Genomic DNA, 144,179 nt, shown 5'->3' on the forward strand with positions numbered 1-144,179 from the left:
CTAATTTAATCTATCTGTTAGCACATTTTCTAAAATGATAATAAAAATATAAAACAATAAAAATAAATAAATAAATAAAATACTAGTTTTAAGCCCTAAATTTGGATCCGTATGCTACAAACTTATCAAAAAAAAAAAAGAAAGTTACAAAAACAAGGAGTTTGCTGGACACCTGTCAGACTGGGCGTTTTTGCAATTGATATATCAATTTGCGGGGGGTGTGTATAAATCGAACATCATTGATATGAAAAATATACTCCAGCAAGGACACCTTTTATTGTTATTTGTAGCAACTGAAACCAGTTTCATTGACTGGCTGGATATGAAAAAATGTGTGCTGCAGTGTTTGAGAAAAGCCTTCTGTACAGAAGACTTGATAGCCTTGAATAATAAGTTCTCAAATAAAAAGAAAAAAAAAATTAGGAGGAAGAGAAAAAGCTGATGTCTGTAGATCTTGCTTGCAAGCAGAGGGTACGCCTCTTTTATTTCTTTCTCCAACCCATGACAGATATAACATTAAACGTTACATCCACATTAAACCATTAAGTTGCTGTTGGATCATGATGTCTTCCTGTTTTTTATCTATTCTTGGGTTTTTTTGGCAAGTAGGGTGAGAATGGTTTATAGGTTTTAAGGGTCTGTTTCCTTAATGTGATTCAGAGTTCAAGTTGGGATTTAAGTTGCTGCTGGATCATGATGTCTTCCAGTCTAGCAAGGCATCGTCGTCCTCTCCTTGCTGGGTGAGGTTTTCTCTCCCGGAAGAGTTGAGTCTCTTAGACTAGCTTGGCTGGTTTGAAGAGGTTACAATGGAGGAGGATCTGGCAAAACAGTGGGAGGGTCTATGTCTCACTGAAAAGGAGAAGAGGTGTTGGTTCTACCATCCAATTCTACTGCAAAGACTATGGAACATGGTCAGTTTTGTTTACTGGCGATGATCATAGCAGAAAAACCTGTTAATCGAGGGGCATTCAAGAATACTATGTCAAAGGTATGGAGATGTGATAGTTGGATCCAATTCTCAAAATTTGGGGTGAACAAGTTCATGATAAGAATTCAATAAAGAGAAGGATCTACAGTGTGTGATCCATGGCAGACCATGGTCATTTGACAGATGGTTATTGTGTCTTCAAGTTTTGATGGCAACAGATCAATCAATGAAGTTCTCTTCAACAAAGAAAAGTTTTGGGTGCAGGCTTACAACATGCCTCTTGCAAGCGTGACACATGATGTGGGAGTCCAGATTGGTGAAAGTATTGGGAGAGTTATAACAGTCCAGGCAGATGAAAGAGGGATTGGGTGGGGGGAATTTCTAAGGATAAGGGTGGAAGTGGATATTTCAAAAGCTCTCCTAAGGGGTATGTTTTTAACTGTTGAAGACAAGAAGACTTGGGTGCATTTCAAGTATGAATGATTGCCTAACTTTTGTTTTAAATGTGGGGTTATAAAGCACTCTCAGCAAAGATGTCCTGTTGGTTCAATTGGCAGTGGTAAGCTACAATATGGTGTGTGGATGCGAGCTCCAGCAGTTAAGTATAGTGATAATACAAAAAAGAAATATGGTGATGGGGACTGCCACCACACTGAATAGGGCTAGTCGTGGAGGAAGGGGGAGGAGGACAAGGATGAAGCTCCAAAAGGAAACGCTGAGTCAAATGAGCATATCCAGGAAACTGGTTTGACTGACGCTGAAATTGTGGCCAATATAGTGGTAACTGAAGATGTGCTGATTTCTAGGAATCATGAAGATTCTATCAAGAAGTCTTATAAGGCAAGATCGAGTGAGACACATTTGAAAAGGAGTAATTCTACGTACAATCGTAGAATGCGCACTCGCTTTGAAAAAGAGTGTGATCTATCATTAAAAAATTAATTTTCTTTTCATGTGAATCTCGTACTTATTCATTTTTTTCAAAGTGATTGTACAACACTTACACACTTGCGACTGTAACTATCATTTCTCTGTAAAAAGTTATGAGAAGACTTTTGCTGAAGAGGGGGGGCTTTAAGGGTCTGTTTCCGACCAAATCGTTTAGTGTTTGGTTTTGAGGAAACAGAACCCTGAATCACGTTAAGGAAACCAGCAACTCTTCCTTGGTTTTAAGGGTCGGATTGCAGGCCTTACTTATAATATATTTATATTATTTAATCATACTATATTATGGAACTATATGTCTATAACCTTTTTTTTACATATATTAATGGTTTAATTTATTATTTACCTTATGCATTATTTTTTAAAACTCAAGACTATAAATTAATTCATGTTATAAAGGTTATCTCTCAGGCTTCTCAAGCTCAACTCATTCGTTTATTCAAAATCTTTTACATTAAATAAATAAAAATCAGAAACACTATCAAGCTCGACTCATTCACTTATAATTTGAACATTAATGATATGATTAGCGAGATATTCGGATTTTATTCAAGTTTAGATGTTCGAATAAGGATATTCAAGTTTTAGTAATTACATCAAAGATCAGCCCAATTCGAGCTGAGCCTAATACAAATTCACAAATTCGGCTCGATTCAAATAGTTTGTATCCCTACTGCAATCAAACGATGTTCTCATCCAACACCTCTTGGAATATGATATCTAATCTGATTGGACGATTTCAACAGTCATGCATTATTATATAAAGCATTGAATTTCAATGGAAAGCAAAATCGTTGAAAACATTTTTGTAAGCTCCCTATAGATATAACGTTCGAACCCTTGGGGTGCAAATAACTTCTACGTGGTAGAGGAAGAATTACCTCTTAAATTCTCTAATGTTAAATTGCAGAAAACTCCATGCTGCGAACTTGGGGGGGCATCCCAAAATTGATCGAGACTTCTGTTCCCAACACATGCCAATCAAAAGGACAGATAATGGCATATTTACCAAAGCAGGTCAGAGATGGACTTCCAATGACTTTTTCAATGCATTTAACCCAAGGGAAGCTATAAATAATAGCTAACTTCAATCACAACACGCAGAAAATGCCTCAAACCAATTTTCATGTTCCACAGAACTGATCATAGAAAAGATCCCCCCCCCCCCCCCCCCCCCCCCCCCCCCCAATTGAAGTCATTCATTAAATTAAATACATAACTCACCGACCAGATCCATCTATAATTTGAGCCAAACTACAAGGTTCTATGCCGCCTAAGGCTGAAGAAACGACATTAAGGTGACAATCCAAAGCAGATAGAACAAAAATGTTTCAGCTTCTCATGGGAACTCGCAAAAGAACTAGCATTCCTTCAAAGATCCTGCACACTCAAACCTGCAAATAAAAGAATGAATCATCAGATGTGACCCAAAAAATAAAAAGCTTGAGCACAATATCAACAAGAATAACATCCACATTTAACTGGACTACTGGTCTTTGTTACTTTTAAAGGGGGTTAGAGAGAGAGAGAGAGAGTTTAGCAAGCTTTCAGCATCACTGCCCACTTGCCCAGTGCCCAAAAATCATGTCCAGTGGACGTGAAGAAAATTAATGGTTCCACTCTGCTCCTGCAGCTAGCTAGCCCTCTGTAACCACTCTGGAAACAACGAGGTCACTTGGCTTTTGTAGCAAGTTTGACTATTATTATTATGTTTGGAAAGAGACTGACTAGTAACAAAGAGAAAACGAACTTTCATGGGTAACCAGTATTCTCGGCCTCCAGAGCTGGTTTTTTATTTTGATTTGGAAAGTAAGCGATAAGGAGGACTCTGGAAGAGTTATACTTCCTTCTATTTGCTCCTGTTTTTGCAAGCTTTTGCTCAGTTTCTTTATCAAGAAATTCAACGCTGGGTCATTTTTTTTCTCAGCATCCACTTAAATTCTCCTTTTGAACAAACCACATGAGAATACTCTTTCTAACACTCCACTTTTATTTCTTTTCCATTTTCTCTACATCTTGTTTTGTGTTTTGCAGAAATTAGAGAGAGAACTTTGTTATGATTCATCACAAGTTGTTAGGTAGTGTTTCTGTAAGGTTAAGAAAGAAAGTTTACTTGTACAGAGAAGAGAGAGAGAGAGAGAGAGAGCACCTTTCTTCCTCAAAGCCCAGAAAGACCCGGGCCTGGAGCAAGGCAGAGGTGTCTTGCAGATGGGGTTTGACATCAGTTAAATTCACGTCGGTCATGATTCTATGGGATGCGACTCAAGTTTAGACAAATGGGAGGCTGAAGTGTCAGCCTCCCATTGGGATGGTGCTAATTGGTACTTGACAGCACATCCAGCCAGAAGCTGAGCTCAACCATAATACGAAAGTTAACATGCAAAACTGAAGTGAAGGGTGTGTGCATGTTGGACTCTTATGCCTCAAAGAGGCAAATAATCAAAGCTTGACATCTGAAAAAAGACAGTTAAAAATCAGTGAGACCTGGAGGAAGGGACTGCTTCAACTTCTCAGCCTTCTCTGAGTCAAACACACAGAGTGTGTAAAGGTACTTGGAGCAGCGAACTTTAAACTTCACCGCATCCCTGCTCCTCTTGATTTTGACAGAACGAGCATCCTTCCTTCTTGCAGTGAGAAGGAAATCCTTGATCTCATGTATTTGCTTTGGCTGTTAAAAGCAGAGCAAACAATCAGTATAAATTTTAACTCACCAACTAAATGCAATAACAAAAAATAAAAGGCCCATAACAGACTTGCGCATAGTAACACTCAAAATATGTTTTAATTTACCAACTAAATTGCACATTTTTTCAGCTTAATGCCACCACTGTACAGATTCCACATAAAAACATATAATAATTTCAATTTAGAATTAACATTGTTTTGTACAGGTACCCTCCATTTGCTTATTGGGAGAACACAGAAAAAACTCCACTTGGTGGCTGAGAAACTTGTGCAAAAAGCTAAGGACAAAGTAAAATCTAGTTACCAAAAAGGTGGAAGTGGGCTGAATATTGTTTCAGGAACTCTAAGGTAATCATAATAAACCAAAGATTTGCATGTAAATTTCCATTTGATATCTATTTACAAACTTTTCAAAACAACAGGTGAGATCGCAATATTACCCACAAGGGCAATGCAAAAACACCATTGGCAACGATAGAAAGATAATACTACCAGTCTCCTACTACAATAAACCAAATGGCAATCACCACGTTCACAACTAGAACGCTAAGTCCCACAAAAAAGGCATTTAAGCTTTCCTCAATAAAGCTGTAATCTCTTAAAGTTTTCAAAGCATCAACAAATTGGAAATAACTATAACAAAAAATGCATATTTTACGCATGCATAAATACATACGTAGAGTTATAAGCACATACAGATATAATTCGATCACAAAAAGAATCTGTCCTGTTACATGCTCTGAGCCTCACGTAATCTTAAGGTTAAATTTACAATAGTCCTAACCATCTCTGTGATAATACAACTAGATTGAACGAAATAATCCTAGAAGAACGTGAAACGTGTTCTTTTAAAGGATCAAAATCAAATAACTAAAAGCTTCTTCCTTTTATATTTTGATTTTAACCACAAAATTGTTTTGAAAAGGATTGACATTAGCCTACCATTTGCTTGCTGATAAACTAAGAGACTGTGGGCCAAAAAAGAACAAACACCAAAAATCCGGAGAGACCTAACATAGCAGCAATATCAAAATCCCAAAATTTGGTCTATGAAAAAACTTAAAAAAACTAAAAAAAAAAAAAAACTTATACGCAAAAGAGAGAAACTAGAAGTTTTGAAAATGTTCATTAACCCACTATTTGGTTGCTTCACATGCATCCTAGATTTTCTTTTCACCTCTTTTCTTTATTATCATGACAATCCAGGGAAACAGCTCGTCCAGATTGAGAGAAACAAGAGCCAAATGATACGCAACACGGTAAAGAAAAACGTAACGCTGCCTTCGGTTTCTGAGAAACCAAGAAAATAGAAGAAAGTATCAATAAGAAGAGAAAGATACCATTTTGACTTCGCCTGTCAGAGAAGCTTGTGGGGCTGAAGACCAGAACGCTCCCAAAGGCCGCAAGTGCTGTCGAAGAGCGCTATGAAGTAAAACCAGCGACTATCTCTATGTATACTCGAGCCACAGCGAGAAACCCTAATTCTATATTTCGCCACGTTTTTGTTTTGTTTTGTTTTTGTTTTTATCTACGGGCTTGCGTTTTCCCTATTCTCTGGAGCGGATTGTCACAAGTAGGGGTGTAACCGGTCCGATTTTAAATAAAATTTAAGACCGAATCGGTATGTACCAATTTTATATTTTTTAAAACCGATTACGCACTAGTTATCCTCCTAAACCGATACTTCCGGTTTTACCGGTTTCCTGTCCAGTCCGATCCGGTTTTCCAGTTTTTTTAAAATGTAAGTTTCACAATTTGTTATTAAAAATTTGTTTATAAAAAAAATTGATTTAAAAACAATTGTTTTATACTTTTATTAATATATTAGACTATATAATAATATTAATATTAGACTATTAGTATAGTTATAAGTTATATATTAGTATTAGTTATAAACTTTTAGTGATTTAATATTAACATTTTATGTAATAATTTATAAATTATAACAAGAAACTTCATATATGAATATATATAATTATATATATTATATATAAAAATTTCACATAAAAATTTATAATTATACATTATATATAAAACTTATATATATTAATATTTAATATATATAAAATATTTTGTATAAAACTTATATATAAAAATATTATTTTTTATTTTTTTTAATTAATCGGTCCGGTCCGGTCCAAAAAATCCTGGAACCGGAACCGGACCGGAACCGGCCGGTTTTTAGATTTTAAAAACTGGTTCCGGACCGGACCAGTTCAAAACCGGTAAAACCGGTCCGGTCCGGACCGATTTTCCGGTTTTCCGGTTTGAATTTACACCCTTAGTCACATGTAAACTAATTCGGCGGCAGCCTTAAATTGAGTGTGCGTTTGGATGTTAAAATGAGTTGAGTTGAATTGATAAAATATTATTATAATATTATTTATTATTATTATTATTATTTTAAAATTTGAAAAATTTGAATTGTTTATTATATTTTGTATTAGAATTTGAAAAAATTGTAATGATGAGTTAAGATGAATTATGTTTCCAAACGAAGCCTGAGTTTGGTATTTTTTAGAAGAGTAGTGCTACTCATTATCTCAATTTTTATTATTTTTTTATCATTCTATGATGTGACAATAAGTGATTGAAAATTATTTATTACATTTTACTTGTAAATCTATCATTAAATGCCACATCATGGAATGATGAGAGGATGATGAGAGTTAAGATGATAAATAGATTTTTTCTTTTGAGAATAGACAACCTCATATACATTGAACCTATGTTGTTTTTGCTTTCACAATCTCTAAACAATTTATCCATATCTAGGATTACAAATGAACAGAGAAGTTCACGAACGGTTCGAGTTTGGCTTGTATATAGGAGTTTACCAAAGAATAGTTGATGTCCAAATTCAACCAATGTCCCTATAATTTAAAATGAACCTTAATGCTTCACTTTAAAGTTTAAAGCACCAATCCTATCAGCTCCATCATTCCCTTCCTCCATTCATGGATAATTCAATTCAACACTTCAATATAATCCATTCAATCCAAGCTTCACTGAAGCCCAACACTAATCTATCACACAACTACATAGTCATATATACTTCATCCATATATATGACATTCAATATTTACAAATATGTCCACCATTTAGAAACCAATACATTCACCATGCTTTTCAAGCTTCACTTACAACTTCGTTTATGGTATTCTTTAATTAAGTGCTGATATGGTTTAATTTTGCTATTGTGGCTTAATTAGAAATGCAACAATCCTAAAAACTTTTTCTCTCATTCACGTGTATGCTACAACCCATACCGATGTTATGACGCCCCCAAACTCCGCTTAGGATTGAACAAAGATTTAGAGCATCGGGACATGTAATATAAGGTTACATAATCTCGTACATGATAGTTAATATACAATGCATCCTATAAATACAACTAGTAGAATGCAATTGTGACACTCCGAATTTTTGCTAAGGTTCCATTCGTAATTCTTGTGAATATTATTTATCTTTTTATTTATTTATTTGGGTTATTAGCTAAGTATTAGAAGGATCTTTTATGCTATTTTCTATTTTGTTGGATTGGATCTTGGAGTTTTAAGCTAGAAATGCCTACAAGAGAGAAATAAAAGAAATAGGCCCATAGGAATTTAGCTCATTATGAATTTTTGCCTTAGAAGGCCCAAGTTAACCCATGGGATAAAGAGGAGGTGCCACTTGGCATTTGGAAATGAGCTTTTTGTCTTTCTAGAAAAAGGACTAAGGTGACACTTGTCATCCATGTGTTGGACCCTTAGATGAAAAAGTGGAAGGGCAGAAAGGATTTTCGGATGATAGACTTAGGCGCCACTTTTTGTAAGATACAAGCTCCTCATGGACACATGTCAAGAAAGGATGAAGGAGCTTTCGTGAGTTCCAAGATGCATCATACTAAGAAAGACAAAAAATGAGTTTCTAGAAGAATTTTTGTAAGAAGCATGGGGGCTAGCTGACGGCAACAAAGAGGGAGAGAAAAAGACTCAAAAGCTATCTAGGGAATTACACAAAAGTCACCTCAAGAGGCATGTCAATTTCGGCACCCAAGACCCACACACACTCCTCACGCCACATGTCACCCATGCATTAGAAGAAAATCTTAGGAAGATTAGGGTTTTGAGGAAATGATCTTTTGATGACTAAGTGCATTGAACCAAGACAAAGGAAGAAGGGCAAGATGGAAAATAGAGGTAAGATGAGTTTCGGATTTGAGGGAAGAAGGCCACACGTACAAGCCACCCTTTGGTCTTCCCCATACCATCCCATCATGAGGGGGATGGAAGAAAGTTTTGTCACTTGTCCTACATGCGTTGGTTGGTGAAAAAGCAAGGAGAGGTACTATATGTTAAGGAAGCCGAAAAGGGGGAGGTCCTTTTGCCCAAAAATTTTTCTTGTCTCCCTAGAGTATTTCGGCCATCACTTTTTCTCTCCAAGTTTCCACTTTCTCACATTTTCTCACTAGTCAGACACTACTAAACTTACCACCATTTTCGCATATCACTCTCAATATCTTGAGTAGGAGCATAGCACTTGGAGGTAAGGATCTTTTCACCCTTTAATGATGATCATGCATGACCAAAGTGGAGGAACTCATTTTCTTCACTTTCGGTTTTCGAGTTTTCCACACAACCACACACTTTCACTTTAGAAACTAGGGTTTTCTTCGAGGAAGATGGAACCTGTAACGTCCTAACCCGGTTGGGTTGGAGAGTTACTACTTGTCACTCAAAATCATGTCTCAATCATATAGTCATAGACTCCAAAGTTTTCAATGACACATACAACTCATTGTTTCAAATCAACTACTCCAATATGAATAATCTAAAACACCACAAAATCTCAAAATAAATCTCAACCTTCCAAAATAACCAATCAACAAAGAAAATAGAACTATTGAATAAAATGCTCAGATAACCAAATACCCTATTTGTACTTATTCCACTATGCTCATGTAGCCTTACACATGATTTCTAGTCTTGAACCCCCAGCTGTACCATCAAAATTATCTAAAAAAATATTATGGAGATAAGGGGTGAGTTACCAACAACTCAATAAGTAGAGAACCTATATTGTATGTAAACATAAGCATTTTCAAAAAGTTTAGTATGCAGAAACAAAACATTTCATTTTTATATGCAGATCACAAAAGCGTGTTATCAGAAAATCAGTGTGACTTTTAAATCTTTTCATACTCAAAAACTAATTGTTCATATTCAAAGACTATTTTCATATTCAAAAAAACTTTGTTCATATTCAAAAACACTTTAGCATAACATAACTACATATCTTCATCTTATCATATCGTATCATATCGTATCATATCATGTCACCATATCATATTATATACCATATTTAACCCCCGTGGTAAGGTTGTGCTATCCCCGGTGGTCAAACTAGACAGTATCATATTATGAAATTTCCTCTTATTCATTCTTAGAGTCTCGAGTGTGCACACAAGAAATAACATATAAAATACCACTTTACTTCCAAAATAGGTGTACTCATATCATATTATATCATGTGAGTATCAACCATATCACGTGAATCAGTATCATCATATAAGACCCATATTCAAAATTGGAATCAAAACAAATAAGTTTACCAAAGGTTTTTTTCATCCATATCATATCAAACCACGTGTTGAACACATTCATATCATTTTCAGATGATCAATAATAAATCTAAAATATTTCATATCACATGTATAAACATCTCAATTTTCATATTCGCTCTTTTGCACATTTCAGAAACATGTCAAATATTACTCATGTCCATACTATTCATGTCGAAAAAGTATTTTTCTCTTTCATATAGATTTTCATGAGTGAATGCAAAACACATATACTGAGGTTGTTTTCACGTTTTCTTTTAAAAACATATTATGCACATTTTACAAACCAACCTCAGTTCATTTTGCTTTTTATGCAAATCTAGTATAGGAATCTCGCTTACCTAGACTTCTTAACTTCTCTGAATTTCCTTACAATAGTGCCAAGGGGATATATATCGTCACCTAATGAAAAGTCATGTAACTTGGGTAAATTTCCAATTGAACATGTACTTCCTAAATGCACCCGAAATATTTAAATAACTTATTTTAAATCCTCAAAACCTCTAACCCAAAAATACTATCACTTCTCAAAATTCATCGATATCCATTAATTTCTCCAGCTAAGACATTAAATTCTAAAATATTTAACACTGAAATCTAGCTAAAAAATTTAATACTATTTAATATAATTATACCAAAAAATCTATTACAATAAACAAAAAATTTCATTTAATAAAAATAGACTAGATTAGATTTTAAGCGTTCAAAATAAAATTACATGGTTACTGTTTACTTCTAAAATTAACTTAAAAAAATTAAAGCTTAACAACATAATTTAAATCCCTTAAATATTTACTATAAAAATAAAGTTTCTGGACTATTTTGAAATAAAACTGAGCGTAGTTAAAATATAAAGTCCAGTGCATAAACAAAACAGCCCAAACCCAATTGTAAAAAAAAAGGCAAAAACGTAATATCAGTTTCAAGCTCCCCCTTTACCAGAGATAGAAAATATTTCTATGTTGTAAAACAAACTTCACGATGCAAAGAGGAGCCATGCACAGATCCTTATTGTGAGGCTATGTGTGGTGGCAATCTAGGTGGATCTCGACGGTGGCGTGGCTCGGTTCAACGGTGGTAGAGAGAGAGAAAGAGAGATTGAGAGAGAGAGAGAAATGCGCGAGAGGGAACATAGAGGAAGACAAGGTGAAAGTGATAGAGGCTTACTGTGAGGGGTGGAGGTCATGCACGGTGGTGCAACCATGGACGAAGGAGCTGAGCACGGCATCGGTAATGGTCCAAAGATCGAACTGTGTCTCGAGCCCCACAACTTTCTAGTGTGTATTGCCGTGCGTGGGGACTCTTGGAGAAAAGGCTGGTGGTTTGAGGTAAGGCTCACGGTGATTGGGTGGTTGCTCAAGGATAGCAAGGGTTGCACCGTGCAATGCTTGTGGTGGCTAGGTAGCTTGTGGTGGGTCTTGTGAGGGAGATTCTGGGGCTTAGAGCACAATAAAATGCTCTATTTTGGTGTTACAAAATAGAGGATTAGTGGCAACGTGGAGGTTTGCTAGACAGTTAGGGTGCGGTTGCTGGGTTGTTTTCATGGTGTTTCCGACGTGAGGTAGCGCCTTGTGAGGTGGTTGGAGTAGTCATGCTTGAAAGGATACACGTGAGGTGGATGAACATGGGTCATATGAGGTGTTTAAAAACCATAGTTCCCTTGAGAAAAAGGCACAAAAAGGTTGGACTTAATGACAAAACAGTCAATGCACACAAAGGGCACACGTGTGCCGATTGGTGTGGTTTGGGGCTTGATATGTCATTTCCTCGAATGACTTGTGTGGAGGTTTATCTAGAATCCTAATATAATCTAAAAATGATGTAATGGAATAATAAAACAAGAAAATTTCATATCAAAAAGGTCAAAAAGATTAAGAACGAAAATAAAGCTCTAAAACATAGTTTAAAGATCACAAATCATGGGTAAGTTAATTAATGGTCTTAACCCAATTTCAAACTTAATTTGGGTACTTAGAGTATGACATGGGCTTGAGGAAACCCATAGTATGGTGTATTGGGCTTTCAAATTAAAGAGTGAAAAGAAGCAAAGCAAAGCTTTGGGCCTTGTGGGCTTAAAAGGGCCATGAATGGTGGTGCCTAGTGGCTGTGGGTGCCGCTCACGGCGGCTCTAGAGGTCGCGCACAGTGAAGCCGTGCGTGGGTCTCCTCGTGCGTGTGTGTGTGCGATGGAGGGGGAAGGTGGCTGCATGGGAGGAGCTGAGATTGCTGGAGGGTGGTGGCCAGTGGTAGAGGAAGCTGCCGTGGAAGTGGTGGCGCCGGAGAACGGCGCACAGCGGCGCTAAGGACAGCAAGCCCATTCGGGCCTTACACTTCCAAGGGAGAGGAAGAGAGAGCGTGAGAGGGAAGAGTTGCTACGGGGAGGCTCGCCGGAGGAAGGGGGAGCTGATGGTGCTGGCGGTGAGGGCTGCCGATGCACGGCAGCGCCGGGCTGAGGCGTGGAGCAGTTCGGGCGTAGGGTGAGCCGCGTATCGCGTACGCTGGGGAGGAGAGAGAGAGGGCTGGGGAAAAGTGAGGGGGAAAGAGAGGGGGTCTGGGTACTTAACCCAGTCCTTTCGTCTTGGGGTCTACAAAACGATCTAATGTTGAGATATTAAAATACTTATTTGAAAATGCGTAAATGTTAACTTAATTAAAAGCACTTAGAGGAATTAAGGTAAATATTATTTTAAACTAACTTCAGTTTATAAAATAATATTTCTTCATCATCAATAAAATGATGAAGTCTTATTTAATATCTTTAAGAGAATAAAACCATTAAATTAATTAAAGCTTTCAACATAATTTAAATCTCATAATATTTCAAATAACTGGAATCATTTTAATAATTAATATTAAAATGATCTCTGACAATTATAATATTTTGGAGCTCTTCAAAATATTATAATTGTCTCATTTAAAAAGAAGTTTAACTCAACGATACTGGAAATACCTTATATAATTATTTTCAGTACATTTAAAACACTGGGCGTGCCTTAAAAGTCACCTAATATCTCGAGAGGCACGTCGTCATGGTTCGGCACACATGATGATACTCTCAGATCGCCAAAAAAAAATGGCAGACTGTTGCATAATTCCTTCATCGGAATTTGCTTACGTCAGAAAGGAGGAGCCTTACGTAAGAAAGAGAGAAGCTTACATAAGAAGAAAAGAGCGGGGGTTACAACAACACCGTTAGTGATACAATTTTTAAATCATAAAGGACCAAAATCCAAGCATCCAAAAAATCTAACATAACGCAACAACAAACAAATATCCAAGGGTCACAAATCAATCAACAACAAAGTAAGCCTTAAAAAACTAAAAAAGAGGAGACAATCTTGCAAGTAAAAGTTAGCTCACGTCGATAAGAATAATAGCAAAGAAAAAACAGGAGCAACATAACAACGTACCTCACTATGAAAATCCAAATAATGAATTCTCATTCTTTTCATGCAAAGAAGACCCCTCAACTTACTGGGCAAAGGATCTCTATCTTCAATCCAGTCTATGTTAACACCCTCAACTCCCTGCTTAGCTAAGAAATCAACCACAACATTTCATTCACGAAACATGTAGCTCACTCTATAAACCATGCCTTCCAAGTAGGTATGAAGATCATCCCAAAAATCCTCAAGATACCAAATGTTACATTCTCCCCTAGTAAGTCATCTAACAAGAATTTGAGAGTCTGTCTCAATATGAACTTGATGAGACCTAACTTGACAGCACCTCCTAACTCCTTCCAGCAGGCATTTCAGCAAAATTGTTAGATCTGTGGCCTAAGCATACTGCAAAAGTCGCTCGGATGACTTGGTGTAATGACGTAATGGCTAAGGCGGATTGGCGAGAAGCTGGGCAAGGTTAAATAGATGTTTTATTAATTCTAACTTTCTTACTTGTTTTTTGAATATTTTTTATCAGGTTCTGGCGTGCACTACTTCAAACCACTCTCCTTTGCTGATACAAATGAACCCGTACAGGTATGGACCTAGCCCCTTTAGATTTCAATTCATGTAGACAGATCATATAGATTTTCTTATTTTATGGAGGGAGTGTGAAAGCAGGAATGTACTGGCTTTAGGATTCATAAGTTGTCTTTTAAATTGAATTAAGGGAGTGGAATCAGTGTAATTTTTATAGAACTAATGTCATTATTTAGGAATTAGAGCAATGTATTGAAAGACTAGAAAACCATCTTCAAGGTTGCTTTAACTCTAAGGATTATAATGATATCATGGTGGCTAAGTTGAAACTCTCGACTTGGATGGGTAGAGAGGAGACGAGACTTTCTTACATAACCAAAAGGAACTGGCTAAAATATGGAGATCAAAACTCAAATTTATTTCATGCCATCTTGAATGCTAAGGAGCATAACCGGGTTAATGATATGTGCTTGGCCGATGGTACCCTGTTAAGTACCCCGGTTGATATTCACCTTGCTGTTGTTGAGTATTTTCACCAATTCTTAGGGAATAGCAGTAGTCGCAAGTTGCCTATTTTAAGCAATTTTATCTCTCCTGTGATCTCCGTTGAGGATAATCTGTTCATTTGTAAAGATCCTTCCCTTGAAGAAATTAAAGATGCCCTTTTTAGTGTACCCATTGAGAGTAGCCCTAGTCCGAATGGTTTTGGTTCTCCTTTTTTTCGGTTTTGTTGGGATTTAGTTAAGGAAGATTTATTGGAAGCCATCAAGGAGTTTTTCCAAACAAAGTCACTCCCCAGGTTCTTCACTACGTCCTATATTGTTTTAATCCCTAAGGTGGAAAACCATATTGGTTTTGTGAAATTTAGGCCAATAAGTCTATGTTCGGTTTTTTATAAGATTTGTGCTAAAATTATTGTGGCCCGCATGACGAACATGCTTTCTAAGATTATTTCTCAAGATTAAGGGGCGCTTATTCTTGGTCGTAGTATTTTTGAAAATATCAGTTTAACCAAGGAACTCGCTCACTTTATTCACAAAAAATCTAACAGGGGTCATGTTTTGATTAAGCTGGACATGTCTAAGACCTATGATAGAGTGGAGTGAGATTTTCTGTTATATGTGTTGGAGGCTTCTGGTTTTTCCGCCCAAGTGTGTGCTTTGGTTAAAACGTGTATTTCTTCACCATGGTTTCTGTAATGATGAATGGCACTCCTCTGGATTTCTTTAAAGGTGAACATGGTCTGCAGCAAGGGGACCCCCTCTCGCCGTATCTATTCATTGTTATGCAAGAGATCTTCTATTGCCTGCTTAAGAAATCCTTTGAGAATAAAAAAAAAAAATTGCAGTTCACTCATGCCCAAGGTACTCCTCTTGTTTCTCATCTTATGTATGTTGATGATATTGTGATTTTTGCTAATGGTGGTCAGAGCTCAATGAGTGCTTTGATGCACATTTTGAATTGTTACGAAGAATGGACAGGACAAGTTTTCAATAAGGAAAAAAGTGCTATTTATTTTTCTAAAGATATCCCTGTCTCTAGAAAATCCTATTTTCTTTGTTTTACTGGGTTCTCTTAAGGGTCCTTCCCTTTCAAATACTTGGGAGCACCTATTGTGGCTAGCAGACTGAAAGCGTGTAGTTTTGGTGACTTAATGGATAAATTTAAAATGAAAATTACAGGTTGGAAGATGAAATTGCTTTCTGTTGGTGATATAATTATCTTGTTGCGTCATGTTTTCTCTAGTATGGCCACTCACCTTTTAGTTGTTTTACACATTCCTAATGTCGTGATTAAGTTGATGAACAAGCTTCTGAGTTCTTTCTTTTGTGGAGAATCTGAAAGGAAAAGGTAAAAAGAAATTGGTGGCTTGGACTAATATTTGTAGACCTACAAAAGAAGGCAATTTGGGCTTTCGGTTCTTTGGGGATATCCAACGGGCCTAACATATGGAACTTACTCGGCGCTTGATCTTAAGTAACTCATTGTGGGCGAATTATTTTAGAAGCAAGTATGTTAGGGGTATAATCATTTATCCCTATTGGACCCTAATAAGGGTACCAGGTTTTGAAAGTTTATTGTTAAATGTATTCCAGAAGTCTTAGCTAATTCAAAGTGGCTAGTGCGTGAGGGTAATTTTTTTTTTTTTTTTGGTATGACAATTGGGAGGACAGTGGACTCCTAAAAGATCAGTACCCAGTTATAGAGTATCCCTTGATCAAGATTAAAGAGTGTCGTATTGATAATGGGTGGGATACCTCGCGTTTGGAAAAGTTAGTCGGCTATCAAAAAGCTAATGAGTTGTATCATTTTTTGGCTAAGCGTAAGGATGGCCAAAATGTCCTTATTTGGAAAAAGGAATGTGATGGAAAGTTAACTACTAAAAGTGCGTGAGATTGTTTTAGGGTCTGCCCCTCCATTATCTTAGGCCCATTGGATTTGGCATAATAACATTTTCAAGAAAATTTTTATTATGATATAGAGAGCTACTAATAATTGTTTGACTGTGGATGCCAAGATTAAAAGGGTTGGTATCCTTATGACATCCAAATGCAATTGTTGCTCTTCAGGTCATATTGAAGATCTTAATCATGTGCTTTATACATGTGATGTTGCTAGAAATATCTTGCGTTTTGCTTTGGTTCAGTTAAGTGTGCATATGGGTTTTTTTTGTACTTGACAGGAGCAAGTGAATTTTTTGTTTCGCCGTACTGGAATTCTACACAGGTTTGGACTATTTTTTGTCTTCTTCCTTCCATTGTCTCCTGGAAACTTTGGGACTGGCACTGTAAAGTCAGACATGAGGGAAAATGTGTTACAGTGAACTCGATTTGGCATGCTATTAAATTATGGATCCGTACAATTTTGCAGTTGACCAAGAAAACAAGGAAACCCCATACCACCAACATGGCTATTTTAGAGAGGTTAGATATCCTAGTTCATTTACCTAAACCCAATAAGGTATCAGTGGCAAAATGGATTCGGCCACAGTAGAATTGGGTAAAGCTTAATACGGAAGGTAGCAATTTAGGTAACCCAGGGTCGGAAGGAGTTGGGGGTGTTATTCGTGATGATGCCATCGCAAAATACTGGCGGGGATTAGCACCTCTTCTCTCAGAATAATCTTGAATGATATTAAAGTTCCCACAAATAATCAACGGGAGATTAACATTGCCATTTGCCTCCAAATCCTCCCAAAGGAATTTCCTATCTAATTGATTACATTTAGCATAAACAATAGTTAGAATGAACACGTGACCATTTTCCTCAATTTGCACAGTCATGGACTGATTAGAACTTGTCTCCCAATGCATGGATACTTTTGAATTCCACAGTAACTAGATTTTATCACCATACGCTTTATTTGTGAGATAAGAATCACACGAAAACTTTCTCAAACATCCAAGAATTGTATCTCCTAACAAAAATGGTTTAGTCAAAACTAAAATATTTAAGTCTATATTTAAAAATAATTTTTTTCAAACGCAAATTGAGATGTTCTAAAGAAAATTAAGAGACTAATCATATATTGAGTTTTGAGGGACGAATCACCACCCCAGTGATGCTCCTTTTAAAAAGTTGTCCATCTAACTTTTTTGAAATTTTCGAATATGTGCTGTATTCCTTCTGCAAATCGCCTCTAATTTTATCCCGCTCGATTTTATCTTCACGAGCCTCGGCACTAATACCATCGGCCTGTGAATAATTTTTTTTTCAAATCACTGACACCTACATTACCCTGTACAAATCCCATTACATCACTGATAATGCCGAACTCCCGCATATCCTGTGCATGATCCCACCCGAGGCAAATTCTGCATCTCTACACTTTTTCCCTTGCAGAGGCCCTTGCATGTCTGAATCACCACGCAAGGACATGGTTCCTGAAGCCAAAACTTTCGGATGTGCATGGTCCCCACCCGAATCACTAGGCAATGGCATGATTTCCGTAGTTGCATGGTCCCTACCTTTTACTTGGTCAGTCTCTCTTAGGTGCATGGCCTTTTACTTTGTCAGACGCCCTTTGGTGCATGGCCTTCGTATTTTCACTTGAGTGCATGGTTTCCGTCCCTTTCTCACTTGAGTACATAGGTTTCGTAGGCTTTACAGACTTGAGTACTGTCACCGCCGTAGGCTTTGCACACTTGAGTACTGTCACCGTCCCTTGCTCATTTGAATACATAGGCTTCGTAGGTTCACGTTCCTGCATTAGCACTTCACGGTCAGAAATTTGGAGGTGCAAAATGATGTTTTCCAGTATTAAAATGTTTTTACAACTAGAGTTAAATGCTCCTTTTCTTGTCATTATTAATTTATGCCAGATTTACAATGTTAATGCTTTTGAGAGATTAGTTAAAAGTGGAAATGAAAGAATCTATATATTTTCAATGGATCAATTTAAGGAACAGAGAAAATTAACAAGGAATCAAACATAACTTTAGAAGAGACGATATTAATAATTTTTTTTTTTTATATATATAAAAGAGTGAAGGGTTTTGAATTCAAGATTTTTATTTAGAAAAGCGGATTATATACCATCAGACCATCAAATTCTTGACGGTATTAATAATTGATTGCAATGCAAGGTATTATTCAATACAAAATAAATGCACCTAGGCATGTAAATAAGCCAAATCCAAATAATTAGTGGATGGCCAATCCCTCTTATGAGACAAGTTTAGAAAAAGAGAGATTTATCATGTTACTTGTCATCAAAGGTGGGGAAGGACTATGTTTGAATCAACGTAATTACAGGAGGGCCTTTTTGACTTACTAAAGTCTTTTCAAGCCTTTGTTTCAATTTATTTGATTGGTGATGGGTGCCACATATGTCCCTTCCCAATTTAAAAGTAGTTTAAATCAAATTCTGCCTAACATAGAAGGAAGGAATCATTCGGCTGACATCATTTTATACATACCTTGAATGGATACTGTTCAATCCTGCTTATGCATCATACCAAACCGAACTCAATCTCCCATCAAGAGATAGACACATCAGAATAATCCAACACTTAATACCATAACTCTCTTTATATTAAACTAAATAATTGAAAAAGGGGCTTCAAGAGGTAAAATTAGCCTAATGACACTTCCCATTGGATGAACTCAACATTGTGATCAAGGATTCATACATATATTATCGTCATTAATAATTTTTTTTTCCATTATTATTAGTATAGAATGAGTTTAGTATAGAGTGATATTAATAAGAATGTGTTGTAAAATTAAAGAAAAATAGTAAGAGAATAGAAATATCGTAACATAAACTTGGCTCTTCAGGGCGGCCTCAATATCATTCACTTATAGTTTCTCTTATTGTACAAATGATCCTCAAGATACTATTTTATAGGCATAGGAGGATAAAGAATATGAAATTGTGATAAATGAATTAACCAAATACATTCATGAATTTAGGAATTATAAGAGTTGATACATGAATGGGCTAGAATTCTTAGAGTTGGAATCTACATGGTCATCTACCAAGTTCATATATGCATTTATAACACTCCCTCTTAGATGGCCATACACAAAGAACATGCTTAATTAAAACCTGGATAAGGAAAAATCCTCTGAGGATCACACCAGCGCCAAGGGGACAAACCACTTTCCAAAAGCAAGTGGAAGGCAAAGAAGAGAGTCTTTCCCTTAGAAAGATGGAAGGCAAGGCAATGATGGCCTACAAAGTGCAGCTAGTCCAACTAGTGAGTAGGACAATTTATAAGGCCAAGCTAATACACCTTAGCATAGGATGAAACAAAGGATTTTTCACCTAGGAACCGGCTAAGGCGCCAACCATACAATGGTGAGAAAGGCTGGTGCAGAAGGTGAGAAAGGTTGTTGCATAAGGCGAGCAAGAAGAGTTGAAGATGCTGGTAGTTCGGGCGAAGGGCAAATAACAAGTATAAGGCGAGCAACGGTCAAGGACAAGACTGGTACGGGTGTAAGGGCTTTCTAGGATAACATGGAAATGCTCAAAAGGTTGCAGTGTCATAGGTAGAAGCCCATACTCCATCTGAAAGGTTACATCTAGAGTAAGTCTGTGGAAGGAAAGTTATGACTCTACAAACCAAATCATCTTAGCCCAGAGATATAGTCCAACACCACGTGGAAGACCCATATTCAAGGAAGGATAGCGGACTGGACTAAAGACAAGCCATAGAAATGTGCATGCCTTGTCTCATCAACCTATCTCTATCATCCTGCAGAAGGATGGATGAGAATGAAAAGCTCCTATTCAAGCACATTGAAATCCAGAAGGACATCAAAAGGACACCTGATGATCCCACCCTATAAAAATGGCTTAAGGTTAAAGTCAAGATCTCACTTTTGAGATAGTAAGTGTTCAAGCTTCTTTGGAGTTAGAGCCTTCAAAGGAAACAAGTGGTTTCAAATAGAGTAGCGGGAGAAGCAACGTCAATGCCATCCGTAAGTTAGCTTCTAAGACAGTACTGGGAAACATATGCTAAATATGGTGGGTATGTTATGAGTTCTAGCATTGCATATTCTGTAACTTTCCCCTTTCTGCTTATGAAATAATAGATATTTTCCCTCATTATGTTTATGGATATCCTTATATTGTGATTTTGAGATCTTGATGTTTGAATGGTTCGGGTTGGTGATGTGGTGATTTCGGGTGTGTGAGCCATACTGTGTATCAATCATCATGGACGGGTAGAGGAGTCCTCGAGCCATTCCTATGACACGTTGCCTTGAATTTCATATGAGTAGAGAATGTTTCGGTGATGATCAGGGTGGAAAGCTTTCATATTGGCCTCGCTTGATAGACAGGTAGAGAGATTCCCTGAGTGTATCATGTGTGGTTTCTTGGAGTTGGTTGGTTGGGTAGAATATGTCCCTGATGCAAAAAGTATACTTTGGTGTGCGATGGATGATTTGAAACAGGCGAGTCATCTTGCACGTTGATTGGGTGGGAGTGAATCTTCGAGTTCAACGGTGAAGTGATTCCCTCTTCTTGGCATTTTATGAGATGAAAATTTATGTGACGATATTTTATATGATGTGATATGATGAGTTTTACATATGTGAGAAAAGGGTGCTTCATCGCCTTAGTGATGTGGGTGTGTGTGTGTGTGCGCGTGCCTAAGATTTCCAAAGAGGAGAATTCCTCAAAGAGTGATTCCTCTTCATACTTATATACTTGTGTTTTACTTAGAGGATATATTCTTGCTATGACTATGAATGCATGTATTTAACTTAGAGGGTAATTCCTCACTGTGCACAAATATGTGTTCACAGATCTGATCTTTTACATGAAATTGTGCACTATATCATCACATGCATTGTCTCTCATTAGAAATTTTGTCATAACTATTTAACTTATCTATGGTTTTGTTTATCGAAACCGTAGACTTTGACACAAAGGTAGCCCAAGGAGAGGTGCCCTAGGAAGGACCAACCCCGCCTAAGCAATAGTTATGGAGGTCTACCTCCGTTAATAGTATTTGTATTGTTTTGGAGATTTATTATTTAATTAAGCAACCAATCATCATGTTTGATTTGTCGTACTTGGATGTAGAAAATCATATGGTACAGTACAATTTTATTTGGGGAATGTAATGATGTATGGATATTTGTGTGTTGATAAATGAACTTGTGTTTGATTTAGACCTCTGGTATAACGAGCATTTAGTCTTTGACTAATTGTTTACTTATTCTACTGCAATATAGATGTCTATCCACTTACCAATGTCGAGTATAATATAGCTTTGAAGTGGTCTCATGCATATTCCTGATCAAAACCCTGGGTTTTGCCGACCGACTGGCACCTTTGGCACCAAGGATCCTCACCAGGTCCTTTATCGAGGAACGAGGCACAGCAAATCCGATGAAAAAAAACCAATGACAAAGAAAAAAGAGTACAATATTCTTGTGTACCTTGGAATGCTATAGGATTGCCTCCTTAAAGCCTTGCAAAGGAAAATTCAATAGGCAAAAACCTTAACAAAAGGAAAAGAGTACAATTCGTATAATTATTTTCTCCCCCTAAAAGTTTATACAGAGTTTCAACCGTTTATGATGAAATATCATTGAGTTGATGCATTCCAATATTCTATACTAACTTCTTAAATGTTGTAGTTGGTAATGCTTAATGAATAAATCTGTCAAATCATCACATGATCGTATTTGCTTGATATCAATATTACCGTTCTTTTGGAGCTCACATATATACAAAAGAATTTTGGCAAAATATGCTTGGTTCTATTACATTTGATTTAGCCTCCATTGATTTGTGTGATACAAGCAATATTATGTTCATATAATGTTGACGAACTAACTTATAAAAAAAAAAAAAATAATGTTGACGAACTATCTTTGATTCAGGATAAACCACATTTTTCTCAATTGTATTGAATTACTGATCTTAACTGAATGTATTCTCAACTTGTTTCAAGAATTGCAATAATCTCTTAGTGGTTAGAAGTAGCAGCCCATGTTGGCTTTATAGATCTCCATCAAATAGCAGTACATCTACAAGTGAATAGGTATCTTGTTTTATGATCATCCTTTATGAGGATAAAAATGGTAACCCGAGTCTGCATAACCAATTAATTGAGGATTCAATCATTTTAGATAGAACAAAACTACATGTCAACTGCTCCACAAAGTTATTGTAGAATATGTTTAACCCCATTCTACTGCCTTTGAGTGTGTGTAGAATTGTATCTTGCTAGTAAGCTAATTGAAAATGAAATATATGGTTGTGTGCAATTTGCAAGATACATTAATACTCCAATTGCACTTAGATACGGTATTTCAGGACCAAAAATTTCTTCACCGTTCTTCTTGAGAGTGAAACAGGTCTTTTTTTACATCAAATGACCAGTTAATCATTGGAGTACTTAAAAGATGAATTATGTCCATGTAAAAGTGTTTATTGACTTTTTATGTATATGTTGAGTGATGGCTTTTTATGTACATGAATTCCATTTGAAAAGTGCTCAATTTGTAGACCAAGATAAAATTTTATTTTTCAAAGATATTTTATTTCAAACTCACTTTTTAAATAACTTGCGGTTTTTTGAGCTATTCTAAAGTTATAATACGATTTAAATCATCTACATATACTAACAATATTATATTCAGAATCTAATTTCTTAATGAAAAAAATAAGCAAATTAGATTATTTTCAAATCCTTCTTTTATTATTAGATATTCACTGAGACGGTTGTACCACATGCGTTTGGATTGCTTTAATCCATATAAAGATCTATATAGCTTAATAGAATAAATATTTCAAAATTTTGAATTACATGTCACAAGCATTTTATATCCTTTAGAGATTTTCATATAAATATTATATATAATTATTCAGTGATCCATATAAATATGTTCTAAAAATATTTATTAAACACATATCTAAACTTTATGTGACTACCAAACTAATAAAAATTTTGAAAGTAATTGTATCCACTATAGGGGAATAATATATATTTTTTATAATGAATACCATGTTTTTACAAAAAACCTTGTTTAACAAATCATCCTTTGTATCTCACAATTTTATTTTTCTTGGTATGTTTATGTACAAAGACCCATTTATATCCAACGGGCATCACAATCTTTTTAAAAGATTTTTAGACTACAAGTCCAAATACTTCACGCTTTACAAATGACATCAAATTTGCTTGAATTGTTTCTTTCCATTTTAGCCAATCATTTCTACGTCGACATTTTTCAATGGTTTTTTGTTTATTTTCATTATCAATTCTGGTGATATCTAGAGCAATTTTAAATGAAAATATGTTGTCAATAACAATTTAATTTCTATCGAATAATTCTCTTATACTTATATAATATATTAAGATCTCATTATTTTCAGCTACATTTTTCGCTTCAATGGATAACTCTTTAGGAGATTTTGCTTCAGGGAATTCTTTTCTGGGAGAATTTTGTACATAAAGTTTGGATGGATCTATTGCTCTTATTGCTTGTTCTATGGATATGGCCTCTTCAGGAGCATCATTTTCTTTTATTTGTACTTGTCTCTTTTGGAGAGTCTTATCTTTTGCACCAATAGTTCTTTCACACTTCAGGCATGTCCTAGATTCACTAGTTGTAGAATTATTCGATTGCCCTACATGGACATTGATCTTTGTTGGAATATTAGTAGCTAGAATGTGAAACTTTACTATTTTCTTATTATCAATCAAGGTATCTGGTAGTTGATTTGCAATAGTTTGCTAATGAATGATTTTCAAAACTTTTAGTTCACATTGATTTGTACAAGGAGCAAGATGAGATAGCATTAAAGTGTTCCATGTTATTTGTTTTTGTACTTTTGGAAATTGTGCTCTCGCTAATGATAGAAAGACTTTTCATCAAAATGACAATCTCCAAAACATGACTTAAAAATATCTCCAATTAAAAATTTGACGTATCTAATGATAGATAGAAAATCAAAACCAACACAAATTCTAAGTCTACATTTAGAGCCCATCTTAGTACGTTGGATATGTGCAATCGAAATATACACAGTACAAACATTACGAAGATAAAAAAATATTTGGTAGTTGAAAGTTGCAATAAAGAATATTTATTATAGACAGTTGGTCTTATTCAAACCAATGGTGTAATATCCAAAATTGCATGTCTCCAAGAAGAGACAAACAGTTATTTTTTTCAAAAATAATAGTCGAGCAATTAATTATAGACATGTGGCACTCCGATTTTTGAGCTAGGATTTAAAGGTTATTAAGTCATCTTTAGGCCTAAGTAATCTGAAGAAAACATTGAACTTAAGGCCCATTAGTTAAGCCTTGTGTGACTAAAAGCTTGTTTTCCTTCTTTTTTTTTTTTTTTTTTTATTGATCGCCCACCAAGCCCATTAAGTTTTAGGCCTTAGAAACTTTCGACCACCTAGTATTCCTTACAATTGGCTCATACGCACACTAGTGACTCTTAGGTTTTCGGGGAAACAATGATTAATCATTAAGGGAGTTAGGGATTCAGTGGTGGCAAAAAATTGCCACTTGGCACCACATGCACAGGAGATATTTGGGTTTCCAAGAGAACAATAATGATTTAGATAGTAGGGAGATTCGGTTGGTGCCATTTGGCACACATGCAAAGTATCTTTAGATTTTGGAAGGAGGTAATTATGAGGAAGATGAAAAGGGATTCGAAATTTCAAAGGGTGATGCCACTTGGCATGCATGTGAAGTATGTTAGGTTTCTAGAAGATCAATCTTGTGATGACCATAGGAGGACGGAAGAGTGACATGTGTAAACTATGCAAATAGGCTCTTAACTCCTTAAGATGCCAACAATGGGCTAAGGAAGCTCAACTTCACTCTTTCTCTAGTTCACATCATGAAAACACGAGGGGAGAAGAAGTTTTGAGGTTTTGGGTGTGAAGGAATAAGACATTTTATATTTTGGTGTGATGAAAGTAGCACAAGGAAGAAAAGAAGTAAGGCTTGTCTTTTATCATGAAGGGGTGGCCATGCTTAAAATCTATTAAATATGTTCTTGCCTCCAGAGTTTTCTAGAACCCGAATCTTTGATGGCAAAATGAATGGGAAGAAATCCTTTGAATGATCAAGTGATGTTCTGTCATCATTGGGGTGTCATGGAGTATTTCTTATCTTGTCACCACATAAAGTAACACGACTAGAGTGTCATATACATGTTTAGAAATTTTCGGCCATTAGGGCTTCACACACAAAGTATGGACCATTAGGATTTTAGTTTTACATGACTGAAATTGTGATGTTCCCAAATTTTACTTGGGATCGGACGAATTCTAAAACGTCAGGACATGCAACATAAGGTTACATACTCCTATTCATAATAGTTAAAGATGCATGCACTTAGCATGCATCTAACAGTATGTAATATTCGCAAGGGATAATTTTTTTCTATAAGTATTACTATGTACCATAACTTCACATGATAACAGATATCCAAACGTTGCAACACTTGTCCAAAAAAGTCTATAACAACAGAAGTACTGGAGACAGCGCCCCATAAATACAGTTTGAAAATAAAATTTATTCTACTAAAGTGCTAAGCTGCTTACGTAACTAGGCTATGATCCCTTAAAAATCGCATCCAGAAAGTGGATAGCCATAGTTATCAGTTCTTCATTGTCTCTCTGTGGACTAGTAAGCCTCATCCAATCCTCCAGCATGGGTTTTCGATGTCGTAACACAACGTCTACCATTCCAGGATTGGGGGGAATGGTAGTTGGGACTACCAAGTGAAATTTGTGAACAAATCTCAACAAATGAACTACCAAACTACTAACAATATATATATGCATGCATGATAGTAAAATGACATGAATACATCTTTACATAAACATTAACAATGCTTGATATAACTTGGAAAATAACATGACATATGCTTAACTTGAAAAATAACGTGACTGAATTGAGCTTAACTTGAATTGAAAGATGCTTGACATGAACTGAACTTAACAAGAACGTGTATGTCTTGACTTATAGGGATACCACGATGTCCTTATCTCATAGAGTTGCCACAATGTACTTATCTCATGGGGTTTTCATGATATTATAGTCTTGTCTCATGAAATTGCCATGATTATAATAATGACTTGAAAATAACTTGACTGTACATGAACGTAACATGACTAGGCTTAGAAAATATTTCATGATTGACTAGTGTGACTCCTGACATGTAACCATGACGTGTAACAGATAAACATGTACAGTAAAAATGATATAACATTCATGGCATGTAACAGGTAAACGTGTAATATATAACGTGACATTTATGGCATGTGACAAATGAACTTCTAACAATTGACATAGCATATCATGGCATGTAACAACTAAGCATGAACTGTAATAATTGATGTGGCATGGCATGGCATGTTATACCAATTTATAATAATCATGAGTGAAAATAATATGAATATCCAAGAGTAAGTTAGAAGTAAACTTACAGATTTTTTGCGTAAAGCTTTCGTAGCGTAACATTAAGTGCAGTGTGAAAAAGTGTTAACTAAAATGAGATTAATCCTAAAGTTAGAATATCTCACTAAAACTCATACAAACATAAAAACTCACTAACTTTGGGCTAAATTGCAAAGTTATCCTTTTACATGTGGGAAGTTACAATTTTACCCATAAAATAACGATTTTGTATACTAATTCCAAATCCTACTGAAATGTTTGTCTTAAATCTAAATATCAAAACAAAAAAAATTAAAACAAATCACAACTAGGAGAACATCACTATGGCCAAACCATTATAGGGCAAAAATCAACACTTTGTTGCCTAATTGTCCTTTAAACACACTTTCAAGCTTAAATTGATTTCACCAACTTCCAAAAATTATATCCTAAGTTCTAAATCCATGCTAAGAAATCAATGAATACATTTCATAAAAATCATAATCTCATCATATCAATAAAAATGTCAAAACACCAAGTTTTAGGTCGAAGCGAACTAACTCTTGATGTTATTAGTTCAATGCTATTCTAATCAACTCCACCAATTCCAAAAGTCCATAAGCTCATTCTTAACATGTTTACAAATCAAAACTAAGTGATAACATGCTTAATACGTTTGGACGTATGTGAGGTACATGACCAATGCCCTTTTGTGTGATACTAATATTTATCTTCATATTTCATTACATGATTATTCTACAAGCCTTTGTGTGGCACTCCCATATTTCATTTGAGATCGGATGGATTATGAAGATTCGGAACATAAAACACAAGGTTACTTGTCCCTGCTCATGACTATTAAAAATGCAATACAACTAGCATGCATCTAACAATATGCAATATACGCAACATATAATTTTTTTTTCTTTGGCTAACAATATGCAATATACCTGATACTATATACCAAAACATCATACAATTTATAACTTCATAACGAACTGATAACTGTAATGATAAACTAGTTCATCATAACTGTATCATAACTAAGTACTGGTGACAACGCTGCTTAAGTATAGTACTAAAAGCATAACTCTTAAGCTAGCTTGTTGAGTCGCTCACACAACTCGGCTAAGATAGCCATGATCCTATCGAGAAACTAGAGGACTGAAGTAACGAACTCCAGTGGATCCTTTATTGGATTGAAAAATGATATTAACTGAACTAACATGAATTGAAACTAACGTGAATATGAAATTGACATGAACTAAACTTTGTTAATAAAAAATACAAGGTTGCAAGATCCTGACAATCCGAATGATTTCGCCAGTTGTTTTGTTAGAAATATTTGAAAAATCAACATAGTTCCGCCCAACATATTCAATCAGAGACACTCAGACAATTAAAATGATTATGCCATGAGCATATTTTAGTAGAGACACTCTAACATCAGAATGATTACATCAGAAGTACCTTGTATGAATTATCAATAGAGATACTCGGATAATCATAGTAATTACCCACGAGTATCCCATGCATGATTGACTAAGAAAATATCTTTTGATGGACTCATGACATGTATCCATGACATGTAACTGATAACTATATTACTGATGACAAGATATTTGTGACATGTAATAGATAAATATATAACAGAAATGATAGAATGGCATTGTGGCATGTGATGGATAAACATGTAACAATGACATGACATTTGTGGCATGTAATTGTGACATGATATTCGTGATATGTAACAGATAAACATGTACTTAAAATAATTCATGATATGACATATCAGAACATTTACAATAAGCATAAATGACAATAATATAACAATTTTGGCTTACCATTGCACATACAAAAATACACCAAAGAGTAAGTTAGACTCATACATAAACATGTAATTAAAATAAATATTGGAATGGCATAGTAGCACATTTAAAATAAACATAATGAACACAAAAATTTATTGCTTACCACCACACATACATAAATGTTTTAAAAGTAAGTTAGAAACTAACTTACAATGAATGTAGTGTAACGTACGTAAAAGTAGTGGGAAAATAGTGTGAACTGAAATGATATAATTCTAAGGGTTGTAATTTCCCTTTAAATTGAAATATAAAACTCACTAATTTAAGGCAAAATTTTTTATTTTACTCCTCTACATGTGGGAAATGACCATTTTGTCTCCTAAATTAAGGACTTCACAAACAAACTACAAATGCTACCAAGATTTACATTCCTCATGTAAATTCTATCCTAAGTCCAAACGCACAATCACAAAAATTTAATACAAAGTACAACTACACAAACCAAGCATTGGCTAAAACCTGCTGTTCTAATATCATACCAAGAGTTCAAAATAATCATATCACAAAAATCTAAATTTTTAATGTCAAGAAAAGTGTCAAAAACACCAAGTCTTAAATAAATAGAACAATTCCTTGATGTACTTAGTCTATCACCTATCCAATAAACTCCAAGGACTCTAAAAGTCAATAAACTCACTCTTAACATGTCTATAATTCAAATCCAAGTGATAACATGCTTGAACATCAATCAAAAGCATAAATATTATCATCAAACCAATCGACAAGCTCATTAAGTCTAAACTGAGTAACACATGTTCTTGACTTAGATTAAACATACTAAATCTAAAACTTTCATGAAGTAAACCTGAAGAAATAAAACTATATAGTTCATATTAAAGTCCTAAACATGATCTTAGTATTAAATCTAAAATCATATGGCAAAAGTTTCATAAAAATATCAAGCAAACTCGACAACTTTAATATTGAGCCATAACCGAACCTTTTCAAGCAAAGCATGCTTCCAACAATTATTTAGTCAAAATCTCTTCAAACTAAGACTCTTAACATCTAAGTGAAAGCCTAAAGAACATCATATAAGAATTTCATAGCCATTGGATTAGGTTTTAAGAACTAAATATCATCATAACCTAAAAACTTAAACTATTTTGAGTGCTTTAGTTTCAACTTCAAAGCAAATATGCATAACTCTTTAATAAAAATGCTAACATGCTTGGAATCAACTCATAACATGTATAAAAAATTGTTAGAATTTCATCATATCAATATCAAATCCTAACTTTAATAAAATGTTCATCAAAACACCAAGATCTCACAATAACATCCAAACTATCGCCCAATATGACCTTTGCATGTTCAAACACACTTTTAACCAATCAATGATCCACAAAAAATCACATCAAATTCATAAATGGAAACTAGAATCCAAGAGGAACAATTCATAATAAGGAAGTTTTATGAGAATCGATTTACAAAGGGAAACTTTGATCAAGATTGGCCAGAAACATTGCTAAGAACTCCAACTCGAGTTCTCTTCAAGAAAGTGAAACAAAAATGGCAAAAGTAAGAAAGGACTAGCATGGACAACTAATATAGGATTAGAGGATTGATGGAGAATGTAAGAATGACCCTTTGATGGGGTTTTGTCAGCCAAAACTAGAGACAAAACTATGGGCAAGATAGTCCATGGTTTTTAGTTGGAAGCTGCTGTGTGATGGGGCTTTTAACCTTCCATCAGGTACTGTTTGGGCTGACAATAGTAGCTAAAATACACCTAGGGCAGTGGGGAAAACCTTCTTGAAGATGCTTTAGCTTAGTGACACTTTTTATAGGCTTTAATGATACTTAACCGATTACGCCTCACTTTAGGGGTATAAAGAGGGTTTAGTTTGGGGTTTCGATTTCTAACAAGCCCATATCTATATTTTCTTGACCCCATGAAATTACAAAGATATAAAAAGAATAAATTAGGGTGTAATGATATGAATTTGAGTAGTTAATAGCATATAGAAGTGATTTAATCAAGTGATTAATCACTTAAGTTACAACTGAGAAATTATGGTTTGGGGTTTGGAGAAATCTTTTAGGGTTTGGAGCTTCCACCATGGTTTTGGGGTTTCAATTAGATCTCAATGCTTTGGGGTTTCACTAGAGTTGAAACCCTCTTTAATTTGCCATAAAATGCTTAGTTGAATGGAATAGTATTTGACTTAGGTGGTATGATCATAATGGAGGATTTTCCTTTTTTTCATTCACATTTCCATCACATGGTTCTTCTTAGTACTAAGTATCCTACACTATTCATCAAGTGTGCCTAAGAGTTTGCCAAGTATCCACCAAAATTCCTCAAGATTGATTTGGACAATTCACACAATGATTTAACCATCAACTGAACTAGGTGTCACACGACACTATCATAAGTGTTACTATTCATTCCAAACAATGTGAAAATAAATATTACACCATAAAATCCTAAATAAGCATACGAACCTAATGGTGTAATTGGTTTCCCAAAATTTTACTCTCAAGTGCCTCAATTACAAAAGACAGTTTCAAACACGTTTCATCTAAAAAATGAAAAACATTTTATTGTACTGTAAAATTTTGAATATTCATCTAAAACCAACGGTGCAAATAGTTTCTCGATCTCATACTTCTAAATATCTCAAATAAATAGAACAACATTTCTGTCACTATAATGGATAAGAAACTGACTATGCCGATAGACTTAATCGTAAATGATTATTCAATTCGTGAAACCTTTCCAGGGTTTCCACAACATTCCTAAAGTCTAAATACATTCATCTACTAACTTTTTGGCATGCTGTTACACTTTGTTTTCATCTTACTTTATCTTAGTGTGGTTCCACTTCTAGTATTATGTAGCATTTTTCTTTGAAAAACTTTAATTACACTCTCATTTATTTCGATAGTTTTTTTTTATCATGTCCATGGCCATAGTTTCTATTATTATGATTAAATGAGATTTCATTCGCTTTAAGGAATTGAGTACAATCAGTTAGATAAGACTGATGATTTTTCAATAACAACTCGTTGTTTTGTTCAACCAAAATTAAACAAGATATTAGTTCATAACACTTAGCAAACTCTCGCACTAGATATTGCTGATGCAGGAGCACAATTGACATGAATATGTTATATATTCAATTTCAAACATATTCTTATCAATGGCTTTTTCTCTATACAATTTTAATTGTGAACTTTTTTTTTTTTTTTTTTTTAAGTATAGAGTTGTATTCACTAATAATTTGACAACTTCAGGTGCATATAATCATAACGAGCTTTCGGGAGGATTACGAAGTTCTGGTATATGTATCTCTTCTTTAAACTATTTCATATAATTGATAGATCTTTAATTGCTAAGTACTCTATTATCAGTTTTTCATATAGATGGTGGCGAGACAAAATCATTACTTTATCTGATCTTGTAGGGATGCTTCATTTCCTTAATATTATTTCAAAGATTCGTTCATTAAGATGAATCTCGGCATCAAGGATCCATAATAAATAATTGTTGTAAAAAGCATCAAGGGCAACATATTTGAGTTTTGTAAAATTTGACATGATTTTTAACAAATATATTCAGTATTGAATGAGAAAAAAATATTTAAAATGGAACTAACATACATAAGACAATAATATTCATTGCATTGATATGATAACATTATACTCTATATAATATCACATAGATTATATCAAGATTTTTTAAAATAATTTATATCACAATAAGAAGATGTCAATATTTATAGAATAGAAACTTATAGTAGTCGAAAAATATTTCACAAAATATAGTAGAAACTTAAATAAAATATTATCAGAATATAATTTTTTAATATAATTTTTATTTTAAGATTTAAAAAAGTTGAATTATTTATTATATTTTGTACGAGAGTTTGAAAAAATTATAATATTTATATGAGATGAGATAAAATATGATAGTTTAGTTTGGTGTAACAAAACCAAGCACTTAGTTCCTCAAAAGCTTAATATCATTCATGCAAATGATCATCAAAATACATTTTATAGACATAAGAGAAGATAAAGAATATGAAATAATGGTATATAAAATAACAACATACATTCTATGAATTTAAAAAATAATGACTTTTTTTTTTTTTGTTTAAACCTTAGGCAAGAAGTTCCTTTCCCGAAGCAATTTGGAATCATGGACGTCCTTTTCCCGTCACTCATCACGAGCTTCTCCATGCTCTCGTAGCCGTGTGTATATAACATGGTGTTACAGCTGCTACTTTCTCTGCAGCGCAGTTGTTTGTCGAAGCTCTTTTAGATTCTTCCCACCTACTCCCGTACAGTTTGGAACTCTCTCTCTCTCTCTCTCTCTCCTCAATCAACCATTCTTTGCTTCAACTATTATGAGTTTTCACTTTTCATATACATTGATTTTTAATCTCTCGTATTTCTTGAGTCTTTGGAGAAGTGGGCTTTGGATTTTAATTGCTTTTTATTTGAGATTAATTGATTCTGTTCTGATGGATGGTTGTGTAGAGAGCGTAACACAGAAGACATGGAACCGGTTGCTATGGAAAGAGAACTCACTCAACCATCTGTTGATCCTCTCCCATTTGCCAGAAGGTAATTCCTCAATTTTCTTGCTTACTGTTGTTTGGTTGACGAGGAAATGAAGGAAAATAAGAGCAGAAAAATCAAACATCTATTTTACTAAATCTTCTCATCACCCAGTTAAATGGGTTCAAATTTCTTCTTTCTTTTTTTTTTTCTTTAAAATTTTTAAATGTCGCAGTTGTTTCAGTTAACTGCTTGGTTGCTCGTCATTTTCTTTTGCATTATTTCGTGATTGAAATGCCACCAAGAGTTTCTAAAGTTGCTACGGTTTTGATGTTTTCTTGTTATGTGGGCGGGTTGTGTTTTAAAAAGTAAATTTCGGCGAAGTTCATACTGGAAGAAAATATAAAATATAATAAAAATTTACACGAAGAAGAGAGAATGAGGGAGAAAGATTTTGGGGGCTACATTTTTACTATTCTCAAGTGTGATTGAATACAAAACATAAGTTTACAGGAAAATTACATGAAAATGAGATAAGATAAATATTATGATCACTATAAAAATAAAATCACTTGATTTGATATTATGTAAATCAAATCACTTGAATAGGATAATGTCAAATCAAATTTTTGATTTGACATTACCTCTAACATCCCCTCAAACTCAGTGTACTTTTCATATTCGTTGATTGATTGCTGATGAGATGATGAAAGTGATTGTATTGATGGAGGTGACTGGTAGCTGGAACATCAAATTAAGAGTCATATGTGTTGATAATGGGCCAAAAGTTTTTATTTTTATTTTTTATAAGTAAACAATTGTATTAATAGAATAGGTATAGCCCAAGTACACAAGATGGTATACAAGATGATACCCCTATCTAGGATGTAGAAAAGGAAACAAGAAAATCATGCAAGTCTAGACCACTAAATTCTATAGTTATGGGCCATAGGAATAATGTTCTAACAAAAAGAGATCTAAGATCCACAAAAAATTGCTCCTTGTTAGCTATGGGCCAAAGCTAACAAAGGCTAACAACATGCCAAAAGATTGAGCTAATAAGGGGCTAAAGACGACCTCGGTCAACTATAAGACCAAAAATAGAAGGCCTAAGATGGGTATGGGGGTTTGATTAATGCTTACAACAGACCTCAAAGAAGAATTGGACTAACAAAGAACCAAATGATAAAGGCTCACAGCTAATAAAGATATTCCAAAGGTGTTGATTTGAGACAAAATATGGTTGAACGGCGATGAAGATCCTATGAAAGAGTTAAAGCAAGCTGAAGGATTGAACAAAAAGAAAAATATTCAATAGGATCAAGCTTGACGTTAGCCGAGGTATTTGATACCATGAAATAAAATCTAAAATATAATAGAAATTAAGATGGAGAGGAGAGGAGGAAGAGAGATTTTGAAGGCTACATCTTTACAGTTATCAAGTGTAATTTAATACGAAGCATAGGTCCCCATTTATAGGGAAACTACATGAAGATGAGATAAGTTGTATCACTGAACTAGCACACTAAGGCAATGCTCTTGTATATATGTCCTGTATACCTAGGCTTTTGCCTATTCTTATGATCAATAAAATTTTGTTTACTAATAAAAAAAAATGAAGATGAGATAAGGTAAATATTATGATCATTATGAAAATCAAATCACTTGAATAGGATAATACCAAATCAAATTTTTGATTTGATATTATCTCTAACACGTGGGTTATGTTGTTGTTGTTGCAGTTATCAGCTTGAAGCACTGGAGATGGCAATCAAGCAGAACACTGTAGTGTTCTTGGAGACTGGCTCCGGCAAGACTCTTATTGCCATCATGCTTCTGCGGAGTTATGCCTATCTTCTACGCAAGCCTTCACCTTTCATTGCTGTCTTCTTAGTTCCCCAAGTTGTCTTGGTTTCTCAAGTATGGCAAATGCTACCTCCGTCTCTTTCTCTTCACGCATTCATATGCATCTATGCCTTATGCATTTGTATATGCTTATGCATGTACGTTGAATATATTCATTGAAGTTCTTGGGTTTTCATGCGATTCATCAAATTTATATTTTATTTTTTTAATCCTGAGATGGTATTTTTGAGTTGCTAGATATGGGTGATGATAAAATAAGCATTGCATTTTTTTTTAATTATAAAATATTTAGCACTGCAGTTTCTATTTTATTTTCATTTTCCATGCTGGGGGTAGCATTGCAAGAAAATTTTGAAAGCTATTTGATCTGGTTGTAGAAAACTTGGAAATTCTGAATTTCGCGTGGCATTTAAAATCATCAAAATTGGGTTTTAGAATTAAATGTAGAAGTGTCTTTAGGTTTCCTATTCAAGTTTTAGCAGTGAAATGAACTTAGACATGGGTTTTGAAGTGAAATTTTGAAATTTCTTACTTGTTATTGACATGGATAGGAAATTCTGAACTTTCTAGACACTGGCTGTTGTGATAAAAGCTGAATTCATTGTTCTAATTTTATGTTTTTGCTTCTTCTCGTGTTATTAGCAAGCTGAAGCTGTGAAAATGCACACTGACTTGAATGTGGGCATGTATTGCGGAGAAATGGGAGTTGACTTTTGGGATGCTGCTATGTGGAAGCAACAAATAAAAAAACATGAGGTAGGTATTTTTCACATATAATTCAATCAGATGAAAGAAAAATCATTTGTGCTTATGTGATCTAAGAATCTGCTTCATTTTGTTCTGTCCATTTTGATGTGCTTAATATTTTCAGTTTCCAAGTTTACTACATCTAAATTTGAGTTCAAGTTTTTTGTTTCTAATTTCTATTACATGAAAAGCTCTTTTGCACAAGCATGTATTTTACCAATATCTAGAAAATTCAGGATGGTGGACTCTGACAACCAGAAGCTATTCGTGAATGTTGAAGTCATAAGAACGTTTATTTTCATAAACATTTATTGACATGGTGCCAATAATTGTGGTCAATAATTTCCTGCTTACCTACTTCTATGATAAATATTTTGTTCTTCACAAAAGGTGCTCCAACACTAAAGAATTTTGGTCAAACTAGTTGTAATTTCCATGTATTAACGAGACACGGCATATACTCAGTGCCACAATGATCTTTGTATCGAATTGTATCTGCCCCCACAATTTACAAACAACGGGTGGAAAATGGGATTATTATATTTGCCTATAAAATAATACTCAATTAGCTATAATTAGAGTAATTCTTTATTTTTTTTTCTTTTCAGGTGCTTGTGATGACACCTGCAATTTTGCTTACTTGCTTGAGGCATAGCTTTTTCAAACTAAGCATGATAAAGATTTTAATAGTTGATGAATGCCACCATGCAAGGGGTAGACACCCTTATGCTTGCATTATGACAGTAAGTTGCCTGTACCTTTTTCCTTCCCGTATTGCCAGTCCATCTTTAGCTTGTTAATGACTGCCACTTTTGCTGAAATGCTTGCCCATTTTCCTTAAAAAAATACTTATCCATTATACAATTCTCTAGTAAAATAGGCTGTTATCTCGGACCTATGAAACCGTTCTAACTACATGTAACAAAATTCTATCTCCAATTTTATTCCATGTTGGAAAATTTTCTGACCCATTACTTGACATATGTCAAAAGATGCAGAAGCCGTTCATCATGCTTAACAGTGAAACAGCGAGAAAATTATGTCTGGAAGACTTCTTTAGTTTCTTGTGCACACATAAGGGTTTTCATTTGGATTTCTGTTTGTTAATCTTACATGTATCTGTATTCTAAATCATCTAGGTTGTTAGATTTTGAATATAAACATGTCCGATCATGTTGTATGTATTCTGGAGGGTTGATTTGGGGATTTACCTTGCTTTGACACAGACATCCTGAATTCGTTTCTGCACTAGAGTTCCAATGGATTACCTGATACACGATTCTGACTAGTGGGTTGTGTATGTAGGGTATTCTCCCTAGGGATGGGTTTGAAGGGTGCATTGGTGAGGTTCCACGTCATTAAAAAAAAAAAAAAGAAGATAATTGAATTTATATTGCCATTTTGGATGAATTAAGGATGCAAGTAAATTTTACTATCACTAAGTTGTCTGGAATGTTGGGTATCTTCGTATAAACTGTTGGCTGTTGCATATCTTTCACTGATCAAGTGGATTAATATTTTTGGTGGCTGATGTCAAATCAATAGCCAGAGCCAAAGCTATGGTCAGATATGTAAGATTTTGGATTGTGTCTTATTGAAGGTTTGTGCATTGATTGGTTTTTGCAGCATATTGATTTTGTTACCTTTCCAATCACTTCTTTAACAATATTATAGATATCCAAAAAGTATGGAAATTTCATTTTCGATGTCACAATGTGTTTGCAATGGAATGCATGATACTTAAAGGGTTTTGTACATATAACACATGCAATCGATGGAGATTATTGTATTGATATTGCCATTGCTTTTAGAGTTACCGATTGGTCATATACAATTATACAACTGGAAGTTCATGTTTCATCGTTATTGCTTATTGATAATGTATTTATTGCTCATAAAATGTGTGCCCTTCTTGGTATTAAAGCATCTGGACTGCATTTGTAGGAGTTCTATCACCGTCAGCTAAGTTCTGCTGGATCCAAACTTCCTAGAATATTTGGGATGACTGCTTCCCCCATAAAGACAAAGAGTATGACAACAGCTTATATTAATTGCAAATTTATTCCTTGTATGGTGATGAATATCAATCTTTTGGTTTTTAACCTTTTTCTTCTATTTATAAATGTAGGTGGAGTCTCAGAATTATCTTTCTGGGAAAAGATTGAGGAGCTTGAGACCATGATGAATTCGAAGGTTGCTTCTGCTGTGTATAATTTTTTCCTCTCTGTGTGAGTTTGTGTGTGTTGTCTTGTTCATTTACCTGGTTATCATATTGATTTCATGGGTGAATAATTGATCGACTGCTGTTTTCTTTCCCTGTTGGTTTAAGGTGTATACATGTGCTAGTGAATCTGAGCTTGCTCGGTTTATACCATTTTCGACTCCAAAGTTCAAATTTTATACGCACAAGGAAATCCCATGTATTTTATATGAGCGTTTAGCTGGTGAATTGCAGAGTTTAAAAGAAAAGGTGAGCACATTTTATGCATGTTTTGTGCAATAATATCGTAGTCTATATACTTGAAATGTTCTAAAATGGATTAATATGATTCTTGAGTTTCATCCCCATTTAGTGTTTGAGGCTCAACAATGACAGGGTAGAGCCTGAAAAGTATGAGTTTTAAGTAGTTAGACAATTTTTTTTTTTTTGACAAGTAAGAAGAGTTTATTAATCCACATAATTAGGCAAAATACAAGTACACAGGAAGTATACAATTAAGTAGTTTGACAATTCAGTGTCAGAAATCACCACCCTAGGTGTTATGTTATGCTTGAAACCACTTCACTTCTAAATTATTATTTTTTTCCATTTTTTATGTGATATCAGTTTTATATATTTGTCAATTGTGATGTTGTTAGATCAACTTGTAAAATTCTAAATGTTTTAAATTGAAAGGAATAGTTTGCTTCATCGAGAGTACTAACAGTTGGGTTGGTTCTTCTCAGCATGAACTCTCTTTGAAAAATTATGATTTCAAAGAATCTGCAGCAGATTCTACAAGCAAAAAGCTATCAAAGGTTTTTTCAGCTTTAGTATTCTGTTTGGATGAACTAGGTGTTTGGCTGGGTCTAAAGGTAATCGTTGATCACTCTATGTTTGTTTTGGTTTGACTCTATTTGACGATGGCAATGTCTTAAAAAACATCAAACTGGTTGTGGATCTTTGTAACAGGCCGCACAGTCCTTTTCCTGCTATGATACTGACTTGTGTGATGAAACTGACTCAATTTTATGCGATAAACTGGATGTGTTTGGTGAGACAATTGTTAAAAATTTCAGTTTGGATGCCTTCCACACATTTTCCCCGTACATTCCATCAGGTACTTCAATTTGGAAGAAATGCTGTTGATTTGTATTTCTTTTTGTTGATTACATTCTTTCCTTTGTATCATATATTCAGGCCCCAACTGGTCTATTGGTGATAACATTAAAGAGAATATGGATGAAGGGCTTGTTACTTCAAAAGTTGTGTGTCTCATTGAATCTCTTCTTGATTACAGGTTAGCATGTTGTGCATCATCAGTATCTTTCTGAAACCTGATAAATATCATTTGGTATCTTCTAATAATGTCTAGACTTGCTCATTGAAAAAATAAGATCTAGACTCTGGGTTCTTCAATTAGCACTCTCAATACCTGAAAGTCTCCAAGTATTTGTTCCTGTATTTGTCGGGAGCATTATGGGAAACATTGAAGACGCAAGCCTATGCTAATCACTTCTTATGAAGTGGTGCATGTTGTCATAAATTCTATGTAGAACATCGCTCATTCTTAAATCCTTAAATGTTAATTTTAGAGAAGTAATGTTTTGACCAGAACTTGGAACTTCCAATTTTATATTGTTTTTTGAAGTTTTTGGTTCAACTTGTACAAGGTAATTGAAGTGTTCATTCCCAAAATTTCAATGTATTATGTGAATGCAGGGATTTAAAAGACATTAGATGTATAGTCTTTGTGGAAAGGATTGTCACAGCCATTGTACTAAATTCTCTGTTGAACGAGTTACTTCCAAAATACAGCAGCTGGAAGTCTAAATACATTGCAGGGAATAACTCTGGGTTGCAGTCCCAGACAAGGAAAAAACAAAATGAAATTGTGCAAGAATTTCGTAAAGGCATGGTATGCTTCTTCTTCTTCTCTCTCTCTCTCCATTTTTTTTTTTTTTTTTTTTTTTTTTATCCATCCACTTAGTTTTCACCAACTTGTTTATCTCTGACATTTTTGTTCAATTGTGGGTGTGAAATGTGTTCATAGGTGAACGTAATTGTTGCGACGTCAATTCTTGAAGAGGGACTAGATGTTCAAAGCTGTAACTTGGTTATTAGATTTGACCCATCTTCCACTGTTTGTAGTTTCATACAGTCCCGAGGTCGTGCTAGAATGCAAAATTCAGATTATATATTAATGGTCAATAGGTAACATTCTTTTAATAATTGTTTTGATTACACCTTTTGAATCTGGTTCATTCAGGGGCATGGCTATGAAAACATCTCCTGAGACTTTCTACCTCTATTTTGTTTCCAATCCAAGTTTCATTTGCTTCTTTTAAAATGGTTCTGGTAGTTTTTCTATCCCTAAAATCTCCTGATTCAGGGTATGTTTGGATTTAAGATTTTATTTGAAAATTCTGAAATATGGGATGAAACTTTTAGATATTGGTTTTTATGCGGTTTGGTGAAAGTGGTAAGACCCATTATGAATATGTTTTGAATTGAGAAATTTTGAGAAAAGTTTACATATGGATTTGAAAATGTTGTGGGGCTCAATGTTTCTTCCTAGAAACTAAATGCCGAGCTGACTTGTGTAAAACATATGGTGCACTTGGTATGTGATATTGTCTTTTCTATATTCTACAGTGAAGATATTGCTACTCGGTCTCGACTGGAGAAATATCTTGCTAGTGGAGATATTATGAGGAAGGCATCCTTACATCATGCTTTGCTGCCTTGCTCACCTCTTCAAAGTGATTTAATTGGCGAGAAATTTTATAGTGTTGCAAGCACCGGAGCGACTGTGACTCTTACTTCTAGTGTCAGTTTAATATTCTTCTATTGCTCACGGCTTCCTTCAGATTGGTTAGTTATTCCTCATCAATGACCTTTATTTTCTCATGCTACTATCTATGTTGTTCATTAATGTATTAACTTCAAACTTTCTGTGTTTTTGACCTGATGTCTTGGTTTTATTTTCTGTAGCTATTATAAACCGGCTCCAAGCTGGGATCAGAAGACTTGCACTTTACGTCTACCCAAGAGCTGTCCCTTACAAAATGTTGTTGTACTACAAGGAAGCATGAATGCTAAAATTATGAAGCAAACTGCAGCAACTTCATGAGATTGGTGCTTTGACAGATAATCTTGTTCCAGATATTCTTATGGAAGAAGCTGATGCTCAAGAAAGGGGTAAAATTATTGTCTTGTGGGCCTTTATTTCTACATGCATTGATTTTTTTCCATTTTATACTTGCAATGTCATATGTAAGAAAGGAAGAATTCTATGTACCTCCTGTTTTTCCCCCAGTTGATTTTTAAACGTTTTTAAGATAATCACTTATAGTTTATCTCGAATGGTTAAATGTCCAGGGAATGAACCTTATATTGATGAGCAACCCAGTTACTTCCCACCTGAGCTGGTCGGTCATCTTCCAAAGAATTCGAATATATTGTATCATTGCTACTTAATGGAGCTGGAGCAGAAATTTGTTTACGATATTCTAGTTCATGATATTGTGCTTGTCCTGAGAAATAAGCTAGAATCTGATATTGGAAGCTTGCATTTTGACTTAGATGTTGACAGGGGTAGTTTGACAGTGAACTTTAAATATGTAGGAGTGATTCATCTTAGCATGGATCAGGTCACTTCCCTCTCTCTCTCTCTCAGAGCTTTTTCACTTTGCTTTACTTTGTTAGTTTAAGTGGTATATTAAGTAATAAAGAATTTTGTTTCTGTTCTGAAACTTTGTTTGCAGGTCCTTTTGTGTAGAAGGTTTCAGAAAACTCTTTTAAGAGTTCTTATTTATCATGATTTGGGAAGTTTAAACGAGCGTATGGATGGAGATATTTTGGGAGCTGAGACTGATTATCTTTTGCTCCCAGCCACTGGAAAGCATCAGAGACCTTTGATCATTGATTGGAAATGTGTTACTTCTGTGCTATTTTCATATGAGAAGATTTCTGAATTTCACTTGAATTATTCTGTACCCAAGGGTTGTGCACGTAGTGTACAAACCAAAGATGGTCCTGTATGCGCTTGCCTGCTTCAGAATTCTTTGGTCTACACCCCTCACAATGATCAGGTGTACTGCATAACTGGGATTTTGGGATTGAATGCAAACTCTCTTCTGACACTCCGGGATGGCAGAATTATTACTTACAAGAAATACTATAAGGAGCGGTATGTCATTGTCAGACTGTTGAATGTAAAGCTAATGTTTCTCTTTAAGAATATGTTGTACTTGTGGAATGCTAATTGTAATTAATCCAAAGTTTTCCAAACACAGGTATGACATCAATCTGTGTTTTGAGCACGAATCATTGGTTTGTGGGAGACGCATTTTTCAGGTTCAAAATTACCTTCAAAGATGCAGAAATCAGAAAGAGAAAGGTTGGAAGTTCCGACTTCTTATATGTTAGATTCTCATCCTTTCTTTTGACACAAGCACTAAATAATCACGATTCTCTTGGGTAGGCCTTCAGTTTAAGTACTAATCTTCTTGGTTCTACCCTCTGTTTAGCATATAGTTTGTATAAAAAGGAATAATCCATCTTTGTTTATTTCTTTTAAGAGAGAAATTTAAAAATTTGCCTTTTTTATTCCACAAGTCTTCTGTGCTACAAAATAATTTCTATTTTCTATTGTTGGCTTTGGACTTATCTGATTCATTTTGATTAGAGCAAAATAAATTATCCCAGCTGGTCTATTTTTTTTCCCTTTCCTGCTGTGGTAGTTGTTCATCTTAGTTTACTCCTCAAGTCCAGGTTGGATTATGATACTTTGATGAGGGTGGAAGTGACAATGCATAGGATACCCTAGAGGAAATTTTCTTGAATAAGTTCTTTAACATGATTAGACCTATGATGCTCTTTATTAGTAAACGTTACATGTTCTATCTTTTCAGAATCGAGTAAGCGGTCGGTTGAATTGCCTCCGGAACTTTGTTCTATAGTTATGTCGCCGATATCAATCAATACATTTTATTCTTTCTCATTTGTTCCTTCAATCATGCACCGGGTTGAGTCTTTGCTTATAGCTGCCAACTTAAAAAAGATGCATTTGGACCATTACACACAAAATGATGTTATCCCAATTTCCAAGGTGCGTTATCCTTCTTATAAATGTGCTCTTGATGGTTGTTGGCATTAATTTACTTAAGTGCTAGTCCATCATTGATGACTGTATTTTTTCGTAGATGATTAGTATTGTCTATGATCATGAGTTTGGGCCATAGAATGTGTATTGTGCAAAGATTTCAACGGTTAACCATTGTTGTCAAGAGCAGCCAAGATCAAGCGTGCTACTGTTATAACATTGGGGATAAGCTGTCATTTTTTCCTGTTCCATTTTTGTGAAAGTAATAGGTTTCATTCATATTCAGGCATGGAACTGCTCTTTTATCTGGTTGTAAAATTTTCTACAGCTACATCTGCATCTTATTTCAGGCAAACGTGTCATACTTTTCATTGAACCTCCACTGTTTTTCACAGATTAAGCATAAGATGCTTAATAGCAGATACTCAATATGGTTAAAATTGCTGAATCAGCAAATTAGTGTAGTTTGTGGGTAATAGGACTCTGAAAGAATATATACCACTGGAATCCCCCTGGTTCTCTCTCTCTCTCTCTCTCTCTCTCGTTGTGGTCTCATAAACTGTTTACTAATAAACTGATAAAACTGATAAAACTGATCAATTGATAAACTGGCTCTCTTGTTCTAGCATTTATCATGATACATTCTACTCTCTCTCTCTCTCTCTCTCTCTCTCTTCCCTCAGAGGACCTCTCTGGTTAGAGGTTTTTGCTGGATATGATGTCTAATCTTCCTATTGTGTATCTTCTTCCTTAGATTGGGTGTATTCTGTTGTTTGTTAGTTGTTTTTTTAAGCTATGGATTGGAGTTTGCGTATAGAATCCAGGATTTTTGTTTTTAGGAGAAAGGGAGGTAATATGTTCTGTATAACAGAAAAGCGAAGAAAACATACTTTGTCTTTATATCTATCTGGTGGAATGGTGGGTTGGTTTGCTAAGGAGATAGAGGTTTATTGGAAGAATCTTGGTAAGATGGTTGATTATCAGACTGGAAGGGAGGGAGACAAAGTTTTTATGTTGCAGGGGAGCCATAATCAGTCTGGTATGTTTCTGAAGATGATAGAATATGGCACAGGTTCGGGTAAAGGAATTTTAGTTATCCCTAAAGGGAGGAGAGGAAGTGGATTGGCTGGTTTTGTGAGATACTTACGAGAAATGGTTGAGTCCTCTTCTGCTGTGACATATCAGGCTGGTAGAGGTATGTCCAAGGTTGGGCAGGTTGTAAATCAATCAAGTAGCAATTTGATGGCTGATACTTCTCTACATGGTGATGATAAGGCTGGTGGAGGTTCTTATGTGGCAGCATTGATGAAACTAGTGCAATTCTCTAAGAGATTTGGAGGTGCCAAGTATATGAAAGAGGTTTCTCTCTTGAAGATGGTAGGAGGAAGGAGGGAGGGGCAGAACTCAGGCGAAATTATGGTGATGGTAGGAGTTATGAAGTGTTGGAAAACATAGGAGAAATGGAAGGGACACTTTGGCATTTGTGTTTTGAATTAGTGGGATGGAAGGATAAAATTGTCTTTTTATTAAATAAGGTTGATGGAGGGCTGGGTTTTATTATGGGTTTGGGCCAAAAGATGGGAGCCCAAGAAAACAAAGAGAGTTTGGAGGATAGAAGGGTGGGTCAAGTGAGGAAGGCTGTGGTAGTGGGCTGGGTAGGGGCCCGTTAAAGAGTTCTATTTGTTGGAAGCCCAAGGATAGCAGCGTGGTTCTTTCAAGCCCAAGAGGATAGTTGAAGCTCAGCCCAACTCATCGTCGGCGCCGCTGGATCGTTTTGTCACCACAGAGGGGTGCGATGGAGGGAGGAGATCCTAATGGGTGTCTGCTGATGAGGAAGGGCTCAGAGGAGATGGTGGTTTCGAGATCTATCGGCCCGATAGAGGAGAGGGATGCTAGATTCAGTTGTTCGACAGCACCATTGGTGGTTTTGTCTGCATAGAAAGGAGCGACGGGGGGAGTCGAGCAGGATGGGTGTTCCCCGGCGATGATAAACTCGACGGCGACGTCATCTCATGATTGTTCGAAGAGTGTGGAATCTGACAGTTTGCAAGATAGACTGAGATTGAAGCTTTGTGTGGTTTCTTCATCACAGAGTGGTTTGATGGTGGAGGAAACTTGTTTAGGAGGGCCTTCGAGGGTGGGCCTTCGAGGAAACTTGTGTACTCTCACCCTCGGTTGCAGTTTGGAATCAAGAAGGGTCGAGTAGGAGCAGGGCAGGAATATAGAAGTTCTGTCTATTCAAAACTTTCAGGTGAGTAAGGGAGGAGAAGTAAGGGAGGAAGGAGTAAAGATGGTGGATGAGGTAGTTGTGATGAGGGGGTGGAGAATTAGGCTATTGATGTAGTTAGTTTGTTGGAGAATGGAGATACTTTTTCTGAGAATAATTTTGTGTAACATCCAAACCCCAAAAGTGTAATTTTAATTATTATTTTTATTTTTATTACTATTACTAATTTAAAGATATGTTAAAAATAGTGATTTTATTAGAATGGGTGAGTTTCTTCCACTATCTTTGCCCGTAAGTCTCAGTGTTTATCTCCTAGTTAAACAAGTTTCCTAATGGAAAACCAAACTCCCAACTCCAAACTCTATCCAATCTCCTTATGATCCACGATACCCCTTCTCCTTGCCTATAAAACCCACCCCGAGATCTCCAGAAATTAAACACAAGAAACCTTATACACATAGCCACCGTAGTAGCTTCTACAAACCGAGAACCCACCTCCCTCAACCAAGTCAGCCACCTCGCCGGAAACTACCACAGAAGCCGCCGACAGTGAGCCTTTCCCCCACCTCGACGTACGTCGTCCCCGTTTGAGCCCAACCCGTCGATTTCTCTCTCCCTCTTTATCGGCAGTGACTCTTTGGCCGTGTGCTTGTGCTGCCATCGTCAACCACCTCAAGGGACTTCGGAGTACCACTCTCTGAGCCAGAAATCACCGACCAGCCCAAACCAGGTGAACCCACTTCCTTCTGGTAAGTCCTCGACAGGATCTCTCTCTCCCCGTGATTTTCAATTCTCTGCTTGACAGGTTCCTCTCTCTAAAACTCTCTCTCTTTCTCTCCCTCTCGGTGTTGCACCACTATAGGGACCTCCCAGTTGCACCGCCGTCGCATCCAGCCACCCAGAGCAGCCATCGCACTCAGCCCCTCTCTCGGTAAGATTTTGCACGACTCCCTCCCATGTTCTCGAGCACTCTGTGTTAGCCTTGTGCTTTCCAGAGGAAGCTTCTTCCTTTAATCTGGAATGGGCCCTTGGGCCTTAGGCCTATTTAGCCGAATGCCTCTTTAAAATTCTAAGTGGACTATTTTCCCAATTGACCTTGGGCCTTACTATATTTTAATACAATTATTAAGTTATATTTTAAAGGATATGTTATGGGTTTTGAATAATATTAATATGTAGTAATTTTAATTGAATATGTATTATATTATCTCTACAATATGATTTTAAGTAGTCAGAATGCTAGACAAGTTCACTAATAAATTAGTAACATCTAGTACCTCATATAGGTAACGCACTACAAGTTAGAAATCATGAAGCAGTGCTAAGAGGTAAATAGTATGATCATTGATCATAAAATTGCATGCGTACTGTGAATATTATTGTTATGTATGAAAATATGATGTGCTTATGATGGTTAACTAGGCTACTCTAAGAGGCAAGCTTCTTTTACGATCTTTGATGAAATATGAGATTATACTTGAATGAATGAATTTGTTGTTTGATTGATTGAATGTTACTAAAATCATATGAAAGCCATGAGATGCTCACGTGGTAATTCAAGTCAAGTATGCCATGTAATGGAATAGCCATGTCCATGTAATGCTTAGATTACGTATGCCATGTTCATGTAGTAGTACTTAGATCATGTATGCCATGTTCATGTAGTACTTAGATCATGTATGCCATGGAATGTCATAAAACGTTCAGAGCATGTTATGTTATGTCATGTTATGCTATGCCATGTATAAGAAAATGCTATGTTGTGCTATGTCTTGCTATACCATGTACAAGAATATGCCATGTACAAGAATAGGCCATATTATGTCATGTTATGCTATGCCATGTACAAGAATATGCCATGTTAGAAATGTTCATGAAGCCTAATAAATTCTCATGCCTTAAAAAAAGATAAGAAATGTTACGGTGCCATGGACTCAAGTGTGGTTAACTACAAGTTAATTGAAACACGGACCCAAGCGTGTTTCACTCCATGTTATGCAAGTTAAGTGAAACACGGACCCAAACTTGTTTCACTCCATGTTATGCAAGTTAAGTGAAACACGGACCCAAACTTGTTTCACTCCATGTTATGCAAGTTAAGTGAAACACGGATCCAAGCGTGTTTCACTCCATGTAACGTCAGTTAAGTGAAACACGGACTCAAGCGTATTTCTTCACTCCATGTTAAGACAAGATAAACAAGATATTATGCATTCACGTTACATGTTTGCCATGATTATATATGCTTTCGCTCATGTTAATGATGAATACATATGCTATATGAATCTGTGACGATATATGTATGTAAAGTCTTTTAGAAAGTCATGTTACATGTATGATTGTAAATCTATGAAAGTGTATGTATGTTATGAAGAGTCTTCAGAAATTAAGTCCATGCTAGGCCAAATTATATTTTACGGTATGATGTGCTACTTACTGAGTATTCGGCTAATTTTTGTTTGTCTTTCTGTTTTCTTCCATGTTTAATTCTCACAGATGGTGATTATGATGACACAGAGCTGGATGGCCAGGGATAGATCTAGTACAAAGTCTTAGGAAGGAATAAGTGATATTCACACAAGAATTAGATTTCTTTTATGTCATTCATACACTCCTTAATATCATCCACCTTTCTCAATACCCAATCTGAAGATTTTGAATTCCACCCAATATCAAAGAAAACAGAACATAGGGGAACTAGAGAAAATTCCTCTGCTGGATCACATGAAACTCCAAATTCACCCTCCTCATCCTCTGAACAGCAAATAGGGGACCCCTTTGCATCTCAACAAAATGTAACACCCCGTTCCCGTAGGATAGAGATATTACTAGCAATCATAATATAATGCCCGGTAAGAGATTCATTTCCTGAAATACCTCATTTATTGAAAAGCATCAAAATATTAAAACTGATGGGAAGGGAGGGCGCATAGTTAGGAATAAGGGAAAGGAAAGGGCTGTGATAGATTCTAGATGAAGCCAAAGATTATTTCTTGGAATGTAAGGGGTCTTAATGACCTTCGAAAGCATCTTCGGGTGAAAAATTGGTTTAGAAAATGGAGGGTGGATGTGATTTGCCTTCAAGAAACTAAACTGAAATTTGTGAATCAAGCTATTGTTCAGAGTTTGTGGAATTGTAGTAGTGTGTGTTGGGGAGAGTTGGTGTCTAATGGGGCTTCGGTTGGAATTATAATAATGTGGAATAGGAGGGTGGTGGAGTTGAGGGATCATTTTGTGGGGGAATTCTTGGTGGCATGTCATTTGAAGAATATTGAGGATGGGTTTGAATAGGCATTTGCTAGAGTGTATGGCTCTAATGTGGATAGTAGGAGTTTATTATGGGATGAAATGTCGAGTGTATGTGGTTGGTGGAATTTACCTTGGTGTTTTGGCGGGGATTTTAATCTCACTCGTTTCCCTAGTGAGAGATCGGGGGTATCATATTTTTCACATGCAATGTCTACTTTTTTTTGAATTAAATCTGATTGATTTACCTTTGGTGGGAGGAGATTATACTTGGTCTAATGGTAGGTCATTTTCAAGGCTGGATAGGTTTTTGGTTTCGCCTTCTTGGGAGGATCATTTTTCTGGTTTGAGTCATAAATTATTGCCGAGATTGTGTTCTGATCATTATCCTATCATGTTGGATTGTGGTGGAATTGAGGGTGGGAGAGAGTATTTTAAATTTGAAAACATGTGGCTGAAGGATGAGGGATTTGTGGACAGGGTGAGAAGTTGGTGGAATTCCTATAATTGTTCTGGCACTCCTAGTTTTGTCTAGGCTGGAAAATTGAAATCTCTTAAGAAGGATATAAAGAGATGGAATAAAGAGGAGTTTGGGAATTTGGATAGCAAGAGGAAGCTTCTTTTGGAAGAGTTGATAGGTTTAGATGAGAAGGATGTGCAAGGGGTGATATTGGGGGAGGACAGAATAAGAAAATAGGGGTGGTTTCTGAACTGGAAAATTTAGCGTTGATGGAGGAAATTTCGTGGAGGTCAAAATCTAGGGTGCTGTGGTTGAAGGAAGGAGATAGGTGCACTAATTCTTTCATCAAATGGTGAACTCTCATAGAAGAAATAATGTGATTGAAGTTCTTCCAGATGGGGACAGGCTTTTCACGGATCAAGAAGACATTAAGGCTCACATAGTGACTTTTTATGAGCGGCTGTTTTTAGAAGATTTTTCTTGGAGACCAAAACTGGACAGACTTGGTTTCGACTCTATAGATCAGGTCAAAGCTGATTGGTTGGAGAGAGAGTTTGAAGAAGAAGTACTTAATATGGTTAAAGGTATGGATAGGGATAAGGCTCCGGGTCCGGATGGATTCTCTTTGGCCTTTTTTCAAGCATGCTGAGACATAGTTAGAGAAGATATTCTGAAGGTGTTATTTGCTGAGTTTCATTTGTATATGAGGCTTGAGAAGAGTTTTAATGCGACTTTCATTGCACTTGTTCTGAAAAAGGTAGGGGCTGTGGAGATGAGAGATTTTCGGCCTATTAGTTTGGTGAATGGAGTGTATAAAATCGTTTGGCAAATATTCTGGGGTGCAGAATTTCTTCAGTCCCTATGAGGTACCATGGGCTTCCTTTGTGGGCTTCTTTTAAATTTTTTAATATTTGGGATGGGGTGATTGAGAAAATGGAAAGGAGGTTAGCTGGTTGGAAAATGATCTACTTGTCTAAGGGGGGGAAGATTAACTCTAATAAAAGTACTTTGTCTAACCTTCCCACTTATTTTTTATCTCTTTTCTGTTGCCTGCAAGGGTTGAAAGAAGAATTGAGAGTTTATTTTGGAATTTTTTATGGGGTGGTAAAGGAGTTGAAAAAAAGTTCTTTCTGGAAAGACTTTACAGTTCAAAGTTGATGCTAGGTAGGGAGGACAGCATGCTGTGGATTCCTGCTGGAAATTCTAAGTTCTCAGTCTCCTCTTTTTACAGAAAATTAACCAGTCACAGGAGTTGTGAATTTCCCTGGAAAAACATATGGAAAGTGAAAGTTCCTTTCAAGGTTGCTTTTTTCTGTTGGGTGGTATCCTAGGGCAAAGTGTTGACAACTGAAAATCTTAGAAGGAGAGGTATGTACATTGCTGATTGGTGTGTCATGTGCAAGAAGGATGGGGAATCTGTTAATCACCTCTTTCTTCATTGTGAAGTGGCCAGGTTCTTGTGGAATGAGGTTTTGAATCGGACTGGTTTACTTTGGGTAATGCCCAAGGAAGTGGTGGATTTATTGGTAGGGTGGAAGGGTTTGAAGCGTAGCAAGAATGCTGTTCATGTTTGGAAGATGATTCCTTCTTGTCTCATGTGGCGCCTATGGCTTAAAAGGAATGGGAGATGCTTCGAAGACAAAGAACGTTCATTGGGAGAACTTAGGGATTTTTTCTTTAGTACTTTGAGTTTGTGGGCTACAGCTTTTGTAATGGAAGATAATTTCCAGAATCTGTTTTAGTTTTCCTTTCGTTTTTGGAAAGTAGTAGGTATTTCCTTTATATACGTCCTGTGTACTTGGGCTTATGCCTATTTCTTGGGAATAAATCTTTTATTACTTGTAAAAAATATATATATATATATATTGTATCAGTACAACCATTAGTCCTTTTAAAGATATGAGATACATCACTGTAGCTAATGGCATATTGAACTTTTGCTAACCATATCTTCATGGCAGGTTTTGGAAGCAATTACTACAAAGAAATGCCAAGAGATATTCCACTTGGAATCGTTAGAAACTCTTGGAGATTCTTTTCTCAAATATGCTGCCAGTCAACAACTTTTTAAGACCTATCAAAATCAACACGAGGGTGTCCTTAGTGTGAAGAAAGAAAAAATAATTTCTAATGCAGCTCTTTGCAAGTTTGGATGTGACCGCAAACTTCCGGTAACTTTTTTTTTTCTGATAATTCTTTAAATTCTTGGTGTTGCCAATCTCATGAGTTTTTTATGTTCTCTTTTTTCTCTCTATGTTATAGATTTATTGTTGTTATTTTATATATATGTACATATATATAGGTACAATCATACATACATATAAATCAATTTATATGCTTTTTAAGAAAAACAAATATACATCTGTTTGTGTGTTTGTGTATTAGAAATCTATTCTTTTCGGCATTAGATTAAATGTCAAAATGATGCTGACTTTGTTTTTAAATTGAAGGTAATACCTTTTCAGATCCTTTGACACATCTAGTGATCAAGTTCTCAGTTCGGATAGTATAGCATGTCATTCTCTATTTAGTTGTTTTCTTGATGTACCAGCTTGCATATAATTCCTGTTGGCTCTGTTTTTTTTTTTTTTTTTTTTTTTTTTTTTTTTTTTTTTTTTTTTTTCCTCCTTTTTAAGTTTTAGATTTATTTTTTTTAGAAATTCTTGGTTATCTTTAAGTTTAGTTCAAGTGTGTATTCTGTCTGGAAAACGTTCCTTACCCCCTCTTGTAAATATTGTTGGTCAAGGGTCCTGAGCTATTCGAATGAATTAACTTGATTAATACTGCCAAACCTCCGCTTTTAGTGGATTTGTTTTGAAAAAATCTCTGGGCATTTAGTTACTATAGATCTAAATTTTCACCCAAGCTTAAGGACATTTTGGAACTCCCTTTGTGACATGATTATTCTGTATTGCTTAGCTGTGATGATAATCTTAACTTTGTTCCTATAATTGTATCTGTGACTTACTTTACAAGGATTACCCAAGGATCCTGAACTATTGGTATGAATTAACCTGAATGATACGGCCAAACGTCTTCTTTTAGTTGATTTGTTTAAGAAAACAAAACCCTTAGGCATTCAGTTACCATAGATTTCATATTGTTCATCAAAATTTAAGGTCATTTTAGAACTCACTGCATGACATGATTATTCTATATTGCTTTCTCTGATTGTACTTTTAAACTTTTGTTTATTTTATTTTATATGTGATTCAATTTACATTCTTCAAATTGTAGGGATTTATTCGAAATGAGTCCTTCGATCCGAAAAAGTGGATCATTCCTGGTGATAGATCTGGAAGTGCATTAAGTGAGGAGTTGCTTTTTAATACGAGAAAAATCTATATTAGGGAAACTAGGAAGGTGAAAAGTAAAAGTGTTGCTGATGTTGTTGAGGCACTAATTGGTGCATTTCTTAGCAAATGTGGTGAAACATCAGCCTTGCTATTTATGGATTGGTTGGGTATAAAGGTAGATTTTCACGTTACACCATACGAGAGACACTTCCAAATACACGCTAAGAAGCTTGTAAATGTCAGACATTTGGAGTCCCTATTAAACTACTCATTCCGTGATCCTTCTTTGTTAGTGGAAGCATTGACCCATGGTTCTTACATGCTTCCAGAGATTCCAAGATGTTACCAGGTAAATTTGATAGCAATTTAGTTGAGAATTATTATTTTTTTGATAGGTCAATTTAGTTGAGAATTATGCCATTACTTTCCTCGGTCAACTTACATGTCAACTTCATTGTATACATAGTATATGCATTTTCTATAACTATGTTACTTGTCTGTATTTCATGATAGAATTCAAAGAGTAATCATTTTGCTGTTGACATATACTGTCAATAAGATGAATTTTCTTCCCAATAAAAAAAAAAAAAAAAAAATCTGTCAATGAGATGAGTTTTCTGATGAAACAGACACAATACCCCTCAAACACAGTTTTATCTCAGGATGCCTCTGTTACTTCTGTTTCATGGGTGTTATCTTACTTTTTTTTTTTTTGCTTATAGTCATTATGACCTTCTATGATTTCTGTTTCTTGACTTTGATAAAAGTTTGTTACTTGTGCAGCGACTTGAATTTCTTGGGGACTCAGTTTTGGATTATCTCATGACCAAGCATTTCTATGATGAATATCCTGGGTTGTCACCAGAACTGTTAACTGACATGAGATCTGCTTCTGTGAATAATGATTGTTATGCACGATCTGCAGTCAGGTGGGAACTGCACAAACACATCCTCCATGCCTCACAAGAACTCCACAAGCATATAGTTGAAACTATTAACAATTTTGACAAGTTATCATCAGAATCAACTTTTGGATGGGACTCCGAGACAACTTTCCCCAAGGTTATTCAGATTTAAGCTATGTTACAAACCACACTCTCATCCCACCATATAAAGATGTGGCACTTTTATCATCCTTGAATCATCTTTTATTGTTTCTAAAGATAAATTCAAAGGTTGATGGTAATGACACCTCATCATAGTGGGATGAAAGTGTAATGAGAGTGTGGTTTGTAGTACTTTCCATTGAGATTTAGTTATATTTGTTTTCTTAACTTCTACGCTGATGTTTGGATTCCTTTTCTTTTCTTGTTTTCTTCCTCCCCTCCCCCTTTTTTAAATCCCAGCATTTATTTTCTAATGTGTGACAGGTACTTGGTGATATTATAGAGTCTCTAGCAGGTGCGATTCTTGTTGATTCTGGATACAATAAGGAGAGAGTCTTTGGCAGCATAAGGCCCCTTTTGGAGCCTCTGATCACACCTGAAACAGTAATGTCTCATCCTGCAAAAGAGCTGAATGAACTATGCCAAAAAGAGCATTACATTATGAAAGAACCCATCAAGTCACGCAACAAGGGTCTTACTTCCATTACAATAGAGGTAGAAGCTGAAGGTCTCTCGTTCAAGAAAACAGCTACAGCTGCCGATGGAAAAACAGCAAAAAAAGTCGCTTGCAAAGAAGTTTTGAAGACCCTGAAGGATTCAGGTTTACATGGTAAAAATTGAAAGGACTTGAATACAATTGGGAGGAAAATTTGCACTCAAGTAAGCAATAGTGTTTTCACTTCTTCGAGTTATTGCTGTTATCTGAGTATATGATCTCATACAAAGTTGTCATTTGGTGTAAAGTGGTTCTGTAATTCCTTTTCTTGTTTTTGTTTTGTGGCTCTCCCGCTAAAAAAGCGGTGATGGTCGTTGATTTTGGAGAAATTTGCCTTATTATTTATTAGAAGCTACGATAAAGGCAACGTTATAATTTTGAAATTGTATTTGTTTTTATGATAGATATTATAATTTCCATTGGCTTCGGTTTGACAGTTAAGAAAACTTTTGCTGCTTGATGTTCACTTTATCAGTTTCTTACCTTGATATTAATTGAAGTGGATGTAGCCCTAGTTAGAATAGAATGGTAGTAAAAAGGAAGATTGAGTATGATGCCTAAAGAGCACATAACTATATTTCTTTTACTCCTTAATCCTTATCTATATATAAATAAAGAAAGTATTACAGACACGAAGAGATTACATGAAGTAGTATAACAAACTGATGTGGTTTCATGTGATTCGTTAGATTTACTTTATAATAAAAATAATTTTACGATTTGACAAACTATATCATGTCACGTCAGTTTGTGAAATGATTTTTGTAAAATTATTATGTGGCTAAAGTATTTATCTATAAATAATATATTTTAAGAACCCAAATCTTAAGGCTTGAATCTTAACATTGGCCCATTCCATAACCTGTTATTCCGCTAAACACAAGACTGGAGTCTCTTTAAATTACAAAATGCCTTGCTCTAAACAGGATAAATGTTGTTGCATTTTGAGTTCTATGTACAAGTTGTAACTCTCTTAAGCTATGTGATTATCAAATCCACAGTATATACCTTGGGAAGTGAACATGACTCCAATGTGTGATCCTAGCTGCATATTTTGAAGCTTATAGGAGCATACTCCCTGCTATTAATCCCATATATATATATATATATAGAGAGAGAGAGAGAGAGAGAGAGAGAGAGACGAGTCTCGTTTTACGCTTAATATAGCATTCAGCAGCCCTAAGGTTTCTCTATTTGTCCAACTGACTTCATCTCTATTGTGTAGCTTTATGCTAAAAAGTGTTTTTTACATTAAGGATTTGAAAGCTTGGGGAAACCCCAAGGGGTTGGCCTAAGTGGTGCAAGTCTTGGTCTTAGAGTATCACTCTCTTCAAGATTCAAGGTTCAACACCTCATAGGTGCAAACAATCATTTGGAGCCACACCCCCTAGTGAAAAGTCAGCGATTTAACCAGTTCCGTATAAAAAAACTTTCGAGGGTACGGTGCACGAGACCAGAGTTTACTCTACAGGGATGAGTCCGAAAGGCCCTGCCTTAGAGAGGTTTCCCGACATAAAAAAATAAAAAATTGAAAGCTTGGGAAATGGAAGAATGACAAAGTTTAGGTAAATGAACCATTAATGTTGAAAATATTTTCTTGAAAACACTATTATTTGGTATTTACTACAAATGTTACAATTTTTCATATCAAATATCAAGAACAAAGTTATTGGGGATTCCAACCTAACCCTTCGTGCCCTTTCACCTTACCCCAACTTTTGAGGGACTTGAGGTCCCCCGGACAGATCGTTAAAAGAACAAACACCGCATCACTGCCCGACTTTTAGAGCCCGGCGTGGTTACTGCGTATAGGACTTGGGACTAATTTCTAGGCTGGAGGTGACTGAAACCACTGATGGTTATGAGATGATTTTGGCGTGTATACAAACAAAAAGTGAATATTGCATATGACCCATTCAGGAGAATTTTAGAAACAATTATCTCAAATTTATTTTAGTTTTCATTCTTATTTTTTTCTCTCTTAGACCTCGTTTAGATAGGGAGATAAAATAAAATGATTTGTAAATAACAGTAAAATAGTTTGTAAATAGTAGTGAAATTGTTTGAATTGAGATGTTTTATGAGATTTTAAGAAATAAAAGAGAAAAAGTTAAATAAAAATATTATAAAATTAAAATATTGTTAGAATATAATTTTTTAATATTATTCTTGTTTCGAGATTTGAAAAAGTTGAATTATTTTTTATGTTTTATTTAAAAGTTTGTAAAATTTGTAATGATTAAATAAAAAATTTAAAATTTTTTGAATTTGTGGTGTTTGGATACTGAGATAAGATGAAATAAAATGAAATAAGATGAGATAGATGTGATGAGATAAAATATTTTATCTATCCAAACCAGGTCTAGTTTTTTTTATTAAAATGAAAAATTGGTCGTAGACCTGTAGGATGCGCCGGAATGGTTAAATAATACAAGAGTAGCTAAAAAATAAAAAATAAAAAAAACAATTCTGGAAAATATTCAATTTGGCCAACCCCATAGGAGTCGATTGATTTTTTAGATATTCATTCCATCACTGCCATCACTACTCGACCATAGGCCGGTAACTTACCATCTGAGAGACACCATGGGGCACACATTGCCCCACCTATAAAGCGCAGAGCATCTACGAAAGTATTACACCTAAGGTAAAGATATGTAAAATTTCTGATTCATTGATTTATATGCTTGTTTCCAATAATAAAATGACGACGTTCCAAAAATTCATGCTTCATTGATTTATTTATTTACTTATGAATAAGAGGTTTCTGGCCAACAGGTGACGCGGTTGAGAAATTCTCCTACGAGCTTAAAAACTTAAAGGTTAAAACGGTCGAGGAACTCTACCATTAACACATTCTTGCCTACAGGCGACGTAATCGAGGAATTCTCCCACGAGTCTAAAAACTTAAAGGTTAAAACGGTCAAGCGACTCTCCCATTAACACCTTCTCGCCTACTGGCAACATGGTCAAGGAATTCTCTCACGAGCCTAAAAACTTAAAGGATAAAATGGTCGAGGGACTATCCCGTTAACAACTTCTTGCCAACAGGCGACGTGGTCGAGGAATCCTCCCACGAGCCTAAAAGCTCAAAGGACAAAACGGTCGAGAGACTTTCTCGTTAACACCTTCTCGCCTACAGGCGACGTGGTCGAGAAATTCTCTCACGAGCCTAAAAACTTGAAGGATAAAACAGTCAGAGACTCTCCCGATAACGCCTTCTGGCCTATAGGTGACATGGTCGATAAATTCTCTCATGAGCCTAAAAACTTAAAGGATAAAACAGTCAAGGGACTCTCTCATTAGCAACTTCTTGCCAAAAGGTAACGCAGTTGAGAAATCCTCCCAGGAGCCTAAAAACTCAAGGTTAAATAACATATATTGATATCATGATGCAGGTCACCAAGTAATAGCAAATTTTTTTTAAAAAAAAAAAGAAAGGAAGAAGAGAACTTTTACAACCAACAAGCAAAGTTCAAAAGGCCTCAAAGCAGCTTACAGAGTTCGATTACGTACAAAGCTTTAAATATATATATATATATATATATATATATATAAAATAAACATAAGTCAAAGACAAATCACGACGGGGATGCAAGCTAAAATTAAGATCGGTGACGAAAAGCATCAGGCATCTTGTCTTGACCGAGAGAGTCACATAAATGAAAGGCAACCTCACTAGCCTAGATAGACTTCCAGTCCAAAGTCTGCAGATTTGTGGTGGGCTCTCAGAGAAGAAGCTCAAGGAGCTGTTTAACACCCAGTTTAAAACCTATACCTATAACACCTTGCTCATTCTTTCTAACGTAAGCAAATTCCGAGGACGAAAATTATGTAACAGTCTACCCATTCTCTCTAGTGATTGCAAGCCTCGTTATGCATGCCGAACCTCGATGGCATGTTTTTAAAGATATTATGTGATTTCTAAAGTACGTCCAGTGTTTTAAATGCACTGAAAATATTTATATGAGGTATTTCCAGTGTTATTGAACAAAGCTTGATTTTAAATAAGACAATTATAATATTTTTGAAGAGCTCCAAAAATATTATAATTGTCGAAAATCATTTTAGTATCATTTATTAAAATGATTTCAGTTATTTAAAATATTATGAGATTTAAATTATGTTTAAAACTCTAATTAAATTAAATGGTTTTATTCTTTTAAAGATATTAAATAAGACTTCATCATTTTATTAATGATGAAGGAATATTATTTTATAAATTAAAGTTTAGTTTAAATAATATTTTATCTTAATTCCTCTCAGTACTTTTAATTAAGTTAATGTTTACGCAATTTCAAATCAGTGTTTTAATTCCCCACCGTTAGATCGTTTTGAAGATCCCAAGATAAAATGATCAAGATTAAAACCCAGACCCCCTCTCTTTCTCCCTCACTTTTCCCTCTCTCTCTCTCTCTCTCTCTCTCTCCCCCCCCCCTCCCACGCGGTTTTCCCCCTCCCCCTCACTCGATCGATCTCCTTCTTTAGCCCCCAGCGCCACCATACGCCAACACAGACCACCTCACTGGCCTCCCCTCACGCCTGAAAGCATTCCCCATCGTCAAAGTCCCACACGGCAGCTTCCTCTTCCCCCACGTGAGCCCCTCTCTCCTCTCGGGTTCCTCACTTCTCACCGCCATACGCGGCCACCCAAGCCACCGCACCACCACCAACGGCCTCCCCTCTCACCGGTGAACCCCCCCTATGGAACCCAAGCCACGGACCTCCCTTTCCCTCTCTGTCGCACAAACGCATAACACCTATAAAAAATGGGTTTCACACGGGTTAAGGCCACCGACGGCCCTAGCGTCTCCGTGTGCCGGTTTTAGCCCCACCAAGCACCTCCCCTGGCCACCGTGACTCCTCCCGGAGCTCCTCCAAGCGAACCAAGCCCTCCACCTTTCTCAAGCTGTCTCTTTCTCCCACGGCTCCCCGAGCACCTCACGGCTTAGATATGCCACCGTGTCGCCTCCACCTTGCCACCACAGCTCCACCGTACCCTTCTCAAGCTCTTCCATGGCCTGCCACGACCAGACCGGCACCTCTAGCCACCTCTAGTGGCCAAAACAACCACTGGACATGGATTAGCCGCCATGTATGACCCTTCCGATGTCATCGATTGTGACGATTAGTGAGTATTGCATGAGTTATCCTATCGATGGCATAACCCTTTATCCATCGTTATTTATGTTATTTGTTAGTTGATTAGGTTGTGGACTGTGCTGTTAGTATTGTGGAGTTCATTGTATTGTGATGTGCTGTGTAGTGAAGTGTTGGACGTAGTTGGGAAGTGTGTTGTGAAGTGTTGTGGACTATGTTGTGTAGTGTGGTTGTGGAGTATGTGTTGTATTGGTGATGTGGCATGTGGAATGCGAAGAGTACAGGTGGAGTGTACTCTATGTGGCGTAGCGTGAGTAAATGGAGTAAATGTGGAGTGTACTCCATGTGGTGGAGTGATTCACCATATGGTGGGTATGCTGTAGTGGTGATGTGGCGTAGCGTGTGTGAAGGGAGTACACGTGGAGTGTACTCCATGAGGTGTAGCGATACACCGTGTGGCATGTTGCAGAGATAAGGATGGTTGTGTGGTTGATGGGCGTAGAGCGTGGTGAGTAGTGTTGGGAATTGTAGAACAGTGTCCCGAAGTTGTTGTGATGTGGTTGTAGTCTGAGGTGACAAATGTCACCGAAATTGACTTATGGCTAGGAATATGTGTGAAGTGGCAGAACAAGTGTAAGAGTGCGCAGTAGAAGTATGACTGGGGAATGTCACGAAGTGACATGGTCAAAAGCAGTCGTACTTATGATGGGTGAGGAGTTAATGTAGGAATGGCGTAACAAGAATGTGACGAGATGTCACGATGTGACAGGAGTACGTGAGGGACCGTACTCGTGATGAGTTAGGACTTGGCATAGAAATGACATAGCGGGATGTCAGGTGATGTGATAGGGTCACGGTGTAGCTTGGAAGTGGTCTCGAGCTATACGACGTGACATAAGACGTAGTTGTGAACGGAGTCTTGTCATGTTAAGTGCTGGGATGAACTGTCAAAAGGGATGGGTAGCATGAAGAGTCGTGTTAGCCGAGTTAAGAGAAGGTTGGTATCGAAATATGACGCTTGTCCCTACGAGCATGTGATCAATGTGTTATATGTTGGTCTTAGGTGATAAAGGGGTAAGGTACATATGTAATTTGGTGAGACACATGTGTCGGATGGATTCATCGTATGTAATGGGTAATCTATCCTAAGCACGGTTACACAGTACTTAAGCCTTAGGCTTAGAGCCATGTGGTGTGTATGGATGGGAATGGGGAATTAGTGTGAGCTAAGATGCATGGAGGCAGTGACGGGTGTATTGTCTAGGATTGGGATGCGTGAGTTCGTCGGTCAGAATCATGCGTCGGAATGTGGTCAACAGAAAGAGTAAGACGAAGGGTCTTAGTGTCTTAATCCTGAGGTGAATTATGGGTTCACCTTAGGGATGAGCACTCGAAGTAGAACGGCAAGTTTGGAAGAGGTAGTGATCGTAAGTAGATCCCGAAGGCTTTAGCATAGTAAAGGGCATGTAAGAGCATGGGATAGAAGGAGAGTGTTTTAAGTGATGTGTAGCTATATTTCTAGTTTAAGTTGCTTATGCATTAGATAGAGAAAGACGTTAAGGTTATGTGTATGCATGTAGGTTGCCATCTGACATGCACATGAATGGACAGCATGATATGAAAGAAGCATGGAGTCTAGATAAGTATTACGTTCATACTCTTCTAGAGCCTTCTAAAATATAAGAAATGAAAATAAAACGCTTTTCTTTACGATGCCTTACGAAACGACACGAAAGATGTTTTATGAAAACATGCTAAGTGTTCAAAGGTATAAGTATGTACGGCCCTTTCTTGGCAACCCTTTTTTTTTTTACCCAAAGTGTTAATTGTACACATGTGAATGGATGACTATACGCAGTATCTATTGTATGTATTTTCTACGAAAAGAAATGTTGAGGCTTATGCCTGATGTTTTAACTGATGCTTTGAAAGTATGTTGTTTTAAAAGGTCCCTATGAACTGATGCTTTATGGATGCCATGAGCTGATGTTTTACGGATGCCATGAAAGATGATGATGTTTAAGGCCATACTTTTAAACGGTGTTTTTTCATGAGTGAATTGAAAAGATAGAGCTAAAATGAACTAAAAAATGACTAAAAGGACTGAACTGAAAGAAATGACTGAACGTTTAATGTATGAAAATACATAACGGCCATATGAATGAATGAAAAGGGTACCAAAGGACTGGGTAGATTGCAATGCCAGGTAAGTAGTGCTGGTAGTGCACCCAGTGTTGCCCTTAACTAAAAAGGGATTCCCCACTCGTGGCCACGGGCAGAGTCCGGGTCCAAAGGAAGACCGCTAACCCCAACACATGGGGCATAACAGTGTGTACCAGCCAATGAAAGTGAAAAGAAAGAATATATGAACGCATGAATGCATCGAATTCTTTAAGAAATGAAGGTACTGGCGAAACATTTTACTAAAAGAAAGCCGCTTTTAAAGAAAAACCCTATCCGGTGATGTTTTCAAACGAACACAGGTATGCATGTACGTATAGTATGTATGGAATGATGAATGCATGAATGAAAACCTATGTTATTATATTTTAACTGTATGAAGTAATGCTTAAGAGTCATCGACTCATTTTAGTTTTTATGCATGCCCCTCCCCCCCCAGGTACCGAATGAGAAGTACGCGTCAGGATGGACATGGCCCATGGGAAAGAGTACGAAAGTCTAGGCATGAGGGTTTAATTGTATGAGAGGCCTTTTTTATCTTAAAGATTAATGTTTTCCGTTGTAAACCTCTTTTATTCTTAAAGCATATTTTATTTTATAACGTAGAGTCTCGCACCCTAGGTATGAAAGTAAAAAGTTTAAAATCGAACGGTAATTCCTATCGTCCTTTCTAAAATCATTTTATAAAAAAGTCCCACCACAAGGATGAGTGTTACAATACCCCAGGCTCGTGTACGAATTTTGGGGGCGGTAGCCAACTGGGGAAGAACCCAATTAAGGTCATTCTGAGAACGCTCCAAGGCAGGACCTGTGAGATCCCAGAATTTCATAAGTTTTAATTATTTTAATTGTGTTATTTTATTTTAATTTATTTTGGTGTATTTTTCCTTATATTTTTAAATTTAGTGTATTATTTTAATTATGTTATTGTGTTATTTTAGTTTGGGCTTGTGAATTTTATTGTTTTTATTCTTGGGCTGTGTGTGTGTTTTGTTGGGTTGTGTGTGAGTTTTAATTAAACCCATCCGTTGCAATGAGTAAGCCCAGCCCATGTGTGGATCCAACCCGTTATGTGCCCGGCCCGTGAGGCATCTGGTAACCAGCTTTCCCTTAAATCGAATGACGCCGTTTTGTTGGAGTCTAGGGTTTCATCCCTTTTCTTCTTGCGCCGTGCAGCAGCAGCTTTTCTTCTTCTTTCTTCTAGCGGGTTCCTCTTCCTCCATGCAGCAGCTGCCGACGCCAACCGGACCGTAGTCACGCATTTCAGCCGTTTGTCGCCACCTCAATCTTGCTTCTTCCTCTCCGTGTCGTTCGATGGAGGCTCCGAAGCCTTGCTGTCAAGCCGTGGCTTCACACGGCCACCACCACCTTCCACCTCGAGCCTCCATGGTTTCTCTGTGTCCATCAATCGTTTGCTGTCAACCCGCACTGCCACTCACGGCTTGAGCTGCCGTTTTCTTTTCTTCCACCAGTGTGACACGTGGTCCCTCCAACCGCCACACTTGGCCTATTTAAGGCCACTGATTCCTCAAGTTTTTGGGGGTTTCCGAGTTTCTCAATCTATGTCCCTCTTAAACTTTTCATCCCTTTGTAATTGTAGTGTTTGGTCTGTGAATTTTTGGGTGAACCCGAGTGGTTGTGTGGCTTTGCCGAGTGCTTTTGATTTTGAAATTTGTGAGTTTTGGGTATTAAATCCGAGAGCTTAAGATTTTGTTGTGCTTGGTTTTGTTCTAATTGAGGGAAAAATCGGTCGGTTGGTGTTTGTTGTTGCCGTGTGATAAAACCCAATTTTTGGGCATTGTTCCGCTTTGAGCAAACGTTCTTTCGCTTGATCTTTCAGAAATACCCATCTTCGTGTGTATGTAATTTTCCAGTTTTATTAATAAAGTTGTTGTAATTATATTTTGTAAATTGTCATTTCTGATGTAACTGTTATTTGTAATGATTTGTTGGAATTGGGCCATGGGCGGGTTTGGAGGACGGGGTATGACGTGTATTGTGAAATGGTAAAATTGTAAATAAAGGATTAATTTTATAAATGAATTATATATTCCTATTAAATGATTGAACTGTATATTTATGGTTTTTATTAAAATGTGCTGTGATGTTACGTGGTCTGTTGCATTGGTTACTGAATATGTGGGTGCGTGTGTATCACGACCCCAAGCCGAGATGGGGTATTATCTCGGTGGAGCTCCTCTGGTCACTCGGGAACGTAATTGACTGACGTGACATCCCCTGAGTTGTCGCAGGGCGACGACGGGAACAGACGAGACGGTAACGCTCTCGTATCTATTCCATGACCTTTTGGCTGGCGAGGTTAGAGGATGCTTGGCCATGTACGCGCTGGGCGCGGAACTGGGCATTGCTCGTTACGAAGTCTCATGCACGGACGTTACCTATGATGTAATGAAGAGAGCCAGGGTGTGCGGACGGTCCATAGGAGAGATCGTAGTGCATGCATAATTTCATAATAAATATGATTGAGACCAAAAATGGAATTTTTGGTGTAAGTATAAAAATGGTATTTTTGAGAAATTGAATGTGGGTTGTTATTCTGTCCGTATGGGGACGCGTGGTTATATAAATGTGTTTTAAATCTCTTGGATGTTGTTTTGGTTAATTACTTGCTGAGATGTCATAATCTCATTATGGTGTTTTACCCTACGGTTCCGTTTTATGGTGCTGTAGAGTTTGACGCAGAGCCTGAGTATGAACCTGAAGGACCGACTCCGCTAGAAGCTTAAGTTACTGATATGTTGTTCAGCGTTTTGGGATTTGTTTCCCTTATGTTATTTGTTTTCTTTAAATTATCTGTTGGAAGACTGTAAAATTCTTGTAAAGTTATTTTACAGCTTTTTGTACAATTCTGGTACTTAATAAAGAAAGACCTTTTATTTTCTCCGCTGCGAATATTATGTTGTACATTTATTGCATGTTGTACACACTTTGAGCACTGGTCGTTGGGGTGCGTGATCCTTGTGGTCATCATCCCGGTGTCACGAACTCCACAAAAATAACACGTGGGGGTCGGGGGCGCCACAGGTGGTATCAGAGCGGTCTGGCTCTTGGTAAAACTGTATAAATACCTAGGTGCAGTACCAGAAAATTTTATTGTAATTTAAAAATATCGAGTTTTAAAAGACCCGTTTTATCAGAAAGATAGACCGATCAGAAATGCCACATCCGGAACCTGAGACTGACTTGTCTCGTACTGATGGGAATCTCGCCATGGCTAGAGCTTTAACCCATATGATAGAATTTCTTCAACAGAATTTTCCGCCGCAAAGGGAGCAACAGAACGGTTGTCCGTACGAATGCTTTTTAGCTCATAGGACCCCTGTTTTTTCTGGACAAGAGGATCCACTTCGTGCTGGAAGGTGGATTAATGATCTCGAAAAGACATTTGAGATCTGTGAGTGTAATGAAACTCATAAGGTGTTATATGCAAGTTACCTGTTGCAAGGTGATGCGACTGCTTGGTGGGGGACCAAGCGGGAGCTTCTGGAAATGGAGTTAGGATCAATTGCAGCGGTATCTTGGCCGCGGTTTAAAAAGGAATTCAATGATCTTTTCTTCCCGAACACTATGAGGAAACAAAAGGCATGAGAGTTTAGTGAAAGGGGAGATGACGGTCGAGCAGTATGCCCGGAAGTTTATAGAACTCGAGAAGTTTGCTACACATTTGATTGCTACAGAGGAGATGCGGATCGAGCTATTTCAGGAGGGTCAACGGCGAGAGATTTGTAGACAGGTTGCTTGTTTGCAAATTCTGACTTTTCAGCAATTAGTGGAGGTTGCTTTGATTGCAGAGCGGGAGTTTATTGATCCTGTTGCTGCTCCAATTGGGCAAAAGAGAAGAGTTTTCGGAGAAGGAAGTAGTTCGGGGTCTGCACCTAAGTTTATTTCTAGGACTGGGGCCCGATCGCAGATGGCCACCGGAGTACGAATGGGGGGTCAAGCGCCAGTATGTGGCAAATGCAATAGGTCGCATGTCGGCGAGTGCCACATGTCTGGGATTCAGTGTTTTAGATGCGGGCAAACGAGACATCTTGCTCGCAACTGCCCTATTATGATGCAGGCGAACCGGGGCAGTTACCGTGGTGGGAGGACTACCCCAAGACCAATTGTTCAAGCTAGGGTCTACGCAGTGACACCTGGTGAGGTAGATGATGAAGCTCAGGAAACCCAAAATGCTGGAGTCATCACAGGTATAGATTTATATCCAATCATTTGAAGTTACTTTACTGGGTGTTTTGTTTTGTTAGATTTAATTAGTAGTTTTAAATCTTTTTAGGTAGAGTTCGACTGTATGATTATTATGCTTGCACTCTGTTTGACTCGGGAGCATCTCAGTCGTTCATTTCTGCCACGTTTGCCCGGATGTGCAACCTGGTCTTTAAACCTTTATCGCAGTCTTTGGTAGTGAAGTTACCAAATGGGGAAACTGTGTGGTGTTCGAAGGTTACCCTAGGTTGTCCTCTAGTTATTAATGGAATGACTCTTAAGGCTGATTTGATAAGGTTTAAATTACTTGAGTTTGACATTATTTTAGGAATGAATTGGTTATATCAGTATTTCGCCAGCATTAATTGTCGTAGTCGGATTGTTAGTTTCCAACTACCTGGGGGAAAGTATTTAGAGTTTCAGGAAGTAAGATAAAGGTAAAACCTGTAGTTATATTTGCCATTCAAGCAAGTAGGGACTTAGCAAATGGGGCAGATGCCTTCTTGGTTCATGTGGTGTCTGCAATTTCGGAGAATAAATCTTTAGTAGATATTTCAATTGTGATGGAGTTCTCTGATGTGTTTGTAGATGATTTGCTTGGCTTACCACCTGTTCGTGATTTGGAGTTCGCCATTGATCTAGAATCCGGTGCGGCACCAGTTCATAAGGCCCCGTACCGAATGGCGCCAGCGAAATTAAAAGAGCTGAAAAGTCAATTGCAGGAACTGGTTGATAAGGGGTTTATTCAGCCTAGTTTTTCACCTTGGAGAGCACCAGTGCTATTTGTTAAAAAGAAGGATGGCACCCTTAGAATGTGTATAGATTATCGAGAGCTCAATAAAGTAACCATTAAGAATAAGTATCCCCTACCTCGAATTGATGATTTATTCGATCAACTTCAAGGTGCTACTACTTTTTCAAAAATTGACTTAAAATCGGGATACTATCATTTGAGGATAAAGGATCAGGATATACCTAAGACTGCCTTTAGGTCTAGGCATTATGAGTTTAAAGTGATGCCGTTTGGATTAGCAAATGCCCCTGCAACATTTATGGATATGATGAATAGAGTATTCTGACCCTATCTAGATTCCTTTGTGATAGTTTTTATTGATGATATTTTGGTTTATTCTCGAGAACCGGAAGAGCCCGCCAGTCATCTTCAAATGGTTTTGGGTAAGTTAAGAGATCATCAACTCTTTGCAAATCTGAACAAGTGTGAATTTTGGTTGGAGGAGATTAAATTTCTTGGTCATGTTATGTCCCGGGATGGAGTAGCAGTTGATCCAAGTAAGGTCGAAGCTATATTGGCATGGCCACGTCCTTCAACGGTGCACGAAATTCGAAGTTTCTTGGGACTTGCTGGTTATTATCGCAGGTTTGTGGAAGGCTTTGCTCGATTGTTTGGACCTCTCACTACTCTTACCAGGAAAAATGTGGAGTCTGTTTGGTCCAACAAATGCGAGAAGAGTTTTCAGGAGCTGAAAAAGAGGTTAACTACAGCACCTGTTTTGGCACTTCCGGAACCTCATAAGCCGTTTGTGGTTTTTAGTGATGCTTCCAAATTTGGTTTGGGATGTGTTCTTATGCAGGAGGGAAGAGTTGTGGCGTATGCATCCCGCCAACTGAAGGATCATGAGAAGAATTATCCCACGCACAACTTGGAGTTAGCAGCTGTGGTTTTCGCTCTCAAAATTTGGCGGTACTATTTATATGGTGAGACTTGTGAAATTTACATTGATCATAAGAGCCTTAAACATCTTTTCTCGTAGAAAAATCTTATCGAGAGCTCAATAAGGATGGTACCCTTAGAATGTGTAAGAAGATCCAGATTCAAAATAAGAATGTCCTCTTCCACTGGAGTGTGATTACCTTGTTGCGACAATTTTTCAGTCGAAGCCGTTGAAGGGTGAGCAGCAGCTTCAGCGGCCGCCTCTGCGGCGATTAGCTTTTCTAGATCTTCCTCAACCAAAGACATGGCATCAGCCAAAGAGAGAGATGGTGAATCCACAGAGGCGGCCATAACACTTGGTCCCTCCTGAGAAATGACCAACTTGGCGCTTCCACCTTCCTGGGAGATGGTTTTACTCGGCAACCCCCAAGTAGAGCTCAACTTCACATCACCAACGGCCGGAAGTGATGCCCCACTTTATTTTTTAGGGGGAGACACCAATTTTGCACCTTCGCCTGGTGACGAGGGAAGTAAAGAACCACCTTTGGAAACAGACTCATCCGAATGAGGTGAGATACAAGCCTTTTTAACATTTTTCTATTTTCTCCCACCCTCACCAGGACGTTTCTTCTTTCTCAAATCACCCGCTGGTGAGGGAGCACCCAAAAACTCATGCCCCGAAACGTGGGCCCGACTGGGGACCATCAGGAACTTCTCAATATTAATCGGGGACAAAAGCACATCCAAGAGACGCAATTTGGGATGAGCCTGAGCCCAGGACTCCACTAGCCTAACACGGGCCTCCTCATGAGGGGAAAGAATCACGTCATAACCATCCCCATCGAGAATAAGGGACCAGCATGCTTTTATGGAAAACTGCTTAGTATCAACTTCATTGGCGCAGAGCCAGTCGCAAAGAAATTTTTGTTAGTCTAGTCCTTCACAAGCGAGTACTTACGCTCTAAATCAACCAATGCTCGACGGGCCCTAAAGTAGCAAAGATTCCCATCCAAATGCCTAAAACCGTGTATGGAGAAAAATTCACGGGCAGTCAGGTTAGGGTATTCGTCGCCCACAGGTTCCAGGACCTGCCGCCACAAAATACAATAGGCCAGGAAAATCCTCCAAGCATTGGGTACCAACTGAGCTGGAGCAAGTCCTAAGATGTCCAACATGTCGCGAACTGGATGAATGAAGGGCATTTGAGGCCTTATGTTGAGCTTAGCAAAATAGAGGTCAACAGAGACAGCCATACCTTTGGCATCGATGGCTTTCTGATTAGAGGCTGGAACTTTCAAATCAATAGAATCAGGAATGTTGAAATTGTTTCAGGCATTTTCCAGTTCGCGCAAAGTAATGGTTAAGACCATTGAGAGCCCACAAAAATGGAAATCAGTGGAGCAACAACAATTTCGGGGGAGGAAGTTGCGGGATGGAGAAGAGTCCAGAGCAGCCACTGCCTTACCCTTTGAAGAGGAGGAAGCCATGGAAAATTGAAAGAAGTAGCAAGAAAAGAAAAGAGGAACGCAAGAACTGAGAGGAGGGAAGTGCAAGAACTCGGAAAGAAGAAGAAGGCAAAAAACGTAAATAAGGTAGAAAACCAAAAGAGAAGGGAAAACGAGCATTAAGTAGGAAAAGACTGAGCACTAAAGAGGAGGTGACGGTTGATGTGCCTGAGGAGAAGAAACGAACGGTGTTCTGACATGCCTCGAAGAACACTTGGAATAAAGTCCCATCACGCCATGTGCAATGAGACTTTGCGGGGTAACTGGAGAGGGCATCCTGACCGGTTAGCCCCTAAGGTGGACCTGGGCCCCTACTTGTGACCAAAGTCTACATCGTTATCGAATAGCTCGGCCCAATACTGAGGGAACCCAGCCTATAGCCAATACCGACTGGATAACTATCTAGTTGGTGGCAGAAGATAAAAGAGGTTATCATTCAAATTTGTTAAAAGGTGAATCCTCATCTCTAAATTTGAATTCAAATAAAGGATAATCATTATCTAATAAGGGAATAAAGATAACTCATGGAGCTCTATATAAGGAGCAAGAACTAGGTAAGTAAGGGGGATCGAATGTTTTTGTGATGATTAGCTAAATAAATTATTGACTTAGGCACCGGAGGTGTCCCCTTGGACCCACCAGCTTTCTACTCTTTGGTTGCAGGTGATGGCAAGGTGGTGGCGGTGAAACACGTCCACAACAATATGAAACTTTTTTTCAATGCTTGGTGCATTGCCAAGGATGAATTTGTTGGGAAAATATAGAATATATAAAAGATATATGTGCAATTGCTTTGTAAACTAGACAATAAAATAAAATAACAAAAATGATTTAGCCAAAGATAACTCAATGTTGAGGCATGTTATGATAAACGCTTTCCTTAGACTAGATTCCGTTCCCTCAAATTTAAATTGCACTAAGCTTCTTGACAGTCTACTCTGAAGATACAACAACGTTGGTTCTCGTTAATCTCTTTTTCGATGCATATAGAAGAAGATCCTCCAACCTAATATATATGTTTAATTATATAAAAGCCAAGTTTTTAATTGATGACTTGGCATTCAGCTAGCACTATTCGATTTAACTACAAAGCCAAGTTTCATTTCTATACCTTACAAACCAGCAAACCATTAAATGCAACATATCTTGAATCTTTGAACCCATCTCATCCTCGCCTCTACTCTGCGAAAGGCCGGAGATCAATGAGAAGGATCGTTGAGGCTATGGGTTGTATCGGGGATGAAACTTGCTCGAACGATGCCCGAATGAAGGCCTCTAAAGTACTTGAACATCGACGGGAGAGGAACCCCGTAGCTAGCATTATGCTTCTATCCAACGGTCACGATGAACGATCACAAAGACAGAGGTATGGATGGTACTACAAAGGCTTACTTGACTGACGAAGGCAGCCGACAACGGCGACGATGCACGACGGGGAGAAAGGGATTGAGTGATCTGCGAGAGAAAATTCTTGAGGGATTTGAAAAATCGAAGTGGCACTGGGAGAGAATAACTTTGAGAGAAATTGAAAAGGAAACCATTGAGGGTGGGGCGGAAAAAGAAGAAAACTTATCTACGTGGAAAAGAGATTCATACTGCCCCACAGTGGAAAAGAAAAAATGTTGCAGTTCCCGGCGTTCATGACACATTAGCCGTGGTCGACGAGGACGATTCCAACATCATTTCTGCTTCCCTCTTAGTGGCCCCAACCCTACAGCAAGGAGCTCCTTGCCATGGAGGAGTCTGATTTTGACGAAAATGTAACTAACCCCTTTTTACTTAGATTCCATCTAAAGCTTGATTTCTAACAAAAGTTTTAATCTTTCAATCTTTTTGCGAGGTTGTAGTCAAACATTGCCTTATGGGTTTTGAAAGATTTAATGGAAATTGCATTCTCATATAACAATTCACAATTTTTGGCATCATTCTCAATATAAAGGATTAGAGGATTAGGTCCAATTACATTGGTACCATACACTGGAGACAATGCTAATTATGATTTGGATTTGAAATTAATTTTTATGTCACCTAAACCACCATCTGCACACAATCAAGTGTAAAAAGGCTTTAGTTTGAAGAACTGATCATTAAAAGTTTTGTTTTGCGTGTGTGAGAGGCTTTGCAAACTTATAATCTGGTGAGTTTTGTTCATTGATCTAGTATTTAACAGGAATTCCTGATCTAACTGTATATGTTTTTCTGAACTAAATGCATGAGACTTTATTGGTTTGTTCTTTACATGTGAGCCTCCATAATCCACATACTTGATTCAAAATATGATATTGTATATAGGTTAGTTAAAAGTTTAGAACTTTGGATGTTTCATTAGATTGCTATAGTTGATTTCATTGTCTTAAACTAATGATGTATGCAAGTTATTTAATGTCGTAACTTAGTTGAACAAGCGGGAAGAGTGAATCGACAATGTCTATGAATTGTCTCATCCAATTTATTCTGTGTTCCTTAAACATATTTATATGGATGGGTGAAATCTACCTCGGCTCTTGCTCTTTATGATTATTACTATATTGTACACAATGTAAAATCAATTTACTAGATTAAAATGATGATCCGAATAAACATTATGAACTGCTGTGGTGAGGACGATTAGTTGGACTTGAGTAGTGTTAAAGGTTCATATACAGTTGTATGTGTAGTTTTCTCCTACTGTAGAGTGCGGTAACTGGGATATGTTTCGAAGAAAGCATATACCATTCTAGTTTCAATCCATTTTTTGAAGATTGTAAAAGATGCCCTCCAATTTAAATAGTTAGGAATGAGGCTTCTCTATATGAAGTATTTTCCCCAAAAAGTTTTTAAAGAAAGTTTCTGTAACATTGAAATAGTCTTTAGAGAATGAGTTTGGGGACCAAACGTAGTATTTATAGCCGAAGCTTCTAGCAAGCTTTGGTGGCTACGTGTCCCACGTGTTCAGATTATCATGGGGTAGTTCCAACGTTCTATGAACGTGATGAGTAAGGCAGAGTGGACCACTTCAAGGGCTCCTTAACTTAAGGAAGCTAGAGACTTGTTCTCACGAACGGCCTCCGTGAAAAACGATCAACATTCTCCCACTTGGTCCACACTTCTAATCTAATGTTTCATCTTAAACCCATCGATAATTTGTATTTAAGTAATAAATACATGAATCATAGTGATAGGTCGTCTAATGACGAGTATTACTTTCCATGTGTTACCATGTATTTATTTCTTAAACATTATAATTTATGTGGCAACAATTTCTTAATGAATAAACCCTATGTTTATTCTTGGTCCAACATAGATAAATTTTCTCAATATTAAATTAAGGTGCACATCAATATGAGAAAAAATATCAAAATAATTAAGAATTTCATTAAAATAACATTGTTCATACAATGAAAAATTACATAATGGAACCAAGTCCCATATTCACTACATGATTTTTGAATGTTAACGGTGGCATGCCCTTAGTCAAAGGATCAACGATCATTAGTTCAGTGCTGACGTGCTCAATGACCACTTTCTTTTCTTTAACATGTTCCCTTATGGCTAAATATTTAATGTCGATGTCCTTACTTTGACTCTCACTTTTGTTGTTTTTAGCCATAAAAACAGCAGTTGAATTGTCACAATACATTCTCAATGGCCTAGAGATAGAATCCATAATTCTAAGCCCAGAAATGAAACTCTTAAGCCATACACCATGTGAAGTAGCCTCAAAATAAGAGACAAACTTGGTTTCCATAGTGGAAGTGGCAGTCAAAGTCTGCTTGGCACTCTTCCATGATATAGCTCCACCGGCCATAAAAAAAATGTATCTTGATGTTAATTTGTGTGAATCATTACAACCAGCAAAGTCAGAATCTGAGTAGCTAATTACTTCCAGATTGTCCGTCCGTCTATACATAAGCATGTATTCTTTGGTTCCTTAAAGGTACCTCATTACTTTCTTTGCAGCTCTCCAGTGGTCTAAACCTGGATCACTTTGATATCGTCCCAACATTCCCACAGCAAATGAAATGTCAGGTCTTGTACAGACTTGAGCATACATTAGGCTTCCGACAGCAGAAACATATGGAATATTCTTCATTTGTTCCCTTTCAAGGTCGTTCTTAGGGCATTGGTTCAAATTGAACCTATCACCCTTCACAATGGGCACTATACTTGGTGAACAATCCTTCATCCGGAATCTTTCTAAAACTTTATTAATATAGGTTTCCTGAGACAGACCCAAGATACCTCGAAATCTGTCTCTATGGATCTTAATGCCAATGACATAAGATGCCTCACCCATATCCTTCATATCAAAATTTTTAGAGAGGAATTGTTTTACCTCATGCAACAAATCCTTATCATTGGTTGCTAGCAAAATATCATCCACATATAAAACAAGAAAACAGATTTTACTCTCACTGACCTTCTGGTATATACATTGATCCATAATATTTTCTACAAAACCGAATGAAGAAATTACATTATGGAATTTCAAATACCACTGGCGGGATGCTTGTTTTAAACCATATATGGATTTATTGTGCTTGCAAACCAATTGCTCACCATCACTAGAGGGGAATCATTTAGGCTGTTTCATGTAAACCTCCTCCTCTAGATCTCCATTGAGAAATACAGTTTTCACATCCATTTGTTACAACTCTAAGTCAAAATGGGCTACTAATGCCAAAATAACATGCAAGGAACGAGTATTGCCTTGTATCTCTCAATGTTGCCCAATGAGTCTTTCTTTGTCTTAAAGACCCATTTATATCCAATGACTTTTATACCATTAGGTAACTCAACAAGATCCCAGACTGCGTTACTCTTCATAGAATTCATCTCTTCCTTCATGGCATTGTACCATATTTCTGATTCTTTGCAACTCATGGCTTGTGAAAAGAACTTGGGATCATTTTCGGCTCCAATGTTATAGTCAGATTCTTGCAAATACACAACATAATCATTAGGAATTGCTGATCTCTTTGCTTTAATAGATCTTCTTAATATTGTACCATCATCTTCTTGAGAAGTATGTGGTTCAACTTGTTGTTCAAAAGTTCTTGGCAACTCTTGAACTACCTGATCTATTGGAATGTCGTCAGCATCTTGTGGAACTTCAATGATTGGTCGTTCAACACCAGTTTGTACTTGAAGGGTGTTGTAAACAATAACCAATCTATCACTTGAGGTGGAAGGTTGAGATTCTGAATGATCATTCTCAGAAACTATGTTCCTGGTTTGATCGCTCTCACTGATCAAGTCATTTTCAAGAAACTTTGCATTTCTTGCTTCCATAATCTTAGTACTGTGAGATGGACAATAAAATCTGTAACTTTTAGACCTTTTAGCATATCCAATGAAATACCCACTAATGGTCCTTTGGTCTAGTTTTTTCTCTTGTGGATTATAAATTCTCACCTCCGACGGGTATCCCCAGATGCGCATATGTCGCAAACTCGGTTTCCAACCTTTCCATAATTCAAATGACGTTATAGGAAGAACCTTGGTTGGAACTCGGTTTAATATATACACTGCTGTCTTAAATGTTTCAGCCCACAAGGATTTAGGAAGATTAGAGCTGCTAAGCATACTCTGTACCATGTCCTATAATGTTCAGTTTCTTCTTTCTGCTACACCATTCTGGTTTGATGAACCAGGCATGATGTATTGAGCAACAATCTCATACTCTTGAAAAAACTTCGCAAATGGCCCAGGTGCTTGTCCATCCTCTGTGTATCTACCATAATATTCTCTACTCTATCTGATCTAACAATCTTAATTTACTTATAGCATTGTTTCTCTACTTCAGTCTTAAAGATCTTAAAGGCATCTAATACTTCGTTTTTGTTATGAAGCATGTAGAGATACATATATCGTGAGTAATCATCTATAAAAGAGATGAAGTATTTCTGACCATGTGAGTCCATGTCTGGACTACATATATCAATATGTATGATCTCTAATATATCTGAACTCCTATTGGCACCTTTCTTTGACTTGTTGGTCTAAATTCCCTTTATGCAGTCCACACAAATCTCAAAATCAGTAAAATCCAGAGTCTTAAGTACCCCTTAATTTACTAATATTTTAATTCTATCTATGGAGATATGACCTAATCTGCGGTGCCATAATTTAAAGGAATCATCATTAATAACACACCTTTTAGTGCCAGTGTGAACATGCATTGAATCATAAGTGGCATTATTTTGTAAATTAATATAGTAAAGACCATCAGGCAAAGTACAATTCCCAACACAATCAGATTTATAAAATAAATTGAATGATGAATTTGAAAAATTAAAGGAATATTCAAAAGGTGCAATCTTGAAACTGAAATCAAGTTTCTAGAGAAACTTGGAATATAAAAGATCTTTTCCAACTTTAAAACAAGACTACTAGATAAAATTAAATAGCAAGTTCCTATAGCTTCCACATGCGAGCCCATCTTGTTTCCTGATAAGATGCTTTGCTCACTTCCTACTAGCTTCCTTAGGTTTTGCAAACCCTACAAGGAATTTGAAATGTGGATTGTTGATCTAGAATCAATCCACCATGTGTTAATATTGACATTAACCATATTAGATTCATAACAAACAAGTGAGGTTGGATTACCTTTGTCTGCAAGTCATTTTTAAAATTTGGCACATTCATTCTTCATGTGTCCCTTCTTTTTACAGAAGAAACACTTGTAATCTTTCTTAATACCACATTGGGGAGGTATTTTGCCTTTCCCTTTCTGATTGGCTTGAGATTTGCCCTTTTCCACTTGTTGCCAGCATTGCACTTTCACCCTGTTCCATCATCATTAATCTCTCTTCCTCTTGAACACACATGGTCATGAGTTCATTAATTGACCATTTATCCTTATGTATGTTGTATGAGATTTTGAAGGGTCCATATTGATGCAGGAGGGTGTTCAGGATGTAGTGCACCAGGAAGGACTCCGACATTTCAACCTCGAGTTTCTTCAATTGAGCCACATTGTCCCTCATTTGCATGATGTGCTCACGCACACCTCTCACATTAGTGAGCCTCAGGGATGATAACTTCATGATTAATGTGCTTGCTAGTGCCTTGTCTGAAGTGACAAATTGTTCATCAATGGCTTTTAGCAAGTCTCGAACCTTTTCATGTTGATCGACAGAACCACAAATACCAGTAGAAATTCTAGTCTTAATGAACATCATGCTGAGGCGATTAGATCGCTCCCATCGCTCATAAAGCGCGATATTCGCTGCAGTGCTGGTATCAGCGACTACTGGTGATTCGTCTTTCCTAATAGCATAATCTATGTCCATCCACCCTAAATGAAAAAGGATTCTCTCCTTCCAGACCTTATAGTTATCTCCCTTAAGTTTCAGGGATATCATAATGAATATCAGAGAAATTTGCAGGTTGTACAACTGCATAAAATTATAGATTACATGCTTACGTTAAAACTGAGGCTTAAATAAAAAATATCATGCTTTACCAATGTAAATCATGCTTAAAAATTGAATCTAATGACATAAAATTGCATGTGGACTAAAATTTTAATTCAAGTAGATTCAATCATTCTTTATGATAGAATTTTATCAAATTATTTACTTAATTCATAATTCTAAGGGTATATTATGATTATAATTGGATATATATTCTATCTTAGATTAAACTTTATGATAAAACTATCAAATCATTTACCAAATTCATAATTCGTGTGGGTAAGTTATGAATAACTTGATATTTTATCCTAATTAATAATATAAATATAATAAAAATTCTTGTATGATAAAATTTATTATATTAAGTAAAATTAATTACAATTAATGTCTAATATTTTTTATGTGATCCTAATCAATCCTAATATATAACTTTATTTAATTAAAGAATAACTTTATTTAATTAAAGATACTGTGGCTATTATCTAATTAATTAAAATTATATGGATCACTAGACATTAAATTGCATAAGACTAGCTTAATATTATGAATTACATAATTTTAACTAATACTAACATGTTATTATTATGCACAAATATTCTCTTAATATAAGCATAAATATTGCATAATCAAAACTATAATATTATGCATAACATTTAATTTCATGCCTTTAACTATATACTCATCCAAAAATTACATGTATTAATATAGAGCAAAATTAATCAATTCATACAAACTAAATATGAGTATAATAAATAAATTTGCACAACAATTATCCAAATTGCATATAATTAAATCAAATAAAAATTATAAGCACAACTATACAACATAACAATTATAAGCATAAACGGCGTGGGCCCAAAGACCCACTTTTCAAAGCATCTATAAAAGTGGAATTTTTTTTTATCAATACTGAATGGACGACTTTCCCCACTAAACGACATGTCGTTTTCAATAAAGCTGAAAACTACATGTCGTTTTGGTCAACTTCAACCTCCAGACAGTTTCGCAGATCACGATTTTGGGACCATTTTCATGTCAAAAAACACATTTTAAATTACTGAAAGTTTAGAAAAACTATTTCCACATGATTTCTAAACTTCTTTCGAATAAAAAAAAATCCAGAATTCAAAACTTAAAATTTTTCAAAAATTTTGGCCAAAAACAGAGATGAACAGAGCAACTCTATAAACACCAAGGCAGAGATAACACCTTGCTCTGATACCAAATGAAAGCTAAATGACGATTCCATAATGCGGAATGAACACTTAAAAACAGAATCGACAAGTTTAATGACAAAGAAACAGTACCTCCAGCCATTGATGTTCCTCACAGTTTTGTTGCACTCTCTCACTGATATTTGGCACTTCCAAACTCTACTCACTCTAATTAGATGGTGTAAGACTGAAGGGGATTGAGTGAATGAGTTTGGGGACCAAATGTAGTATTTATAGCTGAAGCTTCCATCAAGCTTTGGTGGCTACGTGTCCCACGTGTTCAAATTATCATGGGGCAATTCCAACATTCTACGAACGTGATGAATAAGGCAGAGTGGACCACTTCAATGGCTCCTTAACTTAAGGAAGCTAGAGACTCGTTCTCACGAACGGCCTCCTTGAGAAACGGTCAATAGTGAAGTCTTGCACTTATAGAGTGGTAAGTGACAAGCCATTTTCTCTAGATTTTTGATTGCCTTCCCTTGAAGTGTTTAGTTTCTATTAGGATGGCATTTATATCTATCATACTCAGCATTTACAGTGGAGAAATTTGTTATTTTCTTTGTAAAAATTCAATTTTCATTCCCATAACTAAAGTGCTAGTTGTACTAACACAGTTTAAAAAATGGTACAATGGTGCTTTTGCTCTGTTCCCTGTATGCAGTTTGTGAAGGATAACCATAACCATTGTAGTTGGATATGATCCTTTACATCTGGATATTTAATTGGGTCATGATTAAACACATTCTGCACCTTTTAGTTTTAATCCATTTTTTCCCTTTTGATATTTACTACTTATTGGCTATTGATATGCATTAACTTTAGTTGGTTAGGCAAATGCGAGTTTGAGAGTCTGGTGAGTAAATTATACTCAGTGGCCTATAATATAATTTGTATTTTAGTAGAATTGATGTGGACTTATTTTAACATAATTTATCATTTGTTAAGGTGTTCAATCATTTATCATTTGTTGAACAGTAGACTACTATATTTTACTTTACTAGAAATATAATAATTAAAATGTTTTATATATAGACATTTATTAACGATATTAACTTTATTTCAAGAAACTACTGTAGACATCAATCTCGACATCAACTCAAATACAAAGGAAGATGATCATAAATCTTAGGCTATATCATCCAAGAGGAGAAAAATCCAGAAAAAATATTAATTGAACAATCGTGTCTCATATTAATTGTATCTATTTTACATTGTTTTAAATTGAACAACCACACACATATATATATATATATATAAATATTACATTTTTAATATTGTAAATTGACCATAAAATATTTATTGCTAAAGTGAACTCTTTTATATATGCATGTTCCATTTTATATATTGATATACATTTTATTAGTAGTTGCTGAACTATTTAGTTATAAAATTCAGCATAAATAACGGTCTGTACATTGCGTGGATTATAGGCTCGTGGTTAAATAATATAAGAGTAGCTAAATTAAAAAAAAAACAATTCTAGAAAATATTCAATTTGGCCCAACCCCATAGGAGTCGATTGATTTTTAGATATTCATTCCATCCGTCACCACCATCACTACTCAAGGTATGGAACTTATTTTCAATGCTTGGTGCATTACTGGATGAATCTGTTGGGAAAATATGGAATATATAAAAGATATATGTGCATATGCTTTGTAAACTAGACAATAAAATAAAATAACAAAAATAATTTAGCAAAAGATAACCCGATGTTGAGGCGTGTTGTAATGAACGCTTTCCTTAGAGTAGATTTCGCTCCCTGAAATTTTACCTTGCACTAAGCTTCTTGACAATTTATCTCAAGATACAACAATGTTGGTTCCCATTAATCTCCTTTTCGATGCATATAAAAGAAGATCCTCCAACCTAATATATAATAACCAAAATCCAAAGAAAGAAAGATACAAAATAAAGGAGGAGTAAAATTTGTGGGTGGCGGTTCCCTATCTATAGAGAATGAAATGACATTTGTGAAAAACCCACAATTTTTTAATTTGCAGTGAACACATTCAAAAGGTTTCTAATTCACCAAAAGATGCAATCCCTCGTTTGGTGGTTAAGTGGTTAGGGCTCCTTATCCCCAAGTAGAGTGCATTGGTTCAAGTCACCATAGAACATTTTCATTTCAAAATTTGACCACTGAATCGACACATTGAACAATGGAAATAGTTCATATTTTTTTTACTTAACAGTAAAATATTTTAATCATTTTAAGTCTAAAACCGATAATCCCCCACTTGATAAAAATATTTTGATGACGATTTTAAAGAAATTTCTTTGGGCTAAGTATTATGCATCAATAGAGGTAGCTTGTAGTTTTGAACGTCTATCTAGTGTTAGCGTCTTTCCATCTAAAAATCCATCGCGAACCAAGTTTTGAACTAGAATCTTTTAACTCAGGCTTCTCTACACCACATACATAATACGACATATATTAGGTTCATATCAAGGTGGTGCATAAAGGGCATGCACTGTAGCATGGATTCATGAGCTCTCTAGAGAATAACCTAATTACCATAGACTATGGCCCTACAGTCACACTCACATAGGTGAGTCCTCAAAAGGTAAATGCAATTCAATAGCTCACCTTAGTCTTGGACACATTCAAAGTATGTAGCTTTTCCTTTATCGTTACATTTGTACCTCTCACCCTAGGAATGGACCAATTAATAATATTTTAATAATGCTTTTTATTCACCCAAGTTGCTTGTTCTTCCCATTGAACCTTCTTCTCGAGATCTCTAGTCAGAAATGCTAGGTTTTATTAGTGACCTAATTAATCGGCTTCAGTCTCATCCCCTTGATGCACGTATAATCTTCAATTATATCAGTCTATTCATTAATGCATCTGCAAGGTTATCTTCTAACTTTACATATTTTAAAGTCCAATATCCATTTTTTTTTATCAAGTATCTTATAATAGAATGTCTGATACTCATATGTCTCTTTTTATGATTAAAATGTTTATTATTACAAACACTTATCACAAAGAACGAAAATTGTTGGCATTGGCTTTTTAACTACTACAATTTCTGACAATAAATTCTTAAGCTACTCTATCTTATATTCAAAAGTATCCAAGGCTATTAATTCCCATAGTAGACTGTGAAATCACAATTTTCTTGGAAGATCTCCAAGCCACAGCTGCTCTACCAAGAGTGAAAATATATCTACTCATTCCCTTACGTTGTATTGTGTCAATTATCCAACTAGCATATTGCATGCTTCTAATATAGTGGGATACCTAGAATAATGGGTACCATATGTCATGGGTTCCTCTCAAATATCTAAGAATTATATCCAATGCCTTCAATGAGAATCATTAGGTCTACTAGTGAATCTGCCAAGTCTACTTACAACATATGAAATATTAAGTCTAGTAAAGTTAACAATGTACAACAACGTACTAATAATCCGAGAATATCTCAGTTCTGACATAGTATTTCCAAGATTCTTACTTAAATGCAAACAAAGATCAAGAGGAGAGTACTAATAGGTTTGCATTCGATTCTATTAAACTTCTTAAGAATCTTTTCAATATAATGAGATTGATTTATGCTAATACCATTACGAGATCTCATTAATTTAATACCATTCGATATCTTTAATGTCAAAATTCTTGGATAAAAGATTTGTAACATCAAGAATAAATTTCTATTGGAACCAAAGATAAGAATATCATTAATGTAAAGATATAACATTACACATGCACCATCAACTATTTTAGAGTATAAACACTTATCGCATTCATTTACCTTAAAATCATAAGATAAAATTATTTCATCAATTTTTTTGTACCATTTTTTAGGGGTTTGCTTTAAATCGAAGAAAGATTTAATTAGTTTAGAAACTTTTCTTTCCTGTCTTGGAACCATAAAACCCTCTAGTTGATCCATGTATCTTTTCTTCAAGAACACTATTAAGAAAGATGGTCTTTACATCCGTTTGGTGGATCACAAGTTTATGGATTGTAGTTAGAGCAATTAGAATATGAATTGTGTTTATGCTAGTAACTGGAGAATATGTATCAAAATAATTGATACTCTCTCTTTGTGAAGCCCTTTGTAGCTAGCCTAACTTTAAATTTATCAATAGTACCACTAGGTCTCAATTTCCTTTTAAAAAATCCATTTACATCCCGTAAGAATATCACATAAATTCCAGGTGTCAATATCACTTACTTTTCGCTTGTTTTTCTCACGCACAAACACAAAGCTTTAGCTGCACCACATTCAAATTAAGAGCAAATCACACAATAATCATGAAAACCAAGAGCTATTGGTTAGAACAGTGCAAACCGAGCCTCCTCTTCAAGGTTTTCAAGTTGGTGAGTAATCTTTCTCTACTTATTTTCTTAATAGATATTAGGAGGGTTGTGTTAATGGTCTAATGGAAGTATTTTCTGGAAGAAGGAAGTCGATTATTGGCGTTTATGATGGCACTAGGTTTCAGTTGGGAGCAATGTGTTTAATGTTGTTAGTTTGAGCATAAGCTTGATAAAAATTGGGATTTTATGACTTTAATGATTTATTCAGATCTTTGGTAAGATGAGAAATGGAGTTTGTTGTGTGCATGAAAGTTTCTTGTATGGGAATCAAGGTATTTTGGGTTTATAATTATAATACCCGAGTTTTACTGCTTAGGTCCTTACATCATTTTATTAATTATTTAAATTAAGTATTTTGAGATAAAGATTTTAATTATTTAATTTAAGATGAGTTTGCTTTTATTTTCATGTGGGTTATTAAAATAATTCAAGGGCATGATTTTAAGACCTTATAATATTTTTCTCTTAAGCCCTCTAATTTTTTTATCTATCCAAGAAATGACCCAATCTCTCTCTACCATAGGATGGGTAGGTAAGAGAAATATCTTCCCACACTTAAATCTCCATGGTCCATCTCCCAAGCTTATGGGATAAGCTTTGACTAAAAGCCATTAAGTCTTTATCCCTTTGAATCTGTTGGCTTCTAAGGCAAGAAATGAGTTCTTTTTCCCTTACACCCATCGGCTTCTAATGCAAGAAAGAAGAAAAATCTCTCAAGCCCTATCTAAGTGAAACCCCCTCATTCACATGAAAACCCTCTCGGTTTCATCTAGCCTGCATGACTCCTCTTCCTTCTTCAAGCCGTTTTCTTCCCTTTCCCAAGCTTAAAATCCGACCGAAGTTCCTTCAAGGAGAAAGATTTTTGTAGCCGTGAATCTTCAGATTTCCTCTTCTATTTCTCGTTTGATGCTTGTTTCTGAATCTTGAAAGGGAAGCCAAGTCAGGTAATGCTCTTATCCTCAAGATATCTTGCGGATTGAAATCGTGCCAAGCAAACTCGTGCCATGTATTTGGGGTTTTTGAATTTCTGTGCTGGCAGATCGTTGTGTGTAGTTTCTAGACTGATTTCTCATTTGTTTCCTCTAATATTTGTTCTAATTGGGTGGTAACCGAGTAGAGGAATGATAGCTTTTATGTGTTATGCTCTATTTTGTTTCCAGCCGTGTGTTTTTGCAAGGCATTTTATTGTAGTCCTTCCTTGTATTTTCTCGAGTTTAAGCCATGTTTTAATTATGTTAAGTCTTGTCTTTATGTGTTAAATTAATGGACTTGAGTTTATAATTTTAGACATACTTTCCTCAAAGTTTATGGCCTAAATAAGCCACTAAGAATTTTAATTAAACTAGTAAGCTTGCTTTAGAAATTCTAAGTTGTCGAGTGTTGTATCCATTATTTATGCTATGTTTTCAGAAAAATGTGATGCTTTTCTTAAGTTTTCTACAATTCTAATATCGTTTAATTATGTAGTTGAGATTTTGGTTAAGTGAGGGATGTTTAAGAGCATGAATCTAAGTCTACTAGTTGTCCAGGCGTTGCAGAAATTTTCTGCTATGCATTCGGTTTTGGGGCTTAAACCAGCCCATTCCATTCCCCTTGTTCAGTTTCACCTTTTATTCAACTAAAATTAAATTTTAGTATGAAAAACCATTGAAAAACAAGTGACAAAATCAACCCTCTTGTGAGCATTGGCCCTTTTGTTGGATTTACCTTCCATACGATATTACAAAGTTATCAAATGCCCTATTTGACGAAAATTTCAGACTTGTAGGAATTCTTGTTCCTTACCATTTTTAAATAAATTCCTACCATCTATGCAGTTCTAACCTATGATTTCCATCTATCCTTCATGTAGAAAGCAATGGCCTTTAAAAGGACAGCAAGCATGTTATTTACTTTCATGAGTTTCTTTAAAATGTTTGGAATGAGGATTTTAACGTTTTGGCCTAGTGCCATGTATGGTGGGTAGCTAAATGGGTTAAGGTTGTACCTTGTAGATAATGCTCATTAAGTGAGAAGGGGTTAAGGAAACATTTAATTTGGAATTAAAGTGAGCGTGTAAGAGTGTCGATTAGTAAAGCTCAAGGTGAGATGGATATTAATGTGTTTATTCCATTTCATTGAATAGGAGTTTATTTTCAAGTTCAAAGGAACCCACCAGTAAAGCTCGCAGGTAAGTAGCTATGACCATGCTCCTTACATAAAGTTCTATTATAAAAGAATGTCTCTCTCTCTCTTTTCAAATGTTCTTCTAAAGAAAGAGTAAATATATATATATATTTTGTACAAGCTTTTCTTGGTAGCTCCTGTTAAGCACCCTCTTGATTATAATTGTGTGTATATGTATAAGGTAATACATCATGAGATTTTCATACGTGCTCTCTCTTGAATAACTAATGCCTTACTTATACGTAGCATGGCATGAAATACTCTTTTTTTCGAAGAAACACATATGCATCAAACTAAGGGAAGATAATGAAAACGTTTGACTGCAAAGAAAGAAAGGAAATGAAATGAAGGTTAAGGTTTGAAAATACATAATGGCCATATAAACAGAAAGGGTACCAAAGGACTGGGCAAATTGCAATGCTGGGTAAGTAATACTGGTAGTGCATCCAATGGTGCCCTTGACTGAAAGAGGATTCCCAACCAGTGGCCACGGGCGGAGTCCAGGTCCAAAAGACTGCTAATCCCAACACACGGGACGTAATAGTGTGTAACGGTCAAAGGAAAGTGGAACATAAAAGAATGGTTATTTCTTAAAGTTCTTGTGCATGAAAATATTGCTTATCTCTTAAAATGTTTATGCATGAAAGTACGACTTACTCCTTAAACTTTTTATGCATGAAAGCATTGTAAAAAATTAGCAAATGATTATGTATTCAGGTTTTCAAAAGAAAAGATTATGTGATTAATAAGTTAACAACAAGGTGTATTGCTTATTGGGTATTAGACTCACTTTGTATTTATGTTTTAAACGTCCAGGTATTAATGGAGAGGTTGTGGAGCCAGCGCTACCAAGGAGGGAGCGACCGATACTTAGTATTCCCCGGTTGGTTCGATTGATGATGGTTTATGGTTTTATGTTTTAGGATGGGTCCCGTGTTGGGACATTTTGTTGAATTAACTTTATGACAATATATCTTTTGGGTATGATGTAATTTCTATAGTGGGGTGATGATAACCCCTCATACGATGGCTTAACACCTTTTTGTATGTATTGTAGGGACTGAGTCCCCTCTTATTTAGAACTAATTATGTTTGATGAATGAATGATGAACTTTGAGAGTCATTTATGGAAAATGTTGAACATATTGTCTATCAGGTGTTCCTTGTTTTAAAAACTAGAAGTTCAGAGTACGTGCGTGACATGCTCATGCTCATCCCATATTACCTTAGAAGAAACAAATATTAATAATAATAATAAGGTATACATTTATATTTACAGATATAATAGGGAAAGAACAGGTAAAGGGTGATGCCTTGTCCCAGGTTGGGGCGGGGTTGTGATAATAATGACATCTAGAGTCAATACATGTCACTATTAGTATCTTAGTAATTGAATATTAAGGATTTGAGGTTAATCTCCTAGATGTTGAGTTTTTATGGGTGATGTATGAAGTGTAATGACTTAAATTAGGCTTAGAAATGATTTGCTTGGTTCAAATCTAAGAGGAGATCAAGGTGTTCTTATGTTCAAGAATATCAAAGTGCATGTCTTGGGTTAGCCTTAGATAGAATATATTGTTTTCTCTCTAAAGGTAATTCGGTTTATTTGGACTTAATATCCTAGGAAGTGATCTTGATCATGACTATGTTGAGAAAAAAATGGATATTTTGATGTTCTAAAGGTCAAAAGTACAATGGAAGCAAGGTACCTTAGATCAAGTCTCGATTTTGAGACTTAAGGTTCAAACATGTGTTGGAGGATGAACATATTTTTGGAGTTCTATTCTAGAGTTAAATGAAGTACTTAATTTCGGGTAAGGTGATTTCAAGTGTGAAATTAGGTCAAGGTGCATTTAGTGAATGATTGGGATCAAAAGTTTTTGATTTAGCACTTCTTTTGGTTTAATGTATGGGAAATCACATCTTGAGATTGGAAATGGGTCTAATACGGATACTACACAATGTATGTTAAGCTTGCAGAAATTTGGAGTCAGATGACAATATTGAAGCTTTAGAGCTCAATGTGCAATTTTTTAGAGTTAAAGGGGTTAAACTAAAACTCTTGCTAGGTTTTATAGGTTTAGAGCTTTGTTATCATTTATGTTTCAATTGAGGATCTCTCTAGCGTTAATACACTTTTATTTCAGCCCATGGAGATTATACTCTTTGTAAACAAGGATAAATTTGTATGTTGGCCTCTAATTTTATCTTAGATAATGTACTTATGTTTACGTGTAAAATCTGCATTTTGGTTGCTTAAATTGGATTATTGAATTGCAACTTGTGACATGTTTGTCACATGTTATGATTGATTTATACCTTATATGTGTATGTTATGCTCAAATGATGCTTGTTAATATTATTGGTTCAAATGACATGTTCGGAGTTTTGAGAAATGGTATATGCCTCGTTGAAACTCTCATATGTTATATTCATGTATATGTTTGAGCATGTTCTAATTCTTTCAAGCTATACACACGTGTGGCACCCTCAGCCCCCGCTTGGGATTGGACTGTGACTGAAATGCAGGGACATGTAACACTAGGCTACACACCCCTCGTACATGACAGATAACATGCTATGCACCTAAGTACACTAGTAGTATGTAATAACATAGCAGCGGAAAAATAGTAAAAGTTAGGTATTCTAAACAACGCAATAAGCAATTGCAAAGCACATGGCACTGTAATAACAAACTATCCCGACATTGTCCAAAACCATAAACATGTATTAAGAAGTTATAGCATTCCAAAAGCATAGAGTATAGTTTAAATCTCCCAAAACACGAGACCTCTTCAAAACATTGTTCCTCAAAAGTTGAGATCTAAACCATAAGTTATCTCTGTCTGTTGTTTTTCTTCTTTCACAAAATAACTTAGGTTCCCATTTTCTTTAAGAGGGCTCGGGCTTTACGCGCTTCTCTAAGGTCCTATCTTTATCCCGATTCTAATGTCGTCTGAATTCTGCAATGAATTCAAGTATTCTGGAGATCTCTCAATCGATGGCTTGAGTCGCTCTAAGATGGAGGGCTCAGGCCGACTTGTAACCATCTTAGGCATGACCCTCTCCGGAGGAGGAGGTGTCGTTCTTTTCCTCTTGGTCATGAGTGTAGTTTTTTATACATGTAACCACTTCTGCCATTCCGGTTGGGGAATGGTAGTGGAAACTACCACAATGAGATTTCAAGAAATCTTAGTAAGTAATCACACAACATACAATAGTTAGCACAAGCATACAAGAGGTATATCATGAAATGCGTGCATGGACATGTACTTAACACATGACTTGACCACTTTCAAAAGACTTATAATATAGACTTTAACTTTTCAGAAAAGACTTTTTTATTTTCTTATTCACATGATTTTAATCAGAACTTGCCTTATCAAAACATATCATAAGATTTGCATCGAGTGATCCTTATCTTATGAGCTTTTAACCTTATTCAGAGGGTGGACACAACACGGTTCCCCTTTGCACCGCGTGTTCCTGCTAGTTACCACACCATCAATGGTCCATGTACCGTGATGAATACGTCATAAACAGAGATTCATATTAACTCAACTTTACTTCGTTGGGTTACATGCCTTATGCACCCACTAGCGTTAGGCGCTTCCTCGCTCCGACATTCTTTGAAAAGAATCATTTCAAGGCTCGCCAATGGTACTTTGTCGACCAGGGGTTACCACTCTATTCTTAAGTACTCCAAAGTGGATAGATGAGTTCTACTAGGACATTCTCCCGTCCTAGCACTTGGGGTCGTGATAAAACTTTTAAACCATTTTCTTTGAAAACACTTTTTGAAAACATTTTTCTCCAAATGCATGTGACATGAGACGTAAGACATGCGTACTTATACTTGACATATAACATATGAAATGCCATGCATGAAATAATCAAGCGTATCATGTTCAATTCATGGCATGATAACATAAATCATATGAGATACCAAAACACATATATGGAACCATGAAAAAGAGCCTTGGCCGAAACATGTAGGTGTAAAAAATGAAAAATCATCACTTGAACATGCTTCTTCTTCATACATATTTGCTTAGAACTCAAAGCATGGTGAAATGAAACATAAAATCATGGTATTTGGCCAAGATCTGAAACTTCCAAGACATGGTATAGCTTAATCATCAAGTATCACCAATCAACCACAATGTTTTCCTTAGAACCGAAACATGCTAAGAACATATTTGCCATTTCCATCTTAAACCAAAACATACCATTCATGTAATATTCATGTTCTAAGATCACATAAGCATTTTCAAACAAACAAACAAGTGATAGCAAACAAAGCAAACATAATCATGAAAGAATTTACACACATATATACAAGTATTAACCATGAGTAAGTTGAGTGTATACTTACAAAAATCCATGTAAGGAAATACTAGCAAGCTTTAAAATTGAATGTGCTTCATTAGAAAGTGTCTAGAAAAATCCTATTTCGTATTCTTGAGTGTGTGAGGGTTTCTAGGTCAAAAACCCTTTCATTTCACTCATGTAGTAAAACAAAAATTGAAACAAGATGAATACACATGTGGTGATCGAAAACATGGAGGGTATACATCCCCCACCATTCAACATCAAGGGTTCCTTGAAAACCCTAAAATCTTTTTCCGTAAAAATGGGTAGAAGTGTATGTATTTTCACCATTCTCAAAATCCTTATGAGATTTGAACCTCATTTTGAGTTGAGAAGGTGACTTGTGTGTATGAGACTAGAGAAAATTGGTCCTTACCTTGTCTATTCTTGATGGTGGCGAAATCCTCCTTGATTGGTTGGAAAGAAAGTGAGAGAAAGTATGAGAATCTTCAGGTGAAGGTGTGAGAAGAATGTGGAGAAGATGAGAACACATGCAAAACTCAAAAGTTGCCAAGAAGAAAAGTCTCAGGCATGTGGCTCTCTTCCCTTTTATAGAACTTTCCTCAATCCCTCATGGGTTGCTTGAAGTCCATTGCATGTAAGACAAGTGACATTTCCCTCTTCCTTCTTCCTTTTAGCCGAAAATGACCCTTGGTGTTTCCCATCATTGGATTGCATTGGGAAGGTAAAGGCTTGTGAGTGGCATGTGGGTCTTTCCTTAGCCGAATCCCTCTCTTCCAACTATGCCCCTTCCAAATCTCAATTAGGTGTATTGTACATTAGGGCAAAGAGGTAAAACAACTCCACGTCTCTTCCTTTTTCCCAAGAGATAAACTTTGCATGAGTAACACATGGCTTAGGCATGTGTCATGCCCTAGCCATCCACTCTCTCCTCCACTTTCCAAGTTGATGCTTCAACTCCTAGTAGTACTTCCCTAGGTGACTCCTCATGTGTCATTGGTCTAAAGGTAACTTAAGTGACAAGTGACAAGTGAAGAGATGCATTTGAAATGTGGTAGCTGAATTTCTAGGGGCATATTTGTCCTTTGATACAAGAGTTCCTTCATCTAATCTTCTAGAAACTTAATGCATGCTTGACACTTGGCAAAAGTCTGACAAAATTCAGAATCCCATGTGCCCCTTTCGGTTTCCCATGCATCTTTTCTAGAAAAACTTCATTCTTCTTCCTTAGGCTTCCCCTTCCAAGAAAATCTACAATGGAACTCAAAATAAGGCCAAAACAATGATCTAGACATGTGGGAAAATGGGTTGGCCAAAAATCCTTTAGTCTTCCTAAGTTCCTTTTGTCTCTTGATTCTTCTAGAAGGTTTATAGCATGCTGACAAGTGGCAAATCCTCTAGGGTAGGCGTGCAAGTCACCTCTTGGTGTTTTCCTACACTTCTCTCTCCCCCTTAACCCAATATCAAGTCTAGATTCATAGCGCAACACATGGATGACACGTGGCACTAGTGACTAAGATTTGGGTCATGGACCTAAAGCCATTGGGCTTGGGTTTCTAAATAAGGCCTAAAATTACAAAGCATTCTAGGGCTACTCCCCTCTTGGGCTCAAGTTGCTAATTCAAAGACTCTAAGGCCTTTCAAAATAACTAAAGCTCATAAAATGCCATGGCAACTTAAGAATAAAATCTACGGGCCATGCTTAGGCAAGCTCGGGTCATCACAGCGTGATGCACTCTTTGCATATGGCATAAGTACATGACATTGTTGCATGTAAGTTATATGGTCACATGTCACATGTTTTTGGGTTGTGCATTAAAAGAAATAGTTTTGTCACAACCCCAATGCTAGGATGAGGGAATATCCTAGTGAAACTTCTCTGTCGATTGTGGAGTGCTTAAATTGGAGTGGTCCTACTGGGTTGACGAAGTACAATCAACAAATTTCAAATAGGTTCTTTTTAAAGAATTCTGGAGCCAAGTAGCATCTAATGCTAGTGCTAGTGGGTGCAACACATTGAAAATATGGTGAAGGCAAATTGCAAAGTGTCATATCATATTGTAAATGTGGTGAAGGTGAATTGGGAACTACCGCATCAAGTGGACTCTGACATACTCACACTCGGTCAAGAGAGCCAGTAATGTGATGCGGTAACTACAGGGAGCCCACAGTGCTTAGGGGAGCCGTGAGATATCCACCCATATTATTATATTGAAAAGATTACCATAGCTTAATAAGAAATGACACTTTGTTATATGGTTATATTGTTACATTGTTACAAGTTCAGTGTTTTTGAAAAAGAAAGAATATAGATGGGACAGAAATGTTATTTTAGTCAAAGTACATGTTCATGTATTCATACTCATGGTTTACCTTATACATGCTTATGTTATTTTTGTGTATGTTTTGTTTAACTTGTTGAGATTTCTTGAAATCTCACTATGATAGTTTTCACTAACATTCCCCTCAGAATAGTAGAACTTTTAGCATGACCTAAAATAGCTAGTCAGCTATTTTATTTGGAATGAGTTATTTGGAAGAGGAAGATTGAGGATGAGCTTAACCTGAAGAAGAGACTGAAGCTAGTCGTGATTTACTTGAAAATTACTCATTCAATAGCAGAGATTAGAAATATGCTTTAATGATTTCCTTGTTAGTAAAAGACCTTTGAAGACAATACTTGTTATGATAAAATGTAACAAGGAGTTTGATACTCCAATTACTATGAAGTATGATTTAAAGTTACAAATGAAATTAGGGTACTAGTTTCTTCTGGTACAACATTTTAGAAAATGATTTATGCTGCGACTACTTTATACTACTAGAATGCATGTTAGGTGCATTGTATGTTAACCACCATGTACGGGGTTATGTAACCTAGTGTTGCATGTCCTGACGCTCCAAGTCATTGTCAAATCCTAAGCAGGGTCGGAGGGCATCACAGTGGAGGTATTCCATGTGTGGATCAGGTAGAGAGATTTCCTGTGTCAAACCGGTGGAGTGATTCCTTATCGGTTTTCAGTGAATGAGTTCACGTATTGGCTGGATGGAAAGATTCCATTGGTAATATTGTGATGAGTACTTGTTAATATATGTATTTTGCTTAAAAGGGTGATTTCTCACCATGTTTATGTATTCTTGTGATTTGCTTAAAGGGTGATTCCTCGACATGCCTAATAATACATGTGTTTTGCCCAGAGGGTGATTCCTCATTGTAAGAAAATATGTGTCCTCGGCTTGATTTACATAAATCGGTAAATGCTTATTACCATTGTCTCTCATTATTAGTACTGTCATAGTTTTAACTTACGAAGGTTTCATATAAATCTCATTGTGGTAGTCTCACTTGCAGTTTCGTTCATCGGAGATGTAGACCTTGAACAGATATAGCCTAGGAGAATTATCCCGAGGAAGGATCAGCCCAGCCTGAAGAGTAGCCATAGAGGTTTGTCTCTGTTAGTGTTTATATTGTAATTTAAGATATTTATTATAATTAGGAGATGCACTTCTATGGTTAAGTACATATTGATATAAGTGAGGAACTGATGATGGTCTATTACCATATTTGGGACGAAATGATGATGACTTATGGTTATTAATATTAATGAAGATTTTATTCGTACATCTATGGTATTGATAGGTTAGTCTCCGACTAATATGCCCTTAATAATTCTGCTACGATCCACTACAACTTGTGTGTGTGTGTAGCTTATGGGTGGACACCTTGTTCGAGGAAACGAGGGATCTAGCTGACCGGTTAGCATCCCGGACACTGATGTTCATCACCATGGAACTACTGAGGTGTGACGCCCCAACCTCCACCTGGGATGGAATAGAGACTTAGAGCATCGGACAAGCAACACTAGGTTATATACCCCTATTCATGACTGTTAATATGCAATGCACCCTATAAATGCATCTAGTAGTATGCAATAACCGTAGCAGAATAAGGGTGAATAAAAAAAACTTATGCCAGAATAAACTAAAACATCCTAATATCATTCATAACCATCATAAGTTCAAATCATAAGGTAGCATAATCTTAGTACAAATAATTAAGATAAGAAGTCTCCATAGCTAAATCAACTGCTTCATGCGTTCTAATGCACGAAGGGTTAGGGCTATAAATATCAAAATGAGATCTAGTCTTTTGTCAAGGTCCAGCTCCTCCTCAATCAATTGGATCCATTGATCCATCTAGTCCATCCTCGTCGAGTCTTGACACAACTTCTATCATTCTGAGTGGAATGATAGTGGCTCCATAAGGGATGAGATTTAGTTGAAATCTCAGTAAGTTAGACAACCAACTTCCACAAAGATAAATTATGCATGATGGATGATAAATATGGAATGCATGCAATGTAGAAAAAAATCTATATTTATCTCCATCCAGATTCTTCAGCATTTTCAGAAAAACTGAGAAGCACATTTCTTACAGAGAACATTTTGACCTCACGCGTCAAAAACATAATTTCATCATTTTTAGAAATTCATAATTAATCATAACATGAACCTTATAACATATGGTATCGTCACAGTTCTCTATGTGCACTGTGAGTACCTACTGGTGACCGTAGTACAACTCATGTTGAGAATACGTTGTTTGTAGACTTGTTCTCAATATATTGGTAACATAACATAACATCATAATATATACACCCATCATTCTTAGGTGTCATAACATTTGACTTTATTTCGGCATTCTTTAAAGAGAACCTATTTGAAGCTCGTTGACTGTTCTTCGTCAACTCAAGAGTTACTACTCTTTTTTTACTCACTTCAGAGCTGATAAAGGAGTTCTACTTGGATAGTTTCCCATCACAGCCTTTAGGGTCGTGTCAAAAATTATTTTCATGATATGTTTGAAAAAAGTAATTCATGACATGTGCATATATAGCAAGCTTTCATGTGAAAATGACATTTATATGCAATATGCTAAATTGGAAAAAATGTCACATGTCATGTATGCAAGTAGTCATGTACTCAATGTATCATATAACATGATGTTTCATGCTAAAATAGCAATTATCACATGAATGTAACATTTATCAATAAATCATAAATAACTTATCAATGTGTAAGTTAGATGCCAACTTACAAACTGTCAGAGTTTGGAAAAGTGTAGTGGCTATAATCAAAATTGTGCTAAGTTAGGGTCTATACTATTAAGAAAGATTTTCATAATCAAAAGGTTTAAAATAGGGATATTTACAAAAATACCTCTAGATTTTTAAAAATTTGAAGGTCCTAATTTTTCACTAATTGCAAACAAACTTCAAATTTAACCAAACTTCATATACCTCATATTTTCCATATTCTAAGATAATCTATGCCCTTAGAATTCTAAAAATCAAAGTGAAACTAGCCCAAACACACTCAACTCGTGGCATGCACTCTAGTTGATGCCTAAGTGTAATTTCAACTATTGATCTCTATGAATGCATGCATATTCAATTTTATTTAATAGAAAAGAATCACTATAATCTTTAATGGCATGTTAATGCTTAATCTTGGGTGAATAAGTTCATCCCAACACTTAATCATGGCTAGAAACTTAGTCTCTATTAAACTAGCCAAACCATACATACTTTGATGATTAACACAAGATAGAAATTAAAATCTATCATGGCATGCTTTCAACCTCAAATTTAAACCTCCAAAATTCATCCCAAAACATTAATAAATCATATCAAAAAATTCCAAGACATGCCATAGCTAAAATTCCCACTTAAAAATAATTTAAACACTTAATCTGCCCTTAATGACCTGGTTTTGAATTAAGCATTGTAACCTTTTCTAAATTCATCCAAAAATTACTCCAACACTTAAAATCACAACATGACATGTAAACTAAGATCTAGGGTAAGCCAACTTACAAATTTTGTGGCCCTCTACAACTCCCAACTCAAGAACTTAAGAACTTCCACTCTCGGTTTCTACTCTTTTGTACTATAAGGGAAGAAGGTCTCTCAAGAATTCAAGAGGAGCTTGGAGAAGAGGTGTGGAGGAAATGATGGAGGTGAGGGGATTTTTATGGTGCTCATGGAGGGGAGGGGCACCAGCCATGGCTTGGAAGGGTGGCTTGTGATTGGTGGAATGGGGTAGTGGTGGTGATGATGGCCTTCCTTCAACTTGTGTCATACTTTGTAGGGTGAATATTATTCTGAACTGTCATGATCCCATCATGGCAGGTGCTGCAAGTTTGCTAAAGGAGTAGAGCTGCCGTGGTGCAGCAAGGAAGAAGAGAAAAAAAAAAATTAAAAACCAAGGCATGATGCCTTGCCATGATGCAACAAGTATATACCTAAAAGCCGGGTAGATTTTCATTTTTTTGTTTGCATCCCTTTGGTTTATCTCCATGGTTGTTTTGTGCAGGTATCAAGTCACTTATTGAAGGCTTTTTTAGGTGGTAGAAGGTGGAGGGTTGGTTGGCATGTGATGATGAAGGTGCAGCTCAAAGAAGAGGGTGCAATGGAGGGTGGTTGACGAGTGGAGTTGTGCACAAAAGCCATTCGGTTTTGGCTCTTCATGGGGAATGACTTGGGTCAAATTTATTATGATGATTTTAGGAGGAAGAAGGTGGCATTTGGTGGTGGCTCAGTCAAGAGCAAAAATGCAACTAAAAAGCAATGTCAATCAGTTACCATCCAACTAGCCTTTGGGTGCAATCGATTTGGGGTTTCTGGTTTGGTTCTTGGAACCAATTCACTCAAGGCTTGGTCTAGTTCAAAAGGTATGAAATGAGGTGTGATTGATGAGATTGGAACAAAAAATGAGTGGGAATTGGCGTGGCTATGGGGCTATTTTTAATGCAATGCACATAAAAGTACCTAACTGAGCTGATTGGGTGGATTTTTGCAATGTCATGCTTTTGCTCTTAATGACATGTGTGGGATCAATACTAAACTTCTATTTTGTCTAAGAATAATTAAAAAAAATTATTAAAATAATAAAATTCAGATAAAAAGGACTAAAAAGATTATGAAGGAAATTAAGTTCAAAACATGGTTTAAAGATCATTAATCATGTGGAATTTTGATCAATGGTCTTAACGCAAGTTCAAACTTAATTTTTGGTCCAAGAAAAACTCTTAGGAGCGTGGGACACGATATGGGCTTGAGGAAACTCATGGTATGGTGTAAGTGGGTTGAAATTAGAAGGCTGAAACAAGACAAGACGTTGGGACTTGTTGGGCATAAAAAGGTCATGAATGGGAGTTGCATGGTGTATGAGCTTTGAGTGTGGGTTGATGGGAGGCCTTGGGTCCAGGATTTAGGAGGTCATGAGAGGCCTCAAGATCCACAAGAATGGGGCTAAAAAGGATTGCCTTGACATAAATAGGTCATGGGTCAATGCTAACATTACATTAGGCCCAAAAGGCCTTAAACCTTCTTCACACTTGGGCCAAGCCTTTCTAAGGCTATCCTACTAAAACTTAAATTTTTATAAAGTTTGGCTCAAGGCTTCTAAGTCTTGGCCCATACCATTCTAAAGTTTAAGAGCTTTAAGAGTAGAACTAATGGGTGGGTTTGCTCACTAAACCACTACTACTAAAGAAAATAAATCTCAATATAATATGGTAGTATAAGATCATACTAAGGGTTAATCCTAATAGGTAATTAGGTAGGGTGATACACGGGGGCCGAGGGTGCCACAATTCCGAAATAAGAAATTACACGAGTCCCCACCTTATTGCATATCTTGATTGAAGGTCATAATTGGGGTCACCCCTTTTTTATTTTTTTATTTGTTATTGTCATTTCATGAACTATTTTTATTATTTTTAATTTATAGCTTATGTTTTATTATTATAATTATTATTTTTTGTTTTGTTAGTTTTATTTTAAATTTTATGAACAATTTATTCTAACGTAAGGTAGTCATGAAATATTTACATTTGCAATGAGGATAGTAATTTACTTAAGGTAGAGTTTAACTTCAAGGGGTGCAAATAAAAAGTTTGGGTAGTGTTTTGGTACAACTTGTAAAAAGGATAGTAATTTGAGGGCACAAAATGAAATTTATTTATATTTAAATGTTTTAACAAAAAAGAAAAATGATCCTAAACTTCATTCTTTCTTGTGGTTATCATTATTATTATTCCAAAGTTACAATGTTAATGTTTTAAAGTGGAAGTGAAAGACCTGTAATGCAAGGAATTGTTCAAAACAAAATAAGTACAGCACCTAGCAGTGTAAATGAGTCAAGTAAATATGAGATCTACATAAAAAAAAATTTAATTTTTTAATGGTGAACTCCACTCAATTTCAAAATGAGTGTGCATCACTTACACAATTCATGATTGTAACTAGTATTACTCTATTTGAAATATGAAATATTAGATACAGATATGTGTTATGCAAGCGCTAAAGGAATGTGTTGCTCTTGTGTATTCATCGACTACAAATATGATTTCTCAACTTGAATAATTTGCCAAACAGTCTTCTTTACTTTCCACCCAAGTTTACACTTTCCTTGTAACCAATGGGGGCAAATTACTTGGTGACCAAATTTGAGGCGAATCTAAAGTCTTTCAAGCTTTTGTTTCAATTTATTTGATTGGTGATGAACACGTACGTCAGGCATATATGGCATTGTCCCAATTTCTAAAAGAGTTTCGAATCAAATTCTGCCCACAATACGAGGAAGGCAACATTCGGTTAACAATTTATGGACACTGTTCATTCTCCATACCAACTCATTCTCCTATCAAGATATATAGTTCATCCTATACATCCCAAAATATTAATTAGTTAGATGATTTTTTTAATGACAAGAGACTATAGAAATTGTGCAATCGCCACATATATTTTACAAGAGAAATGCTATGTGTCCTGATCAATGTTTTGAATTTCGTACCGGCCAGTACAGTCAAAATATTTCGTTTCTGTAGTGTAGCCAATACAAAGAAGGGTATAGTTTTGTATCGATCAGAATTTTGGTCGTACCGGACGATATTTCAGCCTTTATTTTTTTCTTTTTCTTTTTTCATTTCTTCAAACTGCAAGTTCATTTTTTAACCCTCCAATTCAGACCAGACTATTTATAATTTATTAATATATTTATATATAATTTATTCATATATAGACTATTCCGAAATAGTACCATACCGAAATATCTCGATTCAATGCCTCAACCGAAACTGTCACTGGAACGGCATTCAAAACATTTGTCCTGATGGGTTCTCTCGATGGTGGGTCTCGATGGACTTTTTATTTTTTACTTAATGATTAAGAAATTATTTTTTAATGATATTGTGAATTGTTTTTAAAAAAAAATATATATTTAAAGGAGTTAAAAAATATATGCATAAGAAAAATAAAAAAAATAAAAAGATGAAATATACCTATCAAAAACAACATCCGGAGCAACCAGCGGTGGCTGTAGAAGGACTTATTTTAGAATATCTCAAATTATGTATAACGTGCACTCAGCATGATACTTATTAAGTAAATTATTGACATTTCACTATTCAAATGGACCCTATAACTTGTTTATACCCAAGTGTTCTAACATTAAACTTCATGCACATGAATATATTCCAAACACCAAGAGCCTTAAATTGATTACTTTAATTATCTTTTAAGGATCGCTTCTTTTGGGTCCAATATGATATTTTCAAGCATGATTAATTCATGTTTGGTTATCTGAGTTTTTCAGATTTCCAAAAAAATTAAAAAACCAATTTCAACCTCAATCCAAACATCATGTTTAAATCCAAATATAATATATATATATATATATATATATATATATGTGTGTGTGTGTGTTTTAACCTTTTTCATCCCATAACTGCTTAGGTTTCAATGAAATATTAAAAAGAAAAAATTCAAAACAACTTCTATAAATAAAAGCTTACCCTAAAAACAAACATATATTCAATAAGATCTTAGCTCTGCTTACCCACATTTACCATTCCTAATTCAAAAGATATATCAAAAGAAATCTTATTCAAATTTTCATTTTTTCTTTTACAAAATAACAATACTCCAACATGTAAATATTTTTTCAAAAAAATTTCTTAGAAATTCTCAAACATTGTCCAAATTCTCCTCAACTAAAAGTAAGGGGATACACCGAGAATGAGTTGAAATCAATCTATGAATAATAGTAAAATTGTTTAAATTATGATGTTAGATTTTTAAAACGAGAGAAAAAATTAAATAAAAATATTATAAAGTTAAAATATTATTTTTCTGTCAAAACAAAATAATATTAAAAAAGAGTATAACTTTTTTAAATTATTTTTATTTTGAGATTTGTAAAAATTAAATTATTTTTTATATTTTATTTAAGAATTTATAAAAATTTTAATAATCAGATAATAATTAAATAAAAAATTAAAAATTAAAAATCGATCTTGTTGGAATATATTTAAGAAAGAAATGAGATCAACCATTTCCTGAACCAGTCCAAAGTGTCAGAGTGAATCTGATCTATTGATGTCGCCAAGGTTGTTCTATTATGTGTTTGTGTACTCCCAGAGATAACGATAAAACACGTGGCACTTGAGTTAAATGCACCAATCAAATTTAAAAATGTTTAAGATTGTTAATTAAGGAAGATTTATTTTAAATTAGAATAAAAGTTGAATAAAATATTATTAAAATATTATTTTTTAATATTATTATTATTTTAAAATTTAAAAATATTAAATTTTTTATTATATTTTATATAAAAATTTAAAAAAATTATAATAATTAAGAGAAATAAATAAAATGGTAGGAAACCTCCAACGATTAACTTACATGTTCTAAAAAGTAACGCTGGAAGCCTAAGCTACATTGCTAGCTTTAGTGGGATGATCTTTCCACGCATTTTGAAAAGAACATACTCGGCACCGAAAGCCGAATTCCTTGCCAAGTCATATACAGTCATAGATGTCGGACTATATGAGTTAAATTTAAGAAAATTGTAATTCTTGATACAGTAATGGATTATGCAAACATCACATATTTATTTTAAAAAATAGTAGATTTTACTATTAAGAAATTAATTTTTTTTTTATATGGCTTTTATATTTATTTATTTTTTTAAAAAGGAGTACGCGGCGTTTACACGTTCTATAACTATGAAATTAATGTGTAATATATAGATGATGACTAAAATAATTCCTTTAGTTTAGCAAGAATAAAATAAAAAATAAAAAAATCAAGTGTCGTTTGTGGTGTAAAGATAACTTAATTCATTAAATTTATAAAACTCATCAACATAGACACAACCCTTTAAATAAACGGATCACATGGCACGATTTGTGTTGCCTCTAATAATGAGTTGAGTTTAGGGCAACGGGGGCCCACCCCCCACTACCTCTCCCATGTCCATCCCGCATGGAACACCCCATGCCGGGGCAGGGTCGGGTTGGCCCCAAAGGGGCCCCGTCCCCGCCCCGCCCCCCGCTTCGCACCCCTCTGTACTCTGCTTCATTATTCGTCACCTTGAAGTTCAGTAGGATAGCATGAAATGACTCCCATGTCGCCATCTGCTATCATGTGGATGTCCACGCCCCCCCCCCCCCCTTGACCTGTTGAACCATTGACCTGCACTAGCCACAGTTTCTTCTCAGGTACCTTCGGTGTCTCCTCGAGAAAGTTCGTCAGTTTCGCGACAAAATCGGCTAGAATTTGTCCCTTGATAGCAGTTCTGGGGACATAACTGATGTCATACTCGCTTAGCTTCATGGACCATTTCACCAGTCGCCCCAAAGTGTCAGGCCTTTGGAACACTTTCTTCAAGGGTGTGGAGGTGATGACCTTTATGGGGTAGGCTTGGAAATAAGGGCGTAATCGTTGCGCCGACGTCACAAGTGGCGAAGGCGATCAACTATATTTTCGAGTATCTCTTCTCGGCCCCTCTTAAGGATTTGCTGACATAATACACCAGCTTTTGCTCCTTGCCCTTATCTTTGACTAGAGCAGTGGAAACAACATCTAGGGTGGCGGTCAAATACAGCGATAAGGGTTCCCCTTACTTGGTTTGACTAAGCAGCGGTGGGTGGTTAAGTATTCTTTTAGTTGTGCAAATGCTTCCTCATACCGTTCATCTCATTCTTGGGCTTTCTTCAATACCTAGAAAAAAGGGCATGCACTTGGCCATTGAGCAGGACACAAACCTGTTGAGGGCCACTATTCTCCCTGCCAGTTTTTGGACTTCATTAAGAGTCATGGGCGACTTCATCTCGATGATCGCCTTGAGCTTCTCGAGATTTGCCTCAATGCCCCCCTCGAACACATAATGCCCAAAAACTTGCCCGACTGCACCCTAAACACGCACTTGGTTAGGTTGAGCTTCATCTTGTATTGCCGTAGCACACCGAAAGCTTCCCTCAGGTCTTCCATGTGCTGCCCAAACTCCATGCTCTTTACCAAAAGGTCGTTCACATACACTTCCATGTTCCGGCCTATCTGATTATTGAACATTTTGTTGGCTAGCCTTTGGTAGGTTGCTCCTGTATTCTTTAGTTCGAAGGGCATGACCGTATAACACTACAGGCCCCAATCGGTTATGAAGGCCATCTTATCCTGGGTCAGCACGGTCCATTTTGATTTGGTTAAACCCGAAGTAGGTGTCCATGAAACTCAACACCTTGTGACCTGCCGTGACATTGACTATTAGGTCTATCTGGGCGAGAGGGAAGCTATCTTTTGGGCAAGTTTTGTTGAGGTCTGTAAAGTCTATGCACATTCACCACTTTCTATTAAACTTCTTCACCAACACAACGTTTGACAACAGCCAAGGTACTGAGTTTCCTTGAAAAATCCTACCGCCAGTAATCGATCCACCTCTTCTCCTATCACCTTGTACTTCTCAGTGCTGAAATTCCTCTTCTTCTGCTTAATAGGCGTTGTGTCCGGATTGACATTTAGTTAGTGCTCTATAACCTCTTTGCTTATTCTTGACATATCTTGATGATTCCACGCAAAGATGTCTTTATGCTTCAAAAGGAGCTAGATTAGTCGGGTCCTTTCCTCCTTTGCCATTGTAGTTTCGATCCTTTCGTGGTTATCCGGCTGGGTTGGATCAAAGGGGACGAGTTCCAATGGCTCATCGACTTTTCCATGTCTCAGCATTTTCTCGTCCCTTGTTTCCGCCTCCATTATGAAGACTTAGGGGAGGCGGCGAGAGGGTCCCATCGCCTCATTCTCGTGACTCTACTGTTTTTACATCTTGCTTCATTTTCTCAATTCCTGCACGTAACACTTTGGAGCAAGTATCTGTTGGCCGTGAACCTCACCAATTCCCACTTTCGTGGGAAACTTTATTTTTAGATGATAGGTGGGCGTGTTCGCTCTCAAGGTGTTCAACGTTGGTCTGCCTATAATGGCATTATATGCAAACTGCGTCCTTACTAAGAACTCAGTTAGGGTGGTGGTGAGGTAGGGGTTAGTTCCCACCGACACAGGTAGCGTAATGGACCCCATGGGTTGAACTGCATCTCCCGTTAACCCCTTCAATGTGGTTGGTGTTGGGCAAAACTGAAAGCATTCCAGAACAGGATGTCTATCGAACTTTGATTATCTATCAATATCCTCCACGTCGTGTAATTTGCTACCAGCATTGTTACTGCCAACACATCAACGTGTGGGTATACTACCCCTCGAGAGTCATCATCTTCAAAAGAGATTGGGGACGAAGTTTGTACTTGCGCCTGCTTGATAGGCCTCTCCACGCTGTATATTCCTCATATTTTGCCCATCTTGCATAGGCCTTCATTCTCGACGAGGTTGGTCCACCTTATGCATAACCCCCAGCTATGGTATGGATCTCCCCCAAAGGTGGGTTTCTTCGATCCGTATCTTGCCTGAGTCGGTGATTTCTTGGTTCCTGCGATCTCCGTGCCCTTTTAGTTGATTTTGTCCTCCTCGGGCTCTTGCTCCATCTAGGCTTACACCATGGTGGAGAGGCTTTTTCAGCTACAATGCGCTCTAGCTCTCTGTTACCCTTAATTTCCTCAATTTTTTGTTTGAGCATGTGACAATCCTCGGTTCGGTGACCATTCACCCTGTGGTACATACAGTACCTTTGGGTCTGTCGCCCACAGTCCTTATCATGCTAGCTCCCTTCGCCTTGTTGTGGTCTTGCACACTAGAATAGCGTACATGGTCGCTACTGTATCACCCTGTGTGTGTCTCTTGCTTCCCCTCATACTAACTCTTTCTTGGCCTTATACCGCTTTCTCAGACCTTCCTAGGGCCTTCCTTAGACGTGCTATCTTCTTTCCGCCTTGGCTTGGCGGTGAGGGCGATCAACATATCCCTGACATTACAAAGTCATTCGCCCAATCCATAAATTCCCGCAAAGTGGAGGGGGCTTTCCTTGTCAATTTGGCCATGAAAGAACTCTTTGGCCAAATTCTCCCGAGTAGTGCAGTGAACATGATTTTTTTGTCTTGGTCATCGGCGGTCGTTCTTTCCCTATTGAATCATGCCAAATATGCCTTCATACTCTCGCCCTCCCTCTACTTTACAGTTAACAAGTACATTGTTGGTTGCCTCCGCTGTTGGCTGACCATAAACTGATTGATGAACTGCTTGCCTAGTTCCTCAAAATTCTCAACGGAGCCTGGCTACAATACTTCGAACCAACCTTGGGCTGCCCCTTTTAACGTTAAAGGAAAAGCCTTACATGCAATCTCCCTTAGAATCCATGGAGAGTCATGTGGGCTTTAAAAGTCTCCAAGTACCCCATCGGGTCCTTGGGAACCATTGTACATGTCTATTGACGGAACCTTGAATTTCAATAGCACCATGATCTTTGAGCTGTATCACAAGTTGGTGCTAGTTAGCAGCTGATCAACGAAGACGAGGTCCTTATCTTCTTGGCCATTTCCTTGTATTTATCCATTAGGCTGCGCAGATCATGATCCATCTGCTTTGTCTCCTCGTTCTCCTGAGGTGCTTTGCCCACGCCAGCATTGTGGGCCTCCATTTCCACCCTGTCGGCTTGACTGAGCATCTTGTCTTCTCCTGATGGCCCCTTTTTTGTTTTGAGAACCTCATTTTCCTTCCGTAGTGACTCGACTTTAATGGTGAGCCTCCTCACTACTTCTTCCATTTCTGCAAGCCTTCCTTCCATGTTTGGCAATGTCCATTCCTGATCTCTAGTTGCCTAAGATCTAGTGGTGGTGGGCATGTGAAAAGCACACTGATTTCAAGATAGTTGCATCCTACAGATGGTGCTAACTGTTAAGGACGTGTTTCACTGCTACGCACTCCTAATCTCCTACAACCAAAGAGTAAGGTGGCTTGGGAGGGGGGGCTGTTTGATGAGGCCCCTTCGATGTCTAAGTCAGTAACGATAGGAATCTTCTTAGAGCCAAATTATTTGAGAGCCTTCATTAGCTTATCTTGGATTCTTTAAATAAAGGACTTGCTTTCTTAGGATCACCTGGACTAACTGTTTTGTCTACTATTTAAAATTTGAACCCCAAAGCCTTCGGGCTATTTATTCATTTTGAATGAGTGAATATCCTAATTATCCTAGGATAAACGGTCGGCGTTCTTGTTCTTAATGGCACTTCCCATTGGATAAAATACACAACATTGCCATCCATGAGTCATACGTGCTATCATTGTTAATTAAGATTTACTTAATATTACTACTATAATTAATAATGAAAAATGTTAGTTGAATCGATAAAAGTGACTAGTTGAATTTTTATTTTATTTTTTATTTTTTTATTTTAGTTAATGATTAAAAATTTGATTATTAGTGAATTTGTTTTTTTTTAAATATTTAAAGAAAAGTGATTTTTTTTAAAAAAAAAAAAATACATTTGCACGTATCAATCGGTGCGGTTATCATCGGTGTAGCACGGTCCATTAATAATTTAATGAAGAAAGAGAGTCCTATGATGCCTACAGAGGGGGGAAAAAAAGCAGCAACAAAGAGTGATATAGTAATAGGTTTCTGGCTTTTTATATAGTGGAATTGTGTATCAGCTTCTAATATTTGGAGTGTCTGAAAAATTCAAAAGAGCTTCATGGCACAAAGTAGTTTCAAACAGATCATGCCGGTAATGCAACAGAAGCTTAACGGAGAGGAAATGGTAGAATTCACTTTGACTCTATGGAATTTATGTTGGAGAAGGAACCAACTGGTTTTTAAAAACATTTTCATTGAACCACAGCAAGTGATATACAGATTAAGAGTGTGTTTGGATGTTGAAGTGAGTTGAGTTGAGTTGAGTTGAGATGATAAAATATTGTTGGAATATTATTTTTTAATATTATTATTATTTTGAGATTTGAAAAAGTTGAATTGTTTATTATATTTTGTGTTGAAATTTGAAAAAATTGTAATGATGAGTTGAGATGAGTTGAAAGTAGTTCAAGATCTAAACAAAGCCTAAACCAATTGAGAATGGACTTAGCAGCTGCTGTAAATACTCGAAGACAAGGCAATAACAATTCTGAAAATTACTGACAGAGTGATTTGTGTCAGTAATTTGGGAATGTCCACCAAATGGTTATTGCAAGATTAATTGAGATGTTGCAGTTGAATCAAGATTATGTAAAATAGGTATAGGAGTTGCTGTAAGAGATGATAAAGGGAATTTTTTGGCTACAATGAGGAAGAAGATGACATCTATTCCAGATCTTCTACTTGCAGAAGCAAGGGCTGCTCTTGAAGCAGTAAATTTTGGAATTGAATTTGGTATGGCAAATGTAGTGATAGAAGGAGACTCCCAGCTAGTTGTCCGGGCAATACAAAGGAGGCATCAACAAAACAATTATGTTGGAATGATCATCACTGATATCAAAGTCCTATTCAATAAATTCAAATCTAGTTACTTTAAGCATGTAAACAGAGACGGTAATTTAGTTGCTCATTTGTTGGGGAGAAATGCTTTAACAGCGACTGAGTGTGTAATCGAGTTGGAGGAGACTCCACCAACTTGTAATCTGTCTGTGTCTTAACACAGTTTTATCAATGAACAAGTTGTTTTCAAAAAAAAAAAAAAAAGAGAAAGAAAAAAAGAAAATAATAATAATAGCTATTCTTTTTCCGAAGCCTTAGGCAGGAAGTTCCTTGCCTAGGAAGTAAATAGATTTTCCACGTATTTTCCCGTCACGCAACGTGCCTCCGCAATGATCTCGTATCTGTCTCTATATAACATAGCGTTGCAGCCGCTTCATTCTCTGCACCCAGTTATTTATCAAAGTCAGATTCTTCCCACCCACTCCCGTACGGTTTGGAACTCTTCTCTCTAGTGCTCTCTCTTTTTTCCCTTCAATCACTCTCTGCTTTTCAACTATATTTGATTCAATTGACGAGAGATTTTATAGTGTTGCAAGCATTGTTGCAAGTTGCAATTGTGACTCTTTCTTCAGATTGGTTAGTTGTTCCTCGTCGGTAATCTTTATTGTCTCATGCTGCTATGTGTTCTGTTCAGTGACTTATAAACTTCATACTTTCAGGGATCAGAAGACTTGCACTTCCCAAGAGCTTTCCTTTGCAAATCTTTGTTCAAAAAGGAAACATGAACCATGAGATCATCAAAGAAATTGCCTGCCTTGAAGCATGCAATCAACGTCGTGAGATTGGTGCATTGAGAGACAATCTTGTGGAAGAAGCTAATGCTCAAGAAAGGGGTAAAATTTATTGTATTGTGGGCTTTTATTTCTTCACGCATTGACTGTTAGACATTTTATGCTTACAATGCCTTATGTAAGAAGTAAACCTTTTGATGATTGCCACTTATACTCATATCTGTAACTATTAAATCTACAGGGAACGAACCTTATATTGATGAGCAACCCAGTTATTTCCCACCTGAACTAGTCGGCCATATTCCAAAGAATTCGAATATATTGTATCATTACTACTTAATGGAGCTGGAGCAGAAATTTGCTTACGATATTCCAGTTCATGATATTGTGCTTGTCCTGAGAGACAAGCTAGAATCTGAACTTGAAAGCTTGCATTTTGACTTGGATGTTGACAGGGGTAGTTTGACAGTGAACTTTAAATATGTAGGAGTGATTAATCTTTGCACAGATCAGGTCACTCCTCTCTCTCTCTCTCTCGCTCTGTTTTATTCACTTTGCTTTTACTTTGTTAGTTTAAGTGGTATATCAAATAATAAAGGATTTTGTTTCTGTTCTGAAACATTGTTTGCAGGTCCTTTTGTGTAGAAGGTTTCAGAAAACTCTTTTAAGAGTTCTTATTTATCATGATTTGGGAAGTTTAAACGAGCGCATGGATGGAGATATTTTGGGAGCAGAGACTGATTATCTTTTGCTCCCAGCCACTGGAAAGCATCAGAGACTTGAGATCATTGATTGGCATTGCGTTAATTCTGTGCTATTTTCGTGTGAGAAGAATGGTGAATTTCACTTGAATTGTGCTTTACCCAAGGATTCTGCTCGTATTGTACAAACCGAAGATGGTCCTGTATGCACTTGCCTGCTTCAGAATTCTTTGGTGTACACTCCTCACACTGATCAGTTTTATTGCACAACTGGGATTATGGGATTGAATGCAAACTCACGTATGCAGCACCATCGTGGCAAATTCAATACTTACAAGGAGTACTATGAAAAACAGTATGTAACTATTATAGATTGTCGAATGTAAATCTACTGTTTGTAATTGTGGAATGCTAATTGTAATAATTAATCCAAAATTCTCTAAACACAGGCATGGAATCAAGCTGTGTTTTGAGCACGCATCATTGGTTAGTGGGAGACCTATTTTTAGGGTGAAAAATTACCTTCAAAGATGCAGAAATCAGAAAGAGAAAGGTTTGAAGTTCTTACTTGTTATATGTTAGATTCTCATCCTTTGTTTTGACACGAGCACTAGTCAATCACGATTCTCTTGGTTAGGCCTATGATACTTCTTTCTTTTTCAGAATCAAGTATGATGTCGGTTGAATTGCCTCCGGAGCTTTGTTCTATAGTTATGTCACCAATATCAATCAATACATTTTATTCTTTCTCATTTGTTCCTTCAATCATGCACCGGCTTGAGTCTTTGCTTATAGCTGCCAACTTAAAAATGATGCATTTGGATCATTGCAAGCAGAATGATGTTCTTCCAATCTCCAAGGTGCGTTGTCCTTCTTATAAATGTGTCTTTTCTTATATGATAATATTGTCATTAACGGCATGTTGAACATTTGTTAACCATATCTTCATGCATGGCAGGTCTTGGAAGCAATTACTACAAAGAAATGCCAAGAGACATTTGACTTGGAATCCTTAGAAACGCTTGGAGATTCATTTCTCAAATATGCTGTGAGTCAACAACTTTTTAAGACCTATCAAGATCAACGTGAGGGTGTCCTTACTTTGAAGAAAGAAAAAATAATTTCAAATGCAGCTCTTTGCGAGTTTGGATGTCACCGCAAACTTCCGGTAAATGTGTTTTTACTATTTCTTTAAATTCTTGGTGTTGCCATTCTCCTCATGAATTTGTAATATTCATATCTCTCTTTTTCTCCTATCTGTAATAGATGTACGACTATATATATATATATATATATATACACACACACACATACATATACATATACATATACAAACAATCATACATATAATTATTAATAAATCATTACAGTTATTAAAAAAACATATATCTGCCAAACCTCCTCTCCCTTTGTGACATGATAATCTATATTAATTGCTTTTCTAAGACTATACTGATAACTTTTATTTATTTTTATCGTACATATGTGATTAGCTTTACATTCTCCAAATTGTAGGGATTTATTCGAGATGAGTCCTTCGATCCGAAAAAGTTGATCATTCCGGATGATAGATCGGGTAGTGCATTAATTGAGGAGTTACTTTTTAATACGAAAAAAATCTATATTAGGGAAACTAGGAAGATGGAAAGTGAAACTGTTGCTGATGTTGTGGAGGCACTAATTGGTGCATTTCTAAGCAGTGGCGGTGAAACATCAGCATTATTATTCATGGAATGGTTGGGTATAAAGGTGGATTTTTACATAACACCATATGAGAGACCCTTCCTAATTCACGCTGAGAAGCATCTCAATGTCAGACATTTGGAGTCCCTATTGAACTATTCATTTCGTGATCCTTCATTGTTAGTGGAAGCATTGACCCATGGTAGCATGCTTCGCGAGATTCCAAGAGATTATCAGGTAAATTTGATAGCAATTTAGTTGAGAATTATGGCATTACATATCAACTTCATTTTATACATAGTATATGTATTTTATATAACTATTTTACTTGGCTGTATTTCATGATAAAATTCAAAGAGTAATCATTTTGCTGTTGAAATATACTGTCAATAAGATGAATTTTCTTCCCAATAAAAAAAAAAAAAAAATCTGTCAATGAGATGAATTTTCTGATGAAACAGACACAATACCCCTCAAACATAGTTTTATCTCAGGATGCCTCTGTTCTTTTTCAGGGTGTTATCTTACTTCTTTTTGCTTAGTCATTATGACCTCCTATGATTTCCGTTCTTCTTGACTTTGATAAAAGTTTGGTACTTGTGCAGCGACTTGAATTTCTTGGGGACTCAGTTTTGGATTATCTCATGACCAAGCATTTCTATTATGAATATCCTGGGTTGTCACCAGAACTGTTAACTGACATGAGATCTGCTTCTGTGAATAATGATTGTTATGCACGATCTGCAGTCAAGTGGGAACTGCACAAACACATCCTCCATGCCTCACAAGAACTCCACAACCATATAGTTGAAACTATTAACAATTTTGACAAGTTATCATCAGAATCAACTTTTGGATGGGACTCCGAGACAACTTTCCCCAAGGTTATTGCGCTTACTGCTGTATTTGTTTTCTTGTTGACGTTTATGTTGACGTTTGGTTTCCTCTCCTCTTTCTTTGCTTGTATTATTTTTCCCACCTATTCTCGACCCCCCGTCTTCTTTTTTTAAAATACCTAGCCTTTATACTTGTGGGTGTAATACAGAAAGGTTTTGGCTTTTCATGTTCTTTGATTTTATTCGAGAAATCATAAGATATTTTCTTATTTGTGACAGGTACTTGGTGACATTATAGAGTCTCTAGCAGGTGCCATTGTTGTTGATTCAGGATACAATAAGGAGATGGTCTTTGGTAGTATAAGGCCTCTTTTGGAGCCTTTGATCACACCTGAAACGCCAATGTCTCATCCTGTAAAGGAGTTGATGGAACTATGCCAAAAAGAGCATTACAATATTAAAGAGACAAACAAGAACGGCAATGACAACGATGGTCTTAGTTCCATTACAGTAAAGGTACTAGATGCTAAAGGTCTCTCATTAATCGAGCATACAGCTACAGCTGCCAACGGAAAAACAGCAAGAAAATTAGCTTATGAAGAAGTTTTGAAGTCCTTGAAGGAATCCAAGGCCTTTTCTCGCCTTTCGGCTTCTCATTCTGAGATTTCTATAGCAACAACGTCAACAGGGGTTCAAGCGGTTGTGAAGAGGAAGCCTGTGTTCATCAAGGTGGACCAGCTGACACCCGGCACGCAAGGCCACACCCTTGCTGTCAAGGTCGTCAGCTCCAAGCCCGTCAAGGTCACCAACAGCAAGCCTGCGCGATCGTCTATGATTTTTTCTCGGCACCTACACCCCATACGAATTGCAGAGTGCCTTGTCGGCGATGAGACGGGGACCATTGTCTTCACTGCTCGCAATGATCAAGTTGATATCATGAAGCCCGGTGCCACTGTGATCCTGCGGAATGCAAAGATTGAGATGTTTAAAGGGTTTATGAGGATAGCAGTCGATAAATGGGGGCGTGTTGAGGTCACTGAACTTGCAAATTTTGATGTTAAAGAGGATCACAATCTCTCTCTTGTGGAGTATGAGCTAGCTGATGTCATTGAAGAATGATTGTGTCGTATGGAAGGCGATCATGTTTTTGAGCTGGGGGTTTGAGTTTGTGTTCTGGCAATGAATTGTCGTCTGGATTTTTATAAAGCCTAGGAAATTTTGCACTTATCCATGTTGAGTTATTACTGTTATATTTCTGAGTATGATCTGAACAAAGTTCTCATTTGGTGTAAAGTGATTTTGTAATTCCTTTTCCTGTTTTTGTTTTCTGGATCCCCCTCGAAAAAAGTGGTGTTGGTTGTTGATTTGGCAAATTTTGCCTTATTATTTTTGTAAGTAGCTGCAATAAAAAGCAACGTTGTAATTTTGGAAGTGCGCATGTTTTTTTTGTTTTTGTTTTTGTCGAGAAACTTCTGATTTCATTCAAGGTTCAAGAACGCAAGACAGCTTACAACAAACATGAGTTCCAATCTCTTAATACAAATACAAATAACCAATTACAAATTAGTATCTAAAATCACCCTATTTGAAATAAAATCAGGGTAAGAGTGCCACCATTGTGCCGTATCTTCAATCCTTTTTGCATGTGGTGTTAATAAAATTGTTGCTTCATTACCCTACCTTCCCACATAAACAATCTCATAATCCTTGTTGATACGTACCCATCGATCTTTCCAAACATTAATGCAATCTCTGTTGATGTTGTGTTTCGCAGGCCTGGACAACTTCACACCCCAAGTATACGAGCGATCACCTGCACGGTAACTACTAGGGGGGGACCTCGGGGTCCGTTGATCCTCCGATACTTAAGTTAGTATGGTGAAGAAGATGATAAAACAGTAATGAAGATGATAGCATAAGTTGATAGCGATAGATTGACTGATTAAAGATGATTACCTTGTCTGCTGTTGGTAGTGTCCTATTTATAGTTACCGGCCTGGTCCCCACCATAGTGGTGTGTTGCATAGTAGGGAATAATATGCTTGTGTTGTTGGTTCACCGAGTTGCTCTTGTGTAGTCACCTTGCCGAGTCGTGAAGTGCCCAGGCTTCTTGTGCATTGCTCGGGCCTTGGGTCGCATTGAATGCGGCACGCCTTCTGCTCTGGGCTGCATTGAATGCTGCACGCCTTCTGCTCTGGGCTGCATTAATTGTGGCATGGTTTCTGTCCTAGGTTGCATTAAATGCGGCATGCCTTCTCTCCCGGGTCCCTTCCATCTGGTGATGTATGCCATGTCCCTTCCTTCTTGAGCCTTGCCTTTATCCTCTGTCCTGTCAGCCTGGCCCGAGCCGGGTCTCTCTCCTGCCCGAGCCCTGATCCAGGTTGTTTGTTTGACTCAATCCATGTGATATGGCTGGGCCTTGCCTTTGGCCCAGTCCGACCCAGACCACATATCTGGGTTGCGATCAGGGCCCATCCTTTGACCCAGTATAAGGGATTTTCTCCCTTTATAATACCTTGCGAATTTTTAGTACACTCATGGGCTGGAAATTCTAAGAGATTTTTTTTTTTTTTTTTAAACTTTGGTCTGGAAATGTAGAAGACGAATGTGCACTCGCTTGTTTACTATCGTCACTAACGGATCTCTCCGAATCATTAACATCAGCCTCATTAATTAAAGCTGCCTTTTGAAGTGCCAACGTTGCCCGGGATTGGTTAGTTCTATATATGGGTGCGGTAGGGAAACGTCACGTAGTTTTCCTACAGCTGAGGCGTCTTTTCGAATCCTGTGTCACCATTTCGGACACGCAACTGTTCCATCCCCATTTATTTCTTCTTCCTCGTTCCTTCTCCTCTTTATTTCCTTTCATCTTCGTCTTGCTATTCTCCTTTTGGTTTTCTGAAGCCCTAACAATTTCCTCAGTTCTTCTGTCTACTCTTACCATGACTAAACAAAGAACAAACAAGGTCTGGTTCAATTATTACGCTGGGAAGGGGTGGACGTCAACTATGACTAGTAATGAACTTCGATCATTCTGCAGAGAGTTCCCCATTCCTGCCGAGACTGCTCTGGAATTCCCTTAACCTTGTGCTACGATGGTTGACGAGTAGGGTTTGTCGACAAAGGTGGCTCTTTTATCCCTACATGTTTTCCATTAGTTTGCGTCTGCCATTTTGCCGTCCAGTGCATGATATCCTGGACTTCCTGCAACTTGCTCCAGCGTAGCTTAACCCTAATGCTTGGTGCATAGTGCTGGCCAGTTGTGTGACCTTTCAGTTCGTTCTGAGTGGCTCAGAAGATTACCCCGACCTAACTACCCGGGAGTTTCTGAGTGTGTACCGAATCAATAAGCTTGATGGGAAATGTTGCAGCTTCCAATACTATTCTGTCGAAAGATGCTTCCCTATTTTGGAGATGCGTTATTCTTTGATAAAGGAATGGCAACGGTGATTCTTTTTCGTTAGGGACTCTGGATGGGAATGCCCGGAGGGGGAGTGCGAATAAAACTAGTTTCCAGTTCGATCCGTTTGGGGTAAGGTTCCGACCACCAAATCTCTTGCTATTACGCTGTCGGAGAGAGAGGAATTCAGAATTGCCTCTGTCATATCCTGGGTTATGGCTCATCCTGACCTAGCCAAAACTGACGCACTACTGAATGATGATTACATTCATCGCTATCTTGTTCTCCCGCTCCATGCTCATGTTTTAGGTCGGGACTTCTTGTCGGGTCCACCCTTTCCTTCAAGAGAGAAGCGTCGTGCAGCTTCTCCTCCCGAAGGTAACTGCACCAAGTGGTCCCGTACAGGGGAAGGGACTTCCGTTCCCACCCATTCGGATCCTGCCAGAGAGATCCTGGCCACTTCACTACCCCTCATTAAGCCAGATGCCCCTCTTGAGAAGAAGAAAAATGGCCCTCAGCAAGTCACCCCAGAGAGCAGTTCTGGCCAAGACGCTCTACGGAGTGGCTCTCACCGACCTCCTCCTAAGAGTAGTTTTCATTGAGTCACTTCGGAGAGTAGCACTCACCGAGCTGCTCCTTAGAGTAGCTCTCATCAAGCTACTCCTAAGAGTAGTTCTCGCCAAGCTTCTTTAGTGGGCAATACTCAACGAACCGCAGAGGGTTCCCACAGAGCCGTTCCTATAAAAAATTCTCCTGAAGGTAATTCTTCGAGACTTCTAAATTCCTTCCCTTTGTTAAATTCGCTTAAGCAGAGGATGATGGCGTTGAGACTTTTCTTGCAGGCCCCATAAGGGGATACGGAGCATAAGCAACTGTTGCCTTTCTTTTTGCTTTGGCCTTTGAAGACCCGGTGGTTGGGGGTCCCGAGCAAGCGACGGGTGTTCTTTCTTCCTTCTAGGAGACTCTCTTTAAGGAGGAAGTCCCCTTGCGCAGGCAACCAGCTCGCTTCAAAAAAATGCTTGCCGAGGTTGAGGCATCCTTTGGGGAGTGTTTCACGAACTTCCCTATTCCACCCCCGAAGCTCTCTGGTCCAGCTTCCTCTGGTGGCCTTTCGATTGCCCTTCCAAAGGTCTCTGCCTCTCCTCCGGTTCTACCTTTGGAGATAAAAGTTACTCCCGCCGGGTGCGAGGGATTAACTTCTTCTGAGATTGCGGAGCCATGCTCCGAGGAGGTTGCCGAATGGCTCGAGTCCGTGGAGCCATGCTCCGAGGGGGCTACAGAACCTGTTCCACCTGAAGTCCCAGTTCTTTCTCCCGTGTTGGAACAGGCGGTCGAGCCAGTTCCCCCACTGATCCCGGGAGTTACCTCTTTGGCCGGCGTTGCTCTAGTATATGTTCTTCCTTCTTTGCTTCTCTTCCTTCACTCATCATTCATTGTTTTACCTTATGTCGAGCCACTTACTTGCCTCAGGAAAGCCACGCCCCTCAAGCTGAGTCTTCACCTCTGCAAGAAGATGTTGTAATAGTGGAGACGGAGGATGATTCTTCCCATGCTTGCAGCCCCTTTCTCACCTCTGGCTCCCGCTCGGGAGCTGCTCAGGGCGGGAGTTCGGCCCAAGCTGAGGGACTGCCAGGTTCCCAGTTTGTCCTCTTACAAGATCTGCTCGTTGAGGCTTTTGATCTGCATAAGGAGGAATCCAGTCTACCTTTTGTGCATACCGAAGTTTTTCTGCCGTTGGTGCGTGTCAAGCCAACTACCTCTTCTGGGCTTAGGAATTCGCAGGGTCCCAGGCCAGGTTATAAGGATGCCCGAGCAGAGTCTTTTGAAGCATATGCCCAGAAGTTCAAGCCACTTTTTGCCAATGTGAGTACCTTTCCTATATTGTTGTTTCGGTCTTTCATACTTTGCTAATGAACTTTGTTACTACTGGGTTCATAGGCTGCCGACCCGCTAGCTGATCTGGTTTCCCTAGAGCAAGTGATCCTTGTAGAAGATTTCAGAACTCAGAGGGCATTGAACAAGCTGCTGAAATTTTGAGGGGAGAAGTTGATGGTGACCTGTGTGCTCATGAGGAGGAGAATGAGTCCTTGAGAGGTGACAATGCGCTCTGCCGTTATAAGATCCATGACCAGCAGAAAGAAGCCAAGAAGACGAGAAAGTTGCTGAAGGCAATGGCCATGGAGCTCGAGGTTAAGGATAAGGAACTCCAACTAAAGGATGTGGAGATAGACATACTCTAAACTAGGATGTCCTTAATAGTCGACGGTTTTGAGTCTGCATAGAGAGACCTTGAGGATCTACGAGCCCAGTTTGGTCCCCTTTTTGCTGTGAGAGACGGTGCCCGTTTCGAGGCTATGAGGCTGGAGTTTGAGCTTGAGTTTGCTCCGGAAGTCGTTTAGACTGCGTTGAGAATAGCTGTTAGCAAGTCATAGCTCGTGGCTCGGTTCCTGTACTTTATACTTCGTGGATTGGCACTTATAGGTTGGTAGAGCTCGAGGGCCATGCTCCCTCACCAACGCATTTCACATATTGCACGAAGCTCGGCAAATTATTTAGACTACGTTGAGGATAGCTGTTAGTAGGTCAGAGCTTGTGGCTCGGTTCCTGTGCTTTATATTTCGTGGATTGGCACTTTGTGGTGTATAAGTCAGTTTGAACCAGGTCTTCCGGTTGTTGTTACCTAATACAGTCCTTCCCACTTGGGCCCTAGTTTGCCTTCATCCTGAGTAGTAACCCCTGTTTGTTTCAAAACCATGTCCCCCCACTTTGAAATTGCGGGGCCGGACTCGTTTGTTAAAATACTGCTTAACTATTCGCTTGTTGGCTACCACTCGGCTTACAGCTTCCTCCCTCATTTCTTCCAAAATGTCCAAGTTATCTCTCAATCGTTCGTCGTTACGATCTGAGTCATAATGTTGCACTCGATATGTGGGTATTGCCACTTCAACCAGGATCATGGCTTCTATTCCATAGACGATGGAGAAGGAAGTTTCCTCTATTGGGGCTCTTACTGACGTTCGGTATGCCCACAACGTACTTGGAAGTTCTTCAGCTTATTCTCCCTTCTGGCCTCCCAGTTTCTTCTTCAGAATGTTAAGTAATGCTTTGTTGGTTGCTTCTACTCGCTCGTTGGCTTGGGGATGTCCTGACGAGGAGTACTTAGTCTTGATTCTGAGCTCCGAGCACCACTATCGATAATGAGAACAGTCAAAATGTTTCACATTGTCCAAAATGAAGCTTTGGGGGATTCCGAAGTGGCAAATTATAGATTTCTAGAGGAAATTTGTTATTACTTGAGCCGTAATCGTTGTTAGAGCCTCCGCTTCCACCCATTTTGTGAAATAGTATACTGCTACCATGATAAACTTCACTCCTCCTTTGCTTGTAGGGAGGGGGTTGATGAGATCCAATCCCCATTGAGCAAAGGGCCATGGGGCGGTGACAGAAGTGAGTTTTTTTTCCGCTCCGCGGGGGGGGCAATTAGGAATAAGGTCATTCTCCTAGCATTTGAGATACTTTTGGGCGAATTCGTCGGCATCCTTGTGAGGGTTAGGCCAATAGTATCCTGCTTGATTAGTTCGCGCTGCTAATGCCCTTCCACTCGCATGATTCCCACAAACTCCTTCATGTATTTTTGCTAGCACGTACTGTGCTTATTCGGAAGAGATACATCTTAATAGAGGCTCAGCGTAGCCTCTTTTGTATAGAACTCCCTCTACCAAAGTGAACCGAGCTACTCCTAATTTTCTAGGCCTCTTCCCAGTCATCTGGAAGGACTCCCTCTTGAAGAAATTTTAAAATGTCCGCGGCCCATTCTGGGGGTTGTAGAACTTCGATAGTTGACACCCGAACTCCTACTGCTACCACATCAACAATTTGAATTACAACGTGATCTGGGAGTGGGAAGTTTTCCTGCCCTGAGGTAGCTTTGGCTAGCCAGTCTGCTTTTTGGTTCTCTCCTCTCAGAATCTGATGGATGGTAGAGTTCTGGAAGAGATCTCGCTCTTCCCCTACCCGTTGGAGATATTTTTTCAGAGTTTCAATCATCAGACCTGACAAAAGTGCTTCATACTCGACTTTGTTATTGGTGACTTTGAATCCGAGCTTGAGGGCGTAATCAAGTTTTTCTCCTGAATCTGTTATTATATGGACTCCTACTCCTCCCCCAGACAGGTAGGATGAACTGTCGACGTAGACCTGCCACGGCTTGCCCTGAGGCATAAGGACCATTTCCTTCGGAAAATTCGAGAACTCGGCTACAAAATCTGCTAACACTTGCCCCTTTATTGCGGTGCGTGGAAGATACTCAATCTCAAACTCACTTAGCTCAATCACCCAGTTAGTCATCTAACCAGAAGTATCTGGTTTTTGCAATATTTTTCTTAAGGGTATATCAGTTTGGACTTTTATTGGGTGAGCTTGAAAGTAGGGTCTTAACCGTCTGGCAGTGATCAGTAATGCGAATGCTAGCATTTTCGTTCTGGGGTATCTGGCTTCTGCCCTTCGAAAGGCCCTTATTACATAATAAACCGGGCGTTGAACTCCTTCTACTCGGGTCGACACGGAGGACACCGCATTTGGCGATACGGCCAAGTTGACAGTCAGGTCTTCTCCTCGCGTGGTTTGGCTGAGGAAAGGTGGATGAGCCAAGTATTCCTTCAACTTGCTAAAGGCCCTTTCAAAATCTTCATCCGATTCTTGTACCTTTCGCAGGATCTTGAAGAAAGGATGGGGTCGATTGATTTTGCAATGAAAAGGCCCAGGGCAGCTATCCTTCTTGTCAGTTTCTGGACTTCGTTGATAGTTCGGGATGAAGGCTTGTCCACGATCGCCTTAATTTTTCTGGGATTAGCTTCAATCCCTCGCTCGGAGACCATGGAACTCAAGAATTTTGACTCGACTCCAAAAGCACATTTTTGCAAGTTGAGCTTCATCTTGTATTTTCTTAGTACTACGAAAGCTTCTCGGAGTCCTTGCTCTTAACCAGAAGATTGTCTACATAGACTTCCATGTTTCTCCTGTTCTGATTTTTGACCATTCGGTTGACTAGATGCTGGTATGTCGCTCCTGCATTTTTTAGGCCGAACGACATTGCTCTGTAGCAATAAAGTCCTCTATCGGTGATAAATGCCATTTTTTTCTCATCATCGGGGCTCATCCTGATCTGATTGTAGTTGGAGTATTCATCCATGAAGTTGAGCAAGGTGTGCCCGGCTATCGAGTTCACAATCAGATCTATCATTGGAAAGGGAAAACTATCTTTAGGACAGGCTTTTTTCAAATCGGTGAAATCGACACACATTCTCCATTTCCCACTTGTCTTCTTGACCAATACAACGTTGGAGATCCATTCAAGATAGTGAACTTCCCGAATGGACCCCATAGTTAGAAGGCGTTCCACTTCTTCAGCAATGGCTGTATATTTCTCCGCATTGAAACTGCGATGCTTTTGCTTGACTCTTTTGGCCTCGGGGTTTACACCAAGGTGGTGTTCTATTACCGATCTATCGATACCCGACATTTCTTCATGGCACAAGGCGAAGACATCACGGTGTTCCACAAGTAATTGCTTCATAGACTGGCTTAGCTCGACGGGTATTTTAGATCCCATTCGCATAGTCCACTTTGGTTTTTCAGGATCCATTGGTATCAAAAGTAGCGGCTCACTGGGTTCTCCCTGCCTTTGTGCCTCTTCATCCCTAACTTCACGGTCTAGTTCAGTTATAGCTGGGGGTGGAGGCATGGTCTCCCCATCGAGCTCCGCCTGCCTCAATGCCTCTACTTCTTGGTCTGGTTCAATCTGAGCCTAAAGTGGAGGTGTGGCCTCTTCCATGCAGCCTTGCTCAAGAGTTTGTATAGCTATTGCTTTCGACTTCATCTCTCGGGTGTAGCAATCTCTTGCAGTCTGCCATTTGCCGCACATCTCTCCTACTCTTAACAGGGTCGGGAATTTTACCTTCAGGTGATATGTGGAAGTCATAGCCTTCATTTGGTTCTAGGATGGGCGTCCGAGTATCACATTGTATGAAGAAGGGGCCTTCACTACCAAGAAGTCTATCATGAGAGATGTTGTTCTGGGAGTGGTTCCTACCAATACAGACAGAACGATTGCCCCGATTGGTTGGACAGTGTCCCTTGTGAAGCCTTTGAGGGTTGTAGGTGTTGGCCGCAACCTATTGGGAGTGATCCCCATCTTAATGAATGCTTCCCGAAAGAGGATGTTGGTGGAACTGTCATTGTCGATTAATACTCTTTTGGTCCGGTACTTAGCAATTTGCGCCGTTACTACCAGTGCATCATCATGAGGGCGCGACAAACCCTTTCCATCTTCTTCGTTGAATGTCACTAGATATTTTCTGGATGAATCTCTGTTGTTACTAGATGCTCGTTGGCAGGGAATACTTCTTCGTACCTAGCCCTCCTTACATGGGCCTTTCGTGCTGAGGAAGTCGTTCCCCCGGCGTATCCTCTAGCTATGTTGCTAATTTCACCTATGGGGGGTTCTTCTCTTCTCGAGTTTCCTTGATGCGGGTTCGCTTCACGGGGGTTCTCGGTTCTTCTTCTGTCTAGGCTTCTTTTATTCCTCCGAGCAGGATTCTGGTCTTTGTGGGTCAGGCTGTAACTCTTGCGAATTGGACCCCGATTCCTTCGAATGGGGCTTCGGTCTTGGTCTCTTCGAATGGGGCTTTAGTCGTGGTTTCTCCAAGAGTAGGAACGGTAGTCCCGTCGTGGCTTATCCCTCTCATCCTTATATTGGTTGGCACGAATCTCTGGGCCGTCAAATCTTCTCCACTTCGTATAGTAATCTTGCGTATTATGTCCACTACTCCTATGGAAGGAACAATATTTGGGGTGTGACAAACTTTGTCTTTGCTCTTCATGTTGACTCAGGTCCTCGTCAGTTTCTACCATTAAATTAGAGTGTATACGAGGGCTGAATTTCCCTTTGCCCTTGGTTTCGTAAATCCTTTTCTTGTGTGCCCCTTGGTTCAACTCTTGATGCCGGTCTGCTATTTTCTTATCTACGCTTTCCAAGTCACTTTTTCTGGGGGCAATTAACGCTTGAAGTGTATCCTCTTCGTTTATGTAACCATCTGCTCAATTTATGAATTCCCTTAGGGTTGATGGGGTCTTTCGGGAGATCTCTGTCATAAAGGGGTTACGAGGCCAGACCCCTCCTAACAGTGCAGCCAGAGTGATCTTTTTGTCTTGGTTGTACGTCGTCATGCGTTCTTTATTGAATCGGGAGAGGTATGACTTAAGGCTCTTGCCATCCCTCTACTTAATAGTCAACAGATAAGCCGCTGGCCTTCTCCTCGTTTGTCTGGCCATGAACTGCGTTAAGAACCGACGCGTCAGTTGGTTGAAACTATCTACGGTTCCAGGTCGTAAAGAACCAAACCATACTCTTACTGCCCCCTTCAGAGTGAGGGGGAAGGCTATACAAGCTATCTCACTGGGGAAGCCGTGGAGAGTCATACGGGCCTTGAAGTTTTCTAGGTGTTCCAGCGAGTCCTTTGATCGATCTATGCTTCCATCTGAGGAACTTTAAACTTTAGAGGTATAGGTATAGCCAAAATCCCTATACTGTATTATAGTTAAGCGTTGGTGAGTAGCTGGTCCACCATGGAGGGTTGACCTATCTGCTTTGCTACTTCTAACACAAAGAGGCTTGTTGCACTAGGGATGCTTCAATCCAACCAACCAACTCGAAGACACCATCACGTGATATGCTGGGGATCCTACATCCCGACTATCGGGTGAAGCAAAAAACGACACCATTCTACCCCAATCCCCACGAGACAAGAGACTTGGCCTTACCCCACGGTGAGTCTAGGGACTAGGCTTTGTTGGACGGGGGGTCGACAGGTCAAGAGACTTGGCCTTACCCCGCAGCTAGTCTAGGGACTCGACTTTGTTAGTTCCAAACTTAGACGACAAAGAATTTGAGATAAAATCTGAGCATTTCCATTCGTCACACAAGTTTACAATGTTCATACAAAGTACTGCCTTATGCCCTTATACGTAGTATTTCTTTAGATGTTCAGCGTTCTAGGTGTGGGAGAGCTTGTGTCCCTTACTGTCATTAAGGCGGTAGGAGCCGGGTCGATTGCTTGCGGTCACCACATACGGGCCTTCCCATCGTTGTCCCAATTTTCCTTCTTCTTGGGTGGTTACTTCGGTTTGTCGCAACACCAAGTCTCCCACTTTGTAGGAGCGCGGCTTGACTCGTCTATTGAAATATTGCTTTGCCTTTCGCTTGTTACTTGCAATTCGCGTAGCCTCCTCTTCCCTTTTTTCTTCCAACAGGTCCAACTGCTCGGCTATTCTCTCATTATTAGCATCCGGGTCGAAGTGCTGAATGCTAAAGGTGGGCATTCCGACCTCTACGGGATTACTGCCTCACCCCCGTATGTGAGGGTGAAGGGTGTCTCCCTAGTGGGGGTTCGGACAGCCGTTCGGTATGCCTGTAGTATGCTCGTGTAATACCCCGCTTTTTCCTTCTCACGTATGCTTCTTCTTTCTAGCGTATGTTCTTTCTTTCTGACGTAAGCAAATCCCGAGGGTAAAGATTATGTGAATTGTCTGCCCCTTCCATCTAGCGACTGCGAGCCTCGTCATGCGTGCCGAACCACGATGGCGTGTTTCAAAAGATATTATGTGACTTCTAAGGCACGCCCAATGTTTTAAATGTTCTGGAAATATTTATATGGGGTATTTCAAGTATTATTGAATTAAACTTGATTTTAAATATGACAATTATAATATTTTTGAAGAGCTCCAAAAATATTATAATTGTCAGAAATCATTTTAATATCATTATTAAAATGATTTCAACTATTTAAAATATTATGAGATTTAAATTACATTGAAAGCTCTAATTAATTAAATTGTTCTATCCTTTTAAATATATTAAATAAGACTTCATCATTTATTAATGATGGAGAATATTATTTTATAAACTAAAGTTAGTTTAAATAATATTCTACCTTAATTCCTCTAAGTGCTTTTAATTAAGTTAATGTTTACGCATTTTTAAATCAGTGTTTTAATCTTCCATCATTAGATCGTTTTAAGGATCCCAAGATGAAGGGACTGAGTTAAATACCCAGACCCCTCTTCCTTCTTCCTCACTTTTCCCTCAACTCTCTCTCTCTCCTCCCTCTCCCTCACGACTTGCACGACTCCACCCCCCACGCCTGATTCTTCCATAGCTTAGCCCAGCGCCGCCAAGCCTCACCGCCCCTTCCACCGGCACCACCTCACTCCGGCGAGCTTCCCCATCTCGGTATCTCTCTCCCACGCTCTCTCTTCCTCTCTCTCAGTAGTGCACAGCCCGAATGGGCTTGGTGCTCACTGCACCGTCGTGCGCCGCCCAACGGCGCCACCACTCCCACTACAACCTCTCCTCCCGCCGGCCATCATCCTCTAGCAAGCTCAGCCTCCCTCTCCCCCTCCGTCGCGCACACAAACCATACCCATGAAAATGGGTTCACATGGCTTCAAGGCCACCGATGCTCCTAGTGCCGCCGTGCGCGGCCACCTTGGCCATCAGACATCACCACAGGCACCTCCTAGTCTCCCCCTTCCTCCTCCCTTGAACCCATGGCCAGTAGCCCCTCCTCCATCTCACGGTTTCTCCCTCTCTCATGCAAGGGTTTCACACCCTCCACGGCCATGCGCTGCCACCCACAGCGCGTAACCGCCATCTTCAGCCTCCTCAAGCCACCATCGATCCATCCCAACCACCCACGGTCCCGATCTGCCACCCATGCATGCACACACTCTCTCACTCTCCCATGGCTTTTCCTCCATCGTGCGACTAGATCCGCCGCCGTGAGTCACTATGGTGCCACCTTGACGTCACCATGAGTTCCACCGCACCTCCCTTAGCCAAGCCCTAGGTCCAAACCACCACTTTGTGTGGTGGGTAACCACTGCACGTGATGGACAGCCACTGTGCATGGTTGACAGCCATTGTACACGGCTAGCTCCGCCGTGTTACGCTCCTTGCCACCATCACAAGGCCACCACTAGCCCTCCCAAGATCACACTTAGCTATCCAAACGCCTAAACAGCTACCGTACATGGGTTAGCCGCCACGTACGACCCTTCCGGCATCATCGACCATGACGATCAGTGAGCAACGCACGGGTTATTTCGTCGATGGTATAACCCTCTATCCCTTGTTAATTATGTTAGCTGTTGATTAGTTGATTAGGTTGTGGACTGTGCTGTTAGTAATTGTGGAGTTCGTTGTATTGAGATGTGCTGTGTAGTGAAGTGTTGGGCATTCTGTGTAGTGAAGTGTTGGGCTTTCAGTGTAGTGAAGTGTTGGGCATATCTGTGTAGTGTGGAGTGTTGTTGGGAATTGTGCTGTGTTGTGCAGTGTTGTAGACTGTGCGGTGTAGTGTGGTTGTGGAGTATGTGTTGTATTGGTAACGTGGCATGTGGAATGGGAAGAGTACACGTAGAGTGTACTTTGTATGGCGTGGTGTGTGAATGGAGTACACTTGAAGTGTATTCCATGTGGTGGAGTGACGCACCATATGGCGGGTATGCCATAATGGTGATGTGGCGTAACGTGTGTGAAGGGAATATACGTGGAGTGTACTCTATGTGGTGGAGTGATGCACCATATGGCGGGTATGCCATAATGATGATGTGGCGTAACGTGTGTGAAAGGAGTATATGCAGAGTGTACTCCATATAGTGGATCAATGCACCATATGGCGGGTACACCATAGTGGTGATGTGGCGTAGTATGTGTAAAGTGAGTAAATGTGGAGTGTACTCCACGAGGTAGCGACACTCCGTATTGCATGTCGCAGAGATAAGGATGGTTGTGTGGTTGATGGGCATGGAATGTGATGAGTAGTACCGGGAACTGTGGAACAGTGTCCCGAAGTTGTTATGGCATAGCCTTTAGTTTGAGGTGACAAGTGTCACCGTGATGGACTTATGGTTAGGAGTATGAGTGAAGTAGCAGAACAAGTATAAGAGTATGCAGCAGAAGCATGACTGGGCAACGTCATGAAGTGATGTGGTTACTGACAGTCGTGCTTATGATGGGTGAGGAGTTAGTGTAGAAATGATGTAGCAGGAACATGACGAGATGTCACGATGTGACAGGAGTTCGTCTGGAACTGTACTCGTGTTGTGTTAAGGGTTGATGTAAGAAATGACTTAGTGGGATGTCAGGTGACGTGACAAGGTCATGGTGTAGCTCGGATGTAGTCTCGAGCTATATGACGTGACATAAGGGGAGGTGGTGAATGGAGCCTTGTCGTGTTTAAGTGTTGGGATGAACTGTTAAAAGGGACGGATAGCATGAAGAGTCATGCTAGCCGGGTTTAAAGAAGGTTGGTATCGGAGTATGACCCTTGTCCCTGCGAGCAGGTGATCAACGTGTCATATGTTAATCTTAGGTGATAAGGAGGTAAGGTACATGTGTAATCTGGTTAGACACATGTGCTGGACGGATTCACCATATGTAATGGGTAATCTGTCCTGAGCACAATTATACAATGCTTAAGCCTCAGAGTTGGCTTAGAGCCGTGTGACTTGAATGGATGGGAATGAGGATATAGTATGGGCTAAGGTACATGAAGGTAGTGACGGGTGTATTGTTAGGATTGGGATGCGTGATTCCATCGGTTGGAATCATGCGTGGAATGTGGTTAGTAAAAAGAGTAAGACGAATGTTTTAGTGTCTTAATCCTAAGGTGAATCATGGGTTCACTTTAGTGGATGAACACTCGAGGCAAGACTTTGAGTTGGAAGATGTGGTGATCGTAAGTGGTCTCCAAAGGGTTTAGCATAGTAAAGGGCACGTAAGAGCACGGGATAAAAGGAGAGTGTTCCAAGTGATGTGTAGCTCTATTTTGAGTTTAAGTTGTTTATGCATTAGATAGAGAATGACGTTAAGGTTATGTGTATGCATGTAGGTTACCATCTAACACGTACATGAATGGACTGCATGATATGCAAGTAGCATGGAGTCCAGGTAAGTGTTACGTTCATACTCTTCTAGAGTCTTCTAAAATATAAAGAAACGAAATGAAACGAAACACTTTTCCTCACAATGCTTTATGAAAAGACACAAAAGATGTTTTACGAAAGCTAAGTGTTCAAATGTATATGTATGTACGACCCTCCTTGGCAGCCTCTTTTTACGCAACGAAAGTATTAATTGTACGCATGTGAATGGATAACTATACGCTGTATCTATTGTATGTATTTTCTATGAAAATCCACAAACTGCATGAAAGACATGAAAACGGACGCTTTTATGGCTCATACGAACCGACACTTTCATGTGCACCATGAGGTGATGCTCATGGATGCCGTGAAAGAAGACGTTTAAGATGACCCTTATGGATGCCAAGAAAGCCGACGTTTAAGCTCATGTATGTTTAAAATAACATTTTCCATGAACAAACTGTTAAACGAAGGATAGAGTTTAAATGAATTGAAAAAGGAAAGACGGTTTTCGGGCTTACGCCCCAAACGATTTTTTCTCATGAAATGATGTTTTCTCACAAAAAGGAATGTTTTCTCATGAAAGGACTGTTAAATGAAAGAAAGAACTGAATGAAAGCTCTAGCTCTCTAGAGCTGGCATGAATGAATGAAAAGCAAGAAAGACATGAAAGCATGAAATGTATGAAGACACGTAACGACCACATGAATGAATGAATGAAAGGGTACCAATGAATGAGCAGATTGCAATGTCGGGTAAGTAGTACTGGAAGTGCATCCAGTGCTGCCTCCTATGAAAGGGATTCCCAACCCGTGGCCACGGGCAGAGTTTGGGTCCAAAGGAAGACCGCTAACCCCAACACACAGGGCGTAACAGTGTGTACTGGCCTATGAAAGTGATAAGAAAGAATGTATGAACACATGTATGCATGTAACGCACGAACGCATGAACTTTTAAGAAATGAAGGCACTGATGGAGGAAACGTTTTATGAAAAGAAAGCCCATTTTTAAAAGAAAACCCCATCCAGTGGTGTTTTTGAATGAACGCACATATGTAAGAATGCACTGCATTCTTGCAAAAATGAAGGCATTGACGGGGGACATGTTTTACGAAAAGAAAGTCCCTTTTCAAAAGAAAACCCCGTCCAGTGTAGTTTTCAAACGAACGCACGTATGCATGCTCGCATGTACGTATAGTATGTATGAATGATGAATACATGAATGAAAATCTATGTTGTTATATTTTAACTGTATGAAGTAATGCTTATGAGTCATCGACTCATTTTAATTTTATGCATGTCCCTCCCCCTCATAGGAACTGAACGATCAGGACGGACACGGCCCATGGGGAAAAGCACGAAAGTCTAGGCACGAGTTTTAATCGTACGGGGGACTCTTTTATTGTAAGATTAAGGGTTTTCGCTGTAAACCTGTTTTATTCTAAAAGCACATTTTATCTTATAAACGTAGAGTCTTGCACCCTGGGTATACAAGTAAAAAGTTTTAAATCGAATGGTAATTCCTATCGTCCTTTATAAAAATATTTTATAAAAAGTCCCACCATAAGGACTGGCATTACAGCTCGGGACTTATTCGGCCCATGCTCATTTGTGCGTCCCAAGCTTCTTCTTAAGGGTGGAGAGGAGAGGGTCTTGTTGGTTGCCTCGACTTGGTCATTGGCTTGCTGGTGCCCCAGTGAGGCGTACTTCACCTTGATTGCAAGTTCTGCGCCCCACTCTTGGTAATGTGTCAAGGCATTGCGCTATCCAGGTTTGAGGCTGGTGCCTGGCTCCCTTCAACCCTAGTAGAAGAGGAAGAGCTGGTGAGTGCCAGCTGCCAGGAAAAGTTCAGAAGCTCCCCCAAATCTCGCTTCACGATCTAGGTGCGACTAGGGACAGGGCCTCAGAGTCGTCGTCATCGCTTAACTCCACTACGAGGGGGGGATCCTAAGAACCTCCCTCATGGTCAGCCTCACTCATCTCGACGAAGGAAGGTGGGGGGGGGGGGGTGGAACGGCCCTGGGGTGGGGAGAGGCAGACCCGGTGGTCGTCTAGGGGTTCTCGGACATGGCAGTAGCGATATCTCCCTGGTCTCCCCCTGCCTCCCTTTCCCCTTCTCCATGTGTCTGGTGATCCTCTTTTTCCTCCTTCGCAGTCATGACTTCCCCTTTGCCCAGCTGCCTTCCGATCCTCTTGTTCCATCTTGGTCCATCGTGGAGCCGCTAGGGTTTCAAGTGTGTCTTCGACGTTGCTAAACCCGTCTGCCCGGTCCATGAATGCCCTCATCATTGTTGGAGTCCTCCGTACTATTTTAGCCATAAACTGGTTCCTAGTCCAGATCCCGCCTAGCAGGGCTGCCTAGGTGATCTTCTTATCTTGGTCTGCTGTTGCCGGGCGCATCCTTTAACGGCTTACCATGAACTGTGTCATGAAGGGGCGAGCCAACTTGTCGAAGCTATCTATTGCCCCAAGTGATAGAGATCCGAACCAGGTCTGGGCGGGTCCTTTCAACATCAAAGGCAAGGCCCGGCAGGTGATTTCACTCGGGAAGCCGTGCAAGGTCATGTGGGCCTTGAACGTCTCCAACTGTTCCAATGGATCTTCGGTCCCGTTGTACACCTCCATCTGAGGAACTTTGAATTTGGGTGGAAAAGGTACCACCATGACTCCTGCGTTTTATGGTAGCTCGGTGCTGACAAGGTGCATCTTGCTTCTCTCTTCCTCCATCGTGGAGTTCATAGGGACTCACTGTGAAACCACGTGCTCAGTGCCGTTATGTTCTCCTCCCTCCACCAACTCCTCATTGGTCCGCTTGAGCGCTGCATTCTCTTGGTGGAGCACTCCCGTTTCCTCCACATGCTTCCTTATCATCTCCTCCATGCTTGCAAGTCTCACCTACATGCCTTCATCTTGGTTCTCTTCCCCTCGTGAAGTTTGGGACCATGTTGCTGCTGGCATGCGAAGTACACGTTGTTTATGGAAAATATCCCACAAACGGCGCCACTGTTGATATCATGTATCACAGCCCGAGTAGTGCCACGGCAGCCAAGCTCACACCACATGTAACTAAGAGGAAGAAAGGGCTCCGGTGACTTCCGAGGTCACTCCGATGCCAAAGTCAGTGAGGAATCCTCGTCTGATGGGAAAATCTTAGAGAACTAGAGAAAATGATAAAAGGGTTCAGAGCGCCTTCCTGTGGGAGGGATGGCTGTTATTTATACTTGGTTTGGGGACCCGACCCGACTGCTGAGGGAGATCATGGTGTGTCAGGTCGGTTTTGAGTTAGGTCTGCTACCACTCCCTACCGCGTCGGCGTATCAGGTCATGGCTCAGACTGCCGAGAGAGATCGTGGCATGTTAGGTCATGCTTGGGTCAGACCTGCTGCCACCATCTGGCTATGGCAGGGTGTTAGATCATGGTCGTGCCGTCCTATGGCACCTCCGGTAGCACATCGTTGCATGTTGGGTTCCCTGACATGCAATGAATGCGGCGTGGCTCGAGCCTAGAGTGCCCACGATTGGACACGCCTAGCCGCCTGCGTCCAGTAACAGTAGTCCATACTGTACCTTAAGGCAGGGCTCGAGGTGATCACTGCCCTCTGGAGGGATTCTGGGTGCCCGAGCTCGGTGCCAAAACCTTTCTGGATGGGCCCACCGTCGTGGGCTCAATACACAATTTCTAGGTCTAGGCCCCTCTCTTGGAGGGGCCCCCCTCACACTTGGTATAAGAAATTTATGGTTTTTTGCGGATTGTGTATTTTATTGTCTTAACATAATCTTTAAAACATAGGATGTGATTTTTAAGTGTTACATAAATCGGTCTTAGCATGAATGTTGAAGTTGAAAGAATTACAACAAAAATCAAGGATTTTAGCCTTAGTATGATTAAGCATAGTTCTTATAGTTGTGATATGTTTTAAATTTTTATGATAGATATTTAGATTTAAGATAAACTTTATATGAGAAATGTAAATTTTGGTGAATTTTAGAGTTAGGATGCAAAATCCTTAATTTAAGGGTAAAATATTCATTTTCCCACAAGTAGAGGGGTAAAATGGTAATTGTTTCATAATTCGGTGATTTTATGTTTCTAGATATTTTAGTCAAAAGTTTCTAACCCCTTAGAAATATCTCCATTCAGTTCATGTTATTTCACGCTACTTTTTTGTCATGCTGCAGTCACTGTAACTTGACATCTAACTTACTTTCAAGGTACTTGTGTATATATGGTGGTAAGAGACGATCATTCATTTTTGTTATGCCTATATACATGTTATGTTAGGCCATGCCATGTTTTCATTTCAAGTACATACTTATCTGTCACGCATATGTCTTGTCATGCCATATTTAACTATTACACGCCATGTTATGCCATGTTAATAGTCACATATACATGTCACGTCATGTTATGACATGTTACCTGGCATTTCATTTCACATCACGTCATATCGCATGTATAGAGTGTGTCACGAAAAACAGTATTTTCAAGTCAGTCAAGTCTTTTATGTTTATCACGACCCTAAACTCTAAGATGAGGTTTTATCTTAGTAGAACTCTATTGTTCATGCTGGAGTGTTTAAACTGGTGTGAAATTTTTTGAGCTGACAAAGTACCGTCAACAGGCTTTGAATGTGTTCTAAGTAACTGGTCACCGAAACGGAGCCAGGCACCAAGGCCGATGGTGCCAACCATCGTTCATGTTCATGTTATAGATACTCAAGCAGGTATAGATACCTGTTTATGGGATCCGTACATTACATACTCACAGCTAGTGCAAGTACTTGTGGTGTGATGTGTATATTAACATACTCACAGCTGATATAGATACTTGTGATGTGATGTGGTATTGACAGAGACACAAGGCTCAAGAAGACCTGTGTAGCATCTACATGTTTTGTATTAATTAACCAATTTATTTATGGAACAAGATTCCAAGTTTATGTTCAGTTTAAGTCAATTTCTTCTTATTTAAATGTTTTAATAACAAAAATTAAATGATCCTAAACTTCATTCTTTCTTGTATTTATCATTATTATTCCAAAGCTACAATTTTAATGTTTTTAGTATTAGTTAAAGTGGAAGTTTGAAAGGACTACAATGCAAGGAATTGTTCAAAACAAAATAAGTGGACCTAGGCCTGTAAATAAGTCAAGCTCAAACGAGTAGCGAATGACCAAACTCTGTTCATTTAATTTGTATTCAAACATGAGTCGAGCAAAAACTTATTATCAAATTATTATTTATATTCATAAGCAGTTCATTAATTTTTCAAATGAGATCAAACGTGTTCATTACTTATTTAATTGTGACAAAATTAATTATTTATATAGTATGCTATAACTAAGGGCCGGTTTGTTTTTAGAGATGAGATGAGATGAGATTAAAGTTAAAAAGTTAAATAAAATATTGTTAGAATATATTTTTTAATATTATTTTTGTTTTGAGATTTGAAAAAGTTGAATTATTTATTTTATTTTGTGTGAGAATTTGAGAAAGTTGTAATGATGATGTGAGATGAGATGATATGTTTTCTGAAAACAAACGAGACCTTGATCTACTTTGGGATTTTGTAAATTTTGTTATATTGTTTATATGTGTAAACATATATCATATAAGAAACTAAGGGTGAAAAATTTTCAGTTGGGATCGGAAAAACCAATGGAACCAAATTCACCCCTACTCAGTCTCGGTCCATGGTGTCTCCAAAATTTAGTTTTCGAATCTGGTCTTGGGGCGTGGTTTTTTTGGATCGGACTAGATCAAAACCAACCGAATCACTTATATAGAAATTTTTTAAGTATTTTTTATATATATTGAATATATTATTTTATATAGTAGCTATATAAGTTAATTATATAATTTTCTTTAATCTATCACCGTAGATCATATAAAATATAAAATAATATATGCAATCAACTAACTAATATATTATACAATAAGTCATATGATTATATATGTTATTATATGTAGATACATACTTTACTTAAATACTAAGTTAGTAACTATTCACAACATAAATATAATTAGAATTATTTATTTTTTTAATGAGTTAGTTACATAAATTCACATTAAAGATCTCACTTAATTTTGATTTTACTAATTAAATTAATTTTTATATTAATTTATTTACCAAAAAAAGAAAAGTGGAAATAAATGTTCACTTTATTCTTTCTTCGACTGATCAATAATATTAAAGTGGACCTCAGGACCTTTTTGGAGAAAGAGAGAGGTGTCACTTTCCTTGTAACCAATGGTGGCAAATTACTTGGTGACCAAATATGAGGCGAATCTAAAGTCTTTTAAGCTTTTGTTTCAATTTATTCGATTGGTGATGAACACGTACGTAAGGCAAATATGGCATTGTCCCAATTTCTAAACATAAAAAGTAAGTGTCACAGTGATTGGCGTCGCCAAGGTTGTTCTTTTATATATGTGTAATTTGTGTACTCCTAGAGATAACAATAAAACAAGTGCCACTTGAGTTAAATGCACCGATCAAACGTAGAAATCTCTCAGATTATTAATTAGAGGCTTAACTTACATAAAATAGTTTGAATGATTAGTTTGAGATGAGTTGAGTTGATTTTAACAATCAAACACACTTCTGCTAGGCCATCCATTTCCATCCTGAAATTATATATATATATATATATATATAAATCTTTTATTCTCATCATTTACACACCACACACTATATTGTTCTCAAAATCAGAAGCATTTATATACATATTGATGGATTCTTTCATGAGAGAGGTCAGGAGAATATTTCCAAGCCTGTGCAGGGAAATTTGAGTGGAAATTTCACAAATATATTTTTCAATTTGGGGTTCATTGGTTTTTCTTCTAGTCATAATGTCATCAAACCTATCTTGAGTAATCTCCTAGTACTGAATTTTTTTGTTTTCCTTGATGTTGTGCAGTTTGTTGATATTGTCAAATACACGGATGAAGAGTATGAGAAGTCACGCTCGATATTTATCTTCATGTTTGCTACCGATGAACGGCCCCCCACTTAAATAGAGTTGTGGAACTTGGTAGTGGTTATTTCAGTGGACAGTAGAGTTAAACAATTTGTTATGACCGTGATGGTTAGTTATTATTCTAGATGTAGCTCAGTTTGTACTTGATATGAGAATATAATACACCACCCCAGTATATAAATACATATGAGTTTGGATGAGTTGATGGATATTATTTGCTTCATGTGTTTTTGATGTTCAACTTGAATGAATGAAGCTTAGAGTTGGTTAAATGTTGCATTTAGGAACAACCAAAAACCAGGCATAGTAAGAAAATTGGGTCAAACGGTTTTACCTGAATACATTTTTCCCGGCGAATTTCAGGTATTTACCACCAAAAAGCTTTTGCTGGTTAATAACTTAAAAACAGGATGAGCCTTTACCAGCGATGTGGAAATCGCTGCTAAAAACTCATTTCCAGCGAACTGGAAATCGTTGCCAGTTAATTTTCAAAACCAAACGATCATTCCCGGCGATTTTTAAATCGTTGGAACTGAGTTACCCAAAGCGAGAAGTCAGATGCAATGATATATAAATCGTTGGTTATTAATAATTGGCGGCGATCTAAAATCGTCGGTTAATTTATGATCGCTGCAAAAGAGTTCCCAAATCAACAAGTCAATTGCAGCGATGTGAAAGTCACTGGTAAAAGATTAATCCCAGCGAGTTAAAAATCGCCGCCAATTAATTTTGAAAACGAAACACTAATTCACAGCGATTTTATAATCGCCGTTATTGAGTTATTCCCAGCGATGTTATGATTGTTGCATATGAGTATACGTCAATTGCAGCGATAAAAGTTCGTTGGTAATAAGTTGTAGCAGCGATCTTTTATCGTTGCAACGGTTATTTCATAACCATTAATCATATTACGACGATTTCAAAAAATCGCTGCTAAATTTAATTCCCAGCGATTTTTCCTCTTTTAGCGATAGAAATTAATCGCTGGAATCAATATTTCCCGGCGATTAACAAGTGAATCGTATCTTGAAATTGCGACGATTAAAGACGTTATTTGCAGCGAGTAAAATTCGTTGGAAAAAAATATTTTTGCCAGCAATTTTTGGCTTCCGTTGGAGTAGATCTAAAGTGGGGTTTTAATACTGGCGAACATCTAGCGATTTGTAAATCGCTGGTAAAGGTTAAAGACGGCGATTTTGTGGGCTTTCCCAACGAAAATGGTATTTCCCCTTGTAGTGATCTAACCTACATATATTGCTAGCTTTGGTGGGCGGATCTTTCTACGCAGACACAATACCTTTAGGTGTAGTTTGGATAGTGAGATGAAATAAAATGATTTTAGATAAAAGTTGAAAGTCGAATAAAATATTATTTTTTAATATTATTATTGTTTTGAGATATGAAAAAATTGAATTTTTTATTATATTTTGTGTACGTGAGAATTTAGAAAAGTAGTAATGATGAAATAAGATAAAATGAAACACTCTTTTTATCCAAACGGGGCCACTTGTGTGGTGCTTAGTCATAGTGATAGATGTCGGACTATATGAAACTCTTTTATAAAAATGTGAGTTTAACTAAAACAGAAAGTATTTCTTTTTTATAATATTTCTTATAGATGAATTCGCGGAATTTATCTATTTAAAATTTTTTTTGACACCTTAAATTTTGCATATACCTTTGTTATTATTGTATTGCATGTACGAACATTTCGATCAATGAGGCATACATGCTATCATCGTTAATGAACTTCAATTATTTATAATAATGTCGTTTTTCGAAGGCTTAGGCAGGAAGTTCCTTGCCCCGGATCGATGCAAATAGAATTTTCCACGTCTTTTCCCGTCACCAAGCATGAGCCTCCCGTATGTTCTCGTAGCTGCCTGTGTATAACATAGCGTTGCAGCTGGCTTCATTCTCTGCAACACAGTTATTTGTCAAAGTTCATTGACTTATAAACTTCAAACTTTCAGGGATCAGAAGACTTGCACTTCCCAAGAGCTTTCCTTTGCAAGTCTTTGCTTAATAAGGACGCATGAATTCTGAGATCATGAAGGAAACTGCCTGCCTTGAAGCATGCAATCAACTTCATGAGATTGGTGCATTGAGACATAATCTTCAAGAGAGGGGTAAGATTTATTGTATTGTGGGTGCTTTTTTCTTCAAGCATTGACTGTTATCCATTTTATGCTTACAATGCCATATGTAAGACAGGAAGAATTCTGTGCCCCTTGTGTTTTTTCAGCCCCGTCATTTTCTTATATATCCTTTTGATGATTGCCGCCTACAGGGAACGAACCTTATATTGAAATGCAACCCAGTTATTTCCCACCTGAACTGGTCGGTCATGTTCCAAAGAATTCGAATATATTATATCATTGCTACTTAATGGAGCTGGAGCAGAAATTTGATATTCCACTTCATGATATTGTGCTTGTCCTGAGAAACAAGCTAGAATCTGAACTTGAAAGCTTGCATTTTGACTTGGATGTTGACAGGGGTAGTTTGCCAGTGAACTTTAAATATGTAGGAGTGCTTAATCTCAGCAAAGATCAGGTCACTTCTCTCTCTCTCTCTGTTTTTTTTCACTTTACTTTGTTAGTTTAAGTGGTATATTAAATAATAAAGCAGTTTTTTTTTGCAGGTCCATTTGTGTACACGGTTTCAGAAAACTCTTTTAAGAGTTCTGAGATTGAAAACTTTTAACGAGCGTATGGATGGAGATATTTTGGGAGCTGAGACTGATTATCTTTTGCTCCCAGCCTGTAACACCCCCTTCTCGTAGGCTAGGAGTGCCACGTATTTTCCATAAAAATAATCCGGTAATAGATCTCATAATTTCATAATTTAAAAAAAAACTGAACTTTTATTATGCGGAAAAATGTCTAATAAAGCGGTCTTCCAAAACATTAAATGAAATAAACTGAAATAAATTCATGTCATAAAAACATGTTTATTTTAGAAAGTCTGAACTAAAAAAAATAAATGCTCCTTCTACTCCTGGCTTGCCTGCTCGTAATCATCATCTTCACCTGGGTGGTTAAAAACATGAAAACAAACTAAAATGAGTCGATGACTCAGTAAGAAATCTATCACAACGTAAACGTAATAAACATAAGATTTTCATAACAACTTTCATGCTGAGCTTAAAAAATTCATGACTGTTCATACTGATGCTTATGCTATGTATGACTGTTTTAACTGAATTAACTGACTGATCTGACTGATTTAACTGATTTATCTGACTGGCCAACACACTTAACCCTGTGTGCAAGGTTGTGCACCAGCCCCACATCCCGCTGCAGCAAGGGGAACTGCTGATAGTATTCTAGCATACTATGGTGGACCACGACTAAGTTCATGGCTTGCACACCACCCTGAACTGAACTGAACTGCATTGGTACCATGCATCTGAATGGCCATCTTATTAACTGATCTGATATTATCTTACACTTGAATTTAAGATGGCTTACGTGTCTTATACACATGAGATGCATGACATACTACATACATAATCATAAATTCTGAATTTAAACATGATGCGGAATGACATGGTCGTATGCTATGCTAGATGACATGCTTGCATATGACATGAACGGTTCATAAATAATGGCTATCAAAGAACTGGCTTGAATAATACATACATATAAGCTAAATGTGATGACCTAATTTATGATCAAATTTACTTACCTCGCTGCGTGTCTTCTTGAATAAAACTTCGTAACTTGAGATCTATACTCAATAAATAACTATCACTAAATTGTTTGGAAATAAATAAATTCTAATATCTTACTAAACTAATTTCGGAAATTCTAAAATATAGTCACCAATATTTGTTTAACACTAAAATCAATAATTCATAGTATTTAAATTACTTAAAATACTAATTTATAATTTAGTAGAAATACTCGAGCTATTTTAAAATAATTCACAAAAAAACTTAAATTCTTAAACTAAGTTTCATTTCTCAACATAATTATTAAATCTTATAAGAAACTTAACAAATTCCACTAAATTCTTAACAATGAAATTTTATTAAAAATCTTACTAAATTGACAAAGGAAATTTAACTCAAATATTAGACTTAACATTATTCTTTAAAAACATATTTCTAATTCTTTAAACATTTTTATAAAAAAATGAACCTTTAATTAACTATATTTATTTAACAAAAATAAACTCAACTAGTAATATTAAACTCAATAAAAATCACTAAAATAATTAATGAAATAAAATAAGATCAAGTCTAACTTAAAATATAAGTTCAATCAAACATTATTATAATCTGCAAAAAGGTTAAAAACTCTGGCCCATAATAATAATAATACAACAAGAGCCCAATTAAAAGAACAGGCTCATCACACGTACGCACAAGGGCTTAGGGCCCAACGGCCCAATAAGACCCACGGATTCTTTCAAGAATCCGAAAACATGGCTAATAAACAAAGGAAAACAGAGAGTTGAGAGAGAAAGAGTCTACGATGGAGGAGCTCACCGAGGGAGAAGGGCTAACTCGACGGCAGTTCTGGTGGCTGGGAGTGGTCGGCGGCGCGACTGGGGGTTCCTACGATGGTCGGCACCGAGTGAGAGAAAGAGAGAGAGAGTTTAGAGAGAGAGAGACTGAGCCGAGAACTACCGAAATAAAAAACAAAGGCTGCGGCGGTCGAGATCTTACCGGAATGGAGTGGGTGTGCAGGGGGTTGTGGGTCGGCGGCTTCTGTGTCATCGAGGAGAGGTTCGGCGCCTCTTGAGGTGGCCACCGAGGAGAAGGGGCGACGGCACTGGTTCGGCAACAGGGGTGTTTCGCAACTCACATGTTTGTCTTCTCATGTACAGGTAAGCACGTTTTATAATGGTAGGTGATAGAGAATTAGAGAAACCCTAGAAGAGCATAGACGTGCACGTGCAAGAGAGTGGAGACGTGCATGAGTAGAGGAATACACGGCAATAGAGTTGGTGTTCCACTAGGACGTTAGCAAAACAAACAAAATCACCGAGAGAAACATACGGGTTGGGTGGTTTGAAGCTTTCAAACAGAGGCTAACAAAGTGATGAGGTTCGGTGACTAGAAGAAAAATTAAACTTTAAATTTCAAAACAAAACCGTAGTAACAAAATCTGATACACTTTAGAAATCCTTATTAAAACAAAACTCTAACAAATCATAATTCGCAACTATAATAGAAGATATAAAGATAAAGTACATATAAATTCTGATAAAACTATAATCATAAAAATATAAATTCTAAAATTAAAAGTTTACTAGAAAAAAAATACTTATATACCCTAAAACCAAAACTGGTATGTCACAAATCTCCCCCCCTAAAAGAGAATCTCGTCCTCGAGATGGAACGTACCTTGATTTAAAAAAGTCGGGGTACTTCTCTCTCATGTCTTCTTCGTTTTCCCAAGTAGCTTCTTTCTCGCTGTGGTGACTCCAAAGTACTTTAACCATTGGAATGGTTCTGCGTCGTAGCACTTGGGCCTTCTGTGCTAATATTCTCACTGGAACTTCTTCATAGCTGAGGTCGTCACGAATCTGAAGTGGCTCATACTCCAAAACATGCGCAGGATCGAGGACATACTTTCGTAGCATAGAGACATGAAACACGTTATGCACTGTCGATAAGTGAGGTGGAAGTGCCAGTCTATCCATAGAGTACGTCATCTGAATGGGAATAAAATGGGCTGATTTTGATAGTCGATCACAATCACCCATGCTGCATCTTGACCTCCTAATGCTTTTGGAAACCCTGAAACAAAGTCCATCCCAATCTCATCCCAGGTCCACACTGGTATAGGGAGTGGCTGCAGTGTACCCGAGGGTCTCTGATGCTCTGCCTTGACTTGTTGACATGTCAGACACTGTGCTACATATGCCACTATCTCTCGCTTCATCCCACACCACCAAAAGTGTTGTTTCAGATCCCGATACATCTTGGTGCTCCCCGGATGAACTGTGTAGAGTGAACGATGAGCTTCTCTCAAGATCAAATCTTTGATTACTCTATCTTTGGGTACACATAATCTTCCTCTAAATCTCAAAGTGCCATCATCTGACACTAAAAAATCAGGTCTCTTACCCTCTGCTATCTCTTCTTTAATCTTCATCAATTCTGTATCACTTGCTTGGGCGTCCTTAATTTGATCTATCAATGTTGAACCTAGTGTCAAGCTATTCATCTTAGCTTGAGTGTCCTGAATTACCTCAATGCCAGCCCGCTCCATGTCTAGTAGAATATGCTTCTGAGGAGTGAACATCGTAGCCAGGGTGCCAGAGGATGACTTCCGACTAAGTGCATCTGCTACGACATTTGCTTTACCAGGATGGTAGTTAATATTGCAGTCATAGTCCTTCAGAAGTTCCAACCACCTCCGTTGTCTCAAAAAGGAAATCTCTTGTAACCAAAACTCACACTTCTTAAATTTTGCATACAACTTCTTTTCTCTTAGTGTTTGAAGGGCAATCCTCAAATGTTCCTCATGCTCAGCGCTACTCCGAGAATAAATAAGAATATCATCGATAAAAACTATCACAAACTGGTCCAGAAAATCCTTAAATACCCTATTCATAAGATCCATGAATGCTGCGGGGGCATTAGTTAGACCAAACGGCATAACAAGGAATTCATAGTGTCCATACCGTGTCTGGAAGGCTGTCTTCTGCACATCTGTCTCCTTAACTTTCAACTGGTGATAACCGGATCGCAAATCTATCTTAGAAAAGACTTGGGCTCCCTGAAGTTGATCAAATAAGTCATCAATCCGGGGTAGAGGGTATCTGTTCTTAATAGTTACTTTATTCAACTCCCTGTAGTCAATACATAAACGCATAGACCCATCCTTCTTCTTCACGAAAAGTACTGGAGCACCCCATGGAGAAACACTGGGGCGTATGAAACCTTTCTCTAGTAACTCTTGCAATTGATCCTTGAGTTCCCTTAACTCAACTGGAGCCATACGGTAGGGTGCTTTAGATATAGGCACTGTTCCTGGAGTAAGATCAATCGCGAACTCAACTTCTCTATCCTGTGGTAACCCTGGAAGATCTTCATGAAATATGTCTTTAAAATCTCTAACCACGCTTATGTCTTCAATTTTGAGTCTATCTTCTAGTGGTAAGATCAAACTTGCTAGAAATCCCGTGCACCCTTGTCTCAAAAGTCGGGTGGCCTGCAAAGCTGAGATTACACGAGGAGGGGAACTTCCTCGTACTGACTGAAAACTAAACTCCTCCCCATCTGTGGATTTAAAGACTACTCTCTTATTAAAGCAATCCACACAGGCATGGTTCCGGGATAACCAGTCCATTCCCAGAATCACGTCAAATCCGGACATATCAAATACGATCAAGTCCGCAGGTAGAATTCTCCCTTGAATCTCTATCGGGCATCCAATTAGCACAGAATCACAATAATGTACTCTCCCGAGGGCGTAGCAACAGACATGCTAGGTTCTAGTGGTTCCGGTAACTTCTCAGTCAAAGGTGCATAATGATTTGAAATGAAAGAATGAGTAGCACCAGAGTCGAATAAAATGGAGGCATGTCGTGAAAACAATGATAATGTGCCTAGATGATTGTCATAACAACTTAGAGCTATCAGGATCATGCAATTTATTCATCATTCTAAAAAGATATCTAAATTTAGGAAAAACGAAAGGTACCTGTGACTACATCATTTGATGCCTCAGCATCAACAGGGGTGAGGGTATAAACTCTTGCCGTAGCTTGAATCTTATGTCCTCCGCTCCTACCTGGTTCCCCAGGTTTCTTAATTGGGCAGTCCCGAGCTAGATGGTTTGGCTTCCCGCACTTGAAGCACACGTTCTGGCCATACATACACTTTCCCAAATGTCGCTTTCCACATGTTGCACATGTGGGGTAAGTTTGCCCTGCTGGTGGTGGCCTTTGACGATTCTCGATATGAGGCCTCTTGTCCTTATGCGACACTGTCTGGAGTTGTTGCTGTTGCTGGCGCTTCCTTTGATTGTTGTACTCAAAGCTCTCTTGGAGGTCTTCTTCAGCAATGGTAGCTCGGGTGACTAGCTCCGTGAAACTCCGAATCCTGAGAGTACGCACACGTTCTCGAATCCTACGATCCAGTCCGCGCTCGAATTTCTCAGCTTTCTTTTCCTCATCTGGAATTAAGTAACTGGCGAAACGGGAAAGCTCCATGAATTTCGTAGCATACTATGCTACCGTCATCGTTCCTTGAGTAAGGTCCATAAATTCGCGAGCTCTCGACTCCCGAAGGGTCCGTGGGAAAAAGTGATCTAGAAAGATTCTCTTGAAATGTTCCCAAGTAATGGGGACTGCTTCCCCTAATTCCAGCTGCACCAAAGCTCGAGTCGACTTCCACCACTTGTTTGCCATGTCAGTCAAATGGTAAGTGGCATATTTCACCTTCTGATCATCCGTGCAGTAGAGCGCTTCGAAAATCTGCTCCATACGCTCAATCCAGCTTTCCGCATCCAAGGAATTCAGTCTGCCATCGAAAGTAGGGGGATGCTGGCGGGAAAATTGCTCCAAGGTACAATCGGCCTGTGGAGCTCTAGGCGCCATAAATTGGCCGCTAACCATTGACTGGAAGAATTGGGTAGCAGCAGCAACAAGAGGGTCCGGAGTATCATTCTGATTAGATCCAGAGGATCCCTCTCGGCTTGGGTGATTTCTAGTGCCGGGGGCCATGATCTACGTTAAGATGTCATAATAACAATTATCTAGTATTTGATAAGACCGTAAAAAAAAAAAAAAAAACAATGACAATGAAACAAACTACACTGATGGTTCTAACTAGTAAAAAAAAAAACTATAAAGTATTCAACTGTAAACAAACCTGGATTACTCGCGAGCAGGCTAGGAGCATCCTAGGAACTTTAACTAAAAATTTACAAATTTTTTTTTTTTTTGAAAAGTTTACAGAATCAACCTGTCTCTGATACCAAATTGTAACACCCCCTTCCCGTAGGCTAGGAGTGCCACGTATTTTCCATAAAAATAATCCGGTAACAGATCCCATAATTTCATAATTTAAAAAAAAAACTGAACTTTTATTATGCGGAAAAATGTCTAATAAAGCGGTCTTCCAAAACATTAAATGAAATAAACTGAAATAAATTCATGTCATAAAAACATGTTTATTTTAGAAAGTCTGAACTAAAAAAAATAAATGCTCCTTCTACTCCTAGCCTGCCTGCTCGTAATCATCATCTTCACCTGGGTGGTTAAAAACATGAAAACAAACTAAAATGAGTCGATGACTCAGTAAGAAATCTATCACAACGTAAATGTAATAAACATAAGATTTTCATACAACTTTCATGCTGAGCTTAAAAAATTCATGACTGTTCATACTGATGCTTATGCTATGTATGACTGTTTTAACTGAATTAACTGACTGATCTGACTGATTTAACTGATTTATCTGACTGGCCAACACACTTAACCCTGTGTGCAAGGTTGTGCACCAGCCCCACATCCCGCTGCAGCAAGGGGAACTGCTGATAGTATTCTAGCATACTATGGTGGACCACGACTAAGTTCATGGCTTGCACACCACCCTGAACTGAACTGAACTGCATTGGTACCATGCATCTGAATGGCCATCTTATTAACTGATCTGATATTATCTTACACTTGAATTTAAGATGGCTTACGTGTCTTATACACATGAGATGCATGACATACTACATACATAATCATAAATTCTGAATTTAAACATGATGCGGAATGACATGATCGTATGCTATGCTAGATGACATGCTTGCATATGACATGAACGGTTCATAAATAATGGCTATCAAAGAACTGGCTTGAATAATACATACATATAAGCTAAATGTGATGACCTAATTTATGATCAAATTTACTTACCTCGCTGCGTGTCTTCTTGAATAAAACTTCGTAACTTGAGACCTATATTCAATAAATAACTATCACTAAATTGTTTGGAAATAAATAAATTCTAATATCTTACTAAACTAATTTCGGAAATTCTAAAATATAGTCACCAATATTTGTTTAACACTAAAATCAATAATTCATAGTATTTAAATTACTTAAAATACTAATTTATAATTTAGTAGAAATACTCGAGCTATTTTAAAATAATTCACAAAAAGACTTAAATTCTTAAACTAAGTTTCATTTCTCAACATAGTTATTAAATCTTATAAGAAACTTAACAAATTCCACTAAATTCTTAACAATGAAATTTTATTAAAAATCTTACTAAATTGACAAAGGAAATTTAACTCAAATATTAGACTTAACATTATTCTTTAAAAACATATTTCTAATTCTTTAAACATTTTTATAAAAAAATGAACCTTTAATTAACTATATTTATTTAACAAAAATAAACTCAACTAGTAATATTAAACTCAATAAAAATCACTAAAATAATTAATGAAATAAAATAAGATCAAGTCTAACTTAAAATATAAGTTCAATCAAACATTATTATAATCTGCAAAAAGGTTAAAAACTCTGGCCCATAATAATAATAATACAACAAGAGCCCAATTAAAAGAACAGACTCATCACACGTACGCACAAGGGCTTAGGGCCCAACGGCCCAATAAGACCCACGGATTCTTTCAAGAATCCGAAAACATGGCTAATAAACAAAGGAAAACAGAGAGTTGAGAGAGAAAGAGTCTGCGATGGAGGAGCTCACCGAGGGAGAGGGGCTAACTCGACGGCAGTTCTGGTGGCTGGGAGTGGTCGGCGGCGTGACTGGGGGTTCCTACGATGGTCGGCACCGAGTGAGAGAAAGAAAGAGAGAGTTTAGAGAGAGAGAGACTGAGCCGAGAACTACCGAAATCAAAAACAAAGGCTGCGGCGGTCGAGATCTTACCGGAATGGAGTGGGTGTGCAGGGGGTTGTGGGTCGGCGGCTTCTGTGTCGTCGAGGAGAGGTTCGGCGCCTCTTGAGGTGGCCACCGAGGAGAAGGGGCGACGGCACTGGTTCGGCAACAGGGGTGTTTCGCAACTCACACGTTTGTCTTCTCATGTACAGGTAAGCACGTTTTATAATGGTAGGTGATAGAGAATTAGAGAAACCCTAGAAGAGCATAGACGTGCACGTGCAAGAGAGTGGAGACGTGCATGAGTAGAGGAATACACGGCAATAGAGTTGGTGTTCCACTAGGACGTTAGCAAAACAAACAAAATCACCGAGAGAAACATACGGGTTGGGTGGTTTGAAGCTTTCAAACAGAGGCTAACAAAGTGATGAGGTTCGGTGACTAGAAGAAAAATTAAACTTTAAATTTCAAAACAAAACCGTAGTAACAAAATCTGATACACTTTAGAAATCTTTATTAAAACAAAACTCTAACAAATCATAATTCGCAACTATAATAGAAGATATAAAGATAAAGTACATATAAATTCTGATAAAACTATAATCATAAAAATATAAATTCTAAAATTAAAAGTTTACTAGAAAAAAAATACTTATATACCCTAAAACCAAAACTGGTATGTCACACAGCCACTGGAAAGCATCGGAGACCTGTGATCATTAATTGGCATTGCGTTAATTCTGTGCTATTTTCGTGTCAGAAGAAAGGTGAATTTCACTTGAATTGTACTTTACCCAAGGGTTGTGCTGGTATTGTACAAACCAAAGATGGTCCTGTATGCACTTGCCTGCTTCAGAATTCTTTGGTGTACATCCATCACACTAATCAGTTCTATTGCACAACTGGGATTTTGGAATTGAATGCAAACTCACGTATGCAGCACCTTCGTGGCAAAATCATTACTTACAAGGAGTACTATGAAAAAAAGTACGTAACTATTATAGACTGTCGAATGTAAATCTACTGTTGTAATTGTGGAATGCCAATTGTAATTAATCCAAAATTTTCTAAACACAGGCATGAAATCGAGCTGTGTTTTGAGCACGAATCATTGGTTAGTGGGAGACCCATTTTTAGGGTGAAAAATTACCTTCAAAGATGCAGAAATCAGAAAGAGAAAGGTTTGAAGTTCTTCTTATATGTTAGATTCTCATCCTTTCTTTTGACACAAGCACTAAATAATCACGATTCCCTTGGGTAGGCTTTCAGTTTAAGTGCTAGTCTTCTTGGCTCTACCCTCTGTTTGGCATATGGTTTGTATAAAGAGGAATAATCCAGCCTCGTTTATTTCTTTTATGAAAGATATTTAAAAATTTGCCTTTTTTATTCCTCAAGTCTTCTGTGCTACAAAATTATTTCTATTTGCTATTGTTGGCTTTGGACTTATCTGATTCATTTTGATTAGACCAAAAGAAATTATCCCAGCTGGTCATCTTGGTTGACTCCTTTCCTGCTGTAGTAAATGTTCATCTTGGTTTACTCCTCAAGTCCAGGTTGCATTATGATATTTTGATAAGGGTGGAAGTGACAATGCATAGGATACCCTAGAGGATATTTTCTTGAATAAGCTCTATAACATTATTAGACCTATGATGCTTCTTTATTAGTAAAGGCTACATGTTTTAGCTTTTCAGAATCAAGAATGCTGTCGGTTGAATTGCCTCCGGAGCTTTGTTCTATAGTTATGTCGCCGATATCAATCAATACATTATATTCTTTCTCAATTGTTCCTTCAATCTTGCACCGTGTTGAGTCAGCTGCCACACAATATAATGTTATCCCAATTTCCAACGTGCGTTATCCTTCGGCAGCCATGGTTCTCAGGACTGAACTTTGCCGCTTCAGTGGTGCTAAGATATACCCTGGTAAGGGTATCAGATTTGTCCGGTCTGATTCTAAGGTTTTCCCCTTTGCCAATTCAAAATGCAAGAGGTATTTCCTCAACCGCTTGAAGCCATCGAAGCTTACATGGACAGCCATGTACAGGAAACAACATAAGAAGGACATTGCTGCTGAGGCTG

The 144,179-nt window shown here is 37.7% G+C and overlaps 7 protein-coding genes and 2 long non-coding RNA genes across 9 annotated transcripts in view; 6 read left to right on the forward strand and 3 right to left on the reverse strand.

The window, feature by feature from the left end:
• Positions 1 to 2,898: 2,898 nt before the first annotated feature.
• LOC121245218 (60S ribosomal protein L38-like) lies at positions 2,899 to 6,045 on the reverse strand. Its single transcript, XM_041143493.1, has 3 exons — positions 5,899 to 6,045; positions 4,358 to 4,541; positions 2,899 to 3,267 (listed from the first exon to the last, which is right to left on the reverse strand). Exons 1-3 carry the CDS (start codon positions 5,899 to 5,901, stop codon positions 3,245 to 3,247), a joined length of 210 nt encoding a protein of 69 aa, XP_040999427.1. The 5' UTR covers positions 5,902 to 6,045; the 3' UTR covers positions 2,899 to 3,244.
• Positions 6,046 to 32,963: 26,918 nt separating this feature from the next.
• LOC121245191 (endoribonuclease Dicer homolog 2-like) lies at positions 32,964 to 110,354 on the forward strand. Its single transcript, XM_041143466.1, is given in 24 exon segments — positions 32,964 to 33,125; positions 33,320 to 33,406; positions 35,083 to 35,260; positions 35,849 to 35,962; positions 36,562 to 36,696; positions 37,898 to 37,982; positions 38,082 to 38,146; positions 38,283 to 38,423; positions 38,900 to 39,028; positions 39,126 to 39,273; positions 39,354 to 39,453; positions 39,876 to 40,071; positions 40,207 to 40,367; positions 40,809 to 41,027; positions 41,148 to 41,273; positions 41,275 to 41,354; positions 41,535 to 41,806; positions 41,921 to 42,345; positions 42,452 to 42,555; positions 43,070 to 43,266; positions 107,370 to 107,579; positions 107,927 to 108,331; positions 108,700 to 108,978; positions 109,210 to 110,354. Coding segments are annotated over 23 exon segments (4,677 nt in total). The 5' UTR covers positions 32,964 to 33,125; positions 33,320 to 33,338; the 3' UTR covers positions 110,050 to 110,354.
• LOC121245194 lies at positions 43,506 to 45,196 on the forward strand. Its single transcript, XM_041143468.1, has 2 exons — positions 43,506 to 43,776; positions 43,959 to 45,196. Exon 2 carries the CDS (start codon positions 44,056 to 44,058, stop codon positions 44,713 to 44,715), a length of 660 nt encoding a protein of 219 aa, XP_040999402.1. The 5' UTR covers positions 43,506 to 43,776; positions 43,959 to 44,055; the 3' UTR covers positions 44,716 to 45,196.
• A 20,864-nt stretch (positions 110,355 to 131,218) lies between the features above and the next one.
• Positions 131,219 to 131,514, forward strand: LOC121245197. Its single transcript, XR_005936583.1, has 2 exons — positions 131,219 to 131,296; positions 131,332 to 131,514. It is a non-coding gene; the product is annotated as an uncharacterized LOC121245197 (long non-coding RNA).
• A 1,655-nt stretch (positions 131,515 to 133,169) lies between these two features.
• LOC121245207 (endoribonuclease Dicer homolog 2-like) lies at positions 133,170 to 134,076 on the forward strand. The gene is made up of 3 exons (XM_041143482.1): positions 133,170 to 133,420; positions 133,582 to 133,847; positions 133,936 to 134,076. Exons 1-3 carry the CDS (start codon positions 133,327 to 133,329, stop codon positions 134,074 to 134,076), a joined length of 501 nt encoding a protein of 166 aa, XP_040999416.1. The 5' UTR covers positions 133,170 to 133,326.
• Positions 134,077 to 138,687: 4,611 nt separating this feature from the next.
• Positions 138,688 to 139,466, reverse strand: LOC121245208. Its single transcript, XM_041143483.1, has 2 exons — positions 138,956 to 139,466; positions 138,688 to 138,860 (listed from the first exon to the last, which is right to left on the reverse strand). The coding sequence occupies exons 1-2, from the start codon at positions 139,464 to 139,466 to the stop codon at positions 138,688 to 138,690; spliced, it is 684 nt and encodes a 227-aa protein (XP_040999417.1).
• A 15-nt stretch (positions 139,467 to 139,481) lies between these two features.
• LOC121245209 lies at positions 139,482 to 139,979 on the reverse strand. The gene has a single exon (XM_041143484.1). The coding sequence runs from the start codon at positions 139,977 to 139,979 to the stop codon at positions 139,482 to 139,484; it is 498 nt and encodes a 165-aa protein (XP_040999418.1).
• Positions 139,980 to 142,814: 2,835 nt separating this feature from the next.
• On the forward strand, positions 142,815 to 143,913 carry LOC121245196. Its single transcript, XR_005936582.1, has 3 exons — positions 142,815 to 143,085; positions 143,176 to 143,279; positions 143,793 to 143,913. It is a non-coding gene; the product is annotated as an uncharacterized LOC121245196 (long non-coding RNA).
• A 4-nt stretch (positions 143,914 to 143,917) lies between these two features.
• Positions 143,918 to 144,179, forward strand: part of LOC121245195 (60S ribosomal protein L24-like) — a 729-nt gene continuing 467 nt past the window's right edge. Inside the window, exon 1 of the mRNA XM_041143469.1 lies at positions 143,918 to 144,179. This exon is cut by the window's right edge and continues 467 nt beyond it. Coding sequence (XP_040999403.1) covers positions 143,972 to 144,179 — 208 coding nt within the window. The 5' untranslated portion in view covers positions 143,918 to 143,971.

The sequence above is a fragment of the Juglans microcarpa x Juglans regia genome, unplaced genomic scaffold, assembly GCF_004785595.1.
Source record: "Juglans microcarpa x Juglans regia isolate MS1-56 unplaced genomic scaffold, Jm3101_v1.0 JmScfU0001, whole genome shotgun sequence".
NCBI classification, from domain to species: domain Eukaryota; kingdom Viridiplantae; phylum Streptophyta; class Magnoliopsida; order Fagales; family Juglandaceae; genus Juglans; species Juglans microcarpa x Juglans regia.

Excerpts from the sequence above, each read along its gene's own strand:
- LOC121245218 (XM_041143493.1), bottom strand. Across the intron at positions 3,268-4,357 it reads GAAGCAGTCCCTTCCTCCAG|GTTTGAGTGTGCAGGATCTT; the intron begins GTCTCACTGATT and ends TTTTATTTGCAG.
- LOC121245194 (XM_041143468.1), top strand. The coding sequence starts at position 44,056 with ATGGATTGGAGTTTGCGTATAGAATCCAGGATTTTTGTTTTTAGGAGA.
- LOC121245207 (XM_041143482.1), top strand. The coding sequence starts at position 133,327 with ATGAATTCTGAGATCATGAAGGAAACTGCCTGCCTTGAAGCATGCAAT. Across the intron at positions 133,421-133,581 it reads ACATAATCTTCAAGAGAGGG|GGAACGAACCTTATATTGAA; the intron begins GTAAGATTTATT and ends TGCCGCCTACAG. Across the intron at positions 133,848-133,935 it reads TTAATCTCAGCAAAGATCAG|GTCCATTTGTGTACACGGTT; the intron begins GTCACTTCTCTC and ends TTTTTTTTGCAG.
- LOC121245208 (XM_041143483.1), bottom strand. The coding sequence starts at position 139,466 with ATGGAGCTTTCCCGTTTCGCCAGTTACTTAATTCCAGATGAGGAAAAG. Across the intron at positions 138,861-138,955 it reads ATCAAATGATGTAGTCACAG|GCACATTATCATTGTTTTCA; the intron begins GTACCTTTCGTT and ends ACAATCATCTAG.
- LOC121245209 (XM_041143484.1), bottom strand. The coding sequence starts at position 139,979 with ATGGCCCCCGGCACTAGAAATCACCCAAGCCGAGAGGGATCCTCTGGA.